The 111,754-nt window shown below is 35.0% G+C and overlaps 15 protein-coding genes across 20 annotated transcripts in view; 5 read left to right on the top strand and 10 right to left on the bottom strand.

Annotated features, from left to right (window-relative positions):
• Nucleotides 1–14,093: 14,093 nt before the first annotated feature.
• On the top strand, nucleotides 14,094–17,938 carry LOC126751799 (glycosaminoglycan xylosylkinase homolog). Of its 4 annotated transcripts, none has more exons than XM_050462335.1 (6): nucleotides 14,098–14,363; nucleotides 14,441–15,923; nucleotides 16,014–16,353; nucleotides 16,427–17,004; nucleotides 17,095–17,295; nucleotides 17,362–17,938. In XM_050462335.1, the coding sequence occupies exons 3-6, from the start codon at nucleotides 16,066–16,068 to the stop codon at nucleotides 17,567–17,569; spliced, it is 1,275 nt and encodes a 424-aa protein (XP_050318292.1). In that variant the 5' UTR covers nucleotides 14,098–14,363; nucleotides 14,441–15,923; nucleotides 16,014–16,065; the 3' UTR covers nucleotides 17,570–17,938. The 4 variants fall into 4 exon arrangements, with proteins under 4 accessions (XP_050318293.1, XP_050318292.1, XP_050318291.1 ...); XM_050462334.1 differs by having other exon boundaries at nucleotides 14,098–14,378; XM_050462336.1 differs by having other exon boundaries at nucleotides 14,094–15,923; nucleotides 17,095–17,309; nucleotides 17,362–17,458.
• LOC126751798 (exosome component 10) lies at nucleotides 17,770–21,249 on the bottom strand. Its single transcript, XM_050462332.1, has 8 exons — nucleotides 21,029–21,249; nucleotides 20,786–20,967; nucleotides 20,340–20,720; nucleotides 19,282–20,272; nucleotides 18,958–19,191; nucleotides 18,707–18,892; nucleotides 18,043–18,612; nucleotides 17,770–17,977 (listed from the first exon to the last, which is right to left on the bottom strand). Exons 1-8 carry the CDS (start codon nucleotides 21,149–21,151, stop codon nucleotides 17,903–17,905), a joined length of 2,742 nt encoding a protein of 913 aa, XP_050318289.1. The 5' UTR covers nucleotides 21,152–21,249; the 3' UTR covers nucleotides 17,770–17,902.
• A 930-nt stretch (nucleotides 21,250–22,179) lies between these two features.
• Nucleotides 22,180–23,726, bottom strand: LOC126751800 (ATPase H(+)-transporting accessory protein 2). The gene is made up of 4 exons (XM_050462337.1): nucleotides 23,607–23,726; nucleotides 23,077–23,429; nucleotides 22,757–23,008; nucleotides 22,180–22,697 (listed from the first exon to the last, which is right to left on the bottom strand). The coding sequence occupies exons 1-4, from the start codon at nucleotides 23,647–23,649 to the stop codon at nucleotides 22,512–22,514; spliced, it is 834 nt and encodes a 277-aa protein (XP_050318294.1). The 5' UTR covers nucleotides 23,650–23,726; the 3' UTR covers nucleotides 22,180–22,511.
• A 320-nt stretch (nucleotides 23,727–24,046) lies between these two features.
• On the top strand, nucleotides 24,047–25,873 carry LOC126750808 (uncharacterized). Of its 2 annotated transcripts, none has more exons than XM_050460541.1 (7): nucleotides 24,047–24,289; nucleotides 24,350–24,580; nucleotides 24,674–24,811; nucleotides 24,875–25,030; nucleotides 25,095–25,406; nucleotides 25,469–25,612; nucleotides 25,677–25,873. In XM_050460541.1, exons 1-7 carry the CDS (start codon nucleotides 24,074–24,076, stop codon nucleotides 25,812–25,814), a joined length of 1,335 nt encoding a protein of 444 aa, XP_050316498.1. In that variant the 5' UTR covers nucleotides 24,047–24,073; the 3' UTR covers nucleotides 25,815–25,873. The 2 variants fall into 2 exon arrangements, with proteins under 2 accessions (XP_050316498.1, XP_050316506.1); XM_050460549.1 differs by having other exon boundaries at nucleotides 24,102–24,289; nucleotides 24,346–24,580.
• Nucleotides 25,874–25,878: 5 nt separating this feature from the next.
• Nucleotides 25,879–26,915, bottom strand: LOC126750851 (uncharacterized). 2 transcript variants are annotated; one of them, XM_050460623.1, is made up of 4 exons: nucleotides 26,752–26,915; nucleotides 26,314–26,685; nucleotides 26,011–26,222; nucleotides 25,879–25,950 (listed from the first exon to the last, which is right to left on the bottom strand). In XM_050460623.1, the coding sequence occupies exons 2-4, from the start codon at nucleotides 26,654–26,656 to the stop codon at nucleotides 25,921–25,923; spliced, it is 585 nt and encodes a 194-aa protein (XP_050316580.1). In that variant the 5' UTR covers nucleotides 26,657–26,685; nucleotides 26,752–26,915; the 3' UTR covers nucleotides 25,879–25,920. The 2 variants fall into 2 exon arrangements, with proteins under 2 accessions (XP_050316580.1, XP_050316570.1); XM_050460613.1 differs by having other exon boundaries at nucleotides 26,314–26,915.
• Nucleotides 26,909–28,703, bottom strand: LOC126750821 (mitochondrial dicarboxylate carrier-like). The gene is made up of 5 exons (XM_050460563.1): nucleotides 28,353–28,703; nucleotides 28,007–28,207; nucleotides 27,713–27,950; nucleotides 27,521–27,653; nucleotides 26,909–27,435 (listed from the first exon to the last, which is right to left on the bottom strand). Exons 2-5 carry the CDS (start codon nucleotides 28,170–28,172, stop codon nucleotides 27,124–27,126), a joined length of 849 nt encoding a protein of 282 aa, XP_050316520.1. The 5' UTR covers nucleotides 28,173–28,207; nucleotides 28,353–28,703; the 3' UTR covers nucleotides 26,909–27,123.
• Nucleotides 28,704–28,787: 84 nt separating this feature from the next.
• On the bottom strand, nucleotides 28,788–30,345 carry LOC126750834 (uncharacterized). The gene is made up of 5 exons (XM_050460589.1): nucleotides 30,249–30,345; nucleotides 30,012–30,187; nucleotides 29,905–29,952; nucleotides 29,491–29,631; nucleotides 28,788–29,436 (listed from the first exon to the last, which is right to left on the bottom strand). Exons 1-5 carry the CDS (start codon nucleotides 30,250–30,252, stop codon nucleotides 29,131–29,133), a joined length of 675 nt encoding a protein of 224 aa, XP_050316546.1. The 5' UTR covers nucleotides 30,253–30,345; the 3' UTR covers nucleotides 28,788–29,130.
• Nucleotides 30,346–30,519: 174 nt separating this feature from the next.
• Nucleotides 30,520–31,741, bottom strand: LOC126750844 (uncharacterized). The gene is made up of 3 exons (XM_050460601.1): nucleotides 31,264–31,741; nucleotides 31,083–31,211; nucleotides 30,520–31,021 (listed from the first exon to the last, which is right to left on the bottom strand). Exons 1-3 carry the CDS (start codon nucleotides 31,555–31,557, stop codon nucleotides 30,824–30,826), a joined length of 621 nt encoding a protein of 206 aa, XP_050316558.1. The 5' UTR covers nucleotides 31,558–31,741; the 3' UTR covers nucleotides 30,520–30,823.
• A 258-nt stretch (nucleotides 31,742–31,999) lies between these two features.
• Nucleotides 32,000–34,254, top strand: LOC126750798 (uncharacterized). Its single transcript, XM_050460530.1, has 5 exons — nucleotides 32,000–32,435; nucleotides 32,497–33,006; nucleotides 33,062–33,529; nucleotides 33,619–33,807; nucleotides 33,892–34,254. The coding sequence occupies exons 1-5, from the start codon at nucleotides 32,154–32,156 to the stop codon at nucleotides 34,201–34,203; spliced, it is 1,761 nt and encodes a 586-aa protein (XP_050316487.1). The 5' UTR covers nucleotides 32,000–32,153; the 3' UTR covers nucleotides 34,204–34,254.
• LOC126750828 (uncharacterized) lies at nucleotides 34,247–35,512 on the bottom strand. Its single transcript, XM_050460575.1, has 3 exons — nucleotides 35,097–35,512; nucleotides 34,774–35,011; nucleotides 34,247–34,711 (listed from the first exon to the last, which is right to left on the bottom strand). Exons 1-3 carry the CDS (start codon nucleotides 35,243–35,245, stop codon nucleotides 34,409–34,411), a joined length of 690 nt encoding a protein of 229 aa, XP_050316532.1. The 5' UTR covers nucleotides 35,246–35,512; the 3' UTR covers nucleotides 34,247–34,408.
• Nucleotides 35,513–36,281: 769 nt separating this feature from the next.
• Nucleotides 36,282–48,682, bottom strand: LOC126757575 (zinc transporter ZIP13 homolog). Its single transcript, XM_050471577.1, has 6 exons — nucleotides 48,087–48,682; nucleotides 38,055–38,560; nucleotides 37,888–37,995; nucleotides 37,412–37,819; nucleotides 37,193–37,348; nucleotides 36,282–37,136 (listed from the first exon to the last, which is right to left on the bottom strand). Exons 2-6 carry the CDS (start codon nucleotides 38,275–38,277, stop codon nucleotides 36,958–36,960), a joined length of 1,074 nt encoding a protein of 357 aa, XP_050327534.1. The 5' UTR covers nucleotides 38,278–38,560; nucleotides 48,087–48,682; the 3' UTR covers nucleotides 36,282–36,957.
• A 1,912-nt stretch (nucleotides 48,683–50,594) lies between these two features.
• Nucleotides 50,595–52,446, top strand: LOC126758381 (bursicon). The gene is made up of 3 exons (XM_050472640.1): nucleotides 50,595–50,813; nucleotides 50,871–50,995; nucleotides 52,042–52,446. Exons 1-3 carry the CDS (start codon nucleotides 50,654–50,656, stop codon nucleotides 52,306–52,308), a joined length of 552 nt encoding a protein of 183 aa, XP_050328597.1. The 5' UTR covers nucleotides 50,595–50,653; the 3' UTR covers nucleotides 52,309–52,446.
• Nucleotides 52,447–56,279: 3,833 nt separating this feature from the next.
• On the top strand, nucleotides 56,280–66,217 carry LOC126762094 (probable serine/threonine-protein kinase clkA). The gene is made up of 6 exons (XM_050478599.1): nucleotides 56,280–56,397; nucleotides 56,556–56,671; nucleotides 63,395–63,477; nucleotides 64,916–65,061; nucleotides 65,608–65,937; nucleotides 66,007–66,217. Exons 2-6 carry the CDS (start codon nucleotides 56,602–56,604, stop codon nucleotides 66,125–66,127), a joined length of 750 nt encoding a protein of 249 aa, XP_050334556.1. The 5' UTR covers nucleotides 56,280–56,397; nucleotides 56,556–56,601; the 3' UTR covers nucleotides 66,128–66,217.
• Nucleotides 66,218–68,858: 2,641 nt separating this feature from the next.
• LOC126762253 (uncharacterized) lies at nucleotides 68,859–97,877 on the bottom strand. The gene is made up of 21 exons (XM_050478907.1): nucleotides 97,800–97,877; nucleotides 93,959–94,468; nucleotides 91,409–91,567; nucleotides 90,872–91,346; nucleotides 90,564–90,805; nucleotides 89,370–90,497; nucleotides 89,000–89,291; nucleotides 83,997–84,493; nucleotides 83,762–83,920; nucleotides 82,493–82,792; nucleotides 82,225–82,411; nucleotides 81,845–82,092; nucleotides 79,232–80,353; nucleotides 78,887–79,169; nucleotides 73,072–73,586; nucleotides 72,855–73,013; nucleotides 72,503–72,793; nucleotides 72,254–72,440; nucleotides 71,927–72,174; nucleotides 69,420–70,544; nucleotides 68,859–69,348 (listed from the first exon to the last, which is right to left on the bottom strand). The coding sequence occupies exons 2-21, from the start codon at nucleotides 94,465–94,467 to the stop codon at nucleotides 69,045–69,047; spliced, it is 8,430 nt and encodes a 2,809-aa protein (XP_050334864.1). The 5' UTR covers nucleotide 94,468; nucleotides 97,800–97,877; the 3' UTR covers nucleotides 68,859–69,044.
• Nucleotides 97,878–108,676: 10,799 nt separating this feature from the next.
• LOC126764659 (aminopeptidase N) overlaps nucleotides 108,677–111,754 on the bottom strand; it is a 4,150-nt gene continuing 1,072 nt past the window's right edge. Inside the window, exons 3-6 of the mRNA XM_050482319.1 lie at nucleotides 111,469–111,754; nucleotides 111,156–111,394; nucleotides 109,125–110,361; nucleotides 108,677–109,026 (exon numbers count right to left, since the gene is read on the bottom strand). The exon at nucleotides 111,469–111,754 is cut by the window's right edge and continues 189 nt beyond it. Of these exons, the coding sequence (XP_050338276.1) occupies nucleotides 108,799–109,026; nucleotides 109,125–110,361; nucleotides 111,156–111,394; nucleotides 111,469–111,754 (1,990 nt within the window). The 3' untranslated portion in view covers nucleotides 108,677–108,798. The remainder of the gene's footprint in view (nucleotides 109,027–109,124; nucleotides 110,362–111,155; nucleotides 111,395–111,468) is intronic.

Raw genomic sequence — 111,754 nt, 5'->3', positions numbered from 1 at the left:
CATAAGCTTACGTTTAATATAGGTTATATTAACTGATTTTGGTACTAAAAACATTACCAGTTTGGTTGTTAGATCACGTTAGCATAAATAAATGTAAAAATATTTTTTTCATCTTGGGTTTTATCTAACCAACCTCTAATTGTTGGCTGTTTAACCGCAAGGTTTAACTTTATTCGGTGGAAAAATTTCTTTTTCACATGCGCACTCTTTGCTCTCTTATCAAATCACTTGGGTATTCAATTGCTTGACAGTTGGCAACCCAGATAAAGCATACATTTTCAGCAACAATTTTCCTAAACGACCATTACTCTTTATTGTGTCCTTTGTCGGCATTTTCTAGCTCAACAAACCAGTCAAAAGACAAATGAAGCAAAACGTGTTGCGGCGACAGAGTGTCTAGGGAATACACGATGTTTGGTGTGCACACATTTTACGAAATACATAAAAACAAATACGTATATATATGTATATATATTAGATGAGCGTGTAACTTTTACTTGTGCAACTTCACACCGAACCGTAACAAAAGCAACCGCGCACAGACAACTGAAATAATAACAATAAAAAAGCAAATCGAATATAATAATAAGAAGAAGAGCAGCTAGCGGTCAACACACACACACATGCGTAACCCATACTCAACACCAAAAACAAAGCATAAATGAATGAAATAAGACAAAGCGGCCGGATGTGTGCATGTATGTGTTAGCGTGTATTTGCAAGCGCACGAAATATGCATGAATTGTGTGGCGTATAGCCTACTTTTAGGAGATTTAGCAGGTTAATAAAAATACGTTGGCTATGTGTGCTGGGAATTCGTGTATAAAAATTTATATGACGTTCGTTGCTTTGCAATGCTTGCTTGGTTTCATGGCAGAAAGCACAGCAGCTCGAAGCAACAGATACAATTGTTTGGTTGTATCCAAGTATTGGCTGTACAATGGCAATATCCACAGCAACAGCGGAGCAACAGTCGCAACAACAGCAATAAAGGCTATGGTGACCATATCTACATATTGCAATAAGTAAAGTGAAAAAACAATAGAATAAGTAGAAGCAAGGCAACCGCGCAGGTGTGCAATAGGGTGACATGAATGAGCTAGACAACGCACGGACTCACCCGATTGTCTGACTGAAAAGTTTGCCTCTTATAAGTTTTTACGCTCGTTTGTTTGTGTATGTGAATGTATGTGTCTGTCGTTATTGCTCACAGTTATTCGTGCATATTAAAACAGCTAGTGCAGTAGGGTGGTATGTGTATGAGGTCGAAGCATGAGTGCTACTGAATATACGCTTGATTAAATTAAAAAAAAAAAAAATATTTAAAAAATTATTATTATAAAATTTTTTATTTAAATTTTAATTCTTTATATTCACTTGATTAAATTTAAAAAATATTTTTAAAAATTACTATTGTTAATTTTTTAACTTAAATTCTGAATATTCGCATTATTAAATTAAAAAAAAATATATTTTAAAAAATTATTAAAAATCTTTGTGTCTTTTTTGAAAAATTTCAATTGTTGAAAATGAAAATTAATATATTTTTACAACATGCTGTTTTATAATTGATTTTTCTTTTGTTTTTATTCTACGATTCTGTCTTTGCTTTTTTGAAAGGTTCACTGTTTAAAGCCAAAATATGCTTGAAATTGCAAACAATTAGCCCTTCAATTTTTTTTTTGCGAAATACAGGTGCTTTTATAAGAATCTGGCGCTGAATTAACTGTGTTTTGTTGATAATTTAGAATCCTTAAGACAAAAAATTTTAAAGTGACACTAAAGAATGAGTTCTCAATCTATCCTCTTTTTGAAAAACTAATTTTAACAAATTTATTAATTAAAAATAAATATTTTTTACTTTTTGAATGTAGCCACATTTTTAATAATTTTTTCTTCTTTTTGAGTTCCTTATTTAAAATTGAGAAATACACTTTTACTCACAACAGTCTCTAAGGACAATTAATAAGTGCTTATCAGCCATTAATCATGGATATTCATAAATTATGCAAACACGCTCAAAAATTTTGTTTTATAAAAAGTTGATTTAATTATTTTTATTAACAATAAAAATATTATTAATTATTTTAATAATTATTTTTAATATTACAGTTTACATATTTTTTTTATTTAATTATTTTTATTTGTAATAAAAATATTGTTATTATTTTAATAATTTTTTTACTTTTATTTTTTTCGATTTTGTCTCAATAAAACTTTGAAGGTTGAAAATAAAAGTCGCACACTTTTTAATATAACTAAGAAATAGTTAAACAATAAAATAAATAAAAATAATCTCAAGATAACTGGTTTGTTTTTAAAATATTAATTTTACCTCACTTAGAAAAGGTGTGTATGCATTTAAAAACAGGGTGTTAAGAAATATTTAAAAATTTATTTATTTATTATCATTCTTTGCACCGATTATTACCTTTATATCTATATTTTTTTTAAGTATTTTGTTTTATTCCAATTCACAAAATTCCAATCCAACTACTTTTCTAATTAATTCTCATAAACTTTTCCAACATATTGCCTCACTGCATATATACAGGCAAGTAAGTTTAAACAAATATTTTACACAAATGCACGCACGTTTCACTTAAACGACTTTTTAAATATTAACATTGCTCTATGTATATAGTTATGTACATATATATATACGCGCTCATATACACAACAGTATACACTTATATAAAATTTGTACGCGTTCCGCACACCTGCTCGCACAACAACGACGCGTTCCTGACTAAATAACAAACAATCCAGGCACTGAAACTTTCTCGTCAAATCGAAATTCCGTTAGTGAACACACCACACTTGGAGCGCCGCGTGTCCTACTAAATCCACAATTGCCATCGCCTGGATAACTGCTACTACACTTACCGGAACAGCCACACGCACAAACCATTAGAATGTTGTACACAATTGTTGCTCTCTTTTGGCGAGTAAACGCTCTTTTTGTATTGGTTTTGATTTAGCACCAATTTCAACGTCACAGGAAGAGCACCCTTGACGATTGTGGCCCTGCACAAAGCGCTTGTGGAAAGGGAAAGATACTAGCCATTGCAAGGAATGATACGTTTATCTAATATTTTCGTTCAATAGAATAGTAATTTGGAGGTAAACTCTAAGCAAATAAGCACAATAATAAATAATATATAACACAAGACAAAAGTACATTGTGGAATTAAAAGATAATCTGCATTAGAAATGTGCACACTAACGACAAGTTGGAGTAGGGGCTTTCTTTACCCACCGCCAAACGCTTCGGTAGCCCAGTAGGTCGGTGTGTATTCGCTAAGCTTCAGGAAACTGTTGCTTCACAAACACAATGAGTCAACCATAGATTTGTATACAAAGCAAAAGTCGGCCAAGAGCACTGATACTATGTGAGTTTATGTAAAGAGAAGAGCAATTATTGATTGAGTCATAGTGAGAGAAAATGAAAGAGTTAGATGAGAAGAGCTTTTCAATAGAAAAGAAAATATTTCTATGAGTTTCTGGGATTTTCTATACGTTTTTAAGGGATTTTGTTTTCATATTTTAAATTAAATTTTTTGGTTCAATACAATTGTTTAGTAATTATATATATTTATTTATATAAGCGAAAGGTTCGATTAATGATAATAATGATATGAGGATAGCTTTACTAGTATGAGCAAAAAATAGTAAGACTTTGTTCCTAATTTTAAAATTCTTAATTTATTCTTCAAAATCTATGTCGTCTCCCTCAAAGTAATTGCCCTTGGCTCTGATATACTTTTACGTTTTATCCAATGCACGAAACAGTTATTGGAGTAAATTTCCCGGACAGCCTCCAATTCGCGTAACGATTCACGTTTGATGTCTTCAGTTTACTCAAAACAATTTCGCCGAAGCAGTCGTTTGAGTTTGCTGAATAGCCAAAAGTCACAGGGAGTTAAATCAGGCGAATACAGTGGTTGCGGGACGATATTGGTACAAAATTTGGCGAAAAACTCTCGAAGAATTAATGCAGTATGCGACGGTGCATTATCGTGGGGCAAAAACGACGAGTTGTTGCCCCATAATTCCGGTCTCTTTTAACAAATAGCTTCGCGAAAACGACGCATTACACTCAAATAGCATTTTTTATTGACAGTTTGGCCGGTCGGTTTCGGCTCACCGTTGCCACTATATTCGGCCGATTGAGCATCTATTTCCGGGTCGTAAGCATAGATCCAAGACTCATTGCCAGTAATAATACGTTTCATGACATCTTTGTAGTCAGAAAACATTGTTTCAGAAGCGTAAACGTGACGCTGTTTTTCGAGAAAAAAAATAGAGATGGAACGAATCGTGTATTCTCTTTTCATAGGGCCATATGACTGTTAATCGTCGATTCTTAAGCAACAATTTATTTACATGTTGATCATGAGATGATGAATGAGCAAAATCAAAGTGGAAATGATACTCATTGCCTTTTTTGACACACAAGGCCTTTCTTATGAACAACTATCTAACCAAGGCCAGCATCCCAACACTTCCGCAGCCGCCCAACAGCCCAGATGTGGCTTCTTTTTTGTTTCCTTGCATGAAGAGGCCTCAGCTGTCAAGGCTATTCCAGAGAATACCTTCCGTGATGCCTTCAATGCTTAGAAATTGCTGGCAGCGCTGCATCAACGCAGAAGGAGGCTATTTTGAAAGTTTTTTAAAGAATTGTAACAATTGGTTCAATCCCCGGTATGTACGAGTACTTGTATATAATTTATTGGGCCTCCGGCATTTCCTCCTTGGTGCTACAAACTCTGTGGCAAACTTAATATACCCTGATATTCATCTTTATTAGCGTACCCTGGTCAAGGTATTAAAATAGCAGTATCCCAAATAGCGAAAAATGGATATGAATAAATAGTACTACTGAGTCTCTGAGGCATCATCCACAGAAAATAGTACAAGGAAATTATATATCTTGGTTGAAATTGAAATTAGGTTTTACATATGGCTTTGGACCAATTAATTGTTCTATTATTTAAAACCCTCAAGGCTAATAAATACTGAAAAGAACAAGTTTAGGCCTTGTCTACAATTAAGATTAAATAAAAATTACTGCAAAAAGTAAAACTGACGTATAATTCAGTGATACTTCGAAATTACGTGTTTGCAGAAAATATAAAAAAAACGTTGACGATAAATTAGTCAGAAAACTTATTATAGATTATTAAAAAAAAAGAAAAACACATATCATGAAAGTTTAACATCATTAAAATTTTGGTCAAAAAATTATTTTACTTACAAGTGGAATATAATTTTTTACCGTGGCAACACTTAATAAATATCAGAAGCTCTCTAAGTTATTGCATTTATACGCTCTTAAATCGATTTAGCCAAAAATTACGCTTTCACAACAAAAAACTAAAAGCTCAGTGGACTATGTGCGCTCTTCTGTAGTAGCCGCGTGGTTACAAGCTTTTACTCCAACATTGTGTGGCATGTGGGTGTTTGTTTATAATTTCGTATTTACCGCTACACGCGGATTGAATTTTTTGCTGCTTTTGATAGTATTTTTATAATGTTGTTTTTTGTTTTTGCTTTTTTTCATATATTATATATCACGACATAGTTGCATACTTTTAGCATAAATTAGTATGAAATGGCTTAAACAGTTCTCAAGTGAAACTTGTAAAGAGCAAAAGGCATATAAAGTGGCCGCGAATATCAGTTGATAATTAATATATGTATGTATGTGTACGAGTGTTGGTTTCTGTATTGTTATCACGGCACGATATGATAAATAAAAAAGGACTTATATATGTATGTAATATATAATATATATAAGTGTTTATAAGATAACCCAGAATGTAACTTTTCAATAAAAACCAAAGCTTACATTGAAAGAATAACATGCTAAACAGTCTGCACGATGTATTTTTAGGTTAGAGGAGCATATCTGATAAAATTTGTTTGGACTGCTCCATTCAAACTACGTGCACAAATCGAATAGATAAAAGAAAATTTCGCTAGTTTGATACAACCTTCTTTTATTTTCGTTCGAAGTATAATCGCAATATGTCAATTATCAATTAATCACGGCTATGGAATCATTGCTACAGAGTTTTGAAGAGTATATTTTAAGAAAACAGTGCTTGAAAATCGTCGTCTGGACATCGGAGAGATAGCAGAGGATCTTAACAAATCTGTTGGATCGACTCAACACACTTTGGTTAATGTTTTGGGAATGAAGCGTATCGATGTTAGTCTCGTACTGAAAGACCTGATTCTTTTACAAAAACAAAAGTCAAGTAGAGGTCGCAAATGAGTTGCTTGACGATGTAGCTAAGGTCCCAGCATTCGTGTAGCACATTATTACTGGTTACAAGGCCTAGATTTATGAATATGAAACAGTGCAACAATCTCTCACTCTACAGCGAGCCAAAACAGAAAACGGAATTCGCTGAAGGCACTGAAGGTCAGCCCAGCCAACTTAACAAATATATGGAAAATCGAATTATGCATTGGCTTGCTTTGGTTCAAAAGCAGCGTATTTTGAAGGCAACAGTAAAGACTTGTATTACAGAAAATAGGTCTGGGTCAATTTTGATCCGATGGCATATCTGACACTATAAAAATATATTTAATAAGAGAACTGTGGATCATAACTTTACGGACCTATTACAGAGGGTGGTAAAAATGCCGAAACAATTAAAAGGAAAAAGAATTGTTTTGCAAAATATGAATTTGTTGAAATCAGAATTTTGTTTTAAACTTCGTGACTTCGAAAATATAAATTAGTATTTATAAATATTTAATACATATACATATATACATAGTTAGTACATACATTTTTGCTGAGAGATGACACCATCGTTATTTTTCACTTGAATGTTACTCATACGCATAGTCAACCCGAAATATTTTTGAAATGTTAAGCAATGTGCTCGTATATAAAATGTGTTATAAATAAAGTTTAAGTAAATAATTAAGTGGCACGCAGCACGCAATCTACGAAAAGGCTCTCATTTCACTGGGAATATTCGAATTTCACTTACTTAACTAATTAGCCAGTTTCAAATATATTAAATGGAGACAATTTGTGTAAACGGTAAATTATTTAAGGTATATAAGTTTGTAGGTGATGCTGTGATTTAAAATAATCGTTTGATTTATTTTAATCTTAATTTTTAATCTTTTTAATTTCGTTTATTAAATGAAGTAATTTGAATTTAACTTTTTTAATCCAAAAAATATTTTTTAAATTTTTAATTCCTAAATTATTCTTAAAAAAATATATTCCCGAAAATCGGATTAAAAATACAATTATTTATCCCAAAAAATAAAAAAAAATTATCCCAAATTTGTACATATAATAAGGTATAAAAAAAATGTTTTATAATTTATATTTTCCCGATCATCTCACAAAAGTTAAAACAAAAACAAATGACTTCGATGATCTTGATGTAATCGAATCGAATTAAGGGGTTGTTTTCTTGGGTTAAAAACAGCCCTTTCTCAACAATTTTTCTTTAATATAAAAAATAAATATTTTATTATAATTTTTTATTGTTACAAACATACACTATTATCAAAGAAATTCTGAAATTTTTGGAAAAAACATATTTTAAATTTATTTTGGAAAAAAGATGCATGCGCCCGCGTTGGCAGGATAACTCCTTACTGGATCATCTAAAGTGAAAAATACGTGCTTTAGTTAAAACCTTAACTTAGAAGTGGGACAAAGGAAAAAACTGAAAATTAAAAAAAAAAATTTAATTTCAATGAAAATTTTGCGATTTTTTTTCAAATTGTTGGAATGGAAAAAATATCCTTCGTCCAAGTCTTTAAATAATGTATTTCAAAGACCTATTTAAAGTTTCATGAAGATTGGTTGAGTAGTTCTTGAGAAATCTTGCAACCGACTTCAAAACCGCAGTTTCGAAAAAAACACGGTTAAGGACGGTGCACTTAGTCTAGCTAGCCTCGAGCACACAAGTCCTCAAGACTGTGTCTCCGAAACACGGATCAACTTGATTTTTAATTTAAGACATGGTGGAATTTAATAAGGCAATAAAAAAATCGATTTTTTGAAACCCCTTATGGTTACTTAAAAAAAGAAACAAAAAAAACACGTATGAAGATCGTTGTTTTGATCGATTTAATGCGTTGCCTTAAACAAAAATCTGTCCCAAATTTCTAGAAGATATCTTGTAAAAAAGTATTTCGTATAAGAACTTGATTTTGATCGATCAGTTCGTGTGGCAGTAATATCTTGAAATAGTATAAAACCGCCGATATCGAGCAGCTTCTTGATGAAAAATAAAAGAACCCAAATTTCAGACCGATTACTCAAAAACTTCTTTGCATACATACAGACAGACAGACAAGCATAGCTACATCGACTCAGGTCGTCAAGCTGATCAATTATATATATTTTTATAGGGTGCTTAGAGTGTTAAAAACTTCGTAGCAAACTTAATATACTCTGTTCATATATGCCAATGAAGCCATTCAATAGCCTTCTTCAGGCTATTTCGCTCTTCATTATTCCAAAACTAAAAACGAGGAGAAACTTTGACAGCCTTGAGAATTTGACTAACATTCTTTGAAGATCGAGTCAATGAATCAATACCACAAACATTTATTTGCTCTGACCCAATTTTTCCATTATTGAAGCTACGGTTACATGACAAAAGCATGCTCACTCGCATACCACCACATAACCACGACGAGTCAATTATTAATTAATCATTTCCGACAAGTAAAACCAAACAACTGTGTAGGGTTTCGTTGCTTTTTTGCCGCTCTCACCGCACAGGAACACATTAAAACTGCACACAGGCGGTTACTACTCATCAAAAGCTTTCGATTCATTTAAATGAAATCGAAGTAAGGCCAAAGCATTAAGAGCAAACATTTAGCAAATTAAGTACTCGAACTTATGTATTAACAACAACAATAACAATAATAAAAGCGTACATCAAAATTCTTGCTCCACGTTTCAGTAATTGTGTGCTTAACTTTTAGGGTATTTGTGGCTGGCGCCGGGTAGCTAACTCAGCGGCGGCAATTAACAGTGATTAAAAAGCGATAAAAAACACCACATTTGGCTTTACTAAGGCGCACGTGCTAAAGTGCATTTGTATCGGTAAATTATGGATACGCACATACATATTAGTAGCGCCAATAGAAGGAAATTTCAGAATTTTTGCTTCAGTTTCTGCGTTCTTTTTGTTAAGCATATTAAGGAAAACTCTGTTAGTCGGACCGCATGTAATTTGGATAGTATTTATCATACAAAGAATTATCCTTAAACAGGAATGTGCAAAGACTTATAAGCTTAAAGACAGGATTGCGATTAGAAGTAGAAAATGCAATGAGAATGTGATAGAATTAGCCTGTTGCTACAGAATATACTAGTTTTTTACAGTTTGTATCACTTACATATAAAATGATCAGTATGAAGAGTTCATATTCGGCTGACTACCTGTCGATTCGTCTGTGCAAACTGTAACTTGAGTAACACTCGAAACATCTTAATGAAACTTGGTACACGCTGCCTCGACCACAAAACGCAATTGAGCGAAAACCTATAAAGTGTCATAACTAAACACCAAACCAAGATAAAGAACACACAATGAACCGCAGAAACAAAAAGTACCTATGGGCTAAAAATTTTGAAAAAGTGGGCGTGGCCCCGCCATCTAATTTGTTTCAAGACAAATCTCTTAAATTCCTCCTTAAGACATTGTAAAAATTAATGAAATCGGAAGACAACCCCGCACACTTCCCATCTAGCCATTTTACTCCTGGGATGAGAGGGCGGCTTTAAAGGAGCCTGTGTAAAAATTGGACGTTGGGCGTGCCAACTACCAATTGTAGGTAAAATCACATATCTCAGATATAAAATTCTTCAAATATACCTATGTAACAGGGCGAAAATCGAACTGCAAACCACATAACACAATTTTAAATCTCATTCAACTTTCCCTTTTCCAAATCAAGAGGCAATTAATATAACGGAATAAAACCTTGCTCGAATAATGCCTTGGAGTGTGCCACTTTATGACCATAAATTGTATTAATGGAACCAAAACTGTTCAAGCCTCTGGGTACCGAATATATGGACCCTAGTAACTGTAGTTGACTTTTGGCCGAAAATATCGATCAATGTGCGAGGTATATACGAGTAATTGAAATTTGGCGAGACCCCTTTCCTGTTTCATAAATGGGTTGAATTGTGTCAATATTTCACGTAGCCTCCATATACCTAATATAACGATTTTCGAACTTCCGAGTGATTTTATATCGCATATATCGGTCAACATGTGAGTTATCTCAATGAAAATGAGAGAGCATGTTTTACCGTTAACAGTGTATCCTTTTGCCTAAAATGGATAAAATTGCAATTTCTACAATGGATAAAAATATCGAACAAAGAACTTGTCTCAAAAAGCGCACGATGATTCAGTTTTACCAAAAACACAAGTCTACGAGTGGTACAAAGACCTCAAAGACGGTCGAGAAATCGTTGAAGACAAGCCTTTGTCCTCTTCAACTATTGAAACTATTAAAAAAGAAAGATACAATACTTGAACATCTCTCCCGAGTCCGTTCGAACGATTTTGGTGGATATTTTGGGTATGAAACGGGTTTTTATCGACTCATACCGACAAAGCTGAATTTTATTCAAAAACAGTACGATTGTGACCGAATTTAAAGCCAAAAACGCAATGAATGCTATCGTTTAACCACCGTATTCACCGCATTTAGTTAAGTTTGATTTTTTCTTGTTTCTGAAATTGCCGCTCCGTGGAGCCCGTTTTCAGTTGATCGATGAGATAAAACAAAATTCGCTAAAGGAGCTGAAGGCCATTCCAAAAAGTGCTTATGAAAAGTGTTTCCAGGAATGGAGATTTGTTTGAAGGCGTCAAAACAAAGATTGGTGAATAAATTAATATTTTGCCACTTACTTTTTTGTCACAATGTATATCGACCAATATGTGAGTTTAAGTTAAAAAAAATTGAGAAAGCATATTTATATTTTCATTTTTATGCTTAGAATGAATAAAATCGAGTGAAAACCCGTCCTAGACCCCATATAACTAACAAGCCTTATGTACCTGAAAGTATTACCGCGGCTTTAATTCTTGGAAGCTGCAGGAGCATAAAATGTTCGATTGCACCCGAACTTAGCCCTTGCTTAGTTTTTTTTTTTAATTCATTCAGACAAACTTTTAAAAGATAGGTGTTCGGAGTCTGTAACTTCTTACTGATTCACAAAGCATCTCGCTATATTTAACTAGACACGAGCTTTCTCGATTTTTTACACTATTTTTAGCTAGAAAAAATTGGTCTACTTCGTATAAATTTAAAATATTACAAAAGGCTAGTGTTTAGGCATAACTAAAGCTATAAAAATGAAGTAGGAAAAAAATTTATTGGTTTCAAAGTTTTAGTTGAATTCATTTTTTCTTGTTTCATTTGGATTACATTTTTTTGCTGTGGCTTTATTGTTTCATTCAATGCCATGGTGATTATAACGTGTCACCATAATGACATTTAACGTGACATTAACGTAGGCTAATATATTTTCCATCATCTCGGTTTTTCTGTGCTTAGCTGCGACTTTTACCGCACATCTTTTTTTTAAAACACGGTTCCTCTTTTATCATAACAGGACTGTGCTTCTTTTTTTCTTTAAACTTTGGTTCTCGCTACAATTATTTACATTTATGTTTGCTTATAAACATTCAAGTATGCATATACTTTAAGTACAATATTAACAGTTACAGTATTAGAATTCCCGAAAAATTCATAAGACTTTTGTCCATCACTCCTTTGGGAGCACTTAAATGTCACCAAACACTGAACACATCTCATATATATTTTACATGTAATATATGAATATTGATCTGAACTCAGTCGTATATTATATGCGGATGAATGTGTGTTTATTAGCTGGTATAATGTGTCGGCTCACTGAGTTTGTGGCCGCATAACGGCAGTCAACCACATAACTATATTGGCGGAAGTAACACATACATATATGTATATACATATACATATATATATGTATGTACCTATGTAAGAGCACCGCAGTATTTTCCGCCACATGGCCGGGATCATTGCGGATTTAAATGTTGCGCGCACACTCACTAATTGGATTAATTTTGATGGCCAACGTAGTAAGTCCGGCGTTTAACATTCCACTGCCTGATGGTTGGTGAATTGGTATTGTGAGAAGTGAGAATAAATTTAGTGTTGTAGTCAATTACTTTCGGAGTAATAAAATGTAATGTAAGACTTAGCACATGCTTTCAATCTGTTTATAATTAAATATATAAAAAAAATTGTGGACAGTTAATAAAAAGTACAGAAGTATTTATGTAAGAGCAATCGATTAAATCAAAAGTAATAGCACCATGGGAATAATTGTTAAAATTTCAATGGGGGGTCTAAGGCCTGTTATGTGTATATATCCAAACTCACATATTCATATGATTACCTTCCAGGGTGACCACCTAATAAGTTTAAACCCCTTGGAGAGGCGCCCGCCAAATTCCTTAGTTGCTCGAAGGTACCTAAGTCGGATGAGACAATTAACAAACATTATCAAGTTAAAAAAATACAAAAACAAGAAAAACCTTAACTTCGGTTTCGGAAATATAAAAGTTGTCCATACAGGGCAGCTACATACATACATATATGCTATAGTGGTTTTTCTTGTGAAGAAAAGTACGTATGCAAAATTTCAGACCGTTATCTCAAAATCTGAGAAATATCAGACGGACAGAAAGATGAAAATAGCTAAATCGACTCAGCTCGTCACGCTGATCATTTATATAGCCTCCAATGTTTTGTTTTGGGTATTACAAACTTCATGGCGAACTGAAATCAAGGTATAAAAAGTGAGATCACAGAGAAACTTCGAGTTATGAAAGGAAATTTATATGAAACTGCACTTCTATTGCCAATTCGAGAGTTCGAGTTATGGAACTTCAACTGTAGTATATACATATGTACATATACATATGTATATAACGGCATGTATTAATATGCCACATACTAATAAAATGTTCACTGAGGTTCATTAAGGTACTAAGGTACCATCACCAATCATATGGAGTAAAGTCACCCGGATGTATGTATGTATGTAAACTTTGAAGAATCACAAAAGTAAACGACAAATATCCGAGTGTTTGTAGAAGTTGCTGTAATTTTAATTTTTGACATATGCAACAACAAAATATAAAAACTAGATAGCGCTGTCGGCAGCATCTTGTCGAAAATACCTATGTATATACTTGTACATACACACATTGCAATAAAATGTTTAGAAAATTTTTAGACTTACCTCTGATATCTTCAACTGAAGCTGCTTCCATTTAACTGCACACCTTTAACACTTTCCGCTAATATGTATGTATGTATTCAAATAGCATTTTAAGAAACCACTCATGTGCTGGTACAATCTTCTGCCATTGCAGCCGCGCAGCACACCCAGTTCATTCAAGCCTCCGTACCATATTATCTAATAAAATACACTATTTAAACAAATATTATCTTTATAATCAAATATGTGAATTTAACACTATATGTATTAATTTTGATTAATTACTTAATTTATTTAATTATCACTAAAAAGCACAATTTTCACTAATTTCTTGCACCAAACACGAAATTAAATACGCGGCGTTCGAAAAGGCGGCGGAAACTGAGTAAAGCGGAACTGGAAACAGAGTTGCCAGTATGTTTAAAAAAACTAATTATGTGTGAAATTAAACAGATGTTGTTAAAAATATTATAATTATAGTGAATAAATCAATAATCAGACTAATAGAATAATTAGAGGGTGTATCTAGATATAATACTAAAAATTGATTTCCACGTATAAATTCCAAAAATGTAAGGCCCAATCAGTCACATTAGCAAGTATTACTTGCAACGTAATAATTTACTTATATCAAAATATTAAAAATTATATCAATTAATTTTTATAGCCGAATAATTTTTCGCGAAAGAATTATATTTCTCAATTAGTGACTTTCTTATTTGTTAAAAAAAAAATAAAATATGGCAGCATTTAAAAGCTTGCCCACAATCAAAACAAAGAACAGCTGACTTGTTGCGAAAGTTTACGTTTATTTTCGGCACATTGATAGTACGATATAATGAGGTACACAAACCGTTGTAAAAAGAAAAAACATGTAAACAAATTGTTCTCATAGAACATAATAAGCTGTTGTGGTTTGAACTGAACAATTGAGAGGAGAATCTTCTAAGAGGAAATATTTTGGCGGGCACAGGTCTATGCAAACCGTTACCGGTTCGCATCAATTGTAGACTCCTCATCGTCATCGTACTTTCGCCACGGCCTAAAATAACCACAGACAGGTGTTATAAACGTAATAAGAGCAAATGTAAATAAAATTCTGAAAACCTATAATTTTGAAAATATGCTTATATTCTAACACAACGACAGGCAAAGAAGTGTGTGCACTAAAGCTGAAAGGGGATGTACAAACACTAGACGACGTAAAGATTGTTGGCCATGAGCAACGACATTACACCCGGCAGTATGTTCTGTATTATGTTTGCCAATTACAAATTGTCATTGCATTAGTCAAAGGTGCGCTGCAGCAGCTGTTGCATACGCATTAATGTTTTGTCTTGCCAGCAACCAAGCGGACATTCGCAAAATTTCGTTACAATAGAATTTAATTTAATTGAAGTCAAGTGCCATAATTAATGAGTTATTTCAAAATCAAAACAAAACGAAAACGTCGGCGTAGACAATGGCAAATGAGCCCAAAGCCCAACGGCAGACAAACGCGGCGGATATAGCAAACCAAGGCACATAAGTTTGCCACACGTTAACGCATTTAGACGTTCTCAACGATACGCAAAAGATGTAGCATATAAAAATTTAAGGAAAGGAAAAAGAAATATATATTTGTACAGGCAAAGTGCTTTTGAAATATTCTATCAGTTTGGAGTGATTTTCTACGTGGAAAAATTCATACAACCCTTGTGAAAAACTGTTATTTACGCACATTAATCTTTTTAAAATTGTAATATATGTGCAAACAAATTTATATTAATATATGCTACCGCGTTGTTATATAATATTTTCATTCGCACTTGCTACATTCCTGCTGCTAAATTTATATAACCATTTACTGAAGTGATGCGAAAAATGGATTAAACGTGCTTGCTTATGACAAATAAAAAATATGTAGAATATTAATACAGCATACATCGAAAAAGTTTTATAATTTTGGAATTAAAAACAAAACTCTGATAAACACATGGTAGAAGAATTTGGCCAACCAAAAACATAATTGAACTGTTAACTAATATATAAGTAATCGTCAGTCTTAATGCCACGTGTATTTTTGTATGATATAAAATTAATTAATACACCAATAAGAGCAATTGCTACAGGCCTTCATTGCCAAATTTAAGTTTGAATTAAAAATAAATTATTTGAAACGTTTAACACTTCACCTTCATGTATGCCAGCCAACGAAATATCGAGACGAACAAACAAAAGTGCGGGAAAATGTGCGAAATTTTTAAGGGCCATAATTAAAAAAGAAAATTTTGATACATTTCGTTGTTGCTGTTGCAATTAGCCATACGTTGATGATTTTGTCAACAACAAAAAACGACGTTACAACACCAACAAGAGCAGCTGCCGGCAAATATTGCATGTAATGACGCTGTCTGTGATGACGGCGCGCAGAATATATCAACAAATATTACAAAAATAAAAACGCGATTCTGTAGCGAAACGCCAATGACAACACTAAGCATTCTGCCGTCATTTGTGATTTGTTGGTCAAAACAAAAAATAAACATTTTTGCCGCCTAGTTTACAAACACACATGTTTATTTGTGAGATCTTCCTAACAAAAATTACTCACTGCATAAGTTCCCGAGAGTGAGATAGATTTTGTTGATAGGTGAGTGACTGCGCCGCGATAGATCACAATGATCATTAACAACAACGCATCTGCACAATGATTAATTACATTTTATTTCCTTAAATATAGCTGAAACGTAATTTTGCAATTTTAGCAGTAATATAACATAATTAGTGTGACAATGGCTGCAAATAAACGCACCGTTGGCATAATTGTTGCTCTGGTCATACTCGTATGCGTAGTAGCTGGCGCCAACTTGTATTTCATGTATTATCTTAACGTTGAAGAAGCTCCACATGTAAGCAGCACGCGGGCGTTGGAGAATATGATACGCCAGAAAATTCGTGAACTTCATCCTGTGTATTTAAATCGTAATCCTCGACTTTTTATGTACCGTAATAAATTGTTGAAAAACTATAAACCTGTGCCATATGAAAATGCAACCGTCCTGTGGGACATTGCCAACTGGGTAATTATTACAAACCACAAGTTTTCATTGTTGTTTCCTATTTTATAATTCGAAACCGTTTTTTCAATTCAAGTGGCCACAAGAAAATGAAATATATCCAATTTACGATACCTCCATGGCTCAACTGCTGCAAACATTGCGCCTAGAACCTATAACTAAAGTCACAAATTTGGCAAAAGGCACACAGCTGAAATTGCTCGTACGTTTGGCGAATAAACAAAAAGTGATCTTCAAACCGCAATGGTATGAGCGCGATGCAGTAATCGAAGGTGCCGTTTATGCGGGAAAAGATCGTCACACTGCGGAAGTATATGCATTTTATTTGGGTGCTGTGCTGGACTTCAGGTGGACACCTATTGTGGTGGGACGGGTCGTCAATTTGAAGACAGATATATATGACAAAGGTGATAGCGAGCTGAAGAATTCCATGACAATCACAGAAACGGAGAATGGTACGGAACAATATTGTCTCTTCGGCAAGTGTCATTATTGCAACGAAGAGGAGACTGTATGCGGTGATGACCAAAATAACATAGAGGGTGTTCTCATATACATTGTGCCAGGCTCTTTGGCAAAACGGCGTTCGCCTTGGCAACGTACTTACAAAGAGGATAAACGTGCGCCCTGGGAGGATGATATGAACTATTGCAAGTGAGCAAAAATGTAGCAAGTGGCATATGCTTACAATTTTAAACATATTGTATATGTACGTTAAACTTTCATTGACTTCCTTCCCTATAGACCGCTAAAAGATAAAATGGAAACAATGCGTTTATTGGACCTCATTGATGCGGCAATTTTTGATTATCTCATCCAAAATGGCGATCGGCACCACTATGAGACACGTGAAGAGCGCTTAGTGCTCATAGACAACGGTAAAGCATTTGGGAATCCAAACAAGGATCATCTAGACATATTGGCGCCACTATATCAGTGTTGTCTGTGAGTGAATTTAGGTAAAATATTTAGTTTTTTTTCTAAATTGAAAAATTGTGCGATTTTCCACAGCATACGAAAAACAACCTGGGACCGACTGCAAGTATTTTCGGGTGGTGTTCTTACCGAGCTCATTGATCGTCTTTCCAAACACGATGCGCTTTTTCCTTTGATCACAGATAAGCACAAAAGAGGCGTAGAACGTAGGCTACTGGTTGTCTATGCAGTTGTCGAATATTGTATGGACAGGGAAGGTGATAAAATGTTTAAGCAGCTATAGACGTATATGCAATCAATTCTGAGTTTTAAGTAAGTTGTTTGTATGTAAATGTTTATTCAAAAACTTATATTTTATTACCTAGTAGTATGTAGTTTAGAAATGTACATATTTAAATTTAAGGAGATATGAAATTTCAGCAAAAGTATTTTCACACTGCTCTCTTGGGTAAATTTGTAAAATATATAACGTAGACAAATACATTTAAGCTTGTTGAAGATAATGTAATTTTATAAATTAAATTAGAAAAAAATGAATTTCATGTTACTTTACGTCCAAGACTTCTAATGTAGTTGATCAAACAAATTGCTATATAGTCCTAATAAAGCCATGTTACTATTTTTTACCTTTGACATTGCTAAATGTGAATAATTTATTGAACTTCTTATTATTGGCCTTATTGGAATTGCTCTGAAATTAAAAAACAAAAAAATTAAGTGAATAAATTTAGCTTGCAATCAGTTTACAAGACTTACTTTTCCATGAAATTGTGGTTTTAACTCCATGCCCTTAGCGCGTTGTGCACCACCTTGGAATTTTCGAAAGTCCACATTTTTGTAGTCGAAATTTTTCACATCAATCGGCTTGCTTGAAGATTGGTTACGATTCTGGCGATTTTTTATATTCTTATTTTTAAATTTCTTTTTGCCACCTTGGCTTTGTCTTTGCTGCTGGTTTGCTTGTGATTGTGACATTTGAGCTTGCGATGTGGATGGTGCCTCTTCCGGTCCACTATCCGAGTCATCACTAATTGTGTGCACAGAATTGTTTGATTTGTCCGCAGCCACATTGGTAGCGGCGGGTTTATGTGGTTCTGCGACCTTTTGTTTATTAGCCAGTCGCATTTCCTTTTTAGTCGGCGGTAAATTAACAAACTTCAATTTATCGTCATTTGGTGTATCGGTCTTGAAACGCTTTGCTTTAGGTTCCTCTGACTCTTTTGACTGTGCCTTTTTCACGATCGCCTCTTCGTGTGTGCGTTTTAATATTTCTTTTATCGGCAAGCTGTAATCACCGTCGTCCGTAGGCTCAACTTTTAATTCGTTCTATAATTGAAATACGAATTTAACATAAAATATATGAATTCAAAACGAAATATATGAATTTAGTAAACATATGTAAATTAAATCTATATTTTACCGCTGTTTTTCCCGGCGGTGGTTTGGCAGCCGGACAAAGTTGTCGTTTCTTATTTTCTGCTTCGATGCGTGCCGCTTCTTCAGCCTTTTCCTTTTCTACCAAAGGTAACATAGCCAGATAACGTTGATATGGGCTGACGAATTTTATGTTGCTATGTAACTGTTTTTGCTTTCGCTGATCTTCATCCTATTAAGAAACGATAAAAATGTAATTAGCGCAGTTCAACATTTATAATTTATCGAAATGCTTACATCATCCTCTGAAGGCTCTGGTGTTTCATAAATACTCAATGCGGGTTTCGCCATCTTTACGTCAGCCTTAGTTGGTGAGGGCAGTAATGGGTTTTTGCGGAAGTTTAGCAGTGTTGGCAGATCATCACGGAATTCCTCGTTATGCGAGAGATCATGCGGGCAATATAATTTGCTATTATAATCCTTGGTGTTGTTGCTGGCAACGCGATGGATTGTTTCCGTCTCCAGTACAGGCTGAAATTGAAATTGGGTTGTGTAAAAAAAATTGTTTGCACATGAAGTTCAATATTTAACAGATATGTATATATATATATACGTATTCACCTTCACCAATGGCTGTTCACGCGCTCGCAGCACGATTTGATGTAATATGTGCAGATTTTGTCTAACTAATGGCGGTATGGGATTACAGCAAGCAAGTATGCCTTGCATTTCACGCGGCAAGCTCTCGGAAATCTGCAATAACATGTGATTGGGTAGGACATAGCCGTAGCTTTCATCTTCCTGTCGAGCAACGTTGTCACGCCATTGGAAAACTTCCCGTAATGCGTAGAGTTGTCGATTGTCGAAAACGCGTTTCGACTTGCGATAAAGATCCATATGTGAATCCGCTGTTACATGTGGTTTTACATAACGTTTTTTGCAGATTTCAGTACTACGTTGATAAATGTTACGCAACAAGTTAGAATGTTGATTGCCCGCGTCGAGCAAATCATTGGTTAAACGATCGAAAATATAGAGAAGGTAATGTGTATCCTGGCGGGCATATGATACCAACTCTTTTGGTAATGGACGTATGCGCCAATCAGCCAATTGGAACGTTTTATCGACGTCGAGTTCACAATAGTGTTTGAGTAGATACGCCAATGATAATCTCGCGTAATTTAAAGTCTTAGCCGCTTGATGTGTATCAAACATATTAACTATATATAAAGAAAGATCACGTTGTAACCACTCAATGTCCATATCAGCGCCGTGAAATATTTTAACAATTTTCGGGTCCGTAAATACCGTATTTAGTATGTGCATATCATCGCGTAATTCTAAAGCATCGAAAAGGTAGTCTTTGTTACGTGTGGAAATTTGTACAAGACAGGTAAAACCCTGAAATGTCCGGTAAGAATGGTGTTCCACGTCAATAGCAATTTCACGTTGCTTACGCAACTCTTCAACCGCGGCATTCAATTTCGGTACAGTATCCACATAAAGCAGTTCTGTGTCATCTAATTTTTTAGGCTCCTTTGGATTTGTGCGTGACAGTTGGGCGGCGGGTACTTCCCATTTCATCAATTCAAACTCATAAGGATGTAAATAACTGAAATTAATAAATCATACAACTGATTAAAAGTCGTTCACAACAAAGTATAACTAAATACCAGTACCTGGCAATATTGCCACTTTCATCATACTCGGGTAACACGGCTAACGGTTTTAACGAATTCGGTTTATCCTTTATTCTTGGTACAAACGGTGTCAAAGCACTATTATCCACCATAACTTTAAATTTTAATTGTGGTCTTGCAATATTCTTTGCAGTAATTAATCGTGCAGCTAGTGGTGATTGTTCATTTTTCTTTAAATTCCAACTACCAGCACCTGAGCCAGATTTAGGTATATTGTTGGCTATATTTAGATGGGACTCTACCACAATAGTTTGCGGATTTTTCTTTATACCAGCTAGTTCATCCAAATTCGAATTCAAACGTTCCATTATAGCATCATTGCACTCCAAAAGCATTTCAAATTGTTCATCTTGCTGTCGGCTAAAAATATTTTTGTGAAAATATTACAAAATAAGATCCTTTTAAAAAATGCCACTGATACTTACCGTTGTATGTTACCCTTAACATTTTGCCATTTCAACACCTTAGACATCAGCCCAAATATGCGGTCCGACTGTGCATCGACAATTTTACCAAATGCCGGGTACGCGCAATATAAGTCACGTGCGGCTCCTTGTGGAAAAGAGTTCACTGCTTTGGTAGCTTCTACAATTTCAGCTAGACCATTCTATAACAAAATTTCCGGAATAAAATATTTTTTTTATGCTAAACATATTATCTATACCGACTTTTGCAAATTCTTCGATTGATGGGAAAGCGCCTATTGGTGTAACATTCGGTGGTTTTTTCTTTTGTACTGAAGTTGAATGTGATGCTTCGGTTTCATCTTTAGTTGCTGTAGTGGGCGTCATTTAGCTATTTTCTTAAATTTAATAAAATTCCATACAATCAAAACCACTAAAAACCGTACTTATTTCTATAAATTGATACACGTTTATTTTTGACATATGTAACAAAAACAAATGGCATAGCAGGGTTGTATAATTTAACAGCGACATCTGCAGGAAAAAAAATACCAAATACAGCCAGAGGACAAGTGAACACATATTAAAAAAGAAATAATTCATTCTAATTTAGAATTTCTAAATCAATTCAAAATATAAATTGTTGTGAGTTCTTCATATATAATTTATTGAAAATGTTGATATTTATTTGCAAATATTAACATAATTTTAGAAATATCTAATTTTCAACACTATATGATAGAAATTTATTTTTATTTATTTATCTGATAATGAAAGTCTTCTGTCAGTCTCCGGACAGAAAAGCTCCCAACCGGAGCGATCATGTTGTAATAAACGGAAGACATTTATCCAGAGGTCCTTGCATTGGCTCGGACTCGTAAGCGCTGTTTACGCCAATAAAGAAAAACCCGTCGTCGTCCACACATCTACAAATACCGGGTGACTAAAAGAGCCCTCGTCTGAACATTCTCTAAGCATGCGATGTACTCTTTGTGTGGTGCACCGCTGCAGTTCTCTAAATGTGTGGTGTATTTTACGGTTTCATAATTCTTAATACTCCTCTTTACTGTTGATTATTTTAACTCCTTATTTACCAATGTATATGTTTTGAGCTTTCTAAAAAAAGTCACAATGTCTTTTAATTTATTTACAATGTTATTATCGCTAGTAACCAAAGCATTCGTGGATTTCCTTAAAAAATTATCAATGCTGATGACTCATGTTTCCCCACTTGTCTTTTGAAAGTAACTTTGCATTTTAATAAAGTTTCCATTTTTAACCTTCACGTTCTACGCTTTTGTTATTGGAATCATTATATGAGAAAACATATCAACTTATTAAGTTCTAAGAAATCGGCTAATGGAGCACATTGGAGATGCGTTTATAAAAGCTGCTCAAAGATAAAACTGAAGGAATTTCTTTTTAGGTATTTATTTAATAACCACCACTATACATTTATTGTGGAATAATAATACATGCACTACCTCGTCTAATTAATCTTAGAGATGTTTTCTGAATAAGTAAACAACACACACACACACTTGTATTACTTAGAGGTAGGCAAAAAAAAAAAACCAAAAAGAAAGATGGAACTGCTACTTTAAAATAATCTTCAAAGTATTATAATACTTACATTTTTAACATTTACAATTATTTCTTATATACTCTGCTGATTTGGTGATGGTTTTGAAACATTCTGAATAAATTTAGAGTATAATAACAATATTCACTATAAAGAAATAATTATTTAGTTATCTTTCTTCATTCTTGTAGATGTCATTCTGTAAATAATCGAGTCTCTGCCGGGATCCATATCGGCAATTGCGTAGCAAACGGCCAATAATGAGAGGCCCAAAGCAACCATGAACCATAGAATTATGTTGAAAATGACTGGGTAATTTTGGTCATAGTAGGCAGCAAGATTGTATGTGTTCTGTTTATAATTAAATATTCACTTTAGATGTTGTCTTTTTAATCATTATATAAACTTACAGTAGTTGATCCAGCAATTGTTTCACGTCGTTTACGTGACAAGTTACTGTTTTTGTCATCTTCATGGCTCACAATTACAGCTAACAATGATTGAGACGATGCATCACCTTCGATTTGTCGTTGCAGATTTACAAGTTCGTTGGTCAACGCCGAAATTACTTTTGATTTCTCTGCATCATCTTTCAAGTTGGATAGATCGATTTTGGCGTAAACGAACTCCTTATCGGATTTTAAAACGCAGTTGCTCAATTCCTGGAATAAGATATATTAAAAATAATTGATTTAATCAATATACATATATGTAATCACAATTTACGTACATTTTCCTTAAAATTTGAAATGTTAATGGCACAGTCTGAGGAATCTTCGTTCGAAGTAAGTTTCAGGTCATCCAATGAGGCTTGGACAGATTTGCCATCAATCTTATAGCTAATATTCTCCTCGCTCAGTGGAAGTTCATTCAATCCGACCACATCTACAACGACAGCCTTCTGTGGTAGTCCGAAGGGATCATTGATCACAAGACCAGGAAAGTCAGCAGTGTCTGATACACCCAAACCTCTTGCTGCCTTGATAACATCGCCCACCTGTTCACTTGGCAGAACAGTTGGTATGCGTTGGAAGGATATCGATTCTGGTGTATTTAACACGTAGAAACTACCATCGGCATTGACTGAAAAATAAAAGAATGAATTATTTTTATTCTCTAAGTTACACATAAAATCAATAGCACGTATTCTCCACCCATTAGAAAAATGTTATATTTTCTTTGGTCGACACAAATTTATTTTAACTTCACTTTTAATGCGGGCACTATATAATTCCTATGAATTATTTTTCGATTACTCACCTGCTAAAAAGCAGAACATTAAAAATGCACAAATTCGCAGCATATTTCTTTATTCTTGGCCCTCAATGAAAATTGATCATATGACAACTACGACGGACGGCTGAAATACAACAACAACAATGTCACAAGTCAAAATGTGGATTTCTTCGCAGTTGTGGAAAGTGTTTATGGATTTAAGTTGGTGGTTGTGGTCGATGGGAGATATTCGGAAATTGTTCAAAAATATTTTTTATTTAAATAATGATGGATGTTATAAAAATTACACGGAAAAATTACGTTAAAATACTTCAGCGAAACTCAATTTTTAAAGCCTTTTCGATACCTTTCGCTGGATTAAAATATGTTTCAACGTAAATGTTATGACATGAAAAATAGTGTAGTGTATGTGTAGCCTTAGATAAGGTGATTGTAAACAAAACACATGCATATGTATATGAAAATAAAACAGTACATTGTGTAAAACTAAGATGTCTTGTTCTGCCGAACATTTAAAATATCTAAAGGAATTAATTTCATCATGCTTCCTTCCGGCTTTAAAGGAGGATTTGGATAATGTGCCTCTAAGTAGCGAACATTTTGTTTCATACAGAAATGTTTTGGAAATACAATTACCGATCCTTTACGACATGTTGCAACAAAACCGGCATTGGATTTTTGGTGGAGAAGATCAAGAATCTTATGAGGTATGAGATTACAACTAATAATATATTCAACATTTAACACAACATTTTTATATAAGAAAGGTATTTGCGAATGTGATCATCTTATTGTGCGAGATTAACGCTGAGTCAACAATTTATCGCTTATCAAATGAAAATATTCAAAGGAATGCAAACAGTATCCTACAAGAACATACTCCTGTAAATATAGCAGATGTAGAAAAAATTCTGTTTGAATTTTACCAAAACAAACTTAAGAAGGATGTATGGAAAAAACAATTGGGTTCCATGCATGGATTCGTGAGATATTTAGAGGTAATTTAAAAAGATTTTTATCTTCACATAATTGAATCGAAATTACATGGAGACATATCACCAACAAGTAAAGTTAAAAATTAATATTCTTAGTTACAATATTCGTGTAAAACGCTTCCAAGACAATGGGTTAATTTCTGCTTATCCGTGGGTCTAACTGTACGCGAAAGCCACGAGCCTACCTGCAAACGAATTGGTATATTAATATTTGCACTGATATTGAAAAGTGGTGTAAGTAACCATGAAGCAATTATTATAAGATTTTTATAAAATATATTATAATTTTTCCTGCAGAATTTCGCATATATTCAAGAACAAAATATACATGGTGTCATATACGAGTCAGCAATCAAAGATGTTGATTTTATGGACTGTGCAGAGACAGCAGCAGATGTTTGGAAATGTTTACATAAATGTTTAAAATTCTGTAAAGAATTAAGCAGTTTTAATGTAATATATTCATATATATTCTATTTGAAAATTTTATTTCAATTAATTGCGATTCTTCCTGTAGTGGTGCCAACTCGATGATCTAATGGAAAAAGCCATTAAAAATGTAACAATGGCCTCCAATAGTCAGATATCACTATGTAATTTGCAACAAGTCTCTAAAATGGCGGCATATTTTGCAATAAACCAACAGGAAATCGAAGCTTGTTGCGAAGCAGGTCTAAATATTCCTTCATCGATAGAACATTGCCGAAATATTTGTGCAACCAATAATTCCTACACAATTTTTCGGTGGGCTAAAAGCATTCTAACTATGTTAAACGTGGAGTCATATAAATTAATGCAGGAGAAAGAAATGTCGCAGAAATTCTTACTGGTTGGTTTTGAACTACATACACAAAGAAATATTTTATTATCAATACTAACATTTGTTTTTAGGAAATGCATAAATGTTACTTGGTTTGTATTTTGCCAATTGACTTAAAAATAATCGCTCCACATTTAATATCATTTCTCGAAAAGTTTACGTCTGTGTTAATGGAAGTTATAATCACTCATAAGCTGGATTTTGAAATCATACAGGTAACCGTATAAGTAAATGCTGGCATTTTCAAGGCTGATTAATTTTTTAACTTTTTTTATTTAGATCGTTAGAACGATTTTAGAGACTTTCAAATACCAACTTCAACATTCCCCATACACTCATGAAAGCGAAAATTTCGTCAAACTTAACAACGCACTTGAAAAGCTACTTAACCACAATATCTTTGTACAAAATAAATAGATGATTTTTAATTTATTGTAAATATTTTAAGAAATAAAATATACAATTCTTCAACAAAATTTGTATGGATTATAAAAATACAAGTATACATATAAATGCACCGTCTTCAAGTTGAGGGTTTGTCCAAAATTTCGGTCTAAAAATATTAAAACACAATAAGGACAATATAACAATATTATTCCAAAAATACACATACCTCAAGCGCTGGCTCATCATAAGCACATTGTTCAATAACGCACTCTGCAACTACGCTCTGAAGTTTTTTCTGTATATTGCGCGCTATCTCATTGGGATGCTTGTTATCATCCTCATCCGCCGAGTAGCTGGCAGGTGATGTTCCTGTAGCGTTAGCTATTTCATCGGCTTCGTAACACGTATACAATTTGTTTTGTATTTCAGAGCCTGAATCTGGACAAAATTTCGAACGTAGTCAAAAGTAAAAGTAACCATAACTTATTATTTTATATTCAGTCTATATTTGCGCCAATCTTGCACCCACCTTCATCCGTTTCCATACTCTTCGCGCTCATTGCCTCCGCATTCTCCGTTAGAGATTCCACCAAGTTGAGGCGGTATGTATGTTTCTCTTCCTCAATTTCTTGTTTGAGACGTTGCATTTCTTCTTGGAGTTTTTTGCGCCGCTCTTCTAATTCCATTAATTTGGATTGCTCGTTCTCTAAAGTACGACACAGTTCTTTAAACGTATTATTCGCGATATCTACTAGCGATTGTGATTTGTCGTAGAGCGACGGATTTGAAGTTGGCACATTTGCTGAACGGTCATCATGATCCTCCCTTTGGAATTTATCCAAGTCATTGGTGCTATCCGTATTATGGGCCATTCCCGTTTATTTAGTTGTTTAAAAAATATCTTATATATGTAAATGTATGTGAAATAAGTACGTGGTTTAATAGATTTTATTTTTAAAAATATTACTTCAAATATTCAGAAATAACAGAAAATTTCGTTTGACACTCTTAGCTAGGATAGCTCACAGTTGCACACAGCTCACGGACTTCTGACTTTTCTTTAATCGAATGTAGTGTATTCTAAATAAGGACAACACATAAAATTGCTTAACAGTAATGTGATTTTTATTTTTGACTTGTAGTTAATATTGTAGTAATATATATAAAATAAATATATTTGTTGTAAAAACAGAAAACATTCCAGAAATAACTATGATACAATTTCGGCTTCATTCTGGTTACGTAGACCCGTTGGTGTGATTTTTCAAAAAACTAATCGCTAAAACAATCTGTTTAAGCACTGTTATTTGTTTTGCTCCGAAGCGATACATATTAATACTCAACTGCCTAAATTGAATTCCAGACATATCCACTCGTAGAGTAAATAAGTTAGCAAAGTAGACGGCACAATGCGCAGAAAAGAAACAAATATTCCACGATAGAATCCCCTATAGCCGTGGACTTGTACAAGCGTACGCATTACATCCAAACTACTACGATATTGATATCTGCTTGCATCCATAAATATTAGTTTAACCACTTCGACGGGTGTTATTATTATTGTGGTGACCCCACCCGCTATCAATGAAGCCATGAAGCATGAATGCCAGTTTTCCTTAAACCGCTCGGTCTTGAAAAATACTTCTCTGAGCTTTGAGGCAAAATATTTGAAGAGTGAAATGGATAAAATTAAAATTAGTAGTTACTTCATATGTAAGAACTCGCTTTTTAGCAACCTCATCATAAACCGCCAACTGCCCCACTGACATGAACATTCCGCGCACCGAGGATATAAAGGCGCATCTGTACACTTTGGATAATCCACCTTTTTTATACGAACTTATAACTCCATTAAAAACTGATGAGTACCTGCAAGTGATTAATATAAAATCATTAAACTTATATCTATTTGAATTTATAAAACATACTTTCGGCTTTTATCCGGCGATTTTATAATATCTGTACACATGCGCACATTTACTTTCTCGAAAGGCGTGACAAGGAAACCCGCGACCAATCCACTTTCTGCAGCTACTGTGGCTTTGTGAAAGAAATGATCCGAGCTTTCGGCTTGTTTTCCCATTTCGTAGAGACCAAAACGCATTATCGAATAGACAATTTGTCTTTGAGTTGCGGTCCGCAAGCTAAATGTGAAACCCAAGATTCCTATAATTTATTAAGCAAATATTAGTTTTCGAACTCAGTGCTTAAAGTTCTAAGACCTTGTTTTTCCAAGATTTCTTTAACAATATCGCGTGACGATACTTTTTTTGCATTTGACTGAACCAACATTCGTACCAAATCAATTGGATGCGTTATGATTTGTGCAGTAGTATTGGCAATAGCACCAGCAAACCAATAAGCTTCAACCTTCTCCTGGCCATGCATTTATGTTACTTACATATGTACATATATATGCATACCTATAGGAATATTAGAAATGACAATTTCTACAATTAAACTGCGAATTTATTTTTCATGATGTCAATTTTTTAGAAAAACATGATGTCAGTTTTTTAAACAGCACAGACGCTTTAATATCCTTTGCAAATACAAACGATTCCATACTCGATTTTGATCGGTCAGTTTCAATGGCAGCTGAATGCTAAAGTGGTCCGATATAAACAATTTCTTCGGCGATTGTAACGTTGCTTTGACATTTTGACAAATAAACAAATTTTCCATACAAGGGCATGGTTTTGGTTTCGACAAATGTGCAACCTCTTGAAAAGGAAACAAATATCTTTGAGGAACTAGTTCACGTATATACAGGCAGACGGACGGACAGACAGAAATAGTTAATTCGACTCAGCTCTCCGACGTTTCCTTCTGGGTGTTACGAAATTCATGGCAAACTCAAAATATATCCAATATAAAAACGAAACAAATATAACCAAAACAATATAATATATATAAAACATATTATTTAAAAAGTTAAAATATAAATCTTTTAAGCACGTACATAAATGTATTTATGCAATGTAAATAAAAACACAACTACTATCACGTATACGTATCTAATTATATATGGACTTTGAAAATTTGTTTATTATTATTATTATAAACGAGATAACTAAATCTACGTTAAATTGACAATATAGGTAAAAATGTGCCTACCTATTAAATATTTACTTTTAAGTCTCAACCTACCGATTAGTCAACTTCAAAGTGTTTAATAACCGAGTTAATTATTAGCCGTGAAGTGTGTGTTGGTTGAAAATAATAATTCATTGTCAATTTTGTACTTAATTTACGAATTTAAATTGAAGTTAGTTGGTACTAGTTTACAAAATATAAAGTTTATAATACATATATAATATATATTTATATTACTAATGGTTCGGAATCATTTTGGCCCGATTCGCAATGTGCTTTCTTGGGCCTCTTTTCGCAATTGTTCCACTTCTAACTCCAACTTTTTCGCTTTTAATAACATAACGGATCGTTCTATATCAAGATTCTCCATTTGTTTTTTAAAATATGCTGTTTTCGCTCGCATACATTGAATTTCCACGCGGGTTTTTAGATCTTCTAAATTTCGGTTTCTTTGATAAGAATCTTCACGTTTCGGCATCTTCGGCGGCTTTTGTTCAAAATTTTGATCAATATCTTCATGTACAAATGGATTGTCGATAAGATATCCATCGACAAACTGTAAATAAATAAATGTTAAAGCACAATGATATCGGGAACAAACACTGTATACCTCTATTTGTCGTTCGTATAAGTTACTTATGTCACCCTCGAAAGCCATAGAGGAATTGTTACTTCGAGTGGGACTTGGAGGAGCTATTTTTCCATTAATTATTTCATACTTTGGCTTAAGCGGAGCTATTTTGGCGGATTTCTAAAATAATAAATATATAATTCATGTAATTATCAAATAAACAATTAGAAATAATTTCAATATCAATATATTCTCATACTCAGACATTTTAAGGTACGCGATACAAATTAAATATTATAATCGGTTTTGAAAGGCTTCTAATTACTATATACATTATAGCAAATCACATTTAAATCATCCCTTGTGTACAAGTTTAGAAGTAAATGCATTGACTTTTTGCACATCACTTAAATGGAGAAATATGGAGTCATTCCAAGTGTATGAATTATTTACCTTTTGGGGCGGTTTGTCTGGCTTTCTTTCCAACTCGATTTTGTGGTACTAAATAACAATAATTAGATGTTAGTATTAAGTACTACTGTGTACTTTTAAATGTATACTTTTAAATGTGTTAAGAGTCCTTTAGTAGATCCAAAACAAGTCTTTAATACTTTATTGCAGCTTTTGCACTGAGCTGTCGGTCCTCCACAAGCAGAAACCAGAAAATAATACCACACTGAACTCTTATCCTCTGCCTTTGATTTATGTGGAATATATTTCACATCTTGCATAGGTTCTATAGATAAAAATGGTGAGACTTTTTTACACTTTTAATATAGAAATAAGTCCTTTTTTACCCATGTTTCACAATAAGATGCGACACAACAAAAAATTGTAAATATAAATAAATATTTACCTACACATCTCTGGATTCTAAATGAACACAGGGTGCTTCGAACTAAACACAAATCAGCTTGAGGTATACACGGAGCGATACAAATGTATGTATAATAAGAACTTTATCTAAAAGTTTAGCTACATATATTTTTATAGATGGAAAATTTTTTTTTCTTTATATTTCGATTTTTATTATTAATATTTTCGACATAAAGAGTATGCATTATATTTGCATTTACCGTCTTATCTGAAAAATTTACTTAAAGCAAATAAAATTCAGAATTTTATTAACTGCTGAAGCCAAGGTTTCAAAACTATTAAGGCTATTGATTTAAGAGATTCTCATATTTTTAGAGATGATAGGTCTTTTTTTTATACAAAAAATATATTGATGCATGAATACAAAAGCAGAAACAAAAAACATAATCTTAGATCAAACTTATTCTAGTCATTGTACAATAATATTGGAAAAACTAAAACATATTTGTGCTGTCAATGGTGGATAATTTCCGAAAATGTTAACGATCCAAAATCGTTATAAATTTTTGAGTTCATGTTTAATCTTTTTTGCTTGTAACGCTACGAGATTCTTTTGCATCCTATAGTACCCAGCCTTTTCACGGAAATATTCTATTTCAGCCATTATTCGCTCTTCTTGAGCGGATAATTTTTTATTTCCGTCTATGTTTAAAACATTGCTGTTACCCGTGGGATCCTCAACGTAATTATAAAACTGAAAGAGTTTAATAAACTAATTTAAATAGCAGCAGCAATATTACTAATAATTTTTTTACCAACGTGTTATCCGTATATGGATCCAGTTCTTCGCCAAGTGTTTCTTTACTTTTTATATCATCTACTCTTCGACTTGAGGAGCTTACGTCTGTGGGTTCTATTTTAAGAAAATCACTTTCGCTGCAATCCTACTTAGGCCATTGTTAGACATACAAATCAATTATATCACGTACAACCTACCTCGTCCGCCGTTCTGCCGTTTGACTTTTCCTCAATTTCTCTTACGAATTTACTAGCCATATTGGGATTAGCTTGTTGCCCTTTTAGAGTGGCGTCAATATTATGTTTATTTTTCAAATGCCGCAAAATATTTCCTGTTGTGCCTTGATAGTTTTGCTCATGGCGACAGAGTCTGCAGCGCACTCGCAACCTGTCTAACTTTTCGAAATATCGCCATACAATGCTGACTTTTTTTCGCACGCTTAAACTTATATCGGTTTGTTGATCTTCATAATCGGCGCTTACCGTAGACATAATTCATAAGTTTATAATTTAGTTGTTTTATTTATAATGTAATAATATTTATTTCAATATCAACGAATTTGTAAACAAAAGACCTTGCTCAGCTGTTAGCACTTTAAAAACACAATATATGAAATGTCAAAAAATTTGGTAAAAATACTATTCACCTTTTTAGATAGTTTCCAACCAGGGTTGCGTTTTTATTACAAAGAAATAGGGCTGTTAATTCGTTTTTCTGAATGACATATGACAAATTACAAAGCAATTTTTATTATATGTATCGTGCAGAGATAATCAAAACAATCAATGGTTGGAAAATAAACAAACAAATCTTAAAAAAAATGGAATGTAACATTTTATAATACTTAAGAATATTTATATAAAAATTAAACACATTAATGCATCTCAATACATACACAATTTTTGGAGTCTGCGCCAAAGATATTGCATATATGTATATCGATGATAATTGTTAAAATGTCAAAAATAAGTTTGTGTATTTTGAGAGTTTGCTAGATTAATTTACAATTGTTGGGCTTATATGATTAAATTAAGTGATATAAAGCATTAATTTTATAAAAGCAGCGTAAGCTGGGGAAATCAAACAAATGGAAATTGATTCTGCTGAAGAAACGAACATAGAGCAGCTTACAAATATATCCATTCATGGAGAACACATTGAACCGGAGTCAACAGAAGATTATGTGAATATTGGAAATTGTAAGAAACGTAAGTCCAGTTTTGTATGGAAATACTTCCGCCATTTAGAGAATAGCAATAACGGTTCATTAGAGTGCTTAATTTGTGGAAGCAGTGTAAGCAAACAAACCAGCAACTTGGCTCGACATTTGTTTGCTGCGCACGACATTAACAGGAGCACCGATATAGGGGTAAAAAGATCTAGCTATTGAAAAACATAAATGTTTCTCTTAACCGAATGTTTTCCTTCAGGATACCCAAGAAAGTGCACCTGTCAGCGCAGTAGGTCGGCCAAGCTGTAGTTTTATATGGAAGTATTGTACCAAAGAAGATTATCGATACGCACGTTGTCACTTGTGTGATAAATTATTATATTTTGGCGGTGGAAATACTGCAAATATAACAAAACATTTAAGGCGTAAACACTCAGACGTAATTACCAGCAGAGAATTGTGTCGCGCAAAGACTATGGATAATGCAGAAGAATTCGTGGCAGTTATTTCATCCAATCAACTAGATTCTACAATGAACAGTTGCGATGATGAACTGGTTAAAGTGAAAGATGAAAACAATTCTGAAGGAAGGCGTATGCGAAAAGAACGAAAGGGAAGCAGCTATGTATGGAATTATTGTGAGAAACTTTCGAGGCACACAATTCGATGCAAACTTTGTAAAAAGGTTATGAGTTTTCATGGTACAGCGAACGTAATAACACATTTACAACGAAGACACAATATCGTTGGACGTGTAGAGAGTGAAACAGTGAGCCCGCGTTTCTTTGTATTAATTAAATATTTTAATGAATACCTTTAAATAGGCAAGGTTAAATAATGTCGGCGATGAAGATAACGCAATAGCAGATTTGAAGGATGATCAAGAGGCAGCTGCGCAGCGACGCAGAAGATCTACGGCGGCAACAAGCATTGTTTGGAAATACTGTACACGACTTGGTCCAGATGTCGTGCGTTGTAGCTTTTGTAAAAAGAATCTATCCTTTCAAGGCACAAGTAATTTACAACGACACTTACATCGCATGCACGGGGTGGTGACACAAACGCGTGTGTTCGGTGAATTATTACAAGAGGCTGCAGAAATTGATGACACTTTAATATGGGAACATTGTGAGCACACAGAAGATGGTAAAATTAAATGTACCATGTGTAAAAGTGTCTTTGATGATAAGGATTTTAAAGATATACGCACACACCTCACAACAACGCATGCAATAACGTCGACCCCTCCAGTTAAACGCGATAGAAGAAGAAGAGGAAATTTAGGATTAGATGTAAGTTTTTTTTTATCATTAAAGCCTCTTCGTTATAATTGTAAACTTCAGCCTTTCCATAACGAATATGGCTTACGTATTATTGATAGGATGCTTGTGAAGAAACAGATGACTACGAATACGAACATGACGAGGATAATTGGCGTGGTGAAAATGAGGAATTTACAATAGAGTATAATGATGGGAATATAAAAAAGGACCACACGACATTCGATGATATAATAGAGGAGGATCAGGCTGGTCAAATTATATGTGATGAAGATCCTTTCGACCCAAATGTACGATTTAAATATATATTTATTTAATGTGTACACTAAAATTAATATATATATATATATATATGTATATATTTGCTTTTATAGATGATGCATAATTATCCCATGGCACGACCTTTATCCGCTGCTTCCAGTTTTGACGCATCACCAGATCGAACTTTCAAAATGTCAACTAGTACTAGTAGATTACGGAAATTAAATGAAGAACGTTTACGTATGGAAACTGAATACTTTAAAGAAAAAGCAGGGTATTATCGTATGCAAAAATATTTTACAGCATTGCAGGCTAAGAAAGCTCGAATCGAGCTAGATCGACTACTAAACATAAATTCAAATGATACCGCATACCATGTGAATATAGATATGCCCAATGTACAGACGTCGACCTCCAGCATTTAATGAAAGCAATAACATATAAAATATAAAAATAATACCTATGATCTTAGTTGAGTTTAATATGGTTTAATTTAATAGTAATAGAAGAATGTCTATATTAAAAGGGGGGAAATACATTAAATTCCAAGCATTAAATTTTATGTAACACTCAAGTTAAGCAATATATTATGGAAATGCTAATAACGCATTTACGATTGAAAAGGCCTAGTCAGTTGGAACGCATAGTTTCCATTTCTAACATCAGCTTCTTACTTTGCAATTCGATCATAATTCTCTTAGCACGAGCTAGTTCAGCCATCTCATTAAAATATCGAGTTTCTGCTTTAAGTTTTTCTTTAAAATGTGGGTTGTCCAAAAAAAGCTGCTTGCTAATTGCCTCCTCTTCATTAGCATGATGTGTATCAATAGCATAACCACAGCTTATATCTTCATTTGAACCTTCTGTAGATGGCGTATGCTGTGATGGTGAAGATATAGACGCAGTTGGTCGTTGATATTCATGTGCCGAACGCTGTAAGTAGTTAATATAAAATATGTTAAATATTAAGCAGACATATGCCATAATTATTATACCGTGTCATCATCAACATCAGGATCTTCGTCGGATCTATCGCAACGCACAAGTTTCAAGGGCACAACTTCTTGTTTTATTTCTTCAAGTGGATCAAATGTGTCATTTGTTGCAACGACCGGTGATAGATATGGAGGCGAAACATTGGTCGTAACACCAGATCTTTGATTTATTCTTCCACGTTTTTGTTTAAGAAATCCAGTTTGTTCTGCACCATAGTAGCTCGCATCAACATGGTGTCTGTGAATTGATAAAATTGTGGGCAAAAATGGCCACCAACGTTGGGTGAAGTATTTGAGCGATATGTTAATTGAAAACGACCTACTTGTAATACAGGTGACGCACCAAATTAGCTGAAGTGTGTTTGCAGGATAGATTAAGTTTACAATTCTTACAACGTGCTGCATAATCTGATATTCTATCGAAATAGAGCCATATTTTTTTGTTCCTTATACGACCCATTGCAATGCTCATTGCAGGCGCCGCAAACTGCAGATAACGCACCGAAGCGCAGCGCTAGAACAAGAATTTCTTCACAATTTTTTTGATCTCAATTACCAATAGGATTTGAGATTTTAAGGGCCAATTTCATAACGTGTTATTAATGCGTTCAATTATTGTAATTCTGTCTTTCGGCATCTTGTTTTTAGGTAATTTTAAGATAATTTTCTCAGCCCTTGCAATTTTTGATAGACGGTATTATACACGAACTTTGGAAAATATGTACAAATAACACAAAATAACCAGTGGAATGTCAATGAAGTACATGAGTTGCCATCATTACAAAATTAAAAATACCCAGTTACCATCAAATTTTTGGTATACCATTTATTGAATACATTTATGTCGCGTGAACATTTCAAAGATAATTTTATTATAATTTATCTTAGGTGTTTTTGCGGGGAGTTCTTCTTCATTACTTTAATATGAAGTCTTTTCTGTATCAAAAACTCTTCAAATTGAAGCGAGCTATTGCTGAAAAACGCTCAGAATTTCCGACTAAAAATGAGAGTAATTTTCAGTTAAAAACTATTTGGAAGAGTGATTGGGGAGTTTTGCCTCACCCGCCTCATAGCCGCTTCTCACAACCATTTGTTCTGTTCGATGCAGAACTCACTGGAATATGGTTTACTTTAGAACAGGGTATCAAAAATTGCCTTGATTCATTCTCGCCCGCCAAGCCGATGCAGTTATTTTGGGTAGTAATCTAAAAATTGCCGGAAAGGTGGAATAAAGATGGTAGCTGAATTTAGCTTCGTTCGACTTCTGGCTATTTAGCAAACTCAAACGATCGCTACGGGTAAACCGTTTTGAGCCAATTGAAGTCAATAAACGCTACCCACATTGGAGGGTATTCCGGAAATTGACTTCAATGATGGCTTGGAGGATTGAAAAAAGGAAGGTTGGCACAAGTGTATTGTGGCCAAGGGGGATTACTTCGAGGTGGACCCTTGAAACTTGAAGTTTGAAGAATAAATTAAGAATTTTAAAATTATGAACAAAGTCTTGCTATTATTTTCTCATAGTAGTATATTTATAAATGTATGTATTTACAGTGGTCGATAATCAAGTCATCTTTCACACATAATATCTTGTAGTCGTTTATAACTAATGGCATTTTCTTAAAGAATTTTAAAAAGATCAATATCACAAATGAACAATATCGATCTTCTTGCGTTACGGTTATGTTTAATTCAACTATCTCTTACTATCGCTACTTAATAAATTTTGACAAAGTAAATTTATTTATATTAAATTCAGAAAAGTTAAAACAGTTCTACAGAAATAAATGTTGTAGGCAATCCTTATGCCCTTGACTACCAAAATAGTTTTTGTAAAATGAGTTACATTAATGTAAGTAAAATTATGAATTTGGCGAAATATTAAAAAAATATATTAACAATTTTTGTATAACTTTTAATACCATTTCGGTACATAGTGATTTTGTTTCTGTGTTCTTGCAATAATTCAAATCAGATTTCAACTAAATTTAAAATTATGCACTTGGTTGTGTATTTGTTTTCCACTATTTTTTAACGATTATATTACATAATGCCAAATAAAATGTGTTTTATATTGTACTCCTTGCTTGGTAGCTACATTATTTTTGGCTTATTAATTTTATACACACACAAGTGCTACAACAAATTTTGCAAATGTTTTAGGTTTTTAAACATTTACAGTGCTCACGCCTCAAAAAATGCCGTCATCAAAGCCATAATTAGAATACCAAAAATCAACGCAAGCAACTGTTTCAAGGACTCAGCTTTCTCTTCTTCTTTTAAGAGATCTGGTAATACTGTCACCAATGCTATATGTAAAAATCCTCCAGCCGTAAAAGGCATAATCCAGGAGGTTCGCGCCTCTGAAAGTTTACATTATAAATATTAAATGAAAATGTAAAGGCAAATATAAATTTACCCATTGCCGATGTGACGCCCGAACCACCAATCGCAACCAATGCACCCATCAGACCGGCACCGGCGGTTAAAAGCTGGGCACGTGCAGCATCCCATCGACTAAAACCAGATCGTAAAAGTATGGCAAAGTCTCCAACTTCGTGGGGTATCTCATGCACTACACGAAACATAAATATTATAAATAAGAGAAATACATTTAAAATTTGTAATTTAGACTTACACAAAATAGCAAATGTTGCCAATACTCCGTGTCGGAATGAAACCAAAAATGAACCCGCAACCGCCAAGCCGTGTGTGAAATTGTCAATGGAATTAGCCATTAAATTTAAATAGCCTGCTACTTTCTTGGGCTGTTCTTTTTGTTTTTGTTCTCGTTCACGTAAGAAGCAGCCATTGGGCACATCTTCAATGTCACATGATCCCGCACAGCCTTCCGAATTGTTATGACCGTCGGGTATTTTTCCGCCCGTTTTGCGCAATAAACAATTAGCGATTTCCACACATTTTGGTTGAGGATTCTCTTCATCGGCATTGGTGTAACCAGAGAATATCTTCTCAACTATGGTGAAAATAAGTATACCCGATAGAACCCAAAGGCCAGAGCGTAAGGAAGGATGCTCGGAGGGAGCTGAAATTTAAATAAAATCGTTAAAATACGATAAATGAGAAATATTCATTTGATAATTGAAAACTTACTATTTTTTTCACCTTCCCAAGCTTCGGGTAAGAGATGCAAGAAAACATCGCCCAATAAGCCGCCCACTGCGAAGCTTAGCAGTACTTTGAGAAATTTGGATTCACCAGCTACCAAGAAAAATGGTTAGTATTAGAAAAATATTTAGGAAAATTATTTGTTAACTTACGATCTTTGTAACCGCCCTCCTTAAGCTTTTCATCAGTGGGTATTATGATCAACGGTAGTATACCGGCTAGTCCGATGACCACCGAGCCCAGCAAGGAGAACACCCACGGCGTATACACAAAATGGTTGCTCATTGTGAGTAGGAAATCTGGCACATAATTATGCACTAAATGTGTGTAGATATGGACGAGCTGCTCGTCGAAAAAATTGCCAGTGCTATTCATTTTGACTGGATTAGACGATTTCTTATATTTATATGAGAATATATGTATGTAGTAGTATTTAGCTTGGTTTCTATATTTCTAAGATATAGTTATCACATTCAATTTTTACTAAACAGCTAATGTTTTAACTTGTCAGTCGAACGTATTTGAGAGCCGTATGTATTTTATATTTTTATCATGCCGTTTTTTTATAGTTTGGCTTTTGGTTTGGAATTTCGTTGGAGTTAATGTGAAATTTTGCCTATTTGCACACTGGAACGAATTTCAAGCACACTTTCAAAATCTGCAATTAGAAAAGTTCAATTAATTATTAATATTTATAAATTATAAATTAAAAATAAAAAATTTTCGAATTGTCATGTTTGTCGTCAACATGAAAAACGTGAATATTTTTATTTATTTATACTTTATACTTCAATATTAAGTGTTTAATAAGATTGAAAATCAATAAGTAATAACTTTTTATACACACAGGGTATATTAAGTTTAACACGGAATTTCAAACACTCAATATATATGTATATAGTATTGATCAGCGTAACGAAAATATTACGATTCTTTTGGCGCCGCGATTTGATGGTACGGATGGATGGAGGAAGTCCTCAGGATTAAAAAATGTATACACATATACCCTCCTCAGACTCATAGTTTTCCAGATATTTCTATTTAAAGTTAAAAAATTTGTAAACGTAATCCTCGTCCAGCGTAATGAGCTCAGTCGAATGTCTGGCTGTGTATACGGGAACCCGTTTTTGAAATATCGATATGACATTTTGCACATGTTCTTTTCTTGTCAAAATGCTGCTCGTTTGTCGGAACCCTTGAAATCGGCTATTAGTTTATAAATGCTATGCAAACTGATCGATCAAAATTAAGATCATGTATGGAAAACTTTTTCATTTGACAATATAAGTATCTTCATGAAATTTGACAAGGAAAATTGTTCAGATTGGACCACTATAGCAACAACTACATATGTATATATATAAGTCAAAATCAAATTCTTCTTTCGAAGGGTATTATAGCTTCGGTGGAACTGAAGTTAATGTTTTTTCGATTATTTTAATTATTACATACATATTTGGAAGAAGCTGTCGCTTTACTACCAGAATTTATTCACTTCATCAAAGATAGAAGAAAAGCAGCTTGGCAACATACATATTACATTTCTTCGAGAGAATATGTACATACATATGATTGAAAGGTATTACCGAAATGACAAGTAAATCCCTTTAGTTGAATCCCAGTTTTAGTTGTTGACTATTTCAAGATAAGATAGAAATTGACAATGAATTCAGCTAATATTGAGCGCTTTAAATTTGAAACAAGTTGACAACTTGTGAAAGTGTAGGCTAGTAGAATTATTTAAAACAATAATATAGAGGAATAAAACAAGTTTTATATGTAAAATATTTTTAACTGCTAACGGTAATAAAGACAAGAATATCATATTAGTTTAATTTATTTCTCATCTAACTTGAATTCAATCCATGCATACATACTTATGTATATGATTAATGAAGCTGGTCGCGGGATCTGCGGGACCCGCTAATTTCGAAGTGACCGGGTTGGGCAGATTGGGAATGAGTTCAAACATTGATGATAGCCATTTCAAACTAAATATCGCGTTGGGCGATGTATAGTGTTTGATCGTTTTTCAGCAACGTAAGTAGCTTTCCATTCGGACTATTGCGCAGGTCATATACTTTCACTACATACACATATTACTACGTGCATATGGTACGTAGACAACCCAGCTTCTTTCGCGCGGATATTCGAGATTTTATACATGTATGTATGTATGTAAGTTATGTACATTTGTAAAAACTTGACAATATTGAGTTAAACGGTGATAATTTATACACATATTGGTGAATAGAAGTTTGCTATCAACATTAATTATTTTAAATGCAAGTGATTTAATACAATACACATACATATGTATATACATACACATATGTGTTTGTGTATAAATAAATGCATACGCATGCTGCATTATCACTTACATAAGAATGTGCGTTTTTAAATGAAGTTCTCCTTCAGACTCATTACTCATAGTTCCATTGCGTCAATCAAGGAGAACCAGAGTGTATGGAGTTTTGTATAGGCGTAAGTTTATATCTATATCTTTAGTTTCTTACTGTTGTACAGTCGTACATACATATGTATGTATGTATATACACATATATATATATATGTATGTACATACATCTAAGTACGATTGTGATAATGTATATATAGATGAATGTATGTACATATATACTATTGGCTGAACATGACTTTTGTTGTTATTTGTCAAGAAAATTGTGTTTTATGACTTCAGGTTGTTGCACCGTCTTTATGCAAATAAAGAAATCTGTAGCATTTATATACTTCTGGATATTACGAATAGCCAGTAGACGTATATTCCTATATACATACATATGTACCTAATATGTTAAGAAAGGTTAATATTTAAGTACATATTTTCTTTAAAGGAAATATCAATATTTATAAACAAATATCAAATCATAAAAATTAAGCTCTTAAATCTGTGTTCGAAAATTTTACAATAAAAATGTAATTTTTAGAAATATTGGTTCAGATATACACAACCGTATTTTTTGAAGGTCATATAAAAAAATATTTTTGACTTTTTGCTGGTAATTTTTTTTATTAAAATATAAAAGAAATAAGTGGTATCAGTACTTCTATACTAGCTCATGTAATAACGGTTATACCCCGAAGAAAACGGCGGTGATCCTATACAATTACCAACATGAAAAGCTGAGTCGATTTAGCTATGAATGTCCTTTTCTCCCCAAGAAGCAGCTTATTTGTTGGTATCATCGTTATCGGACCACTATAGAATACAGGTATGGCTGCCATATACACTAAACGATAGGAATGTAGTGCTTGTGTGAAGAACTTTTGTATTTGACAATATATCTTAACAAAATTTAAACAAATTGTTCAGGTCAGAACACAAAGTTGTCATACAAGCTGATCGATCAAAATCCAGTTCTTGAACGGAGAACTCTTTTATTTGACAAGACGTCTTCAAGAAATTTGAAATTTGTTTTTAAAGGCTTTGGTGCAATTTCCGAAAAAATCTTTAGATTGGTCCAATATAGCATATATCTGTCATACAAAATTACCAATCAAAGTCAATTTATTGCAAGAAATATATTGTATTTGTAAAAAAGTATTAAATATAGTTTACTTTTTGCTAAAAATTTAATGAAATAAGTGTTTTTTCCAATTTGGGTTTGGCTTCGTTTTTCATTCATCTTCTTTTAACTACCCCAACTGGTGTAAACTTGGTGCTTTCAAGTAGATCACTCCTATCACTAGTTCTAATCTATCTAGTTGCAATAACGGTTATTTTTAATAACTCAAAAGAATTCACAGCGCAATCGCAATCTAATTTTAATCTTTATGAGTTCTGCACTCACCATTAAAATCACTGCTGTTTTGTAAAATAAACTTATATTGTGGACACTTGAAAGTGTTAAATTTGACTAAATAAAATTTTGATATAAAAGAAGAAAGAAACATAATTTCGGCAAGAGACCAAATCAATGACAATGAGTGACACTTTTCTGTCACTACGGCAAACTGACATCTGAGTGAAATGCGTAGGCTTAGCTCACTTAGTTAACAATTTAAACCAAAAAAGTTAAATATAGAAGTCTGAGTATGTGTATGTCAGTGTTGCCACTTGAGAAAATTTTTGTGCACCGATCTTTCTCAGGCGTCTGAAACTCTCCCCAACTAAACGATCATATTAACGACATGGACCAAGGAGTACAGACTGGTTCTTATTATCACAGTCGATGGCGTTAAAATTCCGACTGTCAACGACCCTCAGATTTTAGGCATTATATTTGACAGCCTGTGTGCTTCTTCTCTTCATATACGACCGAGCTTAATGCCAAAGTATAGAGCTGCAACAAAATCCTCAAGTCGCGAGCCAGCAGCTCTTGGGTAAAGGACAAACAAACGTTGCTGGTAACATTCAAGGCAATCAGACAGCCGGTCATCAAGTATGCTGCATTGAAATTGTCACCTGGATGTAGTGAAACGCAGAGGAAGAAGCTTCAAATGTATCAGAACATACTATTAAAGGATGCCTCTTGATGTCTCCTGTCCAACACCTACATAGTGAGGTCTGCATGTTTCCGCTCAAGGAATACAATACACTCTCTTCAAGCAGTTTCTGCTGGGATGGTTTCGCAGAAACCCTTAGTTGGAGTTAAACCACCACCTATAGTGCACGAGTTTGCTCGAGTTGCTAAAATGAAACTATCACTTTTGGTCTGATCGGACCAAAATGGCAACGCTGATATATACCATATATGTAAATATATCTAGTTTAAGTATGTTGAAGTATTTGTTTTATCGAAAAGTGTGTAAATTGAAGAAGTCATCAAAGTGTAATTATAAATTGTGTGCTACCAAATGCTTTGATTAGATAAAGGCTTGTCTAGCAGTATAAAATTAGTAAATATATATGTATATACATACATACATATATAAAGTGTTGACAGACAGCAGTAAGATATTAATACTGGAAAAACATTGGTGATTCTGAATTTTTAAGAGTTCATTAAAAATGTCATATCACTGAGGATTAAAAATAAATGTCACTAAGTATTCAGCATGAATGTCTGAAGCCATACGATTATAAAAAATGCCATATTGTAGTAGTATTGCAAATAAGTTTTAGTAAAAAGATTTTCTACGAAATTGTATGCAAAAATTTGCAAATTCTTAATGAATGTACTTTGGCACTAATAGCAGCAATAAAACTAATAATAATATTTTCATTTAATAGCTTAAGTGCAAGCCGTCGAAGAAATATAATATAGTTAAAAGATATAAACTCTTAAGATACCAGTCACCTTTGACGGAAAACAACAAATCAGTCAAGGTATTTATTAAATTCGACAAATTTATAACGTCGCATTATTTTGGTCTAAACAAATGAATTGGTCACTCACCAGCGTTGACGTGTCACGCTTATCAGCGAGACCAATGATGCTACCACGACAATATTACATATAACTCTTTTTGATTATAGCACCATGACTACAAACGTAGATATAAGTACATATGTTATACTGAATGTAGGAAAAAAACAGCTTTAGATAATTTTATGTTTGATTTATGTAGATTGCCTCAGCTGCCCAGCAAAAGTGTGCGCAAAGAAGCTTATAGGGTTCAATAACCACTACGGTTGAGAAGTATGTATATAAGTATAGTATATAAAGAATTGAAAATTAATTTTCACAATAAGAAATTTAAATAACAGCAAGTATCGATCTTTATATTCACGACCTCAAGATAGTATGTAACGACCATACAAACTTAACCATTGAAATCATGCCGTTGTATGGAAATCTTTTTTATTTCACAAGTTATCTTCACAATTGTGTGAAATTTTGATTTTTTCTAATTTTTGAATATTTTGATGTCTATATCTTCAAATTTCATACTATTATTTTACATATTTTAACATTTTTTGAGTTACAGCCTTCCAAAGTGTAGCCACTCAGTTCGATCAGCTCTAACAGTTTATCTTTAAACGCATTTCTCTCGAAACAGCATCGAAGACAAATGAACCGATTATGATTTTTTTCCTCTTCTCTATGTAATTCTACATACCTATCGGTTTTTTTTTATCTGATGATAAATCGAATTTTTGTTTGCCAAAATCTACCAAAATTTGGTGTAAAATTCAATTTTTAAAAATTTTTTAACGCCGCTCTTTTGTCATTTTTTTATTTTTTGTTGTACGGTGAATATCTTCTAGTTTAACGAGAATTCTTTATTTTTAAGTTTAATACACGAAGAAGGCTGAATTCACTGTAGCGCCGTCGGAGATCTCGTACAACTCTAAAAACATTTAATTAAAAGAAAAAATGGTTTGGTATTCTTGAAACATGTATTTCAAACTAATCGATACAGTATTCTATTTTTATATTTCCGAAAACCGATGTTTTTTATGCTGTCACACTACACTAGGTGTTAACGTGTTTTCTTTGTTTTTGTATAGTAGAATGTAGCAAGTCGAGTAATTTTTGAACTTTCATTTCCAGAGTAAATAAGCACCTACACAATCGGAGAATGCTTCCGCAAGTAATATAATTAATTTCAACAACAAATATGCGAATTCACACTTTTTTGTTTATATTCGAATTTCACCAGACTCTTCAGCATTTACATATGTATGTATCTAGATAGACGACTGTTTTTATTATAACATTATTATTATTATGTGGTAATTATTAATACACAACTAAACTAAACTAGCACAAGATATTTTATTGTTATTATTATTTAAAAAAAAATCGGTAAATTTTCATCTCCACGAGCACTGAACTCAAAACAAAACAGTTGAGTAAATAAAAAGAAATAGCACAAGCCTCATTTCATTTTGTACAAATTTGTTGTTATTAAATAGCAAACAAGGAAACGATATTGTAGCGGTTGCGTAGACTAAATAAACACCTAAGTACATGTGAACGCGTGTGTTGTTGCCATCATTGCACTTTTTATATTGTATATGAACATGTTATATATTTATGACACAAAATATGTTTTACTAACCATCTCACTTGCTAAAGACTATTATTATGGGCGAAAATATTTTGTTATTCATTTATATGGAACTGGAGATTAGCTCTAATATATATTAGCTTCCGCGCAAGTACCACCGACGACTGACTGTTGACATTTCACGTTTAGTGGCGCATACGGGAAGATTTCGCAAGCTATCTCACGTACGCTTAATCAACATAAAAATTAAAAATAGTCAATATGTTTACAGCAACAATTCAAAACTCTCTTGAAAATATTCTCATACTTATATATTTTAGTAAGCAAGTTTTATTGTTGTAGTTTACTGCTTGGTTGATTGATCTTCTTCTTCGTTTCACCTTTTTTTTACAATTGCAATATCAATCAAATGACGCTTATATTCTTGTTGAAATGAATTATTGTATTGTCAGCGAATTAGTTTGGCAAATTAAAGCCTCTTACATGTGTGAATATACTTATGTACTATACATATACATATATATGTATAATGATATGTGTACAAACTATGAGAAGCATCGACGTACTAATTCCTTTTCAGACTCTCGCTCTTAGTAGCACCATCAGCCGATTGTATTATCAAGTGAGAAAAAGAAAAACAAAAATAAAACAAATTCGGCTGTGATCATTTAGACATGATCATAACGCTCTAAGCACGTTTTTTGACGAACACTGAGAAAAATAAAGCGCGGTTTGTTTAAAAGTATATACTGATATATAATATACATACATATACTAAAATAGCGAGGTTATGCATCGTTCAGTAATAAATATTAAGATATTGTATAAGACTTGGCCCTGGTCATTTAATAAACGCTTCATATCATGTGGTTATCAATGAGTTTACTCCAAAAAGGATAATTACAAAATAGTTTTCTCCACTACTTTAAATTTTTAAAGTTTCCCGAGAAATGGAGATAGTATTATTTGTGGTGAATGGCCGGGGTACAACGATGAGGTGTCTTTTAACAAAATCTCCCAGTGAATGGTTAGTTGCAGTCAACTCATTACATTTTGCAGATGAAGAGCTCGAGTTGCCTCGCGAATCTAAAGTCAGCCTTGCCTAACTTGCGGATTTTGTAGTAGGATAAACTTTTACCTATCCAGAATCGTATCCAATATATCAAATAAATATCCTGCATGCAATGAGTACTTGCATTTTTCTATCTACCTCTTTGCATGCCCAATGAATCCCACTTTTGCTACTACGCGAAAAATACTTTTCTGAGCCTCCCGTTAGCTGATTTCGATGACAATTAACTTTATCGTTGCGACCCAAATAGGTATTAGTTCACTGCTGTGACTACAATATGAGGTGTCTTTTAGAATTAAAGCTATAAAATTGGAATATTTTTTCTATTAGATATGCAACACTTTAACAATTTAACGTTTCTCGTCGGTTACCTAGTACGTGGCAATTATAATAGCAACGCCAATGTGGTGTTTCATTTGTTCACAAAATACGTCTAATGTGTTATGGATATTCAGGATGAGACAATAATATTTAATATATAATAATCGTATAATTCAAGTAGGTGAAATCATATCGTCATTACCATGATGAAATCATCTTGAACTAAATGTAGAACTATGTCGTATATCAATTGTTTTCTTACAGTTACAAAAAATCGATGTAAACATACATATGTACAACGCAGTATCTAGACCACGTTTGGGGGGAGAGTACAAATTAATGGGAATTGAAGTCATCCAACGGTAGGCAACGAGCGATTTCAAAGGTGTTGGACAATCGGGAGAGTGATGATGAGGGAAATTTACGAAATTGCGAAAACTCCTATATACTATAACTCGTACTATAATTGTGATTTGAGCGAGTTTCAAAGAGGAAGTGTCTGCGGATTTTAGAAAAACGTAAATGAGTTGATTGAAGAGTGAGATAGGCGAGACAGTAGCAATCGTAAAAAATATACTTATTTGAACTAATACGACGGAGTTACTGTGTTGTGTCGCGGCTATAGATGAATCATGGATCTTGGCATTGGACCTGCCGATGATTTTCCCTAAATTTAATACCGTGTGTTCCCTTTGTTTAAAATTCTTTGAGAAATTTATTCGAAACTGGAGACGAATGAAACGTTAAGGAATTTGGAGCATCGCTTCGTCAATAGTGTGGATGTAACATCAGAGTAGGATAAGTACTTGTCGGACCGCCCTCGTACTAAAGTACATTCGTTCATGAGTTCAAAAGCCTTATCAATGACGTTTTCGAACTAAGAAGCTATCGAAAGCAATATAAATTTGAAGACAAAGAAATTAGGGTCTTAACAAACCAATGTACATACATACTTATGTACACAGATATAACGTTGCTATTAGTCTCTCTGTCAGTTAGCTGAAAATTGCCAATATTTAAAATAAACAAAAATTCTAAGGCGTATATTTTCGGTGTTTATACCCTGAACAGGGTACATCAAGTTAGCCAAAGTTTTTAACATCTAGAAGGAAACGTAGGAGACAGTCGTTATAAATCATATACATACATAGATGTATGTATATACATATATAAATTTATAAATGATCAGCATGAATCAGCTAAATCAATTTAGGGTGCCTACAGAGTGAACGCTTAAAGCCGAAAAGGGGGCATTTATCCATTTACCTAATAATCACATTGACGCTCTGTATATAAGCGAACTGGTTCCTAAGTTTTTTATATATCGATCTGAAATTTGATATACGTTCTTTCTTCTAAAGAAATTTGCCCTTCGGTCGGAGTCGCCGATATCGGGCCACTGTAGTTACCATACAAACTGAACGATCAAAATTCGTATATGATACATAAAACATTTTTATTTGACAAGATACCTTCACCAACAATTCTAACGCAAAGCTACAATATTGAAGAATTTTTTTCACATCGGACAGCTACAAACATCAAAATCAAGATAGAGATCTTTTTATACCCTTGTAGAATACTATAACAAATGCACCGGAAAGGTTTTTTGTTTCGGTACAGACGATGTCAACGTTTCTTGTAGTTTTTTTTTTAATTTTTTAAGAATTATTGGATCAGTCACATTTGAACTAGTGGTGTAAGTGCAAAGACTAGCCAATTGTACATCCATATGTACATAAGTAATTTCAAACACATAATGTATAAATAATTGTATAAAGTACATAGTCACATACATACATATGTTTTTATATGGTATACCTAATACGTATTTATGCATATATGCTATGGAATTGAGCTTCAAATAGGTACGTACCTGATTTGCAGTTGACAGTATTTTGCGTATTTCGAGAAATAGTCGTATTTGTAAACAAAATTTTGCTAATTCATGTGGCGTTGTTTGTAAGTTTATACGAGTATATATGCACCCGAAGCGTACACAAAAGAAAGAAGTATAAATGAGTTTATAGCCACGATCCACTAGCCTCCACTGAAACTGAGTGGCTCCACAGCTTGAACACTACGCAGGCACCACAATAAAACAGACTTCACAGCTAATGGTGAAATGTAATTATAATCAAACCCAGGTTACTTAGCAATAAATGTATGGCACAATCAAATCAATTACTTTTCAATATTCAATAACAGCTTCAATAATCCTTGAATTTTTGTTGCTCCGTTTTCAAACTTGTTCACTTTCTTATGTGAATTTGATACTCCATCTACAATTTAATGCGAATAAAACAGCGCGAATGTACAAATGTAGCCGTTCGTATCACAAGCTGATTTGATCAAATTCGTCTTTATTTTCGTCTTTTGTTGACGTTTTTCTCTATTCACAGCTGCTATACGAATACAAGTTGTCTTTGTTGTTTTGCTATAGAAATTCTACTTGTGCCGTGCGAATAAACAACACACAATATGGCTACTTTTATCAGATAACATGTGGTCAGGCGCATAAACATGGAGAATTGTGAAAATCAGCTGATTTATAAAGAGCGGTGTGCAGAAATGTTGCCACCCTATCTGGTTTCCAAATATTCAGCACGCAATTGAGGAATTGTGGAGCACCGTAAATGAGAATTTCAGTTTTACAGCAATTAGGTAACTCAAATTTGGACGGTTTTGTGAAATAATTTATTTAATAGGAAATGAAATATATAACTAGGAAAAAAAAAAAAAAGCTAGAATATCCTTTACAGGTGCATTTTTTAAGTATTTTTTAGTATTTTTATTGTGCAAGACGGAGGGTTACAGATTACACAAACGCATTGAAATATTTTCAGCTGTTCAGTAACACTGTTTTCTGGAATTTATCAATTGAAAGGGAGAATACGTAAGTAAGACAGAGAAAAATTATCGACATTCTAAACATATTGTAATATTAACTTGCTAGAATAGGAGAGACGAATGCCCAATTTTCAAGAAGAAGAAAACGAAAAGCGCACTTTATTTTGGATTTTAAAGAGGTAAGTTCGTTATTTCATAATTTGATATTTTATAATTAATTTCTTATACATATATACGTATGTGTTATTAATTTCTTTTATATAGAGTAAACGAAAAAGCTTAACAAGGAGAAAAAGGTAAGAATTGTGAAATGAATGTCGTGTGTGTAATTAAAATTTTTAATATTACAGAAATCATTTGGAGCATTTGGATGCGTATAACAAAGACACACCATTCAATTAGCCGCATCACCGGTGACTTGGAGGACGAGCATTACGTGGAGCTCGCTATTAGTTTAAGTAAATATTTGATTATTTTGATTTTATTATTAAATAAAGCGAAATAATAAAAAAAAACTGAATTTTACACATTAAATAGCTATGTGTTACTGTTTTCCCACTCTCTGAACAAAAGTAACAAATATTTTAACGAATGCAAAAGTGAACAATAACAAGTCGCTTACACGTTTGCTAACAGCTACCCGTCTTGCAGGGTATAGTTCTCAGACGTGAACAATTTACATATTTGGCGATTGTAGCGCTGTTTGGGTAAAAATTCATGCCAAATTTCGTGAAGATATCAAATAAAAAAGCGTTTCGACAAATAAGCAGCTTCTTGGGGAGAAAAGTACGTGTGCAACTTTTCAGATACTCTACCGACATATGTATATATGTATATAGTCTCAACATGACCTTGGTATATTTATTTGGGCTTGTGGTGATAATGACGAGCTTTATAGTAACAAATACTAAAGGAAGAAAGCAAAATCAACACTCAACTGAAGAAAAAGTCATTACAGCCCTTTAAAAAGCTCTATGTAAACACTTCCATTTATACATATGTTTGTATGTATCTATGTATGTGTGTCATGAATTTGGGGATAATTATACAAACGTACACTCTTATACACTAGCCTCTAGTTTAGTATACACCGTATTATATAACCGTAAACAGTATATATGTATTCTTATGTATGAATATGCGCTAAATTTTTTCACTCCACATGTGGCAGCCACAAAATCTCAACACACATTTAGCGCTTAATGCAATTCCTGTGTCCATAATTATGCAACACAAATCATTCAGCTGAATCATGCCATGCGCACGAGGAAAATTGAGCTGCCCGAGGTGCTCGATTACCGTTAACGCTTAGTTACATTTGAGAGCATACACTAAATTGCAGCTATTAGAAAACAATTTTCGAGCATTTTGACAAGAGTAGATGCCATTAAGTCCATATATACATAAGTGCATATGTATGAATATGTAGCTCCTTAGACAGGATGTTGGATTATTCTTTGCCATAGTTTGTTATAATCGGGTATAAAATGCTGCGTAGCACGTGCAACATTCCTTTATTCGCTCAAAACTCAACGTGAGTGGTAAAAAAATAAGTGGAGATTAACGGTGGATTATACAATTAGAAAAGTGAATATGTTACGCAAGTTCAGGAATGGCAACCATTCTTCGTCAAGGACCAAAGCTGCGTCTAATCACCGTTTTGCTGCATTACTTCTTTTATATTGTATTTATTTCATTTTCTTAAGAATGAGCGCTGCTCAAGCAGAGGAAGGCGTTATAACGGGTGATAACGGTAAGTTAAAAATGTCCAGTTATAACTTTGGTAGTACTGTTCTATTGGTTCTTACAGACATCTCCCACATTGGCGACGACTGCCAAGTGACCCCGGTCATTCATGTTCTTCAATATCCTGGTTGTGTGCCCAAGCCGATACCTTCGTTCGCCTGTGTTGGACGCTGTGCCAGCTATATACAAGTGAGTGCGTTGCATAATATTGTTAATTATAAATTATAATCTACCAAGTTAGTGGTAGTCGACATAAAAGAACTAAGGTAAACCCTTTCCTTATTGAACGGATATTCGGAAAGAAAGCCTTCATTTCTTCTTCACCTTTTATTAGGTGAGCGTAATATGGTACATTTGTGGTTGTTGTTTATTATATCGGATATACTATAGTTCCTTCCTAGCGTTATCTCCTGATAATCAGCATATATATGAGAATGTTGAAGGTTATATCAATTTTGCCGTGATATATTATAGAAAAGGAGAGCCATACGACCGTTCTGCCCTTTATCAAGTAGTCGACGTAGGTCACATCTTGGGAATTGGGAAAGGAGTGACCGTCCTTTTTCAGGCTGAAAGGGCAAATCTTGCCTTCTTCGGAGTGAGTTCGCCAGTGAAGACCACTTTTTCGCCAGTAGACTAAATACCAAGTCTTTACCAGTCGATTCTTGTTTGATCTACAGTTTCGAAACGACACAGAAACTCCTTCGGTTTGCACTTAAACAGCATGAAATACTGAAGGAAATTGGTCTACGGGTAAGCTTGTTGTCGGGGTAAACAAATGTGGCATCCATCGCGCCGATTGTTTTCTTAATCTAATAATTCAATCAGGATGTGGGCTATGTAATAAGAAACCAGCTATCTCAGTAATTTCACACAAATAAATCGTAGATCGGGCAAAATTTGTCACGTTATCTTCAGGTGTTTTCTGGGCATCTGAGCTTGGCTCATCCAGAACCCACACGATACCAGGTTGAAACTAGTTAACCAATATTCTACGATAGTCAACGAAGAAAAAGATTCATCCTATATTGCATCTAAGTGCTCTTTGCGATATCTTTTCGAAAAATAAGAATCTTTTTAAAATCGCGAAAACGTCCGTTAGAATAAGATTTCTTATGAGAACTCAAAATACCCACCTTATTTTAAGATGACCTAAGCCACTTTAATATGTTTTGTAGAGCATTTCTCTTCAATTTACTTTGTAAAAAATTAATTTTAATTCCGTTTTTGTTCAGGTCTCCGGTAGCAAAATTTGGCAAATGGAACGTTCATGCATGTGTTGTCAGGAGTCCGGTGAACGTGAAGCTGCTGTCTCGCTCTTTTGTCCCAAAGCTAAACACGGTGAACGGAAGTTTAAGAAAGTACTGACGAAAGCACCTTTGGAATGCATGTGTCGCCCATGCACATCCATTGAGGAATCTGGCATTGTTCCACAGGAAATAGCCGGCTATTCCGACGAGGGTCCATTAAATAATCACTTCCGTCGTATTGCCTTACAGTAGGTGAAATATTTAATTTACTTTTTTCATACTTAATGCTCATTTTCTGTTTAGCCAAAATTGGGAAGAATAATTAATGTACTGCATAAAAAAAGAAAGAAAAATATATTTATATAGCGGAAAGAATTCGCCGCATACATGCATATATATGAGTACTGATTTTTAAATTTCCTTATGGTGAAATATATTAAGATGCAGAATCATCAATAGGTCTGTTAAAATTCACAACGTTTGAGCACAATAAAGACGACTTTGTAAAAGTATCAAACCACCAAAAACTTCACTTAAGAGGCATCTTATAACCAAGTTTTCACAATTACAAGTAGAATAATGAGTTGTGAAGCAATTATTGTCCATTGTCATCAAAGTTCTTAAGCTCAAGAGGGTCAAATATAACTCACTTTACTTTCTAAACAAGTTTTCAACTACTAATTTGAAAAAAAGAATCAGCTTGACGGTAACAACAGAGCTAAGTTCGGAAAATTAGATAAGATCTCAAATAATTATAATTGGCCACGTAGACATTTTCCATAATCTTTTTCATATAATAAATGGAATATTTTGTTATTCCAAAGCTTCATATTTTATATAACTTTTGTTTTGAAATTTTGAAAAGGAAAATATTCAAAACTCGGCCATTAGGTCGTTATTTCTGGTAGTTTTTCGGAAAAAGGTGCCTCCGCGTTGACAGCAGAACTTTTTAAACGATCATCAAAAGTAAAAAAAAATCAAATATTCGCGTTGAATACTTTCAGAGCTAGAGTATTTTCATCCCTACGGACGACATGATCTAGCCAGCGTAGCCACTGTCTCTTCATTCCCTGAACTATGTCAATGTCGTCGTATAGCTTGGATAGCTCATCGTTCCACCGGCTGTGGTATTCGCCGTTGCCAAAGCGCAAAGGACCATAAGCCTTCCGCAGAACCTTTCCTTTGAAAACTCGTAACGCGGACTCATCAGATGTTGTCATCGTCCATGCCCCTGCTACCAGGCTCAGTTCGAAGCAGTCCCTACTGGTAAGAGTTATTCTGCGTTGGATTCCGAGAATATCTTCGATTTCGAAGTTATGACTGCCAACAGTGACGTGAGAGCTAAGTCGCGAGTCCGACGACTGTTTGTTTGGTGTAGATATTTCGTCTTGTCCTCGTTCACTACTAGACTCATTTCCTTTGGTTTCTTATCCAGTATGGAGAAGGCAGAACTAACGCTGTGTTTGTTGAGGTCAATAATATAAATACCATCGGCGTACGCCAGCAGTTGCACACTCTTATAGAAGATTGTACCTTCTTTATTCAGATCTGCGGCTCCAATCATTTTCTCTAGAAGTAGATTGAGAAGTAGCACCATAGGGAGTCGCCGTGTCTGAAACCTCGTTTGGTATCAAACGGTCTCGGAAGGGTTCTTCTTCATCCTGACGGAGCTTTTGGTATTGGTCAACTTCAGATTACACAGCTGTGTTAGTTTGCAGGGATACAAAATTCGGACCTAGAGGCATAAATTAAGCTCCTTTTCGCGCTGTCAAAAGCAACTTTGAAGAGGTGGAGTCGAGTCTTTTTTAAGATTTGGCGCATGGTGAATATCTGGTCAGTTGTTGATTTTCCAGGCCTAAAGCCACACTGATAAGGTCCAATCAGTTTGTAGACGGTGGGCTTTAATCTTTCTTGTTTTTTCCTCCCAAACCTAGTGCATAACCCTGGGGAGTAGGGTTGGGCAAAGAAACGTCTGCTCCATCGACATCGATTGGAGAATTGAGTTTACCATCTCTTGGTGTAAATTAAGACTTATGGTCTAGGTATTAGAAAAAGGACAAACAAAAAAGTGAAAATTGTATTATTGGAAGACTCTTTAATAAAAAGTTTTGTCAAAATTTCTCGACGTGTTTGTTTTTCAAAAAAAAAAAATCCTTCATTTAAGGCCTTCTAAATAATATATCGAAGACATGTGTAAAATTTCATTAAGATCGGTTGAGTAGTTCTACTCTGACAACACAGTTTTGAGGTTTTAAAATTTTAAGTGACTATAAAGCTGAACTCGAGTGCGCAATTTTTAAAACTGTATTTCCAAACTATATTGAAAATTCAGGTTAATATTCTATAGATGTTATATAATAAAATAAAACAATTATAAGATTTTTGAAGCCGTGAAACCCGTATAACCCCTTGATAAGCTTAAAAACCGAGGAAGGTATATTTATCATAATGGTATTGTTGGGAGGAAAAGAGTTGAAAGTCAATTCGAAGTTCGAAATGTATGACATACGGTGTAGCTCTCGACTTCTGCTTAGGAATCGAAGTGCCGCTCAGCCAATGCGTGTCCCAGCGATGAAAACAAATGGTAATCGGAAGGGGCCAAGTCTGATGAATACGGCGGGTGGGGTAGCAGCTCGCAGTCAAGTACTTTGATTGTATCCTGAACCGATTTCGCTTTGTATGCAAGTGCATTGTCGTGTAAAAAAATTACTTTGCCGTGTCTTCTGCCCCATTTTGGTCGTTTTACTATCAATGCATTGTTCAAACTGATCATTTGTTGTCCGTAACGATTTGTATTGACAGTTTCAACAGGTTTTAGAAGTTCATGATAAACCACACCCTTCTGATCCCACCAAACACAGAGTATTGTCTTCTCACCGAATCGCTTTGTTTTTGCAGTCGATGTTGATGGTTTTTCCGGCTTAATTCATGAAAGCTTACGCTGGAACAACGTTTACAAATCATTCACCTTTATTACGAAAATTCACGTTTTGTATAGAGGGTGTTTCAAGCGCTTTGCTCAACTTATGGTTGAAAGAAATCGCCGCAAACATGATTCGATTTGGCGCCGTTCGCAGCAACTTGTACTGACGTATGGAACGACTTGGTGCATTTGTGCATTGTGATCGGTCGATTGGCTACCAAGATCGTGTGATATCACACCGGTAGACTTTTTCTAATGGATCCTGTGTAAAGTCTAAAGTCTATGCGGACAATCCCGCTTCGATTCAGGCCTTGGTCGAAATGTTCGTTCAAGTCATCGAAAATTGGATTCAACAGATGTGCCATCTGAGTGTAGACACGGCCAACATTTGGAAGAGACAATCTTCAAAAAGAAAAGCCAAATAATGTTCTTTCTGATAATAATAAACATTCCCCATTAAATATGAAGTTTCAGTGTTTTTTTCTTTAAAAATAAGGAACCTCGAAATTGATCACCCTTTATTATCTGATTAACAAGAACAATATTTACTTAAATTATAATGAATAGTTCAAATATATTTAAGTATATTTTAAAATGGATAGCCACCGATTAAAAGGTTACAAAATTTCCTATTCCATCCGAATAAAATTGAAAATTTCGCCAAAATCTACAAAGCAGTCTTTCGTTAATACCTCATACCTGTTTTGAGTCATAACAAGATTTGAATATAAACAAAACTTGGAATCATGCACAAACTAAGACTCGTGTTGTATATAAAAAACAAGAATTTCGGGGGTTTCGACGACACAAAAAAACACAATGATTTTCATAAATTAATAAGGCAATAAAACGGTCGATAGTCAAAGACAAACAAACAATTATTGTGATTCGTGTTAATAGCGAAACAAAGCAAATACTCAAAATCTCTACACTAAAGAAAGAGAGCAAATCGCCTGCGGAAATCCAAATTTTTTCTTGAATCTTTAATTTTTGTGCTTGAGGCATATGTGGTTGTCGCTTGATGATATTGCCCACACGAGCTTCGTTGCGCACTGAGAATTTTGCGGTTGAAGAGCACTGCTTTCGCCGCACAACAACTGCCACTTCAACTCCATTTCTCCAATGCAAAAACAACGACTTACGCGCATAAATAATATTTGTCGAATCTTCACTTGCCAATATGTGTGTTTATATATATACATATATATATGTATATGTGCTTTTTGTTGAACACCGACAGATCGGCTCTAATGCTAGGCATTCGTGCTGGTCGTGTTCAAGAATCAACTTAACTCGAACCTACGGGCAGACACATCAGCTGGAAGCGTCTATAAAGCCGCTGCGTACACGGTGTTGGCAGTTTAGTCGTTCATCTGCCGCGTGTGCCGTCACATTCTGTGTGCTGTGGTAATTAGCAAGTTCGTATCTTAAATCTTTCGTTTAACTATTTGTTTATTGTTGCAAACTTTAGCGTGAATTTTGTACGAAATTATTGAAAAAATAAATAAGAATAAATAAAAGAGGCGTGCATAATCGCCAATGCCAATCTAATGAGCGTGTTTGTTTATTTTTGTAGATATATAAATTTATTATAATAAATTGAAGTGGGAAGAACCGAAAATATGCAAGTTTTTGTTGGATGCGCAATTATCGTGGTGGCGTCAGTATTTGCCACCGCATCAGCTGAAGCCGGTGAGTAATCTCTGCAGCATTGCTGGCAGTTAAAGCATGAATTTATTTTTAAAGTTATTGCGAAGTGTTTTTGTGTGTGTGTCTGTGTAAATTTCCTCATAATAAGCCATAACACGAAGTGGTATTTAAGAACTTCTATCTTTCTAATTTTTAATTCTCGGATTATTTTCTTTTAATATTCGCTTACGAATACTGCAGCGCTCATCTCCATTACATCATCACCATTTTTGGGGTTTACCAGCGTTTAAGGCAGTTCTTAAAGCTTTTGCTTTTGAGCAATTGCTGCTTTGTACTCGTGTCGAGCAGCAAGTTCAAAGTAAGCTCATCAAGTTCAAGTGTATTAACACTTGGGAAATTAGCATTGGCGTGTTAAGATAATTAAGATGTATTGATTATTAATCATACATAGTTTCCGTGTATTTTATAGAAACTTGTTATATAATATAGAGGAAAATATTCGTCATAATAATTAATAATGGAACCGCGAATTAAAATTAAATTGATTATTTTTCAATAAAAATAATAATGCATAAATTTAAAATAATACCTTAAATTATTTTTTTTAGTCAAATTAATTATTAATCGCTAAATTATGAAGATTGTTCATACAGTTGTCTACATAACTTCAGTCTATTAGTTTATTCTTTGTATAATGAAAACCAAGTCGTTAACAATGGCTTTATTATATTCATTATTATCTTAAGAGTTGCAAATAATGCATTGAAAATTAATTGAATGAACATTTGAATTAATTTTTTTTTTTGTACACCCGAAAATCTTAATTAAAACTCATTTTTAAATTCCTAATCCCAATTACCACATTGAAAATTTAAATTTTTTTTTAATATAATCAAGAATACCAAATTGGTAATCCCAAGTTTATAAGAAAAAATTAAAATAAAAATGTTTTGATTTTACTTTTTTTGTGCGCAATGAAACACAGTATCGTTCACTATTCAATCTTATATTTATTAATTTTCTTGGGAAAAATTAAATTAAGTTTAAAAAATTTTTATTAAAAAAATTATTAATTTTTCAAATTAAAAAATTAAATTTTTAAAACAAACTTAATTTTTAATAATTTGAAACTTTTGATTACATTTTAAATTTTAAATTATCTTCAAATAAATTTAATTTTTAATCCTAAATTTTAATCAAAATTAAAAAAAAATTAAAAGTTAAATCTTTTTAATTTAATTTAATTTTTTTAATTTTTTAAAAGTTAATTTTTAATTCTAAATTTTAATTAAATCTAAAAAAAGATTTTAAAAGTTAAATAATTAATATAATTTAATATTTTAAACGTAATTTAATTTTTTAATCCTAAATTTTTATTAAAATTAAAAAAATTAGATATTTAATTTAATTTAATCTTTTAAAACTTAATTTTTAATCCTAAATTTTAATTAAATTTAAAAAAAGATTTTAAAAGCTAAATAATTAATATAATTTAATTTTTTAAAACTAAATTCAATTTTTAAATACTTAATTAATTTTAAATTTTAAAGCTTAACTTAATTTTTAATTCCAATTTTTAATAAAAATTAAAAAAATATTAAAATCTAAATCTTTAATTTAATACAAAAAAATTAAATCTTTAATTTATTTAAATTTTTAATTTTAATAAAATTTAAAATAACATTTTTGGTTAAAAATTATATTTTAAAATTTGTATTCCGTTTTTGGGCAATTACGAATTAATTTTTCAATTTGAAAAACCCTAAATCAGAATTAAAAATTGAAAATCTGAATTTCATTCCAAAAATTTTTAATTAGCAAATTGGCATTATTTGTAAAAGTTTAGTTATTAAATTTTCAAAATAATTTAAATTTATTTTCTGATTTAAAATTGTCCTGTTTTATCCCTTTTCGTTACAGTTTTTTATTTAAAATATAGGTTTTTGTTTATAAAAAGATATTTTATCAATTTTTGTACTCTTGCAATATGTTGGTACAGAGTATAATAGTTTTGTTCAACTAATGGTTGTATGTATCACTTTAAACTAATCGAGATAGATGTATGGTTATGTATATTAAATGATCAGGTTGACGAGAAAAGTTGAAATCCGGTTGATTGCCGTTGTAACTTGAGTAAAAATTAAGATATCTTAATGAAACTTGAGACTCATGTTCCTTGGAGGAAAGAGTTTGTAGATGGGCGAAATTAGACCACGGCCCCGCTCACAAAACGAGATTAAGAAAAGCTTACAAGTTTGCTATAACTAAGAACTAATATAAGATAAAGAAGAATACAGAGGAATGCAGAAGCAAGGGACACCTGTGTGCTGAAAATTTTGAAAAATTTGACGCTGTCCCACGCTCTAATAGGTTTAATGTAAATACTTCTTAGACCACCACAGCTACAATAGCCAAATTCGCTCGAAGTCTCCCTAACTCAAAGTTTTTTTTTGATTATCCTGTATATACAATTGCTTGGATTCCTATCCACTGGTTGACGTTTTACACCTTAAACTACATTGCATGAGCATAAAATTTTCGGCTGCACCCGACATTATTTTCCTTACTTGTTAATTCTGGCTTTGGTAGTTTCCATTTTTTAATTCCGACCTTTCATTTAAAAAAGGAAATTAATTAGAAAACTGGTAATTATCGTACCTTTATATTCGTAATATATATTATTATTGTAAATTACAACTTATTTTTTACCGCCCACCAAGCTTTTTGTGTTGTAGATGTCTTTGATTTTTGGAAAAACCTTGTTCATTTAATTTTTCAATCAATAATATTGTCATGAACTCGATAATGAATGATGACAAGATATAATTTTTGTGATAATAACAACAATTATACGCTTTATTGCGGTAGAGGTTTCCAATGTCTAAGCTTCATCAATGAATCAGCTGCGATTGCTCACTTCAAGGTTCGTTAGACAGATTCACGCGCCGTAGTTATTTGCCTGTACACCTTTTTATTTTTTGCAAAGTGACTGCTTCTGAAATAATGTCTTCTTTTGTGAAATAATTCAGTGTGGCCTAAAAAACAAAATATTTATAAAAAATAATTAATTCTTCGATCATTACCTGAGATCTAAAAAGATCGTGTGATAATTTCAAGTTGATCGGTGAAACCATTGCTGTGACATTTGCTTGGGCGACTAGGAAAAGGAAAACAGGAGTTCAAGAACAAAGTATCACAAGTTTTTCCGTAACCGTTTGTCGGATTAACTTCAAATTTTTGAACAATATATCTAAATAAATGTATCAAATGTACAAAATCGATTTTATGAAATTCACAAGTGGTTATATATGTATGTAGATGGTACTTTTAAAAATTTACTATTTACTATTCAGAACCAGCTCCCGTTCCTTATATATAGTTATAGAGATATCCATAAGTTATTTGACTAAAAGTCAGATTTGCAATTACTCGTATCTCATGAGACAGCAATAGAATATCTTCATTAATACAAAAAATTGTTAATACTACTACATCATATCCCTCTAATGCATTGCTTATAAGGGCTTTCCAACATTTCGCTGCCGGCTAATGTAGGGAAAGGGTAATATAAAGTTAAGTCTTTGCTTTTTGAATTTGTTAAGGAGACTGCTGTCGTATATGGTAGATGATCGACTAGTTTATAGGGTAAGTCCTTCTAACATTTGCACTGAGTGACGTTGCGTTTTCGTGCAAGATTAGAATTTGCAATTTTAATGATCTTAACTACCCTATTTAACTTCATTTAAAGGTTACCCAACCTAATTTCATTTTCATCATCCACGTCACGTTTGCCGGTTCATAATTTAATTGAGCAAAACGTGTTAAGCTTTGAGATATTCATTGGTTCAAATAACTTTAAGTTTAACTTTGTTTATGTTTGGCTATGAATTATGATTATGACGCGAAAAAGTAGTGTTTAGTATATTGTATTCGATTCGACATCGGTTACATAATAATTGGTATAATTTCTATGTTCATTAGGGTGAGATTAATATATTTTCTTTTATAAATCAAACAACATACCCTCAAGATCCAATTTGAACTGGACTGTTACTTTTACAATGCGCTCGTAAATCGAACCGATACATAATTTTCCCCTAGATTGGTGGAATCTTTTGTATAGTAGTGTGAAATATCAAATGAAATAACGGCTACGGAATCGTTGAAAATGTTACGAAAGTTGTTTGGGGAGTTAACTTTGCTTGAAAAACACTGTCCTGGTATTGTAGAGATACTGTAGGCAAAAAATAGTAAGACTTTGTTCATAATTTTAAAATTCTTAAATTATTCTTCACAATATTTATCGTCCCCTCAAAGTAATCCCCTTTGGCCCCAATACATTTGTGCCAACGTTATTTCCAATATCAATATCCGGAATATCAATATCCGGAATAAGCAATACGTATAGCGATTCACGTTTAATGTCATTATACTTAAATAGTATTCTTTGTTCACAGTTTGACTGGTCGGAAGGAATTCGGAGTGTACCACACCTCGGAAACCGAATAAAACTGCCGACCCTGTTTTTCAAAAAATTGAGCGAGTTTTCGGAACCAATATTCGGCTGATTTCATTTCCACTTCCGATCCAAATGATCTTTCAAAATGTTTCATGACATTCTGATTGACGTGTTGATTCATCAGTTAACGATGTTTTTCGATGTCCAGTTTGGAACCAATCATGTCGTTCGTCGTTTTCAAAATGGTTTTCTCTCCTTCCGATATTCCAACGATGCCAGTAAGGTCTCTTATTATTAAGCGTCGATTCTCAAGCACCAATTCCTCTATTTAATTGAAGTGTTAATCATCAGTTGATGTTGATGTCCATCCTGGATGTGGTTAACACGTTCTCGATCCTCTTTGAATAATTTGTTCCAAAGAAAAATACATGCTCGCGACACAAAACTATCACCGAAGGTCTTCTCCAACATCTTGAACGTTTCGGCACCAGAAATTTGATTCTGCGCACGAATTTTAATGAAAGTTTTTGTTGAATAATTTTATTCTTCGTGTTAAACACCCCGATTGGACTTTTCGCTCAGCTAATCATATATTGGACACTATGATTATTTTGATTAATTTTCATTTTGTCGACTCATAAAAAAACCCCACGGGAGTCATCGCTCAGCTATTGTTTTTGTAACATGAGTCCAATAACCCAATATAAAAATCACCAGACAAATTGTGTGCGTCGTAAACAAAGAACCAAATACACACAAACTGATATATGGGGGTCAAACTTCACACGAACATAAAAAAGAGGTTGTACCAATGCAACAAAGCCGTTTTTTTAATTCGGTTTTTTTATCTTTCTGCTTATATCATATCTGCTTATATCTGTTACTTTTAGTACTGATATGTATATTTACTCCTATATAGGAAACCGCTCATTTTCATGTCGTTAAAAAAATAAATTAAAAATTTTTAAAAGCTTGATTCATTCTTATCGCTCACCTTAATGTACTACATATGTATGTATATATGTGTGTATGCAAACACCTGTACAGTGGTGTAATCAACACGTCATTTACGTGCTAATCGCCAATTACATTGACTAAGTTTTATTACAAACTTGAAAATCTACTCAGCGATTATATAGAAAACAATAAAAATGATTCAAAGGAAAATGAAGCATTTCAGCGAATAAACTCAATGAATTTGCAATTAAAGAAATCCGCTTCAACGCACAACTAGAATATAAAAAATCGTTTTCCACTGAAATAAGGTATTTATATACATATGTATGTTCCATTAAAATAAGTTCAGTCTCCTATCATTCTTCAGAATCAAAACTAAAATATATACTCTCAAATAAGAGGAATCATTATAGTAATGAGAACACTAAAAAGCAATCGTAAAATGCGCATTGTGTTCTTTCAGTCTCATTTAAGTACCTGCTGCCATATGCCGTTATTTATAAGTGCAATTAAAACGGTAGATTGCTAAAGATTCTTATAAATGTTTGCAAAAACAAAATTAAGCGCTGAAACAATGGGAAAACAATGAATTGAACGCAAACTTTCTATGTTCCATGGACTTTTGTGCGATGCCAAGAGCAAGACAAGAAGACCGAGACAAAATTTCGAGAGCTTAGAAAGTTTGAAAATCACCGAAATAACAAAAAAAAAAATAACTTGTAGATTGTTTTGCGATGGGCTACTTTCGCCACTAAAGCGTATCAAGCGCTCGTATGAGTAAATCTAAATTATGGGGTTTTCGCATTTTCTTTTTTGTTTTGCTTCTTAATTTGCCGTTTTTTGTTTATAGCGAACACTATAATTTGTATTTGTTGTATTTGGCTGTGTTTTTGTTGCCAAAACGAAATAGAATTAATTAACAATAGCGAGAAAAACGATAAAAACATAAAAATATTGTAATCAAAGCAAAGCAGCTTAACTAAAGCCAAAAACAACAAAGAAAACGCAAAAAAACTTTGTATAAACACAAACATACATATGCACAAGCAAATAAAAAAATCGCACACGCGTGTGTGCTTTTGAAGCGCTTGTGGCTTTCTGGACTTTCGTAAGCTGTTCAGCCGGTAGTGGACTTGGCATTAAAAATGCTGAAAATTTGTATAAAAAGCAGAATTTATAATTAAAAGATTTGACGTCACATGCTATCCATATAAGCTGCCGTTTGTTAAGAAAATACGCGCATTGTTGTATAACCTCTACGCAGGTTTTCATATTAAAATCAAACCTTTAACTTTCAATGTAAATTTTTTAAAACTAAAAGTGTTATTAAATACATTTCTTGTTTACAGATGCTGGTTTCTTCATACCGAAAGCCTTTTACACGCTCGATGCTGAGGGCCACAAAACACAGCCTCATCCTGTGAGCCCACATGTAAGTATAAAAAACCATCCATGAAATGCTTTAGGGGCACATCCACACTGGTAGTCTAAAAAGCCGATTTCTGGCATTAAAAAAAATTTACATTATGCATTTTTTTTTTAATTTAAATGTATATTAATACACAGTAAAATTCTGGTAGAAAAGAAGAACTATTTTTCGAGTTGTATCCGATTTCCGAAGCGCTAAAAACTGGTCCTTCGCTGATGCGGTGATACAAGCTTTCTCTGTGCAGCAAACCTAAAAAAAAAATTCTTTTCCAGAAGCAATGATCCATGATCAATTTCAAAAAAAAAAAAAAAAAATGATAAACTGTTGGCGTTTTAAAAAAAGTCGGTGTTTAGCCAAAATTTTGGTTGTTTTTTTCCTACCAAAAATCGATATTTGAATATTTCAAAGTAATTGGTAGGTTTTAGTATGTAGAACTACATACATAAAAATTGCTAGTGTTCGAATTATTTGTCTCCGAATAATCACTCAAGCAAATTTTAAAAATGTAGTTTTGAAGAAAAACCGTTTAAAGATAAACTGATGGTGCTGATTGAGCTGAGTAGCTGAATTTTTAAGATAACGATTTAAAATTTAAGTGTGTTTTGTTAAAATATGATATATATTTTAATTTTAACTGTTAAGTTAGGTTAGGTTAGGTTAGGTTAGGTTTCAGGCTGATCTCTGTGACATCGAGCACGTAGATTTCATTTACATAGTTGAAACACGGTTCCCTTGTGATGCCAAAACTCCTATCGAAAGATCGAAGACTTTCAGCTATCGACAAAGCATCTTGAGTTCATAATAAAACTATTCTTCTATAATGTCGCGTATGAGGGAAATGTTCTACGGATCACTCTCCACAACTTTGCTTAATATAGCCCATAGTATATGGATCTAAAACCGGTACGAGCCAGTGATTTTTAAGGCGAATCAACTCGCTCTAAACCGCTCTTATGTATACATACATAGATATATGCCGAATGCGGAGTGTTTAGTTAAAAGTCATAAGTTAAGACGACATGAGCATTGCTGCGGGCAAGTGGTTCAATGAATCTCCTTTGTTTTACGAACCTAATTTTTGATAAGTGTTCCATAAGCTCGCGCGAAGATTTATCGTTTAGTCTTGCACCGCAAATGAAAGTGCTCTTTCTTGAAAGCTCCAGTATGAGCTTGCTTTGGAATTGTAAATAGTTCTCAGCGCTATCGTTTGCTTGTAAAAATAGTTATTGTAATAAAATCACCTTCTTGATCTGGAAAAATCAGTTGTTTCGTTGGTTTTCTAGCGATGCTATTGCAATAGTTTTGAAGAATTTCTACCAATAACTGTTAGTTTGGAAACGACTCAAAGCTAGAATTACTTTATCGGTTAGTTTTGAAACTGGGATGTTGCACGTTAATTCAAAGTCATTATTCATTGAAATTGTTGTATTATTCTTCACAGACTGCTCAGTATCTGCGCCGTTTGCGTCGTCAAACTTTCAGTTCCTCATCATCTTCGTCGTCATCATACTCGTCATCTGGTAATGGACGTCCTATTGTTTTTGGTCATGTTAGTACAACTTCAAGCAATCCTAGTGGAACCGTGAGGTAAGTAAAATCAAGTTGATTGGGAAACATTTGTGGAAATTAATGTTTGGTATGATAGATGTTTTAACTTAATTAGTTTGCCAAAGTTATGAGATCTAGATCGGTCGTTTCTTGCAAATAACCGGTCAGTCTTAGATAATTTTTTTGACGTAACTACATAAAAAGTAATCCACAGTGCGAAATCGCAAGATCAGGGTAGAAAATTGACGGATGGGATTTAAAATGACGTAGGTATCCCAAAAGTCGGGAATTAAGTGTCTTTACTTAAATGTTACTTATCAAAGTCTTAGTTATAAATGTGAGAGACTAGTTTTCACTTTGCTCTCAAGGAAATTCTATTTTTTCTAAAAATAAAATTATATAGTATATCTGTATACGTAATACATTCAAGCAACCTGGTTTATATTTGGAGAAGGGCTGCTGTAGTTGAGACAATTTGAGAGTTTTTGCATTAAAAAATATGTGTACCCCATATATAAAGTTTATTGGAAGAAATTATTTCCATACGTTTTGAATTTGTTTGTTTGCTTCTTATATACTTTTCAGCATAAGCCAGCGCTTTGGTGACGATGGCAGTTCATCGTATTCACACAATACACCCAATTCGGCTGTTTACTATCCCACGGGAAATAGCGGTGGTTATAGCGACGACTATAACAATGGTCAATATGATAGTAGTAGCAACAACTACAACAATGGTCAATATGACGCTAATAGCAACCAGTATGGTAACTATGATGACAATACAAACGCTGGTAATTACAACACTGTACCACATTATTCATCGGTCTCTGCTTCTTCATCATTGCAATCCAACGGCGGTCCGGTCGTCTTCAAAACCGAACAGTCAGTGACATCGAATAAGGCAAACCCTAAGTATGTGCTGCCTCGTTTCTTAAATTCTTGAGTTGAGTTAATAAAAAATATCATTTTTCTTTCCTAAAGTGTTCAGAATCGTTTCGGTGGTGATGACACACCTCAAACGGTCAGCAAAACAGTATCCACTACCGGTTACATTGACGAGAAGGGCGTTGTACACTCGAAGACAACCACCACAAAAAATTAACTTAATATAATTGAATTTTTAATTTAGTATTTTTATTTTTTTTATTCACATAAATTTTGTTCGCAATAAAATAGATTTATTTTGAAAACATTTGATTGTAGCAAGTATTTTCAATGTCTGCGGAAGTATCTGGTAACCAGATTTTGTTTTTGACCATTTTATAAATAACAAATAAGGAACACAAGAGAGAAAAGGCAGTCGTCGTTTGAAATTGTTGGCTGAAAAGTTCGCATACAGGCTGATATATCGATGGCACAACCAATAATAAAACCAAATGATTTTTAGTTAGCCCCTACATTTAAAAGATACTTGTACAAATTTAAGACCTGTCTGGCTATTAGTTCGTGAGATATATAATTTTGAATGAAGTGAAGCTCTAAAGAGAAAGTTATCGATGAAAACATCAAAAAACTCTCCAAAATAATTTCGAATGCCCGTAAAATGAAGTTGTTCGAGATAGCTGAGACTCTTAAGATATCAAAGGAAGGTGTTGGTGAAAACTCTGTGCAAAGTGGATGCAGCGCGAGCTCACCATCCATCAATAACAACAATGAATTGATGATTCTGAGGAGTGTTTGAAGCTGTTCTAATATAATAAAACTGAATTTTTGTATCGATATGTGACAATGGATGAAACATGGCTCTATCAGTTCACATCGGAGTTCAATCGACAGTCAGCCGAGCGATTCCAAAGCGTAGAAAGACATAAAGATCGGCTAGAATGGTTATAGCATCAGTATTTTAGTATAGGTTAGGTTAGGTTAGATGGTTGATCTAGAGAGATTGCTCGTGGACTGCAGTTCTTTGTGAAGCCTTAGATAAGAAGAACTTCTGTGTTTGAACTTATAAATTAGCCGGTAGGCAATATAAATTTACACAGGCATTTAATTTCGATTCCCGCCAGTTCGGTGGTCAAGAAGGAAGTGTTGAGTTGATTCCACCTCTCCACCAACCTACCTTCAAGCTTTAACCCATCCGTAAAGAAGCTCCTTGCCCCCTTTCCTCAAACGGCTTTTTCCTAGCCACATCTCTCTCGCCGGTATAAGAAAGAGCCGTTAAAGCTCAGTTTGGCGACTCCATGATCCAAGTGATACGGCATGAAGTATAAGTGTGTGAGGATTTCTGAGAATTATTTTAGAAACTCAGATTCTCTGAGTCTGATAGAAACTTTCGCAGCCATACACCATCCGGTAATATCTATGGGCACTGTGTGCAAGATGGCGTTAAGTGCCATGTTTGGAGTGGACCTTAGTGCAACACACATGCTGATGAGCGCAGCCCATTGAACGCTCTTGAGTTTCTTTGCAAGTGAAGTCTTTTCCACCACATAAATACTCCCTAGAACATAGTGGGATTAATTGATGATGTCGTAGACTCAGATGACCACTCAGATGACCACTTCTGCAGCAGTATAAGGAAATCAATGCCTTTTCGATATTCGGCTTCCATGAAAGCATCCTATCCAGGATGAGCCCTAGATATTTTACTGTATCCCCCGGTTGCAGACGGATATCTACCACTTGCGGCAGCGGTGCCAACGATAGCATCGGCATGCTCTTGGTATAATATTCATCGACTATCTCTAAGTGCAATATATTTCAAGCAGAAGTCAGCATTCAATTCCAGATTTAGCATCTAAGTGGACAGCCAAACGGCAATCAATGTTATGTACTATATAATATCGCTTTACATATCAGCCCGAAGCGGAGAGTGTGGACTTCACTTCTACTGTCAGGTCACAAAGGTAACGGGGGCAATAAGATAGGGACGAGATTATTAAGGGTGGTGTACGACTGCCACCCGAAAACGTGATGGACATTAGCAAACCCGTGCAATGTCTACCCGACGATTTGGCCAAAAGCATGGCAAGGAATATTAAAAATCGATGGAACAATCTTTCTTGAGTGCAAAACTGGAAAATTTATACGTAAGACGTTAGGTCAGAAATATACAAAGCTCCTACTGGTATTCGATAGAGGGAATGTTAGGAACATGACTGAAATTCTCACTGGTTAGAGTTTGGTGGCGGCACATGACTGCAGATAGATCGAGGAGACTGCAGGAAATGTCAAGAGCAAGACACCAGGGAAGCAATGGGGCGTCTCTTGCGTACTTGTCCCGTATTGGCAAGGTATCGCTAGTGAGGTAGTCTTTCTATTGAAATTCGACTCAGGTTCAGGCATCTTTAAGAATGACAGGTTATTATTGACTAAATAAATGCACTCCATTTGGTATTGCACTCCATTTGGTATTGTAATTCATTTGGTATCGCTAAGGACCAGCTGGTCTATGCTTAGCTCATTAGGCTATCAAACTAACACAATCTAACCCACGGAGTCGTAGTTTTGCTTCAAAGAGGCGTGAGATAGTTGAGCTTAGGTGAGTATGTCATATCCTACATGAAATATTGGGCATGATAAGGCTACTGTGATGGGACATTATTTACGATGACTAGTTAGAGAAGGAGAAAATGAGCACAGAACTTTACTATGCATAATTGCTGGTTTTCAGAAAAAACTATGACGACACATTTGCTCACATCTCTACCATACGCTCGACTAAATTATTTCAATTAGGCTACAAAATGTTGCCCCATTTTAGTACTTTCCGGATTTGGCTCACTCTTCTCTTTTCTACTATTTTTAGGCGGATTGAAGGAGCTGGAACATCGCTGCGTTAACTGTATTAAGTTAAAAGGAAATAAAGAAGAACGGAATGAAATAATAAAAAATAAATAAAAGCTTAAAATATATTTGAGCAATATTCAGACAGTTCTAATTATACCCAAAGTATCGGTTTTATGAAAACGAAGCTGTGAGCTGATAATATTACATTAAAAAGGTCAAGTCTCAAGTAAATTACAAAAATAAAATGTCAACGTCGACAAATAAACACAAAAGCAACATAAAAAAACTAATTAACAGCACGTGTAGAAAAGTCCATGGTTAAGACTTATGGCGATAAACGAAAAAGCAGTTAAGCTGCTTATAGACGCCGCATTCGATTTTTTCAAGTATTTGATAAGTCTCGGTAAACGCGTCTCCGCCCACTTTAAGTTAGTATCCACCACGTAGATAGCATGGTGTAGTTTCGGTACGGAGCTCTCAAAGAGTGTGCCATTTGTCTTCACAAAATCTTCCAATAATTTCTTCTGCTCGTGTGTGGTCAGGTAATTTGCAATGTCACTGATCAAATTGGCGGCATTCGAATAGCCGCCCACTCTATAAGATAAAGAAAATAAATTATAAAAGATGGTGCTTAATTTTTTTTTTTTGTTATAAAAGAAACTTACATTTCCGCTATCTTCTCGATGGAGTTAGTGAGCATAATGAATATAGATCGCACGTTGTCCGGATTCTGTGTATACATCGACGTAATTGCATCCATAGCGTATTCCTTTGGTATAAGGCCACTGATAATCTTATCAAAATGATATTCGTACAAGTGTCCAGTGCAGCCCATGGCGCGTACTAACTTCTTCTTCTCACTAATCAGTTTTTCATCGTCGAACCTGTTTTTCAACGTTTGATAGTAGGCAAATGTCCCTTCTCTCGTCGCACTGCAATAGAATGTTTCGCGGAAATCTGGAGCCGGTTTTGTGCCAGACTTCTTGAACTTATCAAATAGTAACTGAGCTCGCTTATCACAATCGAATAAATGATATTTACATGCCCAGCTAATGACCTCATTCCGATTATATGTATCGAGGATGGTGAGATTAGTCAGCGTAAATCCCAAATGTGTGTAGACCTTAACCATAGTGACATTTAGAAATTCGGCAAAATCCTTTTGCTGCTGTCGCGTTAAACGTTGTGTTACACGCGGTAAATTCGTGAACGTTGCATGCCAGGGCAAGTAGTCTGTTTCATTCGCTAAGTACTCCAAAAACTGAAATACCATCGCGTAGTCCACCATGGAGACGCGTGCAAAATTGAATAAGTCATCGATTAGCTGGGCACGATTTGCGGCTGGTATTTCGCTGTGGTGCGGTTCCATTAGCGCCGCTTTAATATTAAACAAAGTAGTTCTGTCGTAGAAGACGCGGTAGTAGTTGGATTGAAACAGATTGAAGATGATCCATTTGAAGGGCTTGTCAAAGCTAATGGTCATGTTGTCGACTTTCCAGAAATAAAAACGTGGAAAATTATAATTGCTGAAATCTCGTTCATGGTCTGTGGCATAGCTAATTGGTATGGCATAGGTGAGTGACTTGTTACTACCATCACCGGAGTCATACAGGAAGCGTTTCTGCGTCAGCGTAACGACACCTTCCACGCTGGCGTTTACGAAGAGTACTGGATATCCAACCTGTTCGGTCCAATCGTAAAAGAACTGGTCCAAATCTATAGGCGTGGCGGTGAGCCAATTACTTTCGATGTGTTTAAATAAGTCTGCTGGCGTGGTGCTTTTATATAGACTATTCATGAAAATGAAAGATATAAATACATATGTATACATACATACATATATAATACAGAATTATAAAGGGTATTTTTATGGGACATATGGTTTTTAAGAATAAACAAAAACGCATTTAAAAGCTGGCTGACAGTGGCAGTGTTTGAAATTCAATGAAAAGATCCGACGACTAACAGAAAGTTTGACGACCTGAGCACACTTTTATAGAACCACCAGCCTGCTGAACGGCAGTGAAAACATAACCCCAATCGATGACCATGGAGCCGACTATCCATTGACCGATCAGGTGAAGTTCGAGTAGCAATTACCCGTCTGTAGAACAACAAAGCGGCGGGAGCCGATGGATTGCATGCCGAGCTATTCAAAACCGGCGGCAAAGAATTCATAAGAAGCATACACCGGCTTCTTTATAGAATACGGTCGGATGAAATTTGGGTTTGGTAATGAACGAGGGCTAGACGCAATATATCCTGTTATCAAGCAAACAGTCGTCGCACACTCAACTTGGCTCCCACTTCTCTGTTATCAGTCATAACTGCGAAGTCGTAGATAATTTCGTCTATCTTGGAACCAGTATTAACAGCAACAACAATATTAGTCTCGAAATCCAACGCAGAATAACACTTGGTAAGAGGTGCTGCTTCGGACTGAGTAGACAATTGAGAAGTAAAGTACTCTCTAAAAACAACAAGTAAGTACAAAAACTAAATTCTACTAGTCACTCATCATCCACGTTCTGCTATACGGAACTGAGGCATGGTCGATGACTACAGCTAATGTGTCCCTCCTTACGAGTTTTCGAGAAAAAAATTCTGCGGAAGATTCATGGTTCTTTGCGCATTTACAACGGCTATGTTGGCTAAGCCATGTTATCGAATGGATGAAAACATTGTTGCTCTGAGAGTATTCGACTTAGTACCCGTCGGAGGAAGCAGAGTAAGACCTCCACTCCGTTAGAAAGACCAGGTGGAGAAGGATAATTTGAAATTTAGGGCCGGTTTAGGGCTGGTCGATTGGCCACCAAGATTATGAGACATCACACCATTAGACTCTTTCTTGTGGGGATATGTAAAGTCTAAAGTGTATGCGGAAAATCCTGCTTCGATTTAGGCCTTGGACCAAATATCACGCATGTCATTTCAGTTACCAGTCAAAATGCTCGAACGAGTATTCGAAAATTGGAATCAATGGATGGACCATCTGAGACATAGCCGCGGCCAACATTTGAAAGAGATAATCTTCAAAAAACAAATGACAAATAAATTTCTTTCGAAGAATAAGTTCTTTGAAAAATAAGGAACTTCGAAATGCATCATCCTTTATATGTATTTATATTTTTTATAAAGAGTTGTCTTCAAATGCTCTCCTTCAAATACTTACAATTCTTTAAGGTAATCCCTTATGGCTTTGTCAAAGTTCGGTTGCGTCATAATAGTGGCTATCATACGTATTATACATGCACCCTTTGTATAGGTGATAGTATTAAATTTATAACCAATTTCCGATGGTGCCTGTATTTCTTCGTCCGGACTGGTCAACGGTTGTGTGCTTCTAGAGGCGTCTAAACTCAATGCCAAATGCATTTCATTCACTACAAACTGATCAGCTAATCCATATTCATAGTAGAGCTAAAATAATGAATAAATTATGGCAATACAATAGCAACTACTTAGAATAATAAAACTCAGTGCGTTGGAGCTGTACTACCTTGTGTGCCATAAAGTACTCAAAGTAGCGCGCGAATGCCTCACTTAACCAGAAATGGTTCCACCAGTTGTATGTGACACTATTGCCGAACCACATGTGCGCAAGTTCATGGAAAATTATCGAGAGAGTGAACTGTTTGTTGGACCAGTCATCGGTGTAGCCTGGTTCGTGCACCAGCACATGCTCTCTAAAAATATCTTTTTATAAAAACTCAAGAATGGACAATTAACTTAATATTGTAGCAATTACTTGTAGATCATCAGACCCCAGTTCTCCATGCCGTTAAATGGAAAATTGGGCGCCGCTGCCAGCTGCATGTAAGATATCGACTTTTTATAAGGTATCTGCAAGTACTCGCTAAACGCTTTCGTCGCACGTTCGCCCACCTTATAAGCGAAGTCGGTCTTATTTTCATGCTCGACACGTGTTACTATTTTGTAAGTATCAGTGCCATGAGAAACGAACTCAGAAAGTATGAATGCAAATAAATAAGTAGGCATTGCTGGAGATGAACCAAAACGATCCCAAAAGCGTTCTTCACTGAAAATGTCAAAAAATAAATTTTATTTCCAAACAACAACTTGTTTTCCCACACACCCACCCATCTGTCGTAGTCTCCATTAATGCAGTATTGAAAACGGTATTGTAATTAGCTGGCCGACTCATTTCCAAGCTGAAGTGCGCTCGGAAGCTGGGCTCATCAAAGCAGGGGAATATCATACGCGCATTGATGGGTTGCGCCTGTGTTAGACCTACACATCTGCAAGGACATGCCAACAATTTAGTTCTCGTATAAATTAAAATTATTTTCCACCAACTTTTCCTCGCCGCTGCTGTCAGTGTAATTGACGTGGAAAAATCCTTTTTGATCGTTGCGTATTTGACCAATGTACTCGAGGTGTAGGAGATACAACCCGTTCGGCGTCAGCTCTTTCTCCAACTTCAGTGTTAATTTCTGTGCAGTTTCATCGTAGTTCAAGTCGGCGCTACCAAATGATTGTATGTGCCTTCCGGCATTTATGCCATTGTCAGATAGCGAAGCACCTGTGATTTCAAGTTGGTACGCATTCAAGGTAATTTCACTTACGTTCTCGCCTCTCACTCTTATTGTTATGAAAACTTCACCATCAACAGTGAAACGGTGCGGTCCATCCGAGACCAAGAGATATGGCTTCAATACGACTGTATATGACTCAGGCCGAATGTTTGTGTTCAGGCGATAGACAGGTTCGCCTTTGTAAGCGTTGACCGAAAGTATGTTGCCTAACGCCAAAAGCAGCAGGAGAGTTTTTACGTATAATTTCATTATACTATATATACAACTAAATTTAATTTTTTAACATAGAAACACAACACCTTAGAAAAAATATATTTCGTCAATTTTTACACGCAAAATCTTAAAAACGTTATATCTATAATCTGTATGTCTTTCACTATATTTACATGTGTTTTACTGTTTATTTATTTACCGACAAATAACAACAACAGAGCAACAAAACTTATACTATAAAAAAGAAGAGAAAAGAGGCAAGGATAACGCAAGTTGGAGCAGAACCAACCATTACGAGGGTAGTTCAATAAGTTAAGAGTGATCCATTTCAAGGAAACTCACTTTTTTTTAAGAAAAAACACAGAAACTTCAATTTTAATGAGGAATTTTTATGAACATTTGAAAGAACATTCTTTGGGATTTAGTTTTCGAAAATTATATTTTTCAAATGTTTCAAATGAAGGCCGCGGCTATATCTCAGATGGTCCATTCCTTGAGTTCGATTGACACGCGTAATGTTTTGCTCTAAGACCTGAATCGAAGCGGTCGAACGATCTTGGTGGGGAATCGACCAGACCAAAACGTGAAATAATCTACTCACCGAAGTGCTTTCTCTATAAATCTATTGATTGATGTGACGTGTATAAAGTGGCTCCGTTTTGTTGAAACCAAATGTCGCCAAATGTCGAAATTAATCAAAGTTGGTTATCATGGCGCGATAACGGTCGCCATTAACAGTTACGTTCTTACCGGCATCATTTTTTAATTATATATGGACCGACGATACCACCGGCCCACAAACCACACCAAACTGTTGTTTTTTCTGGTTGACAGGGCAGCTTTTGAATCTCTTTCGTTTGCTCTTCGTCCCAAATGAGGCAATTTTACTTGTTTACATATCCATTGAGCCAGATCGTCGTATCTTCTGAATGAAGCTATGTCGCTTGGGAAGGTCGAGCGGTTTCAGTTCTTTCACAAGCTGCATTTTGTATGCTTCAATTTGAGATCTCAACGTAAAATGCGTCAAGTCGTTCCATACGTCAGTCCGAGTTGCTGCGAACGGCGCCGAATCGACTCTCCACGGTCGTCGTGTACACTCTCAGATATCTCTTCTACATTTTCTTCACAGCGTGCTGGACGTAGTCTATTCGGTCGAATGTTATCCAATAATGTATGCTGGGTCTCAGGATTGGTGATGGTGGTGCTCAATAGGCCGATTATGTTGACCATAAGTTGAGTGAAATGAGCGAAACACATTCTTTTCAGAAAGTTAATTTTCGTTATAAAGTTGAACGATTTGTAAACGTTATTCAGGCGTAAGTCTTTTCATACTGGACAAAAATAACATGACGGCTTGGCACGACTCACGTGGGATCTGTAAAAAAAGGCTATTAAAAAAAGTACCTCTACTTGGATCACCTGTTACTCAGAAAAATTTACTATCGTGTGGTATAGTTTTTTTGGCGTCAACCGTGAAAATTTTAGCCAAATCGTTTTTGAAAGGGAATTCACGCAGTGAAATAAAGAAGCGCTTCGATGTGTCCTACTCTTCATCTTCGTAAGTGACCGTTAAAGTTTTTTAACGAGCAGTGGCACAGTTGATGAACCACACCAGGGTGCTTTGAAAGCAATTTAAGAAGAAAACAAAACGTTTTGGCTTTGGAAGCAGGTAAACCGAAGGTTTGCGAGACAGATGAAACAGTGGAATATCCAAAAGACCATGGTGGTCATATCCTTGAGCTCACTTCACAGTACTGTGTGGCGCTATTTAAGCGCAATCCAAAGAAGTTGCCGCATTGTTTGTTGTTTTGTGATCTCAATAAAACATATATCATTTGGTAAACACTAGAGAATAGTTGAAACACTGAACTTTACAAGGCATAGCGTTCTGTCGGCCAAGACCTTCCCATCATTGAGAAATATAATGACCATCTTTTCCTGGGATAAGATGTGATTAACTTCGACTACTTGGTGAAGATCAAAATGGTAATGGTCTCGTTTATATGGAATTATTAGACCGATTCGATAGTTGAACTCCAAAAAAGAACAGCCTCAGATGGTTTGATTCCAAACGTTAAACCGGCAGAAGTTTGGGTTAAAATTCGTATGTTATTATTGCTACGAAGGCCTATTTTGTAGACCTCCGATAAAAATTTTGTTCAGACGTGATCGGGCGAAATGTATTGAGTTAAAAATATTTTGAGGTGTTTGTAAAATGTTTTTTCAAACATGTCTGGCTTAAAGCCAGTTTTAATTCTTAGCTAAAATTTTAAACCAATTAAGTCCACGTCTTATAAACACTTAGCTTATGCTTAAGCTATATAATTTTTCTACCGAGTATTCTTTAAAATATTTGACTAAATAAAAATACTTGCCTTGGAATCCAGTCAAACAAAGGTATTGGTAGAAAACAAAAAATCCGATATATGATATATAATATTTGGGGGTCTTCTAAAATAACTGAAACTGTATCTTCCATTGACCGATGTACAAGGTGCGTTCCAAAGTAAACAGGACTTTAAAAAAACAACAGACCAAATGGTTTTTTCGGCAAAATCAATTTATTTTATTCAAAATAGTCTTCTTCTGCTGCAATACAGCATTTTGCAGGGTCCAAAAGCATGTCGAATGCGTGTTTTAACTCGTTAGCCGGTATGGCCGCTAGTATGACGGTGCAAACCTTTTGAATGGCTTCTACGTCTGCATAACGTTTTCCTTTCATGGGCAAATACATTTTTCCGAAAAGAAAGAAGTCGCACGGTGCCATATCAGGTGAATACGGGCAGTGCTTAATGGTTAAAATGTGATTCTTGTTCAAATAATCGGTTTAATGATGTCCTTCGAGTGTTAGATTCTGAGCAATTTTTGGTCGTCAGTCAATTTGTGCGGAACAAACCGTGCACACACCTTTCGTAAGCCCAAATGTTCGGTCAAAATGCGATAAATCGATGTTTTGGAGATATTCAAATCCATTTCGATGAATTTCAATGATGATTTCGGCTGAGTTTTGATGAATTAACGCACAGTTTCGATGGAATTTCTGCTGATCACGGATTTTAATTGGCCCACATGTTGATCGTCATTTATGTTCTCACGACCACTTTGAAAACGTTGAAACCCCTCGTGCACTCTACTACGGGATAAGCAATCATCGCCATAAACTTGTTTCATCAATTGAAATGTTTCGGTAAAAGTTTTACCAATTTTAAAACAAAATTTTATGTTGGCTCTTTATTCGAAACTCATTTTCACACCGATAACACAAACATATTGACAGATAGCAGATTCTAACACACAAGTCATATAGATAGGGCTACCAAAGAGCGCTAGATTCAAAAAGTTCTGTTTACTTTGGAATGTACCTTGTATAATGAGTAGAGTCAACCGTAAGGACGAAACAGCTCATTTTTATTAAAGGGCTGGTCAGGAGCATTAATTGTTACAGGTTTTTGCTTTGTTGATGACTTACTTAAAAGTCCATAACCTAACTTTGATCTCGATGTGCAGTTGTTCAAATAACGCACAGTGTTGATTGTTGTACTGTGCTCGAAGTAGTCGGAAAAAATTATTCCATATGCATCCCAAAAATTAATCGCCAAAGTGAACCGACTGTTATAATTTTAGGCGCTTCGGATGACTTTCTACACATTAGGTGGACTCAGTTGTTTAATGTTATAAACTTGTTTCATCCATTTTTTATTGCATTTCTCTCTTAACTAATAATTGAAGATCGATTGGTCAGTACTCTAAGATAAGAATATGTATTTCTAGACCCATCTCATCAACCACAAAGAGTTTTAGCATATTTTTACACTATAGTATCAAATGGACAAATGCAAAATTTCCAGCGAGTTTAGTTTCAGAGCGGATTGCTGTAAACTTTTCAGGAATTTTAAAACCGTACTTACAATGTGAATTTCTTTGCAACCCTTTCCCCTTTGAAATTTATGAGTGACTTTTTCGAATAATAACACCAATCTTAGTATAGTAGCAAGGAATAGAAGAATTCTATTGCAATTTTTAACCAAGTTATCGACTCAATGCTGGGAGGATCGATGAGATGGTTGAACATCCGAATACTAATTGTCTTACATTCTGATCATTTTTATACTCTTGCAACTTCTTGCTACAGAGTATAATAGTTTTGTGTATGAACCACCTAAACTAATCGAGAAAGATATAGAGTTAAATATATATAAATGATCAAGATGATAAAACGAGTTGAAAACCGAGTGACTGTTGTCCGTCCGTCCATGCAAGCTGTAACCTGAGTAAAAATTGAGGTATTTTGATGAAACTTGGTATTCGCATTCCTTGGCAAAAAAGTAAAGACGAGTTCGTAAGTGGACGTAATCGGAGCAATGCCACGAGATAAGGCTTTAAAACAGTCCACTTTTAGGTGAAATCACATATCTTCGGACCTACTCAACCGATTTCAACTAAATTCGGCACATAGCATTCCTTTGACATTTCAATATTATCGAAATCGGGCACCTACACCTACTTTCTACAAGTATATAACAAAATTGTAAATTCGTTTTTACCCTTTGCTGTTTGGCGCCAGTTGGAGAATCCAAGCGTAGTCAGGTCCTTCTCCATCTAGCCTTTTCGGAGCGGAGGTCCTGCTCTTCCTCTGCTTCCCCGGTCAGCTACTGCGTCGAATACTTTCAGAGCATTCATCCATTTGGTTTTTGTTCGTCAAGAGTGGACCTGACTTCTCAATTGCCTACTCAGTCCGAAGTACCACCTGTTGGTACTTGTGATTTTGCGTTGGATTTCTAGGTTGAAATTGTTGTTGGTATTAATACTGGTTCCAAGATAGACGAAATTATGTACGACTTGGAAGTTATGACTGTGAAGTGGGAGCCAAGAGGCGTGAGCGATGACTATTTGTTTGATGACAGGATGTATTTCGTCTTGCCGTCGTTTACTAACAGACCCACTTTCTTTGCTTCCTTATCAATTCTGGAGAAAGCAGAACTAACGGCGCGGTTGTTAAGGCCAATGTTATCAATATCATCATATAAAGATTTTCGAACTTCCGTGTGAGTTATTTTAATAAAATTGAGAGATCGTGTTTTCCTTATAACGGTTCATATTTATGCTTAGAACGAATAAATTCCGATGAGAATGATTAGACATATTATTGGTTCAAAATCTTAGAGAGGAAGCAAATATCTAGGCACTTCCTTCTCCACTGACACGCTTTTTGGGTTTTGCCTAGACTTCAAAATTACTTTTAGTTAAATAACTATTACATGCACTAGACTCGTCAATTTTTTATTAAATACACAATTTTCAAAATCTACAAGTTTAACAACCAACTTTGCTAAATAAATTAATAAGCTTTAAACCTAAAGAAACCTATGCACAACGCTCGCGAAAATCAGCAAAATCGCAGTTATGCTCTTTACTCCAGCACCATTTCGCTTTTCTAAGTATTGGATTAGTTTTGGCAGGTGCAAATTCGCCCACTCAAGATTATTTTTGACGTTAGCAATGGCTTCATGAAGAACTGAAACAGAAGAACCGAAATGTAAGGCCTGCGCCTCCACGAAATCCTCCAGTACTCGTTTCTGCTTTGGCGTGGTTAAGTAGTTCGCGAGATCTTTAATTAAGTCAGCAAGGTTCGCCCAGCCACCAACCCTAAGTCAAAATGAGACATTAACAAAATGATAGATTACGATAAAGTATCGTAAAATAAATACCTGAGTACCAAATGTTCAATACTAGTGGTGACCATGTATAAGATATGTTCCACATTTTCGTAATTCTGTTTATACATTTCCGTTATACTCATACTGGCATATTCATTGGGTATATCACCGTTGAGTATTCTGATGTATTGTGTTTCATGGAAAAACTTCGTACAGCTCATTGCTCGCATGAGCTTCTGTTTTTCACTAACCTTTTTCTCATGATTGAACCATTTGTTGAGGGTTCCATAATAGGAAAGTTGGCTATCCCTTATAGCATTACAGTAGAGTGTTTCACGAAAATCTGCTGGCGCCTTAGAGAAGGTTCCCAATAATTCAGTGAAGTACTCAAATGCTTCCCGACCACAATTGAACAGATGATATTTACATGCCCAGTTGATGACGTTATTGCGATTGTAAATGTCGAGTACGGTGTCATTGCTTCGTGTTTCGCCCAAATGCTTATATATATTAGACATAATAGATCCTAAGTAGCTCCTAAACAACTTTTGCTGTTCCAATGTAAAGCGCTTTGCTACGTGTTGCACGTTCGTGAAAAATGCATGCCAAGGCAAATATTCGATTTCATATGTCAGGTATTCCGTAAACTCAAATACCTCATCGTAGCTCACCATGTCGACGAGTGCGAAATGGAATAAATCATCGATCAGCTGTGCGCGATTTATGATTGGTATGCCGCTGTGATTTGTTGTGGACAGCGCCGTTTTAAGTAGCCTCAATAAGGATTTCTCATAGAACACACGATAATAATTGGACTGGTGTAGATTGAAGAGTATCCATTTGTAAGGTTTGTCAAAAATTAGAGACATGTCGTTGTCCTTTTGTATATAATAGCGTGCTGTGAGGTTATCGAAATTGCGTTCCATGTCAGTAGTATATGTAAGTGGTATAGTATATGTGAGTATGTCAGTCTTAGCATCATGGGGATCCAACAAAAAACGCTTCTGAGTTAGATTGATTTGACCTTTAGCAGTGATATTGACTAACAGCACCGGATATCCGACTTGTTCGGTCCAATCGGAGAAGAACTGTTCTAAATGAACTGGCGGCCTAGAAGGCCAATATTTTTTCAAGTGTTTAAATAGCTGTTCTGGTTTGGTGTTTTTCAAATGACTGCGAAGCAAAAAAGTGGGTGGGTAATGGGTGTTTAGTGAAATAGAGTGATGTTTTAAATATAAATAGTTATATGACATTTATACGCTGCAAAATTAAACCGATAGGGACAGCAAACGATGCCATATTTTTGCCGTTCTTTTGACATTTTTCATCAGTATTCCTACTTTCACAACGAGTTGAAATTGTTAAAATTTACTCCCGAAATTTGGAGTGAGATCGAAATTCGGGGTCAGTCCAATTTATGGTCGTCATAATCGTCCTGTCAGATCAACAATTGAGTGGAACTAGAGTGGAGTCTAGTGGAAAAATTTGCATCCACAGGCAGAGTATTAAATGTTACCGCGGTTTACGGGCCGGCGGCGTCATTGGAATGTAGTTCTTCCATGAAGATTCGGACCGGTACGTTGCTGTGAATAGGAATCGCTACCACTCAATGATAGCCGAATATTTTTGGCCCGAATTGGACGATATGGTCTTAGACAATATGTGGCTTCAACAGGACGGCGCCACAAGGCACACAGCGAATGTCACAATTGATTTATTGAAAACTGAGTTTGGTGAACGTATTATCTCACTAAATGGCCCAGTCAATTGGCCGCCTCGGTCGTGCGATTTGACACCGTTAGACTATTTCCTGTGGAGCTATGTCAAGACTATGGTCTATGCAAACAAGCCAGCGACGATTGTTGAACTGCGTACGATATCGAACGTGAAATTATAGCAGTATCGGCCGATTTATGCTTGAAAATCGTCGAAAATTGGGTTTTAATATTATCGTCTCCACATTAAGCTCCTTTCAGCCAATATAGGCATGCCAGTGTTTACGCCAATTTTCTTAACCTTTGTTATAAATCTAGGCTGGGATGGCTTTCAACGCCTTCAGCAAATTTTAGTTCGGTCTCGGCTCATGGCGATGGAACGCTAGTCTAAATATTTTTTAGAGTTCCTACGTCATATTCATAAACCCACGTCTCGTTACTTGACGTTGTTTTTGCATAAGATAAGGTATTTTGGAGGTTTAGCATTAGCATGCTTCCTACCCAAAACATTAAGCAAAATACATATGTCAATGAGTCAATACAAAGTAGGTTTTAAGATTCTCTGTTATATCTGATGCAAATGAGATGGCTTTCAAGAACTGTTTCTTTAACTTTGATGTGAACATTTGAACGTGAATAAAAAATACTATTAGCTTAGGAACCTATACTTTTTACGCCATCTTCGAATGGCTAATGAATTGTTTAAATAGATTTTTCATGAAAAAAACACGTCCAGAGGTTTGCTCGAATTCAAATAGATATGAATGTCATAATGATATGCCAAACAGTATTGGGAAAAAAATCGAGTGTTTTTCTACTTCTTTGAAACAGGAAGAAAGCTTCTTTGGCAAATCGAAGTTAAAGATAAATGGTTTTACCAACCCATAATGCAATAAGACGCGATAAAATAACCAAAAAAGAAAAGAAAAGTCATCTTTAATATACTTACTATTTACTTAGGTAATCGCGTATGGCGTTATCAAAATTATGCACACCCATTAAATTGGCTATCATACGCAGAATAGCGGCGCCTTTCACATAAGTGATGCTGCTAAATTTTTCACCGATTTCTGCTGGGCTATTTACACTTGTAGCCAGACTGGTCAACGGTTGAGTGGCGTTCGTGGCGTCTATTTCAAATATCAAATGCAATTGTTTTATAACAAATTGTTGATCTAATTGATACTCCGGATATAGCTATCAGATCATAAACATATCATAAAATATATAAGTATAAGTGTTCATCCAAGACACAAAGAATTTTTAAGTGTCACAAAATATAAAGTACAGGTATAATAAATCACTTAATAATGCATTTATAATTCGTACCTGGTGCGCCATGAAGTACTGATAGTAGCGCGCAAATCCCTCATTTAACCAGAAGTAACTCCACCACTCCATTGTCACACTATTGCCGAACCACATGTGCGCTGTCTCATGCACAATTATGGTGATCGTGTACTCTTTGTCTAACCAGCCATCATTGTAGTCAGGCAGGTGTACTAGCACTTCCTCTCTAAATATTATTAGCAAGTGATTACAAGACACTAAGTTGGTAGATACATATGGTGTACTATATGTGCATAAGATCACTTACTTATAAATAACTAAACCCCAGTTTTCCATTCCATTATGTGGAAATTTCGGTGATGTAGCAATTTGCAGCTGAGGCAGTCCTAATTGCTTGTATGGCAGTTGGGTGTATGCGTCGTAAGCTTTTAAAGTTCGCTTTGCCACTTCGTAAGCAAAGTGTGTATAATTTTGATGTTCTGCACGCGTAATTACTTTAATATCATCATTGCCATATGTTGCGTATTCAGTAACCATAAATGCAAATAAATATGTGGACATAGGTGGTGTCGCAGCAAAGATGTCCAAATAGCGGTTACGGCTGGAACTAAGGGCATATGTATGGTATATAAATGAAATTTTGTTTAGGGAATGCGCGAAAGTGTATTAAAAATTCTATGTTATATTATGTAGTCTATATTCTATACTAAATTGGCTATGTTAACTTGTTTTATTTTATATATTTCAAATACTGTATTCTATATTTTCTTTTGTATATTCAATATTCTATATATTATGTATTCTGAATCCTACATATTCAATATATTCTGCATTCTGCATTTTATATCCTATCTTCTGTATTCTACATTATGTTTCCTATTTTTTCTATTTTATAAATTATACTGTGTATTATGTGCTCTATATTCAATACCCTATTTCCTATTTCCTATATTCTGTATTCTTTGTTCAATATTCTATGTTTCGTATTCTATACTCCATATTTTATATTTTCTATTTTCGATTCTGTATTCGATATTCAATATTCTATAATCCATATTCTATATTCTAAGTTCTATGTTCTATGTTCTATGTTCTATGTCTATGTTATATGTTCTATGTTCTATATTCTATATTCTATGTTCTATATTCTATATTCTATAATCCATATTCTATATTCTAAGTTCGAAGTTCGAAGTTCTATATTCTATATTCTATATTCTATGTTCTATATTCTATATTCTATATTCTATATTCTATATTCTATATTCTATATTCTATATTCTATGTTCTATATTCTATATTCTATATTCTATATTCTATATTCTATATTCTATATTCTATATTCTATATTCCATATTCTATGTTCTATGTTCAATATTCTATATTCTAAATTCTATATTCTATGTTTTTATATTCTACATTCTGTATTCAACGTTCTATATTCTATGATATACTCTATATTATATATTCCTAATTAAATTATATATTCCATATTTTTTATGCTCTATTCGACATTCTATTTTCCATGCTCTCTACACAACTATGAAATGCGAATCGCATATCTTCAAGCACTCACGCATCTGGTATACTCTCTAATAACTCTGCATTGAACACTGTCCTGTATTTGGTTGGCCGACTCACTTCCAAGCGGAATGTAGCTTTAAATTCGGGCTCATCAAAACAAGGGAATATGCTGCGTGCATCGACACGCTGGGATTGTGTTACGCCGATCCATCTGTAATTTGATGCAATAAATTATGCTTTAGAGATCACAAAAAATATCAACATTTATCAATTTAAGTTGCACGCACTTTTCCTTCTTGTTTTCGTCAGTGTAATTGGCGCGGAAAAAGCCTTGCATGCCATCGCGTATTTGTCCCTTGAACCCAAAGCGTAACATATATTTTTCGTACTGGTTTAGCTCATCTCTTAAAGACACTGTTAACTTTTGTGTTATGTTCTCGTAAGTCAATTCTTTTGTACCAAATGTCTGTATGACTACAGGCGTATTGTTGTTGTATTTGTATAGATAAATGGCAGTTATTTCAACAATATTTTTGTGTAAAGTGATTTCCCGCCCTTTACTGTATTGTAATGTTATGTTGACGTCCCCAACATAAGTGAATCGGCGTTCTCCATCGCTGGCCAAGAGATATGGTCTCAGCCAAATATCATATGATATGGGTGTAACATTCTTGCTTAGGCGATAAGACGGTTCTGGGGCATCACTAATGACAGCGCTGCAGCCCAGTAGCAGCAGAAACGTTGTTATTAAAAGATTCATTAAATATACACTCAAACACAGCCACTATTTATACGGTACAAATGATCGGCTTTTAACACAATATAAACAATTAAAACTAAACGAATTGTAAAATTAAAAAGTAAACATAAAATAATGAAAATTTTTACGAAAAATCCCCTTCGCGCTAAACTGTTCACTGAGAGTGTTGAATGCGTTCTGCAAGTTTTCATATAATCCCCCACCTGTTTATGGCCGGCTATAGCTGTTTAGCGGAGATAAATAACAATCAACAAAAATAAATAACCGTATGCATGTTTATTTGCGAAAACAGTCGCGTCCATAATAAAAGTAAAGCAAGTGTTAAATATGAATGTGTCAATAAGTTAAATCGGCTTAAATCGATTTTAGTTAAAGTAAATAAATAAATAAATACTTTCTCTCTTCTCTAAAACTCTGTGTGTACCATTTACGTTATTTTATTGTGATTTGAAGCTTCTGCTTTTAAGCGATTGTCCATGATAGATTACAAAGTCGAGTGCCGTAATTGGATATCTCAAGTTATACCATAAGTCGAGATAAGCAGCTTTAACATATTTAACGATTTTATTTCCAACATTTTTATACTCCAGCAAGATGATGCCACAGAGAATAATTACGTATAGCCTATCGTGTTTATACATATGTATACATATTTGAATGATCCCGATGACGAGGCGAGTTGAAATTCGCAAGTCAGTCCATACGTCCGTCCGTCCATGGAAACGATAACTGCAGTAAAAATGCACATATCTTGATGAAAGTTGGTACCTATATTCCTTGGCATCCAAGAAGGGTTGGTGTTGTAGATGGGTGTTTTGCGCGCTTCGTTCAACTTATGGTCAACATAATCGGCCTACTGAGTGTATAATTCGTAAGCCAATCACCCATCTTGGGATCTATTCGATCGAATTCGGTCGATTCGGCGCGGTTCTCAGCAACTCGGACTGACATATGGAACGACGACGAAAAACGTTGAGATCTTAAATTGAAAACGTACAAAATACAGCTTGTGCAAGAACTGAAGCCGGTCGACCTTCCCAGGCGACATCGCTTTTTTTCTCTTGGTGTGATTTCTTGAAAAATGATGCCGGTGAGAACATAACTGTCAATGGTGACCGTTATCGTGTCATGATAATCGACTATTTGATACCTAGAATTGAAGCTCGTGGTCACGGCGATATTTGGTTTCAACAAGACAGTGCCACTTCCCACAAATCTCATCAATCAATGGATTTATTGAGAGAACACTTAGGTGAGCAGGTAGTGTCACGTTCTGAGCCGGTAGATTGGCCGCCAAGATCGTGTGATATCACACCGTTAGACAATTTTCTGTGGCGATATGTGAAGTCTAAAGCCTATGCGGACAATTCCGCTTTAACTCCGGCCTTGGAGCAAAACATCAGTTATCGAAAACTGGACTAAACGGATGGAGCATCTGAGACGTATAAAAAATCGATATAAAAGGTTTTGTAGCTGTTGAAAGGAGTTAACTTCAACGTCCGCTCGTCTGACTATTAATTTTTCTGGAAAAGTTCAAACATGTTTGAGTTGAACATCAATTCTGAACACTTTAATCATTCTCTGTAAGCGAAAGAAGGCAATGAAAGAGCTTAGTTTTTGTTAATGAAAGAAATGAAACGAAATTTTAGAAACACCATGATGTTTAGCTCACCACAATTCAAAGATCTTTTAACAAGAGCGCTGAAGTACATACATATATCTCTAAGAATGCGAATATGTGGACGCAAATCGAGTGAGAGTAAGTAACCAATGAAACTAATATTAAAGCAATTCTTCGCTTGTTGACTTCTGGCGTTTTGAAAAGTTTCAGCATATTTAAAACCAAGTAGTCATTAAACAGATTTTTCTCCGATCCAAACCAATCACAGTATTATTTCGAATCGTATGTCTAGGGAAGTTTCTGAAATGTTTAAGAAACTACTGTTATATATATGCAATGTACAAACCGAGAAAAGGTTCATCTAGAAAACTTTTTTCGTTTTGGTTTATATTCTCTCCTCTCTTTGTAAATTCCTCCAATACAAAAGCCCCGATTACGCCCCTGTTCTTTAATGCGAGTACACCCAATATATTATTTTCAGTAGCATGCTTGCTTGTAGTTGTGTTTTATTGCGTCTGTTGTCATATTTATAGTAAAATATGCCACTTTTATGACACTTTCGGCAATAAAGAGCAAATGCACAAATAAACAAATTATCTAGTTATCGATGGCAGGTGATAAGCAGGCCAATTTTTACAGACATATGTAGATCCGAAGGCAATAAAATTATTTGAAAATGAGCAATATATTAAGTGAAGCGTCAATTATGGCAAAACAGTTAATTATCAGTGAGCAAATATTTAAAAATATATAAAAAGCTTTATAGACCTTATTTGTGATTATGTGATATCCAGTGGCGTAGCTACAACTTCGGGCGCCCGGGGCCAAGGATGTTCTGCCGCCCCCCTTTATCTACCTACCTACAAGTTTCATGAGGTTCTAACAAAAGAGAATTTTTACAAAATATCTTCGATACTAAGTACATAAAATTTAGGAACTAGAAACCACGCAAATTCTGAAGTTCCAAAATTCTCACAATACGGTTTTTGAGGAAATTGATAGTAAATTTACAAGACATCTTATTAAAAGCCATAGAAAAATCCCATTTTCGCCCTATATCTTGTACACTTTTGACACAAAGAAGCCGTTATTAATATATAAAACCAGCGAAGATCGTTTTGCCGCCCCCAAGATGTTGCGCCCGGGGCAACTATAACTATATCAAGCATAATGGGTCTAGCGGGAGATCTAAACTAATTGCATTAACATTACTTAAGGTGTTACATAGGCTTACAAGTTTCAAAAATCGATTTTTTTTTGCTGTCTTATTAAATTCTACAACACTTCTGGAATATTGTCTTACATTTTCAAGTTGATCGGAGTAGCAGTTTCAGAGATACAGCCTTGAGAACTTGTGCGCTAGAGGCTAGCTAGGCTAAGTGCGCCGTTTTTCTCGAAACTGAAAGAAGCGTGCGCATCTTTTTCCGAGGGGTCACTGGCAATTGTGTCGCAATGGTCGAGTTTAAAAAATTCAAAATAGGCCTCAGTTTCTGCGAGCACCTCTTCATTTAACGAAAATTTCCCGATTTCGATATATCTTCCGTTTTTATTAATTTATCGCTTTCGACGAACAGAAAGTTCAACTCACCTCATCATCCTGACGGGGACAATAAATTCGTTTCGAAAGTTTATATAAATCTCGTCAATCATCTGAGGATTACTTACTCATTAGTGCCACCAAAGATTTCATTTTATTTTTCCTCCAAAAATCAGAATCAGTCTTAGCCATTCAAGAGATTATTCGATTATATTTTCGTATTGAAGTATAGCTTTGGACCTAGATTGAAACTTAAGTGTGCTCAATTCATTAGATATAGTGGTCGCTTCACCTACATGATTTATCAACGGTAAAGACGCCAATAAGGTTATCCATCAACGTACTAACTACTCGTACAGTTGTCAAAGATGCTAAGTTACACTCAGGAAATCTGAAATTGAATCACAAATTTCAGTTGTGACTTAAAAAACAGCATCGTCCGCAAAGAGGGAGACTCTGCCGCACTGAACGTGTTTGTAGTTGTTGCTCAATATCGGTTAATTTTATCTTAGTGTTGCCCATTGATTTCACACTGGCGACAAGAGTCGGTCCATATTCTGCTTTTCCTTCCAAACCACATTCTCTAATTCTTGTACACGGTGAAGAAAGATATTTTTCATTAGCTAATTTTATCTCTGTTCAGCCTTTTGCAAGATATTTCTATTAGTATTTTATACCAAAAAAAAAAATAAATAAAATTCGAATTTGGGAACATGTTGAATATATTTGATTTGAACCGAGCGCTACTTTCAAAAAAAGAATATCTAATAGCTTAGCAGCGGACTGTTGGGAAAAAGAACACGTTGACTCAGCCCCTGTGTTTTTTTGTCGTCTTTTCGTTTATGAAAAAACAGTTGGGGCGGTAAAAGTTTTCGTGTGTGAACTCACAATTAGTTTCCTCCGAAAAAAGCCTTTTGCCATATAAAATCCCGGTCAATTACGGTAAGGTAGAACCGGCTGTCATGGGTATTGACTCTCTATCAGTCTTACGGTACAGTCTTACCTTCTGGCTGGTGAGAGAAGATGGGGTGAGAGTGCGGTTCCTATTGCTTTGGAAAGACCAAAGTTGAGTGTCACTGGATTTCACATATTTGGTTAGTATGATATGGGTACCGTGCTTGTCCGAAAGTATAGACTGCCTCTTACGATTGTTATAAAGCTTTTATTCGTTTTAATCACAAGAAATTGGCTTGATGACATTTCATATTTCACTCCATACTTACATATATACAAATGTATTTACAAACAAACTAAAAACAAGAACATATTTTCAACTGGATTTAAACTAGTTTTTAGAACTACCATACATAACTACGTGTATGTACATATTTTTACGTCACTACTAGGCATGCTCATGCAGGAACCAAACCTACTGCAGGTAGCGACCAACAAGAGCACATACCAACATCGTCAGAATGGCAATTGTGTTGGTTCCAGCGCCATTGCGGTTATCCAAATAGCTCCTAAATTGTCCCAATTTGTTTGTGGCCCATGCTAAATTCTCTGTCACTGTCTTTTCAGCGGTGACAAGTGTGGACTGGGCACTGCCGAATTTATCCTTGTTCTGTTCGTTGAAAGTCTTCAGACTCTCTTGCTCAGTCGTGGTGGTAAAACGAGCGGCAATATTAGCGATTACAGTGGCAACAGAAGAGTAGCTGCCCATACTGCAGAAGAAAGAAGAAATTCAATAATTAAATATAATAGATCCACATATCTAACTAAAACTTGAAGTGAGAACTTACGCTTCCGCTAGTTTGTCATAGTTGTCTGTGACTAATTTGAAGACCGGACCGACATTCTCATTATTTTCGGTGTACAGACTGCTGAGTGCGCTCGATTTATCCTGACGGCGAATGTCGTCACTCACAATGGCGTTGAAATATTTCGTAATGAGGGTTTCATCTTTAACACAACCCAATGTACTGAGTATCAGAGTTTGTTCAGTCGCCGAGTTGCTTGTCAAAAATTTGTTGAACAATGTATTGTAGTCGTTTTCAGTGCCGTAACGCATAGCATTACAGTATACAACCGAACGGATATTCACAGGCACTGCAGTGGTATTAATTGTGGCAAAATATTCTTTTGATTTGCTAATACACTCTTCATTGCCGAACTTGCAGGCCCAAGACAACACTTTTGTACGAGTATAGATATCCAAGGCGCTGTCCGTCGTTTTCTCTACAAAGCCAAGCTTTTCGTATGCCGCTTTCGTTAGTTCGAGTATATATTCGGCAAATTGTTTCGTATCGCTGCCAAGACGTATAGTTATGTATGAGAAGCCATTAAAGGCCGAAGTCCAAGGCAGGTAATTTGTTTCACTCTCCAAATACTCGAGCACCTCCAAAGCTTTGTCGTATTGCATGATATCAGCACGTGCCAAATTAAGCAAATCATCGACTATTTGAGCGCGATTAAGTTCATGAATGCCACCCCAGGTAGCAGAGTGCAATGTCTTATGTATGGCATCCCAAGTACTGTCATCATAGTTGACACGATAATAACCAGACTCCTGTACATTCAGTATGATCCAGTCGGCGCTGTTCGTTAAGTTAATTGTGAGTGGCGTTTTAGTAGCTTCCAGGTAAAATTTGGGTGTTGTGTCTGTGAAATTCTTCACATCGCTAGTTGTATATGAGATTGGGACCGTGTAGAGTAATTCAGTGTTGGCGGTATCACGATCTTTGAGCAGGAAACGCTCTTGCTTAACGCTGAAACTCTTCTTGTCAGCGGACAATTCGACAGTGATGAGCGGATAACCGACTTGTTCAGTGAAGCTAGTAAATACGTTTTCAGCATAAGTTTTGGTCGCCTCTGGCCAATATTGTAGCCAGACGGTTAGCAAATTGGCTGGAATGGTGTTAGTGTATTTGCTAACAAATGAAAAGAAAAACATTGTTTAAATGTTAGTTGTCATTGTATAAATTAAAAATACATACTGTTTGTTAAGATAGTCGTTTAGCGATTTTTTGAAGTTCTCCTCGCCAATAGCATGCTTGACCATGCGTATAATACTGGCGCCTTTATTGTAAGAAATACTATTGAACATCCGCGACAGATCACTTGGGGTGTTTGTATCTTCATCACTCATCGGATTTGTGCTATTGGTTGAGTCCATACTCATCACAACTTGTACTTGATCAACAATGAATTGTTGATCCATCCCCAATTCGGTTTCCACCTGTTGTGGAAGTGGCACATTTAAAATAAGAAAACGTCATTTATATATACAACATCGAATACACACCATAGCTGTGCCGAAGTATTGGAAGTAGCGTGCGAAACCTTCATTCAACCATGTATAACTCCACCAATCGCAAGTAACCAAATCACCGAACCACATATGGGTCTGTTCGTGCGCGACCACACCAGCAATCGATTGCTTAGCGCTGAGCGTCGTCGATTCCTTATCGTACAGCAAGGCACGTTCTCTGTAGGTGAGGAGACCCCAGTTTTCCATTGCACCGGCAGAGAAATCCGGAATTGCAGCCATATGCATTTTATCATTACCCATTTCGTAATACTTAATACCAATGTAGTTGTCGAGTGCGGCCAAAAGTTGTTGACCAACAGTGAAACTATATTCGGTCTGATCGTAATACTCAGGTCGTGCAATTACACCGAAATTAGTGTTATTGCGTTCTGTAAACTCGGACACGATGAAAGCGAGAAGGTAAGTGGACATACGTGGTGTTGGCGCGTACACATCCTCTACATAATTACTGAAAAAATCAAATATATATAATTGCATTAAACTTGAAAAGCGTTTATGAAATGTACTCACCCATCAGTGATTTGGCTGGAAATGCGCGTGTTGCCAAAGGTGTTGAATGTCGAGGGGCGTCTAATTGTCACGTTGAAGGTAGCCTTGAATTTTGGCTCATCGAATGAGGGGAAGGCGCGGCGTGCATGATGCGTTTGAAATTGCGTAGAGCCAATCCATCTGGAAAGTGAGTAATTTATTTAGAAATTGTGATTACTCGTTGCATTGCGAAAAAATTCAGTACGGTGCGTTTAATTGTATTGTAACCCCATAAAAAGATAAATTAATGAATAAAAAATGACCCTCCTTTTTATCAATAGCGTTGAATTGAATTTCTTCGATTTTCTTAAATCGTAGAAAGGTAAAACACAGTTTAGAAGGCGCTTTTTGCTGGCTACTGAAATGCTGTGAACTTTTGCCTGTATCTATTCGTTACCCATCTTAAGACCCAGCATTCATTATTGGATAATATTCGACCGAATAGATAACGTCCAGCATGCAGTGAATAATATATAGCAGTCGTAGCTGCGAGAGTACACGAAAACCGTGGAAATTGGAATTGGAACACAGCTTGTGCACTCAACTGAAGCCGCTCAACCTTCTCAAGCGACATCGCTTCGCTTTATGGGCTCTTCAAAAGTTTCAATAAGATCCGAGGCATTCGAGCAAAATTTTGTTCAGCGATAAGTCCCATTTCTGGGTATATAAACAACCAAAATGGCCACATTTGGCACGAAGAGCCACCTGAAGAGATTCAAGAGCTGTCATTCTTCTTCTTTACTGGCGTAGAAACCGCTTACGCGGTTATAGCCGAGTTAACAACTGCGCGCCAGTCGTTTCTTCTTTTCGCAAGGTGGCGCCAATTGGTGATTCCAAGCGAAGCCAGGTCTTTCTCCACTTGGTCCTTCCAACGGAGTGGAGGTCTTCCTCTTCCTCTGCTTCCCCCGGCGCGTACTGCGTCGAATACTTTCAGAGCTGGAGTGTTTTCATCCATTCGGACAACATGACCTAGCCAGCGTAGCCGCTGTCTTTTAATTCGCTGAACTGTGTCAATGTCCTCATATATCTCATACAGCTCATCGTTCCATCGAATGCGATATTCGCCGCGGCTAACGCGCAAAGGACCATAAATCTTTCGCAGAACTTTTCTCTCGAAAACTCGCAACGTCGATTCATCAGATGTTGTCATCGTCCATTCCTCTGCACCATATAGCAGGACGGGAATAAAGAGTGACTTATAGAGTGTTGTTTTTGTTCGTCCAGAGAGGACTTTACTTCTCAATTGCCTACTCAGTCCGAAGTACGCCCTGTTGGCAAGAGATTTTCTGCGTTGGATTTCGAGGCTGACATTGTTGTTGGTGTTGATGCTGGTTCCCAGATAGACGAAATTATCTACGACTTCGAAGTTATGACAGTCAATAGTGACGTGGGTGCCAAGTCGCGAGTGCGACGACTGTTTGTTTGATTACAGAAGATATTTCGTCTTGCCCTCGTTCACCACCAGACCCATTTTTTTCGCTGCACACTTTTTTTATAAAAGATTGTACCTTCTCGGTTTAGTTTTGCAGCTCGAATTATTTTCTCCAGAAGTAGGTTGTAGAAGTCACACGAAAGAGAGTCGCCTTGTCTAAAACCTTGTTTGGCATAGAACGGATCGGAGAGGTCCTTCCCGATTCTGACGGAGCTTTTGGTGTTGCTCAACGTCAGCTTACACAGCCGTATTAACTTTACGGGAATACCAAATTCAGACATCGCGGCATAAAGAGAGCTCCTTTTCGTGCTGTCGAAACCTTCTTTGAAATCGACGAAGAGGTGGTGTGTGTCGATTCTCCTTTCACGGGTATTTTCCAAGATTTGGCGCATGGTGAATATCTGGTCGGATGTTGATTTTCAAGATCCAGCCACACGGACAAGGTCCAATCAGTTTGTTGACGGTGGAAAAAACAACGGTTTGGTGTGATTTGGAAGCAGGTGAAATCATCAGTCCATATCTCTTTAAAGATGATTCCGATGAGAACGTAACCGTCAATGGCGACCGTTATAGCGCCATGATAACTGACTATTTGATGCCTGAAATTGAAGCTTGTGATCTCGGCGACATTTGGTTCTAACAAAAGCCACTTCCCACACATCGCGTCAATGAATTAATTTTTGGAGAGAACGCTTCGAGAACATTCGTCGATTGACCACCAAGATTGTGCGATATCACACCGTTAGACTTTCTCCTGTGGGTATAAGTCTAAAGCTTATGCGGACAATCCTGCTTCGATTCAGGCCTTGGAGAAAAACATCGCGTATGTCATTCGCTCGTTATCAGTCGAAATACTTGAACGAGTAATCGAAAAATGCACTCAACGGATAAACCATCTGAGACCTAGTTTGAAACAGATAATCTTCAAAAATTAAAAGAACGTTCTTTCGAATCATAATAAACATTTCCCATTAAATTGGAAGTTTGTTTGTTTTCTCTTTAAAAAGTAGGAAACCTCGAAATGGTGCTGGTGCTTTATTACATATTTCTCACATTGTCACACATCAACATTTTTTTACACCTAACTAACGGGTACTCACTTTGTGTTATTCGCCGAATCCACATATGAACTGCGATAGAAACCCTGCATGTCATCGTCCATGGTGCCATTATAGACGAAATGCAAGAAATACGTTTTATTCGCTACCAATTCTGTCGTCAAATCGTATTGGATTTTGTCGGTGACACTATTAAGTGTGCCCGCGCCCAAGTTAGTTATGGTATTGGGTGCGTCTTCAGACCATAATTCTCTAGTTGTATAATTTAAGTTTTTCGTATGTAGAATTAATGTTTTCGTATTGATGGTTGAATTGATTTGTATGGTAACTTCACCATCAAAAGTGAAGCGTTTATTGCCATCAGTTTCCAATAGGTACGGCGTAAGCTTTAGATTGTAATTCCATGGCAGTATTTCCGTTGGCAAACGATAATCGTTACCGTCGGCTGCAACCGCTCTGCCGGTCACCTCGGTTTGTTGTTCATAGGGTGCAGCAAAAGCTGTAGCGCACAAAAATGCCACCAAAAAGGCAGCGAGGTACAGTTTGGACATTCTGTAATATATAGAAATGAAATGGAAATGTAAAATTATTAAATTATATTATTTTGAAATCAATCACTTAAATCTATGTACATTAATTTAATATTTTATTTATAAAGCTTAACTTATTTACTTTGATGACTTGCTTCTATATTCAACTTTTCTTTACGCAAATTCGAAAAAGTTGCGTTAAATACCGCAATGAGTTCGATGACGACCATATAATAAACCTACAAGAATTTATTGGATTTCTTATCATGCCTGTCATAAATTCTGTTCTGAGTTTGCGAATAAAATATATGCGTAATCGATATCAATATCAATAGCTATGAACTATAAATTGTCTACAGTTGTTTCATGATTTATGCCGAAGATAACTGTGAAAGCACTTTATTGTGTACTTCTGAGAATTCTATAGCTTTCATTCATTACAAGTAAAATCTAATTATTAAGGCGACATCCATTTTAGAATTCCATCCAATTCATAAATTTTCATTAATACAGCTGGGGTTACATTTATAAAAAAAAACAGCAACATAGAGCTTTCGAAAAAGCTTCTCAAGAGCTCATACAAACTTCACTATCAGTTTCTAAATCATTTCAGTTAAAGTTCTGTACTTTCAACAATATTTTTATTATAATATCCACATAACGAAATAACTTATAGCATTTGTTTTTTGGAGCATTAAAATTAAAGTTTGATTAAATTTGGCATGATTTGATAAGCGGCATTAAAAATCTAAAGAATGAGTAATGGCAAAATGAAAAGAGTTCTAGTGCTACTTTTGACGCACGACTCTTTTTAACTCTTGCAACTCCTACACTTAGATTAAAAGAGATAGCTAATAATACGCATGAAATTTCTTAGCTGTTAGCTGAATTTTCCGTTCACAAAAACATTACTAAGTTGATAGATTTGGTTAGGTAATGTCAAGAAACTGATTCCGCTTGAACGGCTAAAAAAGCGATAATCGATAATGTCACTACTAGCCGTCTCAAGTCCAACCATAAGTAGGTAGGTAGGTAGGAGTGCAGCCTTATCGGTTAGCACTTGATGTGCCATTTTGATACAAGAACCACCTGTATCTGCTATTACGTTTCACCTTCTCTCTCAAACCATTTTGAGGTTTCGATGAAACTACTTATGTCCGATATGCTTCTGGTGGAAATCCATTCAAGATTTGGTGCTTGGTGGATTCCGAGTGTTTTATGTCGGATCTGTGCTAGAGCTGGGCATTCGCAGAGAAAGTGGAAGATTGTTTCCTTGTTCCCTGCTACTCCGCAGCCACGGCAGATATCGTTGTAGGGCAATCCCATTTTGGACGCATGTTCCCCAAATGGCCAGTGCCCTGTTGTGGTAGCTGTTATTCTGTAAATACTTTTTCTTGACCTATTTAATAAATCATTTGTTCTTTTCCTGTCATATGTTGGCCATAATTGTTTAGTTATGACGCTTTTTGTAATGTTTTTCCACCTGTTGTTTGCAATTTGCTGAAATTGTCTATTGATCTCTCCTTGTATCGATCCCAGCGGGCTTTGTATTAGCTCCGCCTCGGATTCATTGAGGAAAACTCCTGCCTTTGCCAACTCGTCTGCTTTTTCGTTACCGAAAAAGTTCCTGTGTCCGGGAACCCAGATCAAGTTTAGCTGGAGCTTGTCTTTTATTGAGCTTAGTGCTCTCTTGCAGCTGTGAACTATACTGGAATTTGTCATGTGTGAAGACAATGCCAGGAGGGCCGCCTGGCTGTCCGTAAATATAAGTAGGACAAACGATATGACTCACCATCAGCCTTAAAAGCAAGAGAGCGAGCGACTAGATTTAACCACTTCGCTATCCTCCACAGAACTTTGAGAATTCACTTGCGAAAAGTAAGAATATTGTCTCCTATTGAACAATTACCAGTAAAAACCGTAACTATGTAGATGAACCTTGCTAAAAGCAAGTAGTTTGGTAATTCGGTTGGGCAAGAAGGATTTCACAGGCGTGTTGGTTGCTGAACAATGCTTTGCTGAACTCACATGAGGTCCATAGACCCATAGACTCCACGCTAGTGCGCCAGAGGAAGTCCCAGCTTATTCCCAAATCACTGACATTCGGGCAAGATTAAATTTTCTTAGTAAGATAATAACGAAAATATTTCAATCACAAAATATTGCATGCAAAATTTTATGAAGATATCTCTTTAAATATAAACAAGTTTTCCATACAAAAATTTAAACGGGTATTTCAGTATGTAAGATAAGTATATGCTAAAGTCGTCCGATATTGGTGGTTCCGACAAATGAGCAGCTTCGTAGAGAAAAAAGAGTTTGCAGCTCGATATCACAAAAACTGAGGGACTTTTTGGAGAGAAAATGAGGTTTCAGATCGATATCTCATATACTGAGAGACTTTTTGAAGAGGAAATTAGATTTCAGATCGCTATCTTAAAAATAGTGACTTCTTGGAGAAAAAATGAGGTTCCAGATCGATATCTAATAAACTGAACAACTTCTTGGAGAGAAAACGAGGTCTCGGATCGACATCTCAAAAACTGAGGGACTACTTGGAGAGAAATGAGGTTTCAGATCGATATAGCAAAAGCTGAGGGACTAGTTCGCATATATGAAGACAGAAGGTCGTGCTCGTTTGATCATTTATATATAATGTATATATTTTATAGAGTTGCTTACGTTTCCTTTACGTATTTCAAATTTCGTGGAAAACTTAGTAGCTGATCAGGATATAAAAAGTTGGAGTATGTGATTATAAGCTCATATAAGAATGATCAGCTATGACTAAGTTGCTCATCAACATAATTGTAAAAAGTCAACCGACTTTGGTCCTTTCATATATACTTTTATCAAAAGAGACCACTTCACATATGTAACTAATTGTACGCTTTTCCGTTGTTGTTTTTGTTTTAATTCTCACTTAGATACTATACGTTTTTCAGACTAAGTATTACAAAAGATCGAAGCAAAATAAATTAGGTGGGTATGTAAAATGGGTCACTGGATCTGTGTTTTTAAGATATTTCTTAATTATAACAACTTATTTGTTTTAGAAGTTGATCCAAAAATGATTAAAATATAAGGTTTTTTTTTTAAATAATTCTTATCTTCTTGAATTTAAGCCATGTCCATTGCCAAAATTCACAAAATTCTCACTTCACTTTAAATTTGCACTTTGGTTTTGTCTCACTGTTGCTTATCAGCTTTCGTGTTTTATTTTCTGCCATATCCTTTGCATTAAAAAAATCAAAGACTATTTCACAACTCAACACCAATCTCTCGCTCTATATACATATATATGTATATATATATATATTTATAAATTTATGTATATCCTTTTAAGTGCTAACCTTAAGTGCCTTGTTTTTCTACCGTTTTCGGCTGCGGACAGCAATCTGTGGCGGTTAAATGTCTTAAACTAATGTCTAAATGAAAGCACATAGACCTTTATAGCTAAGCAACGTCGCGGCTTATCTACTGTTTTAAACTAACTTTATTAGCAATGATAAGGATAATTATCTCTATTGCCGACAAGAGCTAGATATTTTATATTACAATATTAAGAGCAATTATAGCCACTCGATAGAGCAATATCACTATACAAATAAATACAAACATGCAAACATACACACAATGGCGATATCATATTGCTTGTATGGACGCAAATTCATTGCTGGCAAAAATGCACAAGTGTGAGTGTGTCAACACGCATACATACAAACAAGTAAATGTGAGCTCATAAGGTGGGTGTTCCAGTGCTGTAGCAACCAATTGTTTTTGGCAAAAATATTTCAATTATTTGTTTATTGCACTTTTTTATTTTATTATAAGCATTTTTGGTTAATTTCAGCGATTCAAAATACGTAATCAGTTAATTTATATTTTAACTGCTTCATGTGCTAGGTCTCTCTCCAATTTCCGCTTAGCAGAATAAAGCAGAAAAGCGCATATATGTTGGTTGCTTTATCTGTAAACACCCTTCAATCAGTGAGGTTAGGAATATAATTTTTTTATGCACCTCATACACTAGGTGTTTATTTCGTCGGTTAAGTACTGGGCGCAGTTTACAGCTTCGCTTATCTCATGTTATCAATAAGTAGTCTTGCTTGGACTCTCTTCATGCCGGCCTGTTTACGATTTCGCAATACGTGCATTGCACAAGAGTATAACAGTTTTGCTCACATATACGTAATGGTTGCTTGTTATGCATTAAATCGGTCGGCAAATATTTTGGACGTATACGATTAGAATGATCGTCAATAGATTTGTTAAAAGAAATTGAGTTATCTTAAATTGTTTTATCTATTCCCTAAATGTTAGCTTATCACGGATATAAAATGTTTCAAGATTCATGAAATGCTATAGGTAATTCTGTTATTCGTTGTGTTGGGGAATTCTTCTTAAAAAGTTGCTTCTCTTTTCTTTGCCCATTCACTCTCACAATGCACAAGTATTGCACAAAAGTAGTATAACAGTTTTCCCGGCATAACACTTTATACTCTCGCAATTTGCAAGGAAGTAAATACTTTGAGGTGTTGAAAAAATGTTGCGAAAGTCAACCAGAAAATCGGAAAATATTGTATAAGGCATATGATATTTACATACAGATCAATTCCATTCATATTCAGCGCCGAAATACATAATTTCTCAGAAAATTTCTTTACTTAATTGCATTGAAAAATCGGGCATATCTTATTGGACGACAATAAATGTAAATGGTTTAAAGTCAGGTAACAAATCACTCGATAAGAAATATGGGACAGTGTAAGGTGTGGAGTAATTACATTAAGTTCTGACATTGTTCAAGTACTCGTATACTCGAGAACTTGTTTTTAAGCAATTGTATGATGATAAGTCACATATGACCGACATATTAGGAATAAGTATGATAGAAGAACCTAAATCCTTATATTCGTATTGAAAGGGTGATGCATTTCGAGGTTCTCTACTTTGTTAAAGAAAATACATAGAAAGTTCAATTTTAATGGGGAATGTTTATTATCATTCATTAAAAGGAACATTTAAAAAAAAAAATTCAAATATTGGCCGCGGCTATGTCTCAGATGGTCCATCCGTTGAGTCTAATTTTTGATGACTCGTTCGAGCATTTTAACTGGTAACTGGCGAATAACAAGCGTGATGTTTTACTCCAAGAACAAATCGAATCGGGATTTTCCGCATAGACCTTTACATATCCCAAAAGGTCTAACGATGTGATATCACACAATCTTGTTGGCCAATCGACCTGCCCAGAACGTGAAATTATCTGCTTTACCGAAATATTCTATCAATAATTCTATTAATTGTGATGTGTGGGAAGTAGCGCCGTCTTGTTAAAACCAAATGTCGCTGAGATCACAAGCTTCAATTTCAGACATCTAATAGTCATTTATCATGCCACGATAACGGTTGTCATTGACCGTTACGTTTTCACTGGCATCATTTTTGAAAAAATATGGACCGATGATTCCACCGGCTCACTAACCACACCAAACAAATGACGGCTCATTAATCTCTTCAGGTTCCTCTTCGTCCCAAGTGAGCCCGAAAAAGGTCTCATCTCTGAAAAAAATTTGGCTCGAAAACGTCGGATCTTCTTGGAACTTTAAATTAGCCGAGTTGTTCCCTACGTCAGTCTGAGTTGCTACGAGCGGCGCCGAATCGACTCTCCACGGTTTTCGTGTACACTCTTAGCTTGACGTGTATTTAGTCGAATATTATTCAATAATGAATGCTCGGACTCAAATGAGTGATGGTGTGTCTTATAGTATGCTCAGTATGCTGACTATATTGACCATAAGTTGATCGGAGCGCGCGAAACTAATTTTTTATAGAACGTGCATTATCGTAACAAATTTGAACGATTTTTGTAAACGTTGTTCGGGCGTAAGTCTTTCCAGGATAAATTGAATATTGAAGAAAAATAACATGACAGCTTGACAAGACTCACGCGCGATCTGTGGTTCTAAAAGTGTTTAAAAAAAGTACCTGTACTCACTGTTAGTATATGAGAGCTTGGGTAAAGCGCAGACCGAATTCACACAATAAACTATAGCATACCCAGTGTTTTACGTTGACTTAATTTTTATAAGTTGTATAAATCTAAGTGATAATATAGTCAATAAAAAAAATTAAAAAAATTCCATACGCATCCCAAAACACAGAACAGTAAAAGCTCTGGTTTATGAAGCCTGAACATTTCCAAACACTGCTCCGAATCATCAACTCGTCGTTGGTTGTGGTCAAAATTGAGCTCGCGTGGCATCCAATTTGCACAGAGCTTTCTCATACCTAATTATACGTGAAGGTCAAATTTGTACACACGCTTTTTGAAGGCTAGGGCTAACTAAACATCATATGGGTTAATTTCTAGTAGAGCCATCTATATGTCAGGCTGAGGACCTTTCAAATGACTTGTTATATAGGCCATTTCTAGAACTCGCAGACTTGTTGCCATGCCATATTAGCTATTAAATTTAATTTTCAATTTCAAGAATTTATATTCAGTAAACCAAAAACAAATTAATTAATTAAAGCGTGTGCCATGAAGCCTTTTCCGATTCCACTTGATTATAAATTGATTTGTACAAAGATTGCGATATCAGTAGGTATAACAAGAAAATACTCGATAAGGCAGATAATATTATTGAAGGTTTTTTCCCCAATCCCGAACTTTCGGGATTCGTTGCATATTTCCTGACTCAGAATAGCCAAAATCTTTATTTCAGCCGGCTAGTTGATTCGCAGTGGTTGAAGATAAGTACTGCCTTCATCCCAAATCCCAATGAAGCCTTGCAGAGATCGCTTACAAAATTTAGGCACCGACCAACCATCGGTGGAAGTGAGGTAAAGGCAAATTATAATATTTATTCATAAAACCTTCGAGGTTTGACGTTGTTTATTTTAAAACTGGGAGACTTGTTTATTAAAGCTAAATCGATTAACTACTTGTAAATTTAGTCACTCTAATCCCCATGTATGACATTTTACTTTGATACCTTATCGTACTCAGAATTGTGTTAGTCAGCACATACTTTGACTCTATCTAATCTAATTTGCAGCAGTTAAATCTAATTTTATTGGTGTTAATGTCATTCCTTTATTTTAACTATTACTGGTTATTATTAAAGTTGAAAGCAAATTAAAATTTATGAACAAGTTGTTCGGGGATTTTTCCGGAAACACTTCCATATATCAATGCCATCATATAATGTGTTTACGGTCAAGGGTTAATTGATTTTCGTTCAGTTATGAAATCATTCCTCTAAAAACACTTAAAGGAATCATAGAATTTTAGTTTGCTTTATGATATGGATTTACTTTTCTTGAGATAATCGGCTTATACTCTTCAAATTTAATTGAAAAGTTAATATTTGTTAAGTTATGATAATCTAAGAGTCGCACTTTTACAAAGTCTAATTTTGAATGTTTTTCGGAACTTTTTAGATTCTCAAGTAAAGAATTAGGATTTTATTACCTGGATTTTCTTTCACATTCTTTTTATTTTCTAGATATGTTTAATCTAAAGTTTGAGGTTTTTTTGAAAAGTTTCATCAATATAACCTAAAGTAATCAAAAATTGTCTTTACTATCGCCTTCAAAGTAGGCTTCTTTTAAACAAGAACCAATTTTACATTTGCTATCAGTTTCGGCTAGTATTTTGTGCTTCATTGCAAAGGTTTTTACGATTTTTTACTCAAGCGCCATTCGCTAGATTGTTGAACGTCATATTCATAAGCAAACACGCCTCATCATCCGCATTGATGTCTCACGTTCGTCGCAAAAGACTCAGGTTTTTTAGAATGAGTTTAGCATAGACACGAACCAAGCTCAAATTAAACAAAATGTATTGAGTTGAGCCATAAGAAATGCTTAGATTATCTGTAACGATTTTCACGCACTGTTCTGTAACTTTTTCAATGCTATCGTCATTAGCAGAGCTGGATGACGATTCACAAATCATGCAAGTTTTCGATGATTTCATGACCATCACTGAATGCTTTGTGCCACACAAAAAAATATACTCGTGATAAAGTAGACTTTCCATAACACTTCTGTAACATTTTTAAAGATTCTATGTCCTTGATTCCATTGGAAACATAAAATTCAAGCAAGCTCGTTTTCGGTTATTTTTTCGTGGTAAAAATTGCTGTCGAACATATACTAATTGATATGTGTATCGAGATCAAACATCAAACAGCTGGAAAAAATTTTGTATCAGTATAAGAAAAATATCGATTTGGATTGCGAGCGTTGCATATAAATGGACCAGTCCGAATTAAATTCGATCAGATGGTATTTTGTTTATTTCGAAATACCTTCATAAAGTTAATAATTAACTATTAATTTAAGTTTATCGTAGAAAAGTTGAAAAATAATTGCTTTACATACTTACATACATACACATATTTAGCATATAGTATTTGCTTAAGCTGTACAACAACAATTTATCAATTAAAGATTACATCAGCACTCACCTGAACCACAATCTTTAGAAGTAGTGTGAAGGATTATTAGCCCAGATAATTCCTAAAAAATTGGCTTTGCGTCCAGTCTACACACAAAATAATATAATTATAAACATTCAGACAAATTGCGTCTCTCAAAGTGTAAATTTACAAATATGTGATAACGAGATGCATAACTGCATCACTTCTAGCGATGAAATAGAGTAGTATCACTTTATTCTTTATCTTCCATATTCGTAAGAACGATTGAAAAAAACTTGAATAAATTAGAGAGAAAATGGTAAGAGGAAAAAATTGGTTTTGATGTAAATGCATTAGGGTGGTAAAAAATATATATAGTACATACGTATGATACTTAAAAATATTTTTCTTTTGTAAAATAATTATAAATATTTATAAATATTTATTTATATTTATGTATATATAACAATTTTTTTCATGTTTTTTTTCTAAAAAAATTTGCAATTAAAATTTTGTTAATTTGTTTTAACTCTTTAAAAATATCTGATTTTTTTGGAAAAACATATTCTAAACTCGGCAATTGCGACACCATTCCCAGTTGGCAGGACAACTCCTTAGATGATTATCTAAAGTGAAAAAACATGTTTTAGTAAAAACCTTAACTTAGAATTTGGACGAAAGAAAAAAACTGAAAATTGGTTTAGGGTAGACATTTTTACAAAAAAAAACTAAAATTTCAGTGAACATTTCTCGATATTTTTTTTTTTAAATAGTTGTAATCGAAATAAAAATCCTTCGTCCAAGAATTCTATCGCAAAGACCTGTGAAAGATTTCATGAAGATCGATTGAGTAGTTCTCAAGAAACCTTGTAAAACACGTTTAAAGACGGCGCACTTAGCCTAGCTAGCCTCGAACGCACATGTTCTCAAGTCTGTATCTCCGAAACTATTACTGAAATCAACTTGAAAGTTTAGGGTAATATTCGAGAGGTTGCAGAATTTAATAAGATAATAAAAAATCAATTGTTGAAACCCCTAAACCCATAACAAATAATATATATTTTTTTAACACTAAAAACATACGACTTGAAATAAATCATATTTGTCAGCAAGGACTTACTTTTAATGTAATTTTGCGCCGTAAAAATCAGGTCTTCACTAAAGACAGGAGAATCTTACTATTACACGCAAGCGAGGGAAGTTTAGAGGTTGGACAGCAACTGTTTCCAGCCTTTTTGGGCAGCTGGCATAATTTGTTCGGTTTACTACTCTCTAATACTTGACAAATTTAAGGCAGCAACTATTTGTTGTCGATGCGCCAAGCCTTGTTCTATCAGAAAATAATGCATAAATTAAATTAGGTATATTCGGTTGTTCACTAAGTAATTTTATTTGTTTTTTTAGTGCAATTCAAACACGATTGTTTTATTGTGTAAAACATTTTATGAAATCATATATAAAGGTGCCAAGTCTACAAAATATGGTGGGTGTGATAGCACAACCCATTCTAGCTGCAATAACTTTTGGTGAGTGATCAAACTTATAAGAGATCACGCATTATCCTGGTGGCGCACTACACATTTTCTCCTTCTCTTTGCGCGTATCACTCAATTTGGTTACAGCTGATCGCCATACACTTTAGAATTAATCGTGGCATTGTCAAGAAAAATCTTAAAATAAACGATCTCTTTGAAATCTCACCAAACATACAACATAACATTTTTTAAGAGCATTTTAACCGCATTGGCGTTCGGTTAAATATAGTATCTCCTCCGTACACAACACATGATTTTCGCCTTGCTTGAACTGCATTTTTACGCTTTTGATAGTAAAACAGAAAAGTATGCCGAAAATGCTGTTTTCGAGCTTTCATCTTCGATAAGACAACAAATAAAAATTGTTGCAACAAATTTACGAAAAATTTTACAAAAAAGCCCTACTATATCATACATATATTTACCGTTAAAGCGTTTAAGTGTGATTTTGGCTGCAAAAAAATTCAATAAGATCAACTGTTGGTTTCAAACGAAATTACTTAGTGAATGACCCAATATATAATATTCAAACGAAATAATAAATCATACTCCCATTGTAATTACTTACATATATGTACATATATATTCATAAACTCTCTTCTGTTGAGTACAACTAGTCACCTTTGCTATTGCTCTCACATACAAATTTCGTAGTAAAACAGTTGAACATATGGAGTAGAGAAATGACCAATCGAAAACTGTTATTATTACACAAACAATAAATACTGTAAATACTTGTAAATTATCACCATTTGATTGCTTTTTTTCAATTTCACAAGCAATTTCAATTTCATTAGCGTATGCATGCAAATATAAAGTGCTACGTGCCATTTAATATGCTCACAAGTATTATTTATTTATTCGAAATAATTAGTTGAGCTTGAAATTTGAGTGAATTTTGTAGACATTAAAAGTGTGTGAAATATTTTCAGGTGTTTCCTAAACTTCAAGCTAAAGATACGTACATGATATAATTATAATAATTATAAAGGCTATAGATCTGGAAACGTGTCATATATTTATTGAACAAAACTACAAGGAAATATGTCCAGTCAATTTCCATAAGAAACCATATATATAATATACGGAAACAAGTAAGGAAGGGCTAAGTTCGGGTGCAAGCGAACATTTTATGCTCAGGGGAATACTTTACGGGGTAAAATCAATCATATAGCATAAAGTCAGCCGGGTATTCTAAAATCCTGATAAAAGTTAAAAGGCGCTGGGTCAAGTTTTCGCTCAAATTTATCTATTTTAGGCACAAAGATATACTGTTATGAGTAAAACACGCTCTCTTATTTTCATTGGGATAACTTATGTACATATTGGCCGATATATGCGGTACAAAGTCAACCGGAAGTTCCAAAATCTTTATATTAAGTATATGGGGACTTAGGGAAATATTGGTCCGATTCAACACATTTTTGACATACAGACATACTATATATTTCAGTTATATATATCACAAACTGACCGACATTTTCGATCAAAAGTCAACTATAGGTACCGGGGTCTGAATATTCGGTACCTAGGCGCGTGAACAATTTTTATTGGATTTAAACATTTTTTGGTCATAAGTTGGCACACACTAAAGACATTATTCGTGCAAAGTTTTATTCCGTTATATTAATTTCATCTTGATTTGTGTACTGGAAACTGAACTGATTAAGTGGATTTTAAAGTTATGTTATATGGGAAGCAGGCGTGGTCGTTGTCCGAGTTCGTTCATTTTCGCACTGTGTCATAAGAATGTAAAAAGAATGTCACACATTAAATTTTGTCGAAATTGGTTGGTCGGGTCTCGGGATATGGGATTTCACCAAAAAGTAGGCGATGCCACCGTTATATGTATTGGGAGTGAGCGGGCTCATACTCCGATTTCATCCATTTTCACACTGCCGGTAGAAGTTCTTATAAGATTTGTACTCACCAAATTTGGTTGTTGTAGCTTAAGTGGTTTAGGATATACTTATGTACACTAAACTTGTTAGAGGGCGGGGCTACGCCCACTTTTTCACAAATTTTTGTCCATATGTGCCCCTTGCCACTGCGATCCCCTGTACCAAATTACAGTTTTATATCTTAATTTAGTGTTTAGTTATGGCACTTTATATGTAATCGGTTAGTCCGATTACGCCCATCTACGAAGTCGAACTTTTTTTGAACTAAGAAATACCAAGCTTCATCGAGATATCTCAAATTTTACTCAAGTTACAGCTTGCACGGACGGATGGACTATTTTATTATAAAGAGGATTTAAGGCAAATAAGAGCCGCAGCTGGCTCGGACAAATTCCAGCCGTGAAGCCCTATTTTCGATAACTTTTTTCAACCATTGGGGCCGTATGTCAGCTGTGACGTGCTGAATATTATTATTCAAGGTTCTTGTATTAATCGTCTTGACTGATATTGAATCGAAAACCTGAACTGATATTGAATCGAGCACCTCGCGTGTGCTCTTCCACCCGGACAACCTGACCTAGCCAGCGCAGCCGCTGTCTCTTCATTCGCTGTACACATCTGCATTAGTTTTGCGGGGATATCAAGTTTAGACATAGCGGCACAGAGGCAGTATTGAAATCAACGAAGAGGTGGTGAGTGTCGATCTTCCTTTCATGGGTATTTTCCAAGATTTGACGCATGGTGAAAATTTGGACCTTAGTAGACTTTCCAGGTCCAAAGCCACCCTGAAACGGTCCAATTCACATACTACGCTCGTTAAGACCTTATATGCGATTTTAAGAAGGTTTATCCCACCATAATTGGGGCTGATTGAGGGGTCTCGATTTTTGTGGATTAGACAGATCACACTTAGGTTCCAATCATCGGGCATGCTTTCATCCTACCATATCTTGCAAAAAAGCCGATGCATGCATGATTGTCAGTTCTTTGCTGCCATATTTGACTAGCTTGGCCGGTAATCCATCGGCCCTTGGGAAGTGTTCCCTCCATAACTTCAGGACATCAGTCACTACGTCACCTCTTTGGGACCTACAAGAGTATGCTCTGGTCTTGAAACTTTCCATTAGTTTGGAGTGGTTTCCCTTTGGATGCTAAATTTTTCAACTGTTGTATCAACGATGCCTTCTTTATCCACCCAAGCACAGCGCACACCCTCGTTAGGCGTCAATGTTAGAAAGTTAGCGCCCGTTGGGGCGTGGATTAGATCAAAATTATTAGCGTCAAACAAGTCGCTTTGATTTTTAAAATAAATATTCTCAAAGCTCTTATGGCATATCAAGATATGTCAAATCTAACTGAGGGTATCGCCAGTTACACAGACATAAGGTCTCCTAAAGTCACTTAGTTGTGTTAAACGGAAGATTTTGATAAATATAACTTCATATTTTTATCCATTAGTATTAGGTCTCACAAAAAACCGTTAAGTGAGCATATTGCGTAGGTATAAAAGTGTTAAAAAAGTTTGATAAGCTTGAGATATCCTGAGATAAACGCTTAGAAAAATTAATAGAACTGCCTGTTACTAAATTTATTTTTGTTTACTTTGAAAAGCACTGACTTATCGAACTCCCCTAGTGTTTATAAACTATAAGCGGAAAGATAGTCTTAACCTTCATAAATCGTCAAAAAGAACACAATCTCATAAATTTAAGGTAGTAATAAAAACTAAACGAAATATCGAATACAAATGAATTTACAACTATCACGAGTTCATTATTAGATTTTTAATGCTCTAGATAGGGTTCTTAGTTATTGCGAATTTAGTTGATAAGAATTGAATATTTATTACCAAATTTATAATAATAATTATTGAATGTAGTGTCGTCAGCTCTACTAGTTACAGGCTAACAGTGAACTGCAAATATTGCGTGTGTGTACTCTGTGGCCGTCGTAAAACAATAAATGATTTTTATAATGTCATTTGGTAGGCCAATAAATTTTGTTTAACTTTTTGTTTTTGTATTATTTCTGCCAAGTTAATGAGAGTACATATTACCATTCATTGATAAGACATTTTATGGTAACCGTTAGTTGTAAATTGTGTGGCGTGTGAGGTTTCACGTGTGTTGCTACAAAGAATGCTGTATCATTTACGAGCATTAATGAACTTTGACGAGCAGTTCTCACGCTTAATTTGATCATTTATTATTAGTATATGTACGTTTATAATATGATAATGTATGTTTATGAAGCGTACGACTGACTTTGCAGCGACTTTTCAACCAATAAGATATTTATTTCTAACGTAGGATTCACCTAAGCCACTCTAGCATACTTAAAGTTAAAAAAAATGTTTTGTGTGTAAAAATTTATTTATTATTATTTAATATCTTATTTACAAACTAGTTTCAATCACACAAATTCTGCGCCAAGAGTTGCCAATTATGTACAAATCTACATATTTCAAGTTATTAAACTAACATTTTAAAAATAACGTGCCAACACAACGGTGAACGCTGTGAACAGCGTTGCCAATGATGCGCTGAGCGTCGCGCTGCCAGATTTAACGACATTGGCATTCACCCAGGACATAATCGGAGCACGATTGTTGTTCAACCAGTCGAAATTAGTCTGCACGCGAGCCTTGACGACATCCTCCAAATTGGATTGCACCTTATTGCTGCCCTTAACCTTATCCACCAAGGCGAAATACTAAAAAAAAAAATAAAATAATTATTTATTGATAATTCCATGTAATTTTAGTATTTTTCAATATATATATATATTTTATTTGGCCAATTCATACTCACTTTGGCTTGCTGTTCCTCATTGACCACGTATGCGGCCATGCCTACCATAGCTGTATTGAGTGGATTCTCACCGCCGAAACCTGACGTCAAATTGCCGTAAGCCTCCCAATTTTCGCTGAGAAAATCAATGCTTACACTAAGTCCAACACTGCTGGCCGAATATGCTGCACTAAGTATTGTGATGCGCTCTTGTACACGCCACCCGGCGGACTCATCAATTGAGCTCTCCACGAAGCTTTTCAATTGTGATTCGGTTGTCGAGCAACCCAACGATGTGATGAGCGTACGACGCAATGCCTGATCATCGGAATCCATTAATCGATTATAGACGAAATTGAATTCGGCATCGCCGGATTGCTTTAGACCGTTACAATAGATTTGCAGTTGTAGATTTGGTTCGATTGCAATATTATTATTAACGAATTCTTTCAATTTGTTATTGGTCTCTTGAAGACAGCTCTCAATGCCAGCCATACAGGCAAGATTAATGGCGATATTACGTATGGATTTAGTGAGATGATGTTCGCCGCTTACGTCATTGATACCCAATTTTTCATAGATATTCGAAACCAATTCACCAATAAATAATTGGAAATTTTTATAATCCGCATCACCATTCAGGTAAGTATTGAAAGTAACAATTACGGAGTAGACTGTTGTCCATGGCGCATATTGATCTTCATTCGGCAGGTATTGTAGTAAATTCAAGAAGATATCCTGGCTAAGGCGTCCAGTCGAACTGAACTTGTAGGCATCAAAAATAAGCTGTGCACGATTACGTGGATCGAATTTGAAAGTTTGTGTTTGTAGCGCTTCACTAAGTAGTTTCCAATTTTGTTCATCATAATTGATGCGATAAAAACCGGTAGATTGTTTGTTCAGTAGCAGCCAGTCATCGGCTGCCAAATCATTGTCTTGGATTGCGATCTCTTTGACATTCAATAAGAAATGCGAAGCGGTGGTATTACGATGATCCGGATTCGCTTTGTGTGCATAGTTAAAGGGTATGTACCAAGTTTGATCCGATTTGGTGTTCGTATCGTCGTAGAAGGCATCCTGCTGTACGGTGAACGATTTGTTGTTGTAATTACGTGTAACGGTCAGCAGCGGATAGGTGGATTGACGAGACCAACTACCAAACATATTTTGCATTGTGGCTGGAATCGGTACGTTATTGGCACCGGCTGCAATGCCGAGCGATTCGAAAAGTTGCTCCTCATCAGCGGCACTGAATTGGCTGTTAAATAATGAGAATTATATACAATATAAGGAGTTTGTTTTACATATTTATATTATTATTATGAAATCAACAAATAAAAATGTGTTTAAAAGATCGGGGAATCTCAAACTGAAAAAAACTATAGGGGAAACTATAGTCATCATTCGACTGTACTGGATAAAGAAGTTTTTTTGAGAGTTCAATTTCTAAGTAAAACCGTTTTTCGAAAGTAAATTCGAAAATTGAAATTTTTGATCGTTTATAGCAGCAGAATATTCAATCGGTTAAAAATCCGGGTCCCTCGGGGTTATGTAGACCCGACTCTCGCGGGAACGAATTGTCGTTGTAGTATCGACATAGTTGTTGTCGTTGTTCTAACGGGTACCAAGCCTCCGTTAGGATGGTAAGTGTTAGTCAAGTTGTTGTCCATGTCATCTAACGGAAGGCCCAAGAGACGAGACTCAATACACGCCAATTCCCACAACAGCCGTTTCTACGCACCGGAATTGACCCGGATTTTATTCGGCTAAGGGCTGTTATTTCGGTGATCTAACCACGTTTAGATCGGTAAGTTTTAGTATCGATATAGTCGCTTCTTCTGAGTGCTGCTGTCTTATTAAGAATTTAATATGTGAAATTAGTAATCCGCACGTGAGTAACTCACTTAAGTTTTATAACTTGCAGGTATTCTTTTGATTTCTGATTATATGGTACCAGTCTGTTATTTGTACCAGTTGTATGTTTGATACGCAGTTTCCGATTATGCGATGTAGCAAGATATTTGTAATAAACATTTTACAGTTCGTTCTTACTTTGAGGTCAAATAGAGATTCAAGCCTTGACGGAAAACATTCTTAGGGAACGCGCTTTGCCACATGTACAGTACGGAACCAGCTTTCGAGTATGAAATAGAATCGTAACGGCTGGAAATTTCTGCTGGTGTTTGCACATAATGCGACATTGGAGGCATTTGACCCGTACCATCGGAGGTTAGTGCACGTTGATAGTCGCCAGTGAGGAACATTTGATACACATCCCATTCTGGGTAAGCCTAACGAGTAGAAGTAAAATTAAGCACGCTTAGAGTAATGCTACGTGAATTCTATCTGAAATGTTTGCGCTTACCTCGTCTGTTGCCTGCCAGGAGAACAATGTAGCAAAACCTTCTTTAAGCCAAAGATATGTCCACCACTTGATGGCTACCAAATTGCCAAACCACTGATGACAGTATTCGTGTGCAACAATGGTAGCGATATTGGTTTGTGTACTCGTGGTCGAGTTCTCGGTATTGTACAACATATACTCTTCGCGATATGTAGCCAAACCCCAGTTTTCCATAGCACCAGCAGCGAAATCGGGCACACCAACTTGGTAGATTTTCGGCAGTGCGAATTGCACATCGTAGTATTCC

The sequence above is a fragment of the Bactrocera neohumeralis genome, chromosome 2 (genome assembly GCF_024586455.1).
Source record: "Bactrocera neohumeralis isolate Rockhampton chromosome 2, APGP_CSIRO_Bneo_wtdbg2-racon-allhic-juicebox.fasta_v2, whole genome shotgun sequence".
Taxonomy (NCBI): domain Eukaryota; kingdom Metazoa; phylum Arthropoda; class Insecta; order Diptera; family Tephritidae; genus Bactrocera; species Bactrocera neohumeralis.
This window is presented reverse-complemented; position numbering and strand designations above follow the sequence as displayed.

Coding starts and splice junctions, on each gene's coding strand:
- LOC126751799 (XM_050462335.1), top strand. CDS start 16,066: ATGGCTGCAAATAAACGCACCGTTGGCATAATTGTTGCTCTGGTCATA. Junction 16,354..16,426: donor TGTGGGACATTGCCAACTGG/GTAATTATTACA, acceptor TTTCAATTCAAG/TGGCCACAAGAAAATGAAAT. Junction 17,296..17,361: donor CCACTATATCAGTGTTGTCT/GTGAGTGAATTT, acceptor GATTTTCCACAG/CATACGAAAAACAACCTGGG.
- LOC126751798 (XM_050462332.1), bottom strand. CDS start 21,151: ATGACGCCCACTACAGCAACTAAAGATGAAACCGAAGCATCACATTCA. Junction 20,721..20,785: donor GTTAAGGGTAACATACAACG/GTAAGTATCAGT, acceptor AAATATTTTTAG/CCGACAGCAAGATGAACAAT. Junction 18,613..18,706: donor CACCGCCGGGAAAAACAGCG/GTAAAATATAGA, acceptor TTTCAATTATAG/AACGAATTAAAAGTTGAGCC.
- LOC126751800 (XM_050462337.1), bottom strand. CDS start 23,649: ATGCTGCGAATTTGTGCATTTTTAATGTTCTGCTTTTTAGCAG. Junction 23,009..23,076: donor TTTCAAATTTTAAGGAAAAT/GTACGTAAATTG, acceptor ATCTTATTCCAG/GAATTGAGCAACTGCGTTTT. Junction 22,698..22,756: donor CAATTGCTGGATCAACTACT/GTAAGTTTATAT, acceptor AATTATAAACAG/AACACATACAATCTTGCTGC.
- LOC126750808 (XM_050460541.1), top strand. CDS start 24,074: ATGTCTTGTTCTGCCGAACATTTAAAATATCTAAAGGAATTAATTTCA. Junction 24,812..24,874: donor CACTGATATTGAAAAGTGGT/GTAAGTAACCAT, acceptor TTTTTCCTGCAG/AATTTCGCATATATTCAAGA. Junction 25,613..25,676: donor TGGATTTTGAAATCATACAG/GTAACCGTATAA, acceptor TTTTTTATTTAG/ATCGTTAGAACGATTTTAGA.
- LOC126750851 (XM_050460613.1), bottom strand. CDS start 26,656: ATGGCCCATAATACGGATAGCACCAATGACTTGGATAAATTCCAAAGG. Junction 26,223..26,313: donor GAGTATGGAAACGGATGAAG/GTGGGTGCAAGA, acceptor AATTTTGTCCAG/ATTCAGGCTCTGAAATACAA. Junction 25,951..26,010: donor ATGATGAGCCAGCGCTTGAG/GTATGTGTATTT, acceptor TAATATTTTTAG/ACCGAAATTTTGGACAAACC.
- LOC126750821 (XM_050460563.1), bottom strand. CDS start 28,172: ATGCATGGCCAGGAGAAGGTTGAAGCTTATTGGTTTGCTGGTGCTATT. Junction 27,951..28,006: donor AGAAATCTTGGAAAAACAAG/GTCTTAGAACTT, acceptor AATAAATTATAG/GAATCTTGGGTTTCACATTT. Junction 27,654..27,712: donor TCGCCGGATAAAAGCCGAAA/GTATGTTTTATA, acceptor AATCACTTGCAG/GTACTCATCAGTTTTTAATG.
- LOC126750834 (XM_050460589.1), bottom strand. Junction 29,632..29,904: donor CAGACAAACCGCCCCAAAAG/GTAAATAATTCA, acceptor TTATTATTTTAG/AAATCCGCCAAAATAGCTCC. Junction 29,437..29,490: donor TATACGAACGACAAATAGAG/GTATACAGTGTT, acceptor ATTTATTTACAG/TTTGTCGATGGATATCTTAT.
- LOC126750844 (XM_050460601.1), bottom strand. CDS start 31,557: ATGTCTACGGTAAGCGCCGATTATGAAGATCAACAAACCGATATAAGT. Junction 31,212..31,263: donor ACGGCAGAACGGCGGACGAG/GTAGGTTGTACG, acceptor TGGCCTAAGTAG/GATTGCAGCGAAAGTGATTT. Junction 31,022..31,082: donor CATATACGGATAACACGTTG/GTAAAAAAATTA, acceptor AAACTCTTTCAG/TTTTATAATTACGTTGAGGA.
- LOC126750798 (XM_050460530.1), top strand. CDS start 32,154: ATGGAAATTGATTCTGCTGAAGAAACGAACATAGAGCAGCTTACAAAT. Junction 33,007..33,061: donor GACGTGTAGAGAGTGAAACA/GTGAGCCCGCGT, acceptor ACCTTTAAATAG/GCAAGGTTAAATAATGTCGG. Junction 33,530..33,618: donor GAGGAAATTTAGGATTAGAT/GTAAGTTTTTTT, acceptor TATTATTGATAG/GATGCTTGTGAAGAAACAGA.
- LOC126750828 (XM_050460575.1), bottom strand. CDS start 35,245: ATGAGCATTGCAATGGGTCGTATAAGGAACAAAAAAATATGGCTCTAT. Junction 35,012..35,096: donor GTGCGTCACCTGTATTACAA/GTAGGTCGTTTT, acceptor ATCAATTCACAG/ACACCATGTTGATGCGAGCT. Junction 34,712..34,773: donor CTGATGTTGATGATGACACG/GTATAATAATTA, acceptor AACTACTTACAG/CGTTCGGCACATGAATATCA.
- LOC126757575 (XM_050471577.1), bottom strand. CDS start 38,277: ATGAATAGCACTGGCAATTTTTTCGACGAGCAGCTCGTCCATATCTAC. Junction 37,996..38,054: donor GGAGGGCGGTTACAAAGATC/GTAAGTTAACAA, acceptor TTTTCTTGGTAG/CTGGTGAATCCAAATTTCTC. Junction 37,349..37,411: donor GGCAACATTTGCTATTTTGT/GTAAGTCTAAAT, acceptor TGTTTCGTGTAG/TGCATGAGATACCCCACGAA.
- LOC126758381 (XM_050472640.1), top strand. CDS start 50,654: ATGTTACGCAAGTTCAGGAATGGCAACCATTCTTCGTCAAGGACCAAA. Junction 50,814..50,870: donor CGTTATAACGGGTGATAACG/GTAAGTTAAAAA, acceptor TGGTTCTTACAG/ACATCTCCCACATTGGCGAC. Junction 50,996..52,041: donor GCTGTGCCAGCTATATACAA/GTGAGTGCGTTG, acceptor GTTTTTGTTCAG/GTCTCCGGTAGCAAAATTTG.
- LOC126762094 (XM_050478599.1), top strand. CDS start 56,602: ATGCAAGTTTTTGTTGGATGCGCAATTATCGTGGTGGCGTCAGTATTT. Junction 63,478..64,915: donor CTCATCCTGTGAGCCCACAT/GTAAGTATAAAA, acceptor TATTCTTCACAG/ACTGCTCAGTATCTGCGCCG. Junction 65,938..66,006: donor TCGAATAAGGCAAACCCTAA/GTATGTGCTGCC, acceptor TCTTTCCTAAAG/TGTTCAGAATCGTTTCGGTG.
- LOC126762253 (XM_050478907.1), bottom strand. CDS start 94,467: ATGTCCAAACTGTACCTCGCTGCCTTTTTGGTGGCATTTTTGTGCGCT. Junction 90,806..90,871: donor AATACTTCGGCACAGCTATG/GTGTGTATTCGA, acceptor CTTCCACAACAG/GTGGAAACCGAATTGGGGAT. Junction 90,498..90,563: donor AACGACTATCTTAACAAACA/GTATGTATTTTT, acceptor TTCATTTGTTAG/CAAATACACTAACACCATTC.